The sequence below is a fragment of the Cydia amplana genome, chromosome 1 (assembly GCF_948474715.1).
Source record: "Cydia amplana chromosome 1, ilCydAmpl1.1, whole genome shotgun sequence".
In the NCBI taxonomy this organism is placed as follows: Eukaryota; Metazoa; Arthropoda; class Insecta; order Lepidoptera; family Tortricidae; genus Cydia; species Cydia amplana.
This window is the reverse complement of record NC_086069.1, coordinates 18720299-18829697: the sequence shown is the minus strand read 5'-3', so window position 1 is coordinate 18829697 and position 109399 is coordinate 18720299. Positions and strand designations below refer to the sequence as shown.

The 109399-nt window shown below is 36.9% G+C and overlaps 2 protein-coding genes and 2 long non-coding RNA genes across 6 annotated transcripts; 1 reads left to right on the top strand and 3 right to left on the bottom strand.

The window, feature by feature from the left end:
* Positions 1–12915: 12915 nt before the first annotated feature.
* On the top strand, positions 12916–75249 carry LOC134650069 (uncharacterized). 2 transcript variants are annotated; one of them, XM_063504906.1, is made up of 5 exons: positions 12916–13048; positions 13240–13373; positions 38097–38253; positions 58074–58175; positions 75100–75249. In XM_063504906.1, the coding sequence occupies exons 2-5, from the start codon at positions 13353–13355 to the stop codon at positions 75147–75149; spliced, it is 330 nt and encodes a 109-aa protein (XP_063360976.1). In that variant the 5' UTR covers positions 12916–13048; positions 13240–13352; the 3' UTR covers positions 75150–75249. The 2 variants fall into 2 exon arrangements, with proteins under 2 accessions (XP_063360976.1, XP_063360968.1); XM_063504898.1 differs by lacking the exon at positions 12916–13048 and having other exon boundaries at positions 13066–13373.
* Positions 75250–89417: 14168 nt separating this feature from the next.
* LOC134654152 (uncharacterized) lies at positions 89418–94914 on the bottom strand. Its single transcript, XM_063509599.1, has 7 exons — positions 94728–94914; positions 94641–94697; positions 91651–91706; positions 91464–91530; positions 90498–90557; positions 89901–90113; positions 89418–89462 (listed from the first exon to the last, which is right to left on the bottom strand). Exons 1-7 carry the CDS (start codon positions 94872–94874, stop codon positions 89418–89420), a joined length of 645 nt encoding a protein of 214 aa, XP_063365669.1. The 5' UTR covers positions 94875–94914.
* LOC134649558 (uncharacterized) lies at positions 91741–94527 on the bottom strand. 2 transcript variants are annotated; one of them, XR_010096974.1, is made up of 3 exons: positions 94461–94527; positions 92922–92981; positions 91741–91790 (listed from the first exon to the last, which is right to left on the bottom strand). It is a non-coding gene; the product is annotated as an uncharacterized LOC134649558 (long non-coding RNA). The 2 variants fall into 2 exon arrangements; XR_010096973.1 differs by lacking the exon at positions 91741–91790 and adding an exon at positions 92490–92609.
* On the bottom strand, positions 91912–92196 carry LOC134653640 (uncharacterized). Its single transcript, XR_010097274.1, has 2 exons — positions 92136–92196; positions 91912–91985 (listed from the first exon to the last, which is right to left on the bottom strand). It is a non-coding gene; the product is annotated as an uncharacterized LOC134653640 (long non-coding RNA).
* Positions 94915–109399: the final 14485 nt, after the last annotated feature.

Here is a 109399-nt window from a genome sequence, read left to right as displayed (position 1 = left end):
AGGAACTACACATTTAGCATCGCTGGCTCCCGAGCTATATGAAGCGTGTCCTGCGAAAACAACTTTCTGAGATGCCATTGAACGTGTTCGTGGTCACGTAAGCATTTTGCTCGAATACCTACGATTATCACAATTAAGTAGGTACTTTAAAATTGAATTCACTATAAATCAGTTAACGTTATGGCATATTATAGGCAAAAACAGTGTAGGTATCTTAATTGTCCTAAATCCTAATCCTAAATTAGCCCAGTTCCTTTTGGTTACGCCAATTTGCGTAACCGCGTCTGCACCCCCAAACAGCGACATTTGTGATTAAGTCCCACCCCACACTAGCGTCTTTTGAGCGTCGGCGTTTAGTCAGCGCTATGGAAAATGATTTTTTTCGTTAGGGGGAAGCGGGGCAGCTTGGTCCACCTTTTTTTGAAATTGATTTTAGGCCCCAGAATGAACTCAAAATACATTATTTTTGTACTTAGTAGATGACAAATTTACTAAGGTATACAAAGTATATCTTGTTTTGTTAAATTTATAGCCAGTAAAAGAGAAATATGGATTTTAACAAAAAATGGGATTTGTTCAATTGTGCCCCACTTGTAGGGCACTTTGATACATTACATGGGACACTTTGATACATCATTTTGGGGTACTTTGGCACGTGAATCAAAGTGCCCCGTAAGTGTTTCAAACTGCCCCGCAGAGCATACGTTACAGATCAACTCAGTTAGCTGACCAGTAGTAAACTTTTTAAACATTATAAAACGTCTATTAAGTGCGGTGGTATTAGAACATACTACAGTTATTAAGCAGGTGCACTAAACCAACAAAAAAATAAACTTTTAATGAAATCAGTGTCAGTTTTTGACAAAAAGCTACTTGAGTTGTTTTAACTTTTCTTTGTCAATTTTGTTTCTGTTTGTACGTTCGCACTATTCACTAAAAAAATAATTTAAATTTTTTAACATAAAAACTGGCAGGGGCACTTAGATACACTAGAGGGGCACTTTGATATGTTCAAAACTGCCCCAATTTTTATTGTACCAAAGTACCCCAATGGTCAAATAAATTAAAAATGCTTTATTAAAAATATACTGTTAAGTATTACTTTAAAATAATAAGGTAACTTTATTACTGAATAAACGTACTTAGCGCTCGTTATGATGTTCATCCGATAAAGTCTAAAATTTCGCACCAAGTCTCGAAAAAAAGATCATAATTTATTTACTATCCAACTGCGGAAACACATTTTCACGCACCAAGCGACAACGGCTGGCAGGAGAGATGTGCCGAAGCTGGTACCTCACTCACACATACAAAGCCACGTTTTAGCATTGTAGAAGGTCAACATAAGTTTTTAGTTAAGGAATTGGTGTGGGTGTTCAAAACTGCCCCTTGTGCCTATCTTCTCCTTGGTTGGTTTGAAGGGCTATCTTTGAGGAATAAATACTAAACCATAATTTCCATAGGTACCTACGTTTTCGTAACTCAGAGCCCTTAGAGGAAGAATTTTTGGGACATACGGTGTAATTGCGCTTATAGTTATTGTAGGTACAGACAGAGAATAGGGAATACGACGAAAAAATATCGTCAGCAAATATAAAATTACCCAGATAACTGCCGGTGCCGAATATCAACGATTTCACTTTGTATTATAAATACACATACTTAGGTAAAGGATCTATAATATAGGTAACTATTTAACGCATAAAAATAAATTATAAAAATAAATGAATAACTTACAGCAGTAGGTTACATACTTACCTATTTATTGATGAAAAATGATCTTTAAAGGAGTGAGTGATTACGCGGAACAGTAGTACAGTATCAATTAACTAAATCCTTACAGAGTTCCGCCGTTAGTCACGACTCGTTGAAACATACTGCTTTACGTCTAAGTGGCACCCATTAAAAATGCAAGCAAAACGCAATCTTAAAACAATGAATATATAGTTCAATTTGAAGATTGAAAAGCTTTCGAACTTAAAGTGGGAACGTGATATATGTATAGGTATCTACATGTCGATCAATAATTAATACGATAACCATTACGCATTAGCTTATCACGTGACTGCGATCTATCTTCTATCTTTTTATAAGTATGTACCTGGTCTATATCATGCGTGGATGAACGATACGTTGACCTTTATGCCTATGGTGCCTATATTATGGAATCACTTAGATTTTGGTGTCAGGTGGTCAGGTTAACCGCTTAAGAATTCGTGACTGCCATAGATTGATCTCTAATATTGAAATGACTAAGTAGGTAACCTATTTTTAAGAGTCACACGAATCTAGCCGTCGTCATAACAATCGAAGTTACGCTGTCATTTTAAAATGACATTCTGTAATAACATGAAAGACATGAACAAAGAAATTAGAGCGAGTAGAAGTTTTACATACAAAACTTGTACTCCCTCTATTTTCTCTGTTACAATTTTTTGCACCGAAAACTAGTACTTATGTACTAAACAAAGATATGTACCTATATATCTTACGAGTACGCAAATGGACCTAAATAAAAAAAATGTATCTTGTAAAATAAAAAATGATCAATTACGATGTTATGGATTACTACCTACCTATACTTAGTATTTATTTGTTAAGGTTCATCAGTGTAGTAGCCGTAGTAGTTACTTCATCATTAATTGGTAAGGATAAATGGGCTACTTTAAAACTTGTCCTGAATGTCCAGTTATAGAACCGCGTATTTAGATGTAGCAAATTGGGATATATATGTCACCGTAAAATTGTAATAATCTCGCTAGTTACATTATAAACTGACGGTAGGGAGATTATAATCTAACCTAACCTAACCTACGTTAGATTATAAACTAACGGGTTCACAATCTTACGGTGTCATATATATATACAGGGTGCTTCCTGTAACAGGAGCAATAAATTAAACTAAAGGCTGTACTCCTCAAACTGACCAACATTTGTTCAGCAACTTTTAAAAATTACGAATCCTTTAGACTTCCTCTTTTTCATACAAAATAAATATTGCCTTCAATGTACGCTGACATCAGTGTGTTTGACGTTGCTTGTCACGCTTTAAACGTAACAAAATTTGCAATACATTGCGTCTTAGAATAAACTTTAACGTGTAATAAAAATCAAAACATGAGTTATTTTCAAAAGTTGCTGAACAAATGTTGGTCAGTTTGAGGAGTACAGCCTACAATTTAATTTATTGCTCCTGTTACAGGAAGCACCCTGTATATATATCTATCTATCTAATACCTTTAAACGAGCAATTCTTGTTTATTTATATATTTATTTCACCCAGATATTATGTACTTATAGTAGCAAAGCTTGAAATGCTGACCGACAGTTAACGATATTAGCCGATACGCGACGTCGTCGTTGCCAAAATGATTGGAAAGAAGAAAGATTTATGTTAATATAATTGTATGTTTGGAACCTTGTTATATTTGTTTAATATTTGGTTGATTTTTAATTACACTCTTTACACTTAGCAAAATCGATACGTTGAACTCATTAACCGCAGAGAAGGTCAACGGGTCCCAACGCTGACCGCCTCGGAAGTGGCAGCAAGGTTCCTTCCTTCCTTCCGGTGCCACAATTGTCTCAAAATATACGCCACTTTACTTTTACTTATCATAATTAACTTTTCGGCAATTAGGTTCGTGACAAGGTGCTCTATAATATTCGTTTACGCCGAGGTCGGTTGATAAGCCGACTTGACAATCGATAAAAATGAATGTGGGAATTGGGGACTTAATCATTCACGGAATCTTCTACGATCATATTTTACCACCACCACCACCACCAGAAGTACCTAAATACCTACAATACTTAATTTTCATTTTTTATTATTTATTATGCAAATTAGTACAAATAGAGGTAACTCGATCCCTAATCGAGGCACTAATGATGGACCTGGGGAACCGACCCTTTCCCCCCTCTTTTTGGCGGGTAGTCATCATGACATGATCTCGTGATTCCCGTGGCTTCCGGGCTAAATCAGCTTTGTCTGACCCAAGAAAGAATCGTGCCAAGCGGCATCGCCTGAGATAAAAGTGCATATACATATACTCACTGCACCTACTTATTCGTTGTATGTCGTGTCGATAACGACAATACTAACTCATTAGGTATTTTAATTAAATGTCCATACTATAAATAATTATGAAGGCAAGGCGAATGGAATTAATCTCTTAAAAAGAGGTATAGTGCTCTCAAAACCTGTTTTCGTTATTTCCTTGAAAATAAATAAAAACGTAACTTATTCACTGTATAAGTGTATAATCCTATCTTCCTAGACTAGATGATAGCATTTTATTAGCAAAAGCCTTGCTTACTATATCTACTTCCGTAATTAGGACACGTTAGTATAGTGTAATACATGTACGTGATGAATGTTTTATTTATGTACTTACCTATGTTTATTTCTCCGGCTTCCGATGAAAAATTATTGCCATACCTATAGGTATACAATTAGATAAAACACCTATAAAACGCGATACCAGTATTCATTTTATAACAGTTTTGAATGATTCACGGTTAGTTTCACTAGACTTATATACAATACACAAGGTGATCAGTTGATCACGGTCCATATCCCGATCGATATGTCTATTCATTTCATTCCTATAAGTCTTATAGTATAAGAGGAGAGAGAAGTGAGGAGACCAAGAGATCGCCGCAATGTCTCGATGACATCACCAATATATCAAACTATTAGGCATTATACCTATGTCGTACATATATAACCTGTCATTACAGTCTGAAAAACAATGTAACTTTTAAAATGATGCTCGCAAGATACGAATATTAAATTCTCGGCGTCGCAAAATAACAGGTAACTTCGGTTAAGGTTCGCAATTAAACACTTATAAAGGCAAAACCCATATTTTAATAGTCATTGTCTCTTCAAACAATCAAACTCACGAACGAAGTTCATGCCTCATCGATGGACTCATTGAACTTGGCCCAAATACTCAAATTATGAAGTGATTTAGTAAATATCTTGAGTTTTTGTGCGTCTCGGTTGAGCGCGAGGCAAGGTGAAGGCTGTGCCAGGTTAGTTTACGTCTGACATGACATAACTGGCGACAGATTATTTTTAACTGCTCTTTCTAGGAGTTATAATATATATCTACTTGTTAAAAAGTAGAGTGTTTGGCACTCTATGCGTGTAACTTAAACTTCCAGTTAAAATCGACGTGTCGCAATTCATTCGTAATAACCACATAAAGTACTATAATATAAGGTTTCTAAACAAAATTTTTGGTACTAGGTAATACTCTTGTAATAAATCTCTTCGTAAGTCCGAAATGTGCCCCTTTAACCTGGGGGGTTTACCATATGGAACCCTACATTATGCGTGGTCTGTCTGACAACACGCACGGGTCAATTTCTGAACACGATTTTTTTTCTGTCCGTGATGAAAATCGCGGGTTAGCATCAGATAATACTTACCATTTTTTTTTTACATAAAGAAGTCACACTTTCACACCGAGTTCCATATGAATTCACTGATTAGTTGGTTTTTAGAGTACACATAAAAATACCTAAAGGCTCAAATTACTACTCCCGTGCCCTGTCCGGAATCTACTTTTAAGCATAATGAAAAATCCTACGAAAAATTCTACATTAGTATCACTAATTTAGTGTCAAATACTTAAACTAGATGATATTTACTATCACTGAGCACATATACTATTAACTTAATTGTGGTAAATAACTTGCGATCGATGTTTAAATTTTGTCCGAGCGCGCGAGTAAAATTTCGTCGGCAAAACTCAAAGGGCTCTGACAGCCGACGTTTGTATTTGAACCGCCTCGTGTCCCGCCTCACCTGTACTGGCAGTATTCAGCTGTCTCTCAAAGCAAGCGGATGTAAGTCAAGCCGCGGCGTGTTCGAGGAAATCGCGTAAGTATTTCGGAATCCGGGTGGGCGACAATTTTTTTCTAATTTCGATGCCCCTTATAAATTTTATTTTCCACATAGCTTTTCAATGACATTTGTCATATTTAGGAGCCCTTTATGTATCTTTATGTAAGCGATAACATATCAGTTTGGTCAAACACGATTTAAATTTTTGGAGATTTTTTTTATTACGAATTCTAATTTCCGTGCCCTAATTCCCATAGCAAATTTAGCTAAAACAGCTGATTAAGTGGCACGGGAATTAGAAAGTATTACATATATTGTCAACAAATCTTTTATTGGGGGCACTGTAAGTTAATTGGCAATGTTTACGTCATATTATTATTACATATATATATTGGCATTGAATATATATTATATGTAATAATAATACGACGTATATCTGTCTATTTTACATTTAAGGAAATCTTAAAGAATGCACAAAAATCTGTGAATAGTTTTTTAGTATAAGTACTATAGTACATACAGGATGGACCCGAATAACCCGGGCAATTTTAATACGTAAGGTAAGGTGGGGTAAGACGACACCGGGGTAAGACTATCACTTGTATGGAATCCTTGTAAGAATCCTTGATCAAATTTCATCGAAATCGTTAGAGCCGTTTCCGAGATCCCCGAAATATATACAAGAATTGCTCGTTTAATAGATTAGTTGTTATAAATTAAACCGTAATACTATTAGATACCTTATTTGGGTTCCGTAGCCAAATGGCAAAAAACGGAACCCTTATGGATTCGTCATGTCTGTCTGTCTGTGATAGTCTTACCCCGGTGATAGTCTTACCCCACCTTACCTCATATGTGGTTAAACAATTTTTTGTGTTATGAATTTATGAAGGCAGCATATTCGATTTCTTCAGATTAACTTACACAATAACTTCTTCTCTCTGTGCCCCTATTTATTTCTTAGTATTATTTCCTATACGGCCATATACCAGATCATACACCTTGTACCTATCTACATGCAGATACATAATGACACTTTTTAATGAATAGTTTTGTATGTAAGGCGGACATGTTTACGCAACTACTCAAAGTATTGTTTTGAAATATGTATATTTTACTAAGAAAGAGAGATTAGTTGCCATTAAAATCAAGGAAACGATTAGTCAAATACGTAGTTTTTAGTGTATCATACTTTCGTAGATTTGTCGTCCGAAACTAAAATTAAAGAAGATAAATATGTTCGATGCCGCTTCAGTATGGTTGAAGTATATTATTGTAGATTAAAATATACATAAATAATAGTTTTAACTACCAAAATAAGCTAAGAAAACAATTCCTGTGCCATGTTCTAATTTCCGTGCTAGTAAAATCTAATTCCCATGGACACACTAATTCCCGTGCCCTGACCAAAATTTTAAATTGAAATAACTTTTATAGTTTTATGAATTTTTTTACCCCATAAGAAAATTAATGTTTATTATATTTTTTATCAAATTATCAGCATAATTTTTTTTGTGTAATGTTGGTATTTCAAAATTCCATGGGAATTAGACAAAAATGCTCGTTTGGTGAAATTGACCCGCACTTACCTATGTACCTATACATTTTTTTATTTATAATGTTAATTCTAGTTTGTGTAGTACAGCCATATGTTAGTATCTTTAACATACTAACATATTGCTGTACTACGTAGTTCAAGTTAGCGTGGGTGTTCTACACAATTATCGAGAAGGTCGGCATTTTCTTAGTGGTTTTCCGATGCGTCATCTCAGTAGAAACGGCGCGAAGGAACTGTACAAAGCGAAGAGAAGATTTGATAACAGCGGTTCATTGATTGATACAATTCAAAATTCAGGTCAATGTTGCATTGTAGTCTCAAGTTCAAGATCAGCAACAAATTCAAACTTTTCTAGATTTTTTTTGCCATTATTTGACTACTGTCCTTGTCTGACTTCGTGAGACTTCCGGTAAAATGTTCTTTACAGCGGTGAAAAGGAATCATTTTCAATTTCTTTGTCTATATTGTTTTTTTTTTGAGTAGGATTTTTTTCAACTGACAATTTATATAGGGTACAAATAGAATCCTATATATTATCCTACAGTGGAAATTAAGCAACAATACCCACACAAAAAGTCTCATCCGCCCGTCTCGTTCGCCTATCTGATGTTTACATTTTACATTCATAAAACCTATCCAAAACACATATCCCTTTTTCATAAAACTTTACGAGCTCCAAATTCCAATTAAGTAGTTAATTTGTGTATTATCCCTTTCTTACAAATACATAAGTCAAAATGACAGATTAAGACGAAATATAAATAACTAATCGGGGCTTGTAGAGCGCGTTTATGAATAACGCCATTATGTTTTATGCATAAATCAACCTTAACATTGAAGTTGTTTGTGATAAAATTCCTATAACAAATATTTAAATTGTCACTATATCTAACCACTAAATGGTAATATTTTTTTTTTATAAATATTCGGATTATTCGGAAGCAATCTCGCTGTTAATCGGAAAAGCGATGTGTTAATCAGATGTAGGTTACATCACAGTTAATTAATCATTATTCGTGGTCACTGTAGGTATATTGGTTGTTTTATGTGATTTATGAGATTCAAAGTAGGTATATTATAAAATGTTAAGCGTTACTACGATTCTATCCTTCGAGCAACACCGGCTTCCGACACGTAAGATTCTATCAATTTATCGGCCTCCGTAGCCTAGTCGGTAGTGACCCTGCCTATGAAGCTGGAGGTCCCGGGTTCGAATCCCGGTAAGGGCATTTATTTGTGTGTTCATCACAAATATTTGTTCCTTAGTTATGGATGTTTTCTATGTATTTAAGTACTTATATGTATCTATATATTACATATATCGTCGTCTAGTACCCACAACACAAGCCTTATGAGCTTACCGTGGGACTAGGTCGATTTGTGTAAGATTGTCCCATAATATTTATTTATTTTATTTATTTAATCTATCCCACGACGCAATCGTGTTACAAAACTATTAAATAGATCATAATTAATTGAGAATACCGTGTAAGTATTCCATAATCCGGTAAGTACGTTACAAAACATGTCAGGTAGAACGCGTCGCTCGCGTGATCCGAGTACGTTCCAAAACGTACTACTATTAAATAACTATATGTATCAATATTATCTATATGATACAGTGCAGTACAGGATTTACTTAAATGATTCGTTAAGGAGAAAACTGCGGCCAAGGTCGCTCAGGTGAACTTAGGTACATACTATCGTGTAATGTACGAAAGACCCTTCGGCCGCTAGTATAATATCAGTTTAAAATCAAAAGTAATATTATCAGACAATTCTGTTTTTATAATCTTTGACATACAGCATAGAGAGATTTCAACTCTAGAGTTAGACCAAGATAAATCTGCAACGATTTTGATGGCACACGCCAAACTATCAAAATCGTTGCAGACTTATCTTCGTCTTACTCTAGCCAGATAAACATTGTTACAAGGAGAATAATGTTTGGTGTTGGCTGTGTAAGCAGCATTAGACGAAATTACGTACCTTCGCCTAATACTAATTAAGACGTATTTGTCGTCATAATTATTATAAAGATTATTTGTCAAAAGTAATAGAAACAACAGCAGTCGCATCAACAGCGTAGTTAATTTAACTTATTTTAAGTAAGTACCTTAGTATAGAACATTTTGAATTTTTTAGATCCTCCGCGTCCATTCGGTCTACTAGCAACCTCAAAGCACGTTTAGACCGCGTGTACAGTCAGCAGCAGAAGTTGCTAAGCGGGTCAGGTGTTCAAAATGATCCTGACGCGACTTTATTGTTTAGAGAATAAGAGCGTGTCAAGTTAATTTTGAACACCTCGCCCGCTTAGCAACTTCTGCTGCTGACACCTGCTCGAGGATTTGTAAGGCTGCAGTCACGACATTGTGCTATCCCAGCCGGGGGAAATGACCTTCACCACACACCTCTGTTGCTGCGACACGTGATTGCGGAAGTACATACTAGGTAGGTACATACCGGTTGCAGTTTTATATAACAGAACAGATGAGGTGGGGTAAAAGGAACACTGGGACAAAATAACACTTAAAATAAAATAAAAAACATTTTCATACGGTTCCTCTGGTTTACCCTATAACCGTATCGTTTCACCGTGTCTCTATAACCTCACCTTGTCACCTTGGAACGTCGATTTGTCACATCGCCTGAAATGAAAGTCCTAACCTAAGTAGCTGAAAAATATCCATAGGCGATAGTGATAGCCTTAAATAGCGACAGGTTTACTCAGTCTTACTTTTTTGAAGAGTTGACTAATGTAACTTCAACTTTTGGAATTATAATGGATTTATGCTACAATCAATGTCATTCCGATTTCCTTTAACGCCATAAGCTGTACTCTTTTAGTAGCGAAAGCGTTAACAAATTTGGAATTTTTTTACATTTATGTTTTTGGTGGAAATGGTGGGATACACAAAGTATCATTTAATTAAAATTGTGACTCAGAAAGTTATTAACAAAAAAGATTCCTTGTGCCTTATGTTATTAAACACATCTTTTTTTCGGGAGGGGAGAGGCGGAGAGGTACCTACATGAAAGATTTCCGTTCACTGCATGAATGGCATAGGTACGCGTTGGCGTTAGTAGTACCTACCGAACTTCTTACGTCTTTCTAAATTTCATTCATACGTCTTTCTAAATTTAGCTACTAAGCTGTGACTGGGAGCTACTATGCCCGCGATATGATAAGCTATGTCGCGCGCTCGCGCGACTTGCTTACTTGACAACTTAAAGTACCTAAGCAGTGGCGGATTAACCTAACAGCAGAAAAAGCATATGCTACGGGTAACCTAAGTAATTAGTAATGCCAGCCGCACAAAAGCTTGTAACTTAACGAAGACTTTTTACCAAGATAAGACACGATCGAAAAATAATGATATCTTTCTTACCGTTTATTGTGCATATAGACTGTACTATTCTAAAATAGAATCCTGAGCGTAGTGAGGGATTCAAGTGTTAATGCCCAAGGTGGAAATAATTTTATCTACCATGTGACATATACTGCTTTTCACGTCACCTAAGAGGAAATTATAATGGTTCAATAGTTATTTGTACAACAAGTGATCAAAGTTTGATATTTCTCCGAGTGCTTATTTTGAGTCCCGTGCAAGCGAAAGATTCTATAATAGATTCACGAGCGTAGCGAGTGAATCTAATTTAGAATCTTGAGCGTAGTAAGGGACTCAAAAGCGCACGAGATGTAAATAACTTTGATCTCGTGTAGTACACAACATTTTTCACCTGAGCAGTGAGAACATACCTATTAGACAACTTGAAAAATGTAATCCTTCTTCATCACTTAATACTTGCACTCATGTTTTCTTAAGATATACAAACAATTAAGTTTAATTACCGCAATGGAACACAAAAACAAAACGTAATAATAAATTCCAGTAAAATAATATAGAAATAACAAACATTAACTGACACTTCAATCGACAACTTTATTTGTAAAAAAAATCTTTGTAAAATACGGTCCGAATTGCGGATACGTACTATTTGTCAACTATGGTAGAAATTCTTAAGAGTAAAATAATTAATTTTGCGTGATGATCTGTGTATTTTTTGAGTTCATTATTTTAATTGTACAATAAAATACCTAAAATATAGTATTTTATCAGTTTTTACCAAATCTTAAACTTTATTTTTATTAATTAATTATTAAGAATTCATACTCGTACGTGGTTTGGAACGATGCGGTCTGAAGTTTTTCGGGGGTCTATTATAAACCGTGAATATACCGTTGAATGTCGTTTTAACTTTTTTTGTCTGTTTCTTTTTGCTAACAGTGTAAAAGGGACAGAGATAATAGAACCCAAGTATTTCGAACTTTTATTAGACCCCGCATGTTGAAATGCCATTTGACTATAAAGGTCACTTGAATGTCATTTTGTCTCACTCAGTGAGCAAAATCGCATTTTGCTCACTGTTTTTAAGAATCAAAGTACCCTTGTTCGAGCTGCTGAGGTGAAAAATATTATTTTAACTAAAAAAATAGTATGCAAAAAACTAAAAAAATTGTATGCAGAAAAGTGTCACTTATGAATAAATTATACAAGTTTTCTCAAAAAACGCCAAATGGATTTCTGAAGTGCAGTTTAAAATTCAATTTAAATACTGAAAAGTCACGTATGCTTACCTAGGTACTTCTCCAGTAGCGAGCCCGGCTTCCCACGGTGTAATTACTTTAATGTACCTACATCGATTTCGAGGCAGTTCCATTAATATGAGCCGGCCCAGGTATTAAATCGTGTAACTGCAACGTTTACTTTACACAGCTGAATGGATGTGTCTGTATTAGGTTTAAGGACGACTCACGCTAGACCGGGCCGCGCCCGGGTCGAGGCAGCCAACATGTCATTTTCTATGGCGGCTGATTGCTGGTCACCTGGTGCTTTCCATAGAGCGCCAGAAGCTTCGGCCCGGCTCCGGCCTGGTCTAGCGTGAGTCATCCTTTATGGGAAAATTTATTTGTTTATTTTTATTTAGGTAAACTTTGTTGCACGGAAAAAATGTACAGTGACAAAAAGCGGACTTAACGCCAGTCAACTTTTAGGCCACCCAGAGAACCATACATATTTCGTGCGGAGTATGTAAAGAACCTTAAAGGAAAGGAGGAAAACCTTAAAGGAAGAAAATCTTGAAGGAGTCTGGCTGGATGGCAAATATTCGTTGAAAAACACGGAAATATGAGACACTTGGCAATATTGGCGCACGTGTACGGTAGTCTGTAGGATAGGATCGCACCGTTTTGATAGTTCGGTGCGATAGTGTGGAAGTCCACGCCAGTACGAGCTCCCAGAACCACTCCAAGGTCGCGATTAGGTGCGGTAGTGTGTTACGGCTTTTATATTTTCACCATGTCAGAATAAGCTTGACTAACAATCTTTTGAAATTTTCTATCCATATGGATACGAATATTTGTAAGGGGGTTTGTAAACCCTTACAAAACACCCGCTTAGAATGACCTCTACCGTGGGCGGGCGGATGCCGGCTGGCAGGGCGGGCGCGCGGTCCTAGCGGGCCATGCGGCACTTCCCGTACGACGAGGCCGCGCTTAACCTATATAACGAGTTGTCGCCGCTGAAGCGCTTACTGCCGACCAGCGCCCTCCGCCAACCGTACGCAAAACAGTACGTACTTAAAATAAACTTTTGTAACGTTAATTAAAATTCCGACCCAGCACTGCCAAGGTCGCGTGCGTGCGCTGAAAAGTTACGACACCACGTGATTTGCTTCTGTGCGCATAGATACGTGATCTATTAAGAAAATTGTTGTATGTTTGTGCGGCATTGGTACCTTCTACCACCACCGACCGTTGCAGGCCGCCGCGTACGTCAGTCGACGACGGTCCAGCTCAGTGCGCCCGCGTTGCCACCACCGCCTCCCCACGCCTGCTCACGCGCTGATCGTTGTGACAGTGTCCCCATCGACAACATGACCAATTACATCAGAATCGTAAGTTTACATCATTATATAAATTTAATAATTTGAAACATAAAAATCACATTTAGAGAATTTGCTAATTGTGCAGAATTACCGAAATGTACTAAATATAGTAAATATTTGGAATACTTACAACGCGATCTTCATAAACAGCGTTTTCGACAACATTTGTGCAATATGTTCGCATTATAAATTCATGCGGTTGCAGATGTTATATTCCGTTTAACATTACGAGACACCAGTAAATTGATCCAATAAAAATAATAGTTTATAATTTCGGTTAATGCAGTGTAGTTACATTGTAATGACGTACGTGTGAAATCCCTCAAATTATCTTGAAAGAGTGTGGGAATAGCAGTGATAAATTTTAAATTATCAAGGATCTGGGTTGCCCGATGATACTGCGATATCATTTTAATAAACGTATGGAAATCTCGAAAGTAGGTACGTTGCGAAATATGCGAGCTTACGTTACGCAAAGTTAAGATTAATATTTTGTCTTGTACTGAGCAACAAAACTAATTGATTGTCAACGCGTCAAAATAAAGCATTAACCAGATTGCGATCAGGATAGTAAGCGATCTTTATTGCTCACCCACAGTAGCTACCAGTTTACAGGGCAAGTTGCGACATCTGCATTAACAACTAATCTCACTAGATAACATCCTCACTACTAATATACACAAGACAATCACATAGAATTAAAGCTAATTGATACCTTGATGTAAAACTTACAATGCTCCTTTGTAGGTACTGTTCTTCCAAAGAAAATTCCGTATAAGTACCTAATTAAGTATATCGGACGATCTAGCTACAATGTATCGTTTACAAAATAGGACCTAAACTGGTTATATGGAACAAATTTCTTAATTCGCTTGTCGTGTAAAATGCCACCTTATCGCTGCATTAAGTTCCCCATAAACGTACACTGTTGAAGCAATTACATGACCCAAGTCAATTGTTTAGCAAATCTTAATGCGGACGTGACTAGCGAAGTCAGAAAGACTCATTCGCTTAACATACATTTAAATGGATCTATTTTTAAATTGGAACTTATAGGTATAAATATGTGCCACAATAACAAAATAAACAGATAACTTTGTATGTTATTACAACTTCAAGTGTGTATCTACCTATGCCTACTATATCAATGAGTAATTCGATTTGCCTTCGGAACCTTAGAATAACTGGAATAAAGTCTTTACCACTTGATAATCAAATGCATCAAAAAAAATTTTTTCATTCGGCCAATTAGCGCGTTCTTAGTTATTTGAAATCATCATAATTCACTAAATATCACATGTAACCGGTATTTATTTCACTTTATCAGGTAAACAGACATTAACTTTCATCTTCCACTTGGTTGTAAGCTGCAATCTGTTGAAATCATAAACTTAATGTCTGCAATTTTATTGATTCGCGTTTGTAGATTAGGACGCGGCTACATTCAAGGATTAAGCAAGAACATACAGTTATGTCTACTATTTGACCTGACAACCTGCCATCTTTTATAAATAAAATATGACCAAATACTTAATGTGTCTATTCATCATTAAATTTTTAAATTCAGACATTTTGTTTTATAAATTAAGACTGCGTTAACACCATCTACAAACATAATAAATTTAATTGGAGCTTATAGATCAAGATCATACATAAATAAATTCAAAATAAGTAGGTACATAATGTACATACTTATGGAAGACATGGAAGTGTAGTATTAAGTACTATACCAATAGTAGTACAATAGTATATTTGAGAAAGTATGACATTAGTAATTATAAACGCGATGATGTTATGAATTGAAACCGATAAACGACCAACCTATTTGCGGATAATTTGTATCATTATTAATAGCTTTAGTAAGAGAATTTAATGGTTCGAAATAACAGTTCGCGATTTCCAATAACCAATGTCTTAGAGTTTGTTACAGCGTCACTGGATGTTATATCACTAACACATGCTTCCTTGTTGAGCAAGCTACGTTCATCTCACAATTAATTAAACTTGACTTGATTAGTATAGTACTTCGACCGTGTAACGAGACGTGTGAATTACTATTTTTAATGAGGTGGCGATTGCAATTCATTGTTTGTTATTACGCTTGATGTCCATATTAACAATATTTGCTTTTGTTTTTTTGGTTAGTAAATAATAATGGGGAATTTAACGCGATCAAATACCAATTTAGGGCCACGAAGTCCGACATCTTAGCTTTCAAATTTGGGAATGTAAAGGTATTTTGAGATATATGTACCTACTTAGTTAATTCAAGGCCAAAATGTTTGTGTAATTATTACAAATAATAGGTATATTAACTCTATAAGTGCTCAGTTTTACATTGCAAAGCCAAGCCAGTAAAGTTAATAACAAAAATTAATTCGATAGAAATACCTCTGAACACAAAAAAAACGTCATTAAAATTGCTATTCCAAACCGGTATAAGTGAGCGAGTTCTAAGATATGTAAGGACCTAACAAATAGGTAAATAAAAATCAACCAAAACGAGAACCTTCAATCTTATAAACTTTGGAGTCTTTTAAATAGGACAAGAAAATTAAGTGATCTAGTGGCACGCGTTATTGTGGTATTGGTATTAGCAATACCAATATCTGCCCAATCTCATGGTATTACTGCTGTGCAAAATCTTTGATTGATTTATTACGGCCAAGGGCGTAACGTTATCAAACAATCACGAAGGCATTTCTCACGTTAATTGCAAACAGTTTTGTGTTGTTTCGCACATTACCGAGATGATCAGCCGACGGACTCGTGACCGCGATACGCAAAAAGCGACCTTCGGGACCGCACGCTGTACGGTGAATGACCCATTTTGTAATGATAATCTTTACTATTTTTTTTTAGACTTTTTTACTTAGTTCCGCGCCTTTAATGAGCGAGCAGTTAGTTTGTTTTAACAACAAGTGGCAAAAAGCAATAAGATTTTTTTTAACGATTTAGTTAGAGTTTTTAGGATTTAAAAGTTTCCACAGAACATGATTTCAGTTATTTAAACTTTCACGATTTTTACACATTATTAAATTGTACAGTTGTACGCGATTAAGTCCCGTTGTACAATTTAATAATGATTTCAGTTATTGCAAGATTTTATATTATTAATGGTTGTCGTGATTTTAGTTCTAACTTTTCTAAACAATCACGAAATATATTCATCTGCAAAGTATGCAAAGAGATTACTGTGTTATAGAACTTGGTCCTTAAATATTTAATAGCTAATACTAGCCTGTTACAGTCTACTGTAACACTTAAGGGCTTATTACATCCATACGGCCGCCGGATACGGCCAACGGATCTGACGTCGAATCCGAGCAAAAGTCGTGTTCCGTGACATGAAATATATGAACAGTGTTAACAATATTTGAGATGTAAATAAAATCGAATTGCCAAAACTGTTGCACGAACTATTTTTTTAAATTTCTACTATGCTAATATGGTCCAAAAAGAGTATGCTTTTAAACGATATGGTTTTAGCGAAAGCCCTGTAGATGAAATATGCTAGGTTTAGAGTAGGAACCTACTTAAAGATTTCAAATTTACAACGTCGAGTTAAAACAATAGGTCGTTTTCCTAATGTAAGATAGTAACCGACTAGCAAGAGTTAAACACTCAAATATCGACACGTGGCAATTTCGTATCTACCTTAAACGTCTTAGAACCAAAATGTTATATGCGCCGTCGAAAGTTACCTACGTCCTTACAATCTATATTATTTTGAGCTAAATAATAGGACTTTAATGGTGCGGCTGTAGACGGACAGTTGTGTAAGCCAGCCTAAGTGCTCAAATATTTCGCATTTACGCGGCGAAAAGCGACCATCAAAAAGCTTCTGTATACATAATATGTACTTACACAATACGTAATAATGTATGTATGCAAGATTTATTTCTTTGTGTGTCACACACAAATAAATTTAATTTGTTTAATGATTGATTTCTTTTGCAACAATTAAAAGAAGGCTTAGACAAAAGGGTGAGGAGCACTGTTGTGTATATCATTGTTAATATGAAGTCTTTGTCAAAAAAAAATCTCTGGTAGAAAGGTGGTTTTTTTGATTTTCATGAAATTAAATATAATTTTCTCTATTTAATGATGAATTCACTTATTAAGTCATATGAAGTCTTGTCAATGTTAAGTTGTCGTTATTGTTGTCGCGAGTATCTAAGTCATGTTAAGGTTAGACATACATACGTATGTATATTATAACGAATGTATATTTTTTATAAGGAAATCACACAAGTTTATCCAAATAAAAAAGTAGATTTATAACAAGCTAATCCAAATAAAAAGGTAGATTTGTAACAATAAAATATACCTAGACACCATTACAAATTTTAGGTGTTTGATTTGTTTAAAAATAATTAAAAGGACGCAGGACAAAATAAGTTTGTGTGACGTTGTGTAACAGATGTAGGAGTCAGACTTGTAAACCTTATCGTAGTTTTCTATGTGTATGTTCTGTCTTTTAAGAACTCTAAATATTAGTAAGTAGTAACCAGGTTCACAGCGCGGCGCCATCAATGGCGACCTCACAGCTACGCCGACATAATTGTGAATAGAAGCATTGTGACATATCCTCACTTCCTCTTTTTAACAAGCAGTATACGAGTCAAGGTGAATCTAAATGTGCACTTGTTATATCGCTTTAATGTCGATTCAGACCTTGTCATTGTGCATTTACATAATTATTGCTGGCCTTGTGTCTGATATCACATTTTCTATATAAAATCACGTAATATCGAGATTACGATGAAGCGCACGAAATAATTGTAGAGTCATTGCTACTGTGGCCGGCTCTTTAACACTACTATAATGCGTAAGCGTACTGCCTCACTGATGCGGCGGCTGCGCGGGAGCTCCAACAGTTTGCTACGTGTGGTGGCCGAGAGGCTAGACTGCCCGTTCCAACACCACTGGATGCTGATGCACGTACAGCGGTAGTGTTTGGAATGTGGCAGTCTTTGCTATATTAAATAAGATATTTTTGTGTAATGATTATTATTATTTCTAATTTAATGTGTACTTACTAACATTAGCATATTAAGATTAATTTATATTGTATTACTAACAAATGATATGGGCTTGTACTTGTACTTATGTCTGAAATAAATGATTGAATTGAATTGAATTGAACTACACTCAATAGTAAAGAAAAAGGGTCGCTTACTATAGAAATTCATAAAGTAACCTGTTTTATTGGTGTAAAGATGAAAATCACTTGAGAATTTGTCAAAAGGTCTAAAAAAAATTACGTGCACGCTTAAGGTCAACAGCATTTCATTAATTTTAATTTGCGTAGAGTATCTTAGTAAAATAGAGGACGAATGACTTTGTAATTTAGATTACTTTGTAACAGAGTTTCGTAAAATGGATGAATAATATACTACCTACTTAATGCAGCTATAGATCTGTTGCTTACATACAGCCTTGTATAAAGTTTTACGCGCGAACTTTAATTAATGCCTTATTGTATTCAATTAAGAAACAAATGTTAAAATAAATTATATTAGTTTATTAGTAGTTACACATTTAAGGGCCTATAAATATTGCGGCCAAGTGTACGGTGCTAACGTAGTAAATACGTGTCCTCTTCGATTTACGATCGATTAAATAACTCTAGTCTACTAACAACCAACCAACCGTGCGTTCTTTTAATAATTAGTACTTTTAAATATCTTTACTTGGGGAACTATACTATTGTTTATTTTTGGAAAACGCCAATCGAAACGTAAATAATACGATCACGCGACTTTTCGTTTTCATCTGTCATTTGACATCCGAACGTGACATTTAAAATGTACTGCAGCTGCATTACTGTTGCGACTGTCTGGTGAATGACAGAATGAACGTCGTAATCACGGCAGTAATGTTATCCGAACGTCACCTTTACTTTTCAGTTGACGTTTGTCGATAAACGATTATCATTTTGGCTACCTACGACCCCTGACAAAAATACAGTGAAACAAAAAATACTTGAAATTCATAATTTTCGTTTAAAGCTTGAATAGATTATATTACATAACGGAAAACCGGGCGGGCGGGTGACATAAAAAGGCGTTGCGTCTGCACCTCCACCATGAATGGGCGCTGTCTAGGACGACGCTTACGCATAATACGTAGGTATAACAAATCTTACTTAAGGTGGACCTTTTAATGCTTCTATAACTTATATATATATATAAAGTAATTGTTATTTAACCCCTTGCCGCATACCAAGCCATATTTGTTTACCAAAGTTAGATATTTTTTTTAAGATATTAAATTTAATTATATATCGAAACTACAATACCATTTTTAAAAAGCTAGTTTTCGTGAATCGGAACGTGTTTTTTTTATTTCGGTGGGTAGTCAATTTATTGCAATAATGATGTGGGTAAGTGACAGATGCTCGTTCAGTGCAGTGCGGAGTAAATAGATAAACTTTCCAGCTAAATAACAAGGATACAAAGGTAAGTAATGACACCAAAAAAATATAAATACATAGTTTAAACATCCATTAATACAGGTGATATATGGATTTTGCGATATACGTTGTTTTTGTAATAGTTTTGACCTTGTTCTTGTAAAGGCCAAATTTGGCTTCGTATGCATTCGAGTCATGCAACATGTCCTGTCATATTTGGCTTCCTATGCATTAAGGTGTAATTTATGTTTTCAGATATGGATCCTTCGCGGTTTTATAGAACATCTAAATATGTAAATATTATACCTGGCGATGGTGACGTAAGTGACGATGACATTGCCTCTGAATCGGATAATGATTATGAACCGATATCTATGCGAACGAAAAAAAAAAGACACGTAATTATACCGGATTCAGATTCAGATTTTTCTGATGAAGATGATATCCCTTTAAAAAACTTTCAGACCTCATCTACATCTAAAGTTAAGCAAGGCAAGTCCAAAAAAGAACAAATTGTCTGGAAAAATGAAAAAATGGAACCGTATGAGGAAAAAAAGTTTGAATTTAAAGGTAGCACTGAGTTACCAGCAATAATAGCAGAATTGGAAACACCAGCCGAAATTTTCAAGTTTTTGTTTACAGATGATCTAATTGACTTAATTGTTAACCAATCGAATTTAAAAGCTCTTCAAGATGATATTAACAAGCCAGCGAACATAACAAATGCTGAATTTAAAAAGTTCATAGGCATAATCATATTTATGTCGTGTGTAAAGTTACCTGCAACCAGAATGTACTGGGCAAAATATGTTGGCCAAGCCCAGGTTTACGAGGCCATGACATGTAACAGATTTGAAGCTATCAAAAGGTTCTTACACTTTAACAATAATTGCGACTACATCCGTCTAGGAGCAGATGGTCATGATAAGCTTTTTAAAACGTTTGTTATTGGTCCCTAAGGAAGAGTTTTTAGCAGTAGATGAGCAAATTATCCCTACAAAGTGTCGCCATGAGTTAAAGCAATACAATCCAGCGAAACCACATAAGTGGGGATACAAGAACCAAGTTTTAAGCGGAGTATCAGGTTTCAGTTATGACTTTGATATCTTTGCTGGTGTCCAAAGTAATTCATACCCTGCTGATGCACCTGACCTTGGCGTCAGTTCAAATGTGGTTACTCGACTTACCTCTACGGTTCCTCGACATCTCAATTATAAGGTATGTTTTGACAATTGGTTTAACAGTCCAAAACTTCAAGTATATCTATTTAAAAATGGATTGTTGCCTTTGGGTACTGTACGGCTTAACCGTGTGCCAAACTCAAATATGCCTCCTGAAAAGGAGATGAAAAAACGAGGACGTGGAAGCATGGAGGAAAAGACGGCAATCGTGGATGATGTGAAGTTAAGCTTAGTTTCATGGTTTGACAATAAGACAGTGAATATGCTATCGGCGTACGTGGGAAGCGAACCGACAACAAAAAAAGAACGTTATGTTCGAAAGAAAAAGGAATACCAAGACATAACTTCTCCTCAAGCAGTTGATGTTTACAACCAACACATGGGAGGTGTCGACCTATTAGATTCAATGCTTGGATATTACCGAATTCATCTACGATCTCGTCAATGGTACAAACGGATTTTTTTTCATATGGTCGATATGTGTATGGTTAATGCGTGGTTGTTATGGCGTCGAATCAATGAAGATCAGTATATGGCATTGTTTGATTTCAAACTTGCTGTTGCAGAGCATTTTCTGAAAGTAGGTCAACCTAGTGCAAGAAAAAGAGGCAGACCAGCTAGCATTAACGTAACACCGACATCAAGTCGTCCAGGTACTCCCTCCAGCCTACCCGCGTCTCCTGTTTCGACCAAAAAGTTTCGCAAGACTCCAATGAGATCTCAAGATCTACCCCTCAATGCTGTTAGATGCGATAATATTGACCATTTTCCTATTTGGACGAAAAACACCCGCCTGTTGTGTAAACATTGTGGGAAGTACCGTTCTTTCACAAAGTGCGAGAAATGCTTGGTATATTTATGTTTTAACGATAAACGTAACTGTTTTACCGATTTTCACAAAATATAGTTAACACGATACGATTAAACCTGGCTACATACGAAGCCAAATATGATTAACCAGTGAATTCACTATAATGCATATGAAGCCATATATGGCGTTGCCTTGTAGTTTCTTTATTAATGAATAAAAAAAATCAAAAACTATGTGAAAGTGTTATATATATCCAATAAAGTTATATTTTGCAGAAAATTATTTTTTTATTCAAACCTTTAATAATTCATGCGGTAAGGGGTTAAATAATACATACTTTTGTATTTTATAAATAACATTTTCTTAACTCTCAATAGACGCATCTAACTTCGAATTCGTTGCAGACACGTAATCAATTTGTTTATTTTTTTGGAATCCTTCAAATGTGACTATAGAAAATCTCATCATTTAACAACAAAAAATTATCGAAGCATCTTGTATAGCCCTAGAGTCAGCCGTCAGCCGAGGCGAGGCTGCGCACACTCACACACTCACACATGACTTGCGCCGGCGACGCGACGCGTGCCGGACCGGTCCGCTTCCGCCTTCCGACTGCTGTTACGAGACAATTTATCGTCTCATGTGTGCCTTACGGGCTCCTCGGCGGCATGTGGAGGCTGTGACGCTCTGTTCCTTATGTCGTCGACATATCAAAATAATCATGTGATATGTGAGGTCACGTCAGCTTATTAACAGTAGCCTTGTATATATGAAGTAGGATGGATTGATTATATTATTATGTATTTTAATTATTCTTTTTCCACATGGGGCAAAAGTATCAAAGCATTTGGAAGCGTCGCAATTGACAACTAGCCATTTTTGGGTGTGAGGAAGGTCAGAAAGGCCTTAGACCCCCATGCCAAATTTAATATTATTTTATTTGAAAATCTAGTACAACAATTTTTTTTTGTATAAGTAGGTACATTTTTGTATTGGTTTTGAGATTTAATTATTAATAATTATAAAGACTATACATGAAAACTTAAATTATTAAAAAAAAATTGTTCCTCTAAATTTGTCCATGATTTTAGTTATAAACAAAACATTCAGACGTATTTATGTGAAATGTGACGAGGTCACGTTAGAATTTTCAATCACGTGATAGCAGTCCAAGCAAAATTTATAATTACCGTGCCTTGCTTGTTGTGCATGCTGCCAATCCAATGTGTCATTATGCAATTATTTCAGTTAGGTTAGCTTTACTATCGTTAATACAATGATCTTTTCGGCTCTATCTACTAAAATACTTTTTTGTTCAGTTGCAATTCTTGTATACGTTTCTGTTTAGAATTTAATATTACAGATATTAATGCTTAATTATTTTAATTTGACTCCAAAGTTTTAGATTTAATGGTCCCAGCAAATGAATTAATACAGAAGCTTTTAATTTGCCTATTTAAAGTGTGTAATTAAATTATACAGTCGTGAAGGTTACCAACCACAGTTCAAAACCAATTATGGGACTTTGGTTAAAACAATATTACACATAAATTCGAATCCGGGTACATGAAATCCGCTACCTACAAGTATTGCCCGGAGCTGGCAGAATGCGGAACACTTCATGACGAAATGGCTTTTCCATTTACAAAACAACAACAAACCACAATATGTCTCGGGTTACGATTTATTTATATTATAAGTGGGCGCTTAACTGCATAATTATAACCAGTTTCGGTTTTAAGTTGATGTATTTTATTGATGATTACGTATAACCATTTATTCTTATGTCTTGGTAAATTGTAGGGGGTAGCTACCTATTCACCAAATTTTATCGAAGTCTGACGAAAAAAACGACATCAAAATAAAAATCGGCCTGTTTATATTGTTTTGCGAAGCAATAACATAAATATTCTAAGGCGATTTCGCTATTTAGAATCATTAATTTCAATAAAACGTCATCTCTTTAGGTACTGATGTGATTGATTACGATATTCAAATCTATCATTTTGTCATTGAGCACAATTATAACATAACAATAGTATAGGCGTATGTTCGACCTTCTATCACTTTCTGTACCTACATTAGAGCAATTTTATAATAGATCGAAACTACTTTATAACCGTGTAACAGTTCAAATGATTTTCTAAATATGTAGGAGTGGCCTAATGCAGACGTTAGTTGCATGGCGACGGAACTGGGCGCAACCTACCATTAAGGCTGCTTTGTCTCCAAGGCAGAATGGAAGTGTTTCAAATAACAGTTCCTACAATATCGTTAACCTTTATTTATATGCAAATAAAACATTTAGCGCCTGATGTAAGAGATTATAACTCTGTACTTATTTGTGAGAATTTATATCGCGGAGACCAAAGCCGTGTGACATTTTGTTTTAGGTAAACCCACTGAGTTAGTAGCGAATTGATATTACTGTTTAGTTTTATTTAAATATTCACTTAAAACTAAGTAGGTTAGAATAAACATACCTATTAGTCGCGTTTGAAATGTTTCGCTTGTATTTTAATTTAAAAGGTGTTAAAGATAAAAAAATTGCAATAATTCAAATTGCAAAGTACGTAGGTTAGGCACCTATAGATTTTAAATAACTGTTTACGAAGTTGTTGTAGTGTCTCGTGTCGCGTTACCTGCCTTGTTGATTGAATAAACGAAGGTAGCCTTTATCCTATTTTTTGGTGTTCACTTATCCAATATCACGATCAGCTTACCGCAGTTCACTTCTGAGCCTAATCCCGTCATAAAGCTACGTGGTCTTGATTGATTAGGGCGTCTTATCCTGTGCCGAGCGATCCACTTTACATTGCCACCACATTGTTTTTACCTTTTTAACACTCCATATAGAAATACAGAAGATCGTCGGGCTTCATTGCCCGTGGGAGCGGGACAATGTACTTGCCTTAGCCTTCAGTATGTAGGTGACAATTCCACTTAGCGTGTTTAGTAGGTATGTCACTTCTTACCGCATACTACTATTTTACATAGCTATTATGCAATAATGTCAATGGTGTTTAGGTACCTAAACATAAAATTAATATTTTTTTATTATTTTGCATTTGTTTGTATAAAGTGACTCCTTTTAAGTCCTTCAATCACTCTGTAACTAATATGATCTAATTACCAATAATTATCTTTCAATTAAATCTAAAGAAAGTAAAATGTAGTAATCATCAAAGTAGACTGATTTAGAAACCTATCAACATTAAATACTATAAAATATTTTTTATACCACATCGGTGGAAAACAAGCATACGGGCCGCCTGATGGTAAGCAGTCACCGTAGCCTATGGACGCCTGCAACTCCAGAGGTGTTACATGCGCGTTGCCGACCTTTTTAAAAACCTGTACACTCCTTTTTTGAAGAACCCCATACTGTAGACCCTGTGATGTATTTTATTTTGAGAAATAGGTGGATAATTCTTCTGTTAACAACCTTTGCAAATCTAATATAGTCGAAGACCAGGTCAGTAAACACATTCCGTCAATGCTGTGGTGCTCAATTATTTACATAATATCTGACATTAGTGCGGAAGGTCTTTAACAACTCTGCCTCGCTAGTTAAACAAGATGTCTGTGTAATTTATATATCCTAAGAAGTTAGGTTCTTTTAGTCCGGTAAGGCACTGCAATCGCGTGTCGGCCACATGACCTCCAGCATCATGTAATTTTGTCATTGATCGACGTTGACCGGGTTAATCCATTTTTTAACATATTAACTATTAGACGTTCATAACATATAATTGCTGATCATTTTTACTCTTTATTGTGAAATGGAAATACGATATTTTAACAGAAGTAGGTATACCTATGTTAAAATGATTGTAAGAACAGCACATTTAGTGGAAGCTGTCTATCATTTACATATATTGCACTGGTCACTGGTAAATAGGTATAATACCAGTGCAATGGAGTAGTTATCTAAGTGGTACTTTTTATCTTTATTAATACCTACTTATTTACTCCGTTAGTTAGATTGAAAAAGGAATAATCAGCAATATCTGCATGCATGTCTGATGAATATGGACGAATAATTAATAAACACGCCTCGTTTTTCCTTCATATATGTATTTACTACTTAATAATTACCTACCGACTCTTATTAAACTTTAAGTAGGTCACATACTTCAAATAGTTCATGTGGATGTTCATTTTATAATCCGATATCCGATGTCGGATGATCCTTTGAGAAAAGCATCATCATCAGAATCATTTAGTAGTTCCCCCGAACTGTAAACTCTCAATTCGCCAAAATCGTGCAATTGATTTTAGTCTCTTGACCACCGACTTAATTATTAAGTGTGGATTCATATATATACTCTGGCAAGCCTGCTTTCTCAGTAGAAGGCGACAAATTTGAAAAAGTATCACAATGTTATGTCTGAAATCCTGATAATGTAGCTAAAACAAAACAAAACATAAGTGATTTCTAATTTCGAGTTCCCGTTTGCCTGAAGCTTTAATTTTTTTTCAACATATTTATACTTGACTTTAGTTCCGTTAAATATACAGGGTGCCATCTGAGTCGTGATCAGTAATATGTTTTCTAACTCCATAAACAACGAGCTATTTAATGCCCCTACTCTTACTAAAATCAGACAAGATTTTTTTTTATTTTTTGTTTATTTTTTGTCATTTATTTTTCTTTTATGAGTGGATTTAGGATATTACAATGGCTTATTAAGATATTTCAATTAGTAAATTGAATCGCCTCTTTGAATCGGAACTGTCATTGATATCAATTTTGTCATTTGTCCCAGTTAGAAATAAAATTTACTTAATTTTTCATTTTAAACATCTTACAAAGCTGTTTAAATACCACATTGGTACTTGTAAAAGTAAAATAAATGACAAAAAATAAACAAAAAAAAAATCTTGTCTGATTTTAGTAAGAGTAGGGGCATTAAATTGCTCGTTGTTTATGGAGATAGAAAAACATATAACTGATCACGACTCAAATGGCACCCTGTATAGGTACACAAGCATACATTTCTACTGGTTGATGTAACGATACTATATATCTAAACACAGTCGCTATCACCATCACTTGTAGGTAATTTAGGTACACGTGCAGTGTCTAAAAGCAACTGAACTTCAGTCTACCACCTTGTTTTTATAGTCGTATTTATTATTTTGTCCACTCCAATATATCTGTTGTGCATGTGAAGATAGACACTGTTCTTATTTATTCTATAGGATACATAAATTTATTAAATGTATTCAGGCCTTCTGAGGTCTCGGCTGCCAATAGTAATATTTTATGTCGCAATCCAGGACAAGCAGTTGGGCGCTTACACGTGATACGCAGAGATCCTTGCATTGGTGGCTGTTTTTTAATTTAATCGTATGGCATGCATGATTAGGCAATCAGAGTACAGCTTTGAGGTTGCTAAGCCAGGCAACTACGTCGGGTGTCAGGGCATCCAGATCCTCAGCTGGGCCAGGATAGGAGTGAAGAGGGCAGCGCCGTAATATGTGCTCAGTGGTTTGTTCTTCTTCGCCGCACTCGCAGAGGGGAGATTCCTTCCAACCCCACTTATATTGGAAATAATTACAGCGGCCGTGACCTGTTCTCATCCTATTTAGACGGCACCAGATCTTACGAGGTAGGTGAAACCCTTTTGGTTTTCTCGTCGGGTCTGAAAGATAGGGTGTGTCTTTTCCAGCCGTAGCAGTAGAGATTGGTGGCTGTCGTAATGTCTGAGACATTTGTTAGGTAAATGTCGTAATTATTCGACTGTCTTGTTAACGTAAGATGCTGTGGAATTGTTTCGGTAACGTACAATCTAATTTCCATTAGTTTACCTCAGTGTATACTCTGTATGTATATACATATGCATATTTAAAATATTATCTTGATATCGAGAGAACTACATATGTCCATTACTAGTAAGTAGAATGTACCTGGGGATTTGGAACAATAACATGAAACATGCTGGCTACTGTTATGTTGAGTCGACTGATTTATTTGCAAATTTCAACGTCGTGAATGTTGTTGATCATGTATCATGTTGTACCATACAAATAATTAATCCTACCTATTCTGCTTTACCCTCATATATTATACCTCTATCTAACTCGCCGCTTAGTAAAACAAATGCAAAACTTGTATAGTTATTTGTTTTACACTATTTGGTGCCACGTTGTTGTTTAACCCCTCGTACTATTTACATTAATATCCGAAGAAACAAATGATCCAAAATTGAACCGAAATAAAAACAAGCTTAGCATGTGGTTTGAAAAGTGGAATCTTGAGCGTTGCGAGGGTTTCAAGGCACAAGGGTTAATCAAACTTTGTTACCGTGTGAAACAAAAAAAAATGCACCACACCGACGCGAGGAAAATAGTAACTGTAAAATATCAAAGCAAATCGATTCTAAATGAATGTTATTATTTAATGATTTTAGATTAAACAAATACACGTAGTAAAAAAAACATTTAAAATTTAAAAGTCAATTCTACCAGCAAACATAAGAAAACAACTCAAAATTTGCATTTGATTACTTTGCCTCACATGTGAATAAAATGCAAAAGTTTTTGAACAATCAAGAGAGCCTTTACCAACTATAGTGGTGAAAAACTTATTATGTATTACGTTTACAAAACATCAAATATATGGGTATACTATAAGGTCAATACGGACAATACGGGTAAGTGTGGCTGGCCTTCAAATTGGGCCTGTTTACACATTGATTAGTGTTTAGATAAAATAGGGTTAAAAATAGCTATGAGTGCAATAATTTCTATATTTACCCTGAAATAGATTAGTTAGTCGTAGAATCTAAATTGTACATTTATGAATACATCAATATTATTAATTTATTATTTGTAGAGCACTGTATGTATAAGTGTATATGAAGAGATAAAAATGGTAGGTATACTTAGTAATTAGGGCGAGCGAAGCGAGCCCTATTACTATTCGACAAACTATGCATTCTTGTGGTACACTTTACTGAAAAACTATCGCACTTATAGGTTTGAAATTTAACATAGTAATTTAAATTCATGTCTAGATGTGTTATCAAACATAAAAATATCATTTTATAAACCTAAAAATATAAAATAAAGGAATAACACTTTGTATTACTACTAGCGCCATCTATTAGAAATATTATGAATTAAAATTCGTGCTAATGTACTATGTGCTAACAACGATAAATACAAAAAAGCGGCCAAGTGCGAGTCGGACTCGCCCATGAAGGGTTCCGTATTTAGGCGATTTATGACGTATTAAAAAAAAACTACTTACTAGATCTCGTTCAAACCAATTTTCGGTGGAAGTTTACATGGTAATGTACATCATATATTTTTTTTAGTTTTATCATTCTCTTATTTTAGAAGTTACAGGGGGGGGGGGCACACATTTTACCACTTTGGAAGTGTCTCTCGCGCAAACTATTCAGTTTAGAAAAAAATGATATTAGAAACCTCAATATCATTTTTGAAGACCTATATAGATACCCCACACGTATGGGTTTGATGAAAAAAAAAATTTTTGAGTTTCAGTTCGAAGTATGGGGAACCCCAAAAATGTATTGTTTTTTTTTCTATTTTTGTGTGAAAATCTTAATGCGGTTCACAGAATACATCTACTTACCAAGTTTCAACAGTATAGTTCGTATAGTTTCGGAGAAAAGTGGCTGTGACATACGGACGGACAGACAGACGGACAGACAGACAGACAGACAGACATGACGAATCTATAAGGGTTCCGTTTTTTGCCATTTGGCTACGGAACCCTAAAAAGGGTTAAAATTTTAGATTCTGACCCATCTCGCTTCGCTCGGTTTGATTCCCAATTTAGCAATTAAGTTTCTCTGAATATTGGAACATTCAATCTTGCTGTATATTTGTCGCAGTCGGATCGTATAATCCGCCGTATTACATTACGGCTAGCCGTTTTACAAATCAGGGGCGTTTTGAAATGCGGCGGTTCGACGATTAGCCGGATTGAATACGGCTGAATGAAAATCCGCCGGAATGTATTCGGCGCCATACGTTCTTCAACACGGCTAGCCGTAATGTAATACAGCGAGTCATTAGCCGCCGCTTTGACAGTTTTTAGTTCCCATTTTTAACACTCTAGGCGCTGCCTGACATAACAACAACAAACTATGAAAAACGCTGGGGTGTCCATCAAATCTGGAGTTCGTCAGACTGTTTCTTTTCAAGAAACATTTTCTTCGCAACTTAACTAGACGGAGCCCCGCTTCGCGGGGCCCCTATTTCTGAGCGGTTTGCCCTTCGGGCATCTAAAGCTACCTAACGAACCTAACCTACCTACCTATTGATTTAGTGAGACGTCCATGAAAACATTACACTTTGGGGAAAAAAGCGTAGGTAGGTAAGTAGGTTAGGTTCGTTAGGTAGAGAAGCCCGAAGGGCAAACCGCCCAGAAATAGGAGCCCCGCTTGCGGGGCTCCGTCTATTTAAGTTGTGAAGGAAATGTTTTGGAAAAGAAATACATGTAGTGCGGTGGTACCATGGTAAAAATAAATTAAATTGCAATCATTGTCAAACTCCGGTTACGTAGGCGACCGAAAGAACTGGTCACTCTACAATCTAAATAGTAGATACGATGCGGCTAAACGTAGGCCGCCTTATTGAAGAACGTATCGCAATGACAATCCGGCTAATCGTCGAACCGCCGTATTTCAAAACGCCCCTGTTTTGTAAAACGGCTAGCCGTAATGTAATACGGCGGATTATACGATCTGACTACGACATATTCACTGCGGAGGTCAAATTACTCGTATGTTCTGTCCTGTGACGCCGATGAACTGATCAGTTATGTTGTGTTAGCAAATTTAAATCGGGTATTTTCAGTTCGAGAAACAATTTTAGTGTTACTATTGCTAGGAACTGCCATAATTATAAATAAAGATAAGCATAACTAAGCATATAGATAACTTGTATGGAAACTGCACGCCGACTGCACGCCAATTGCAACGTCGGCGTGCTGTTCAACAAAATGACCCAGAACCCTGACAGTACCTAGTGGAACTCAGGTTTGGTGCAACATAGGCACACGCTGTTTTAGTAATTCGACACGTCTTGATGAGCACTTGGGAGAGCAGTACGGTAGAGCTGAGCTGATGCTGAACCCTGGCTGTACCTAGCGGAACTCAGGTTTGGTGCAACATAGACACACACTGGGTTGGACATCCGACTCGTCATGATGATCACTTGGTAGAGCAGTACCCAAGATAGAGCTGATGCTGAACCCTGGCAGTACCTAGTGGAGCTCGGGTTTAATACAACATATGCACACGTTGTTTTGGTCATCCGACTCGTCTTGATGAGCACTTAGGAGAGTAGTACCCAAGATTGAGCTGATGCTGAACCCTGGCTGTACCTAGTGGAACTCAGGTTTGGTGCAACATAGGCACATGCTGTTTTAGTCATTCGACACGTCTTGATGGGCATTTGGGAGAGCAGTACCCAAGATAGAGCTGATGAGCTGATGCTAAACCCTGGCTGTACCTAGTAGAACTCAGGTTTGGTGCAACATAGATACACGCTGTTTTGGACATCCGACTCGTCAGAATGAGCACTTGGGAGAGCAGTACCCCAGATGCTGAACCCTGGCAGTACCTATTGGAACTCAGGTTTGGTGCAACATAGGCAAACGCTGTTTTGGTCCTCCGAATAGTTTTTTTTGAGCACTTGGGAGATACCCAAAATAGAGCTGTAGCTGAACCCTGGCAGTATTTAGTGGAACTCAGGTTTGTTGCAATATAGGCACACGATGTTTTGGTCATCTCACTCGTCTTGATGAGCACTTAGGAGAGTAGTACCCAAGATAGAGCTGATGCTGAACCCTGACAGTACCTAGTGGAGCTCGGGTTTGGTGCAACATAGACACACGCTGTTTTGGACATCCGACTCGTCTTTAAGAGCACTTAGGAGATACTCACGATAGAGCTGAAGCTGAATCCTGGCAGTATTTAGTGGAACTCACGTTTGTTGCAACATATAGGCACACGCTGTTTTGGTCATCTCACTCGTCTTGATAAGTTTGATAAGTAATAATAAGTTTATGTGCGGAGCAGCATTATTACCGCCAATAGGTGTGCAGACGGGATAGTTTTACGCTCAATTGTGTGGTGTGGACGCATTAATAAATTCAAGGACATTGGCTCGCTGACCCAACATTATGTAGGAAAGCCAGTTGGCTTCGCAGTTGGCAGTCGTACTACGCAAACATATATTCTCTATTGACGTATGGTGTCATATACTGGGGTAATTCCGTAGATGTGCAGTCAACATTTATTTTGCAAAAGAGGTGCATAAGAACTATCTATCGTATGAACTACAGACAATCACTGCAAAATGTTTTCAGGGACAAAGGTTTTCTAACCTTAACTGGCATATATATATACGAACTCTGTAAATTTCTTAAGAGCAACAAGAATTATTTTACAACATTAGCTTCCCTCCGCGACAACCTTCGCTCTCAATATAAGTATAACTTAAAACTGCCTCTAGTCAATAATAAAACTTACGATAAAAGCACATATATTACTGCCATTCGCGCCTTTAATCAGCTTCCAGACGAATTAAAAATGTTAGATGACACAGAGTTTATGCGTAGTTTAAAAAAATGGCTTATAAAGAATGAATTCTATTCTCTCAAGGATTTCTTTGAATTATATTAATATCAATAATTCATACATGCTATGTATGTGTACAATAGTTATGTGTTTCTTAGTTTTAAGTTAGTTTTAAGTGTGCATTGTATACCCGAGTTGGGTTACCGTTGAAACTCACATGTAACTACTATTTAACACCTCTGTAACACGGTTGTACAATAAAGATCTATCTATCTATCTATCTATCTATCTATCTATCTATCTATCTTCCTTACAAAAAATAAGCGCTTATGAAATTGTATATTACGTGTGGATGGTATTGGAAATTTGATTTAGTCGTTTGGACGCGTTTTTAATGGACAAAGTAAAAGTTGTAACAGACAAGCGTACCGGACAGCGACCGGGGTCCAATTGGTAGATATATTTCTTTCTTGCTCTCACTTATAGCTGCGGTCCTTAACGGACTTATTACGTACCCACTCGATCGAACATGGAACAAGCCCCGGACTGCATTCAAAGTCGCGGTCCGGTACGTTTAGGTAAAAAAACTCCGCGAGCCCTTACAAAGCTCTGCTTTTTGCTAGTTTTATTTCCGTACCACTTCGTATGTTGTATGAATCCCTAGCTAGCTGCATTGATATTGTTTGTGCACTATGACAAGGTACGAAGTTGCACATAAATCAAATACCTTCAATGTAAATAATTATTTTGTAGGTATTGTCTAAGATCAATTAGACAAATGCTACCGATATAATTATACCTCTGAACATTTCTAAGAGCCTCGGGCTCAAATCACTGTACTTAGTTCACTATATCCGGTAGAGTTAATTGTCCTTGACTTTGATTATAATCCACAACCTCTAAACAATATAGGTAAGTACTTAACAAAGGTGGTATCTTATTGTTTCTTTTTGCAAATTTAATTACTTTAAAGCAACCCCATATGTATATGGTCCAAATTAGTTTGAAGGTTGCGGTATGACGTTTGTCAAATCTCTGCTCTAGTTTGAGTGCTGATGAATAATAGGTGAAGCTAATTTGCGAATTTAATTACATGTGATTACACAGAAACATGTTGAGAGTGATGCAACAATGTATGAGGCTTATTGTTTAGTTAATGTACTAATATATTATATCTATAGATAGTGGACCTACTTAAAAACTGTTATGTTAATTTATTAGTTAAAATATTACATAGTTATTTGTTTTCAGTATCAATAGTAGAGTATATTTTAGACCGCTGGCTAGAGAAAAGTATGACACAGCTGCAGCGGAGAATTAGGTATGCTGATTTAGATACAACTAATTATGAACAAAAAACTTCATGAATATATGGGAGTTGTTTACAATCAAGTTTTATTTGTGTATTTCATCCAAAAATAACTGCATACTTAATTCTTATTACTTTTATTAGGCGTCTCTAATGGCCCTCTCAGATTGAATCTCAAATCCTTTTTGTTTTATGTCATTAGCGATATACAAATGACTATAATGTTGGTCCAAGATGTTAACTAGTACAATGTCCAGCGAGTTGTGTTGTGTCACTCTGTCGCAACGTTAGTTCACACTTGATTTGGTTTCAGTGCACGCGCGCGCGTGATTCGCAGCTTGTTGTTTCCATGTACTTTGCATTCTGAGACGCGATACCAATCTTATCTTTGTCCCCGTATCGCACTATAGTAAAATATATTCAAATTTGGATGGTATACTCATATCCCCAAATGCATCAGAATTAAATAGGTTCTGTTTTAAGATTTCGGTTGTAGAACGAGCCAATAGGTATGCAATATGATACTACGAATACATAGTAAAAGTATAAGATAAAGTTCGAAGATGTATAAATATTAATTCGGAAACAACTATTTTCAATATATTATAACGATCAAATCATTGGGTATATATGCCAGCTATCAGTTTATCAGAAGTTTCGTTTATACGTTTTCAGTCAATAAGTCCTATAGAACTTTTCTGTTCAGTTCAGAGTTAAGTAAGTACTAGATTATAAGTACAAGGTTATACAACTATTGTTATTCTCTTCATACGCATTGGGTTTGCGCGAATGTTACTCAGTTATTTAACATCGATACAATCTAAGCGTGATTACGATCGAGCTTTGATCGATGCAAGAATATAGTTTATATTGTTTTAAATATGTATGAGGTGCGTTGCGTTAGCGGAAAGCGGTAGCCAGGAGTAATGTCAAAGAGATGTAGCGCTCTGGCTAGAACCAAGTGGAATTTCACAACTGTAGTTTTAACATTGCTTGCTTAATGTCTTTTGTGCGTCGAGATGTAGGCATCAAACAATGCTGGACACGTAATGTAAATTCAATGCAAGTTTGCCAAGTTAGCTTTTAAGTCCGACCTATCGTAATGGGTAGTATAGTAGTCCAGTCTGCGTAACTACTATTGATGGCACAGTGTTATTACTAATAGCAGTGGTTCGATCACTTTAATTAACGACTGTTAGCCAATTAAGAGGGGCGTAATAAAATCATACAAATGACGTCCAAACAATTATGCAAAAGTACCAACGAAAAGTAAACAATCGGATATATTTATATGTACCTTAATTACTTACCGTTTATTTAAGAAAACATCTTACGTCACATGACATCCTACTGGTCTCAAAATTCCACTGTGCATGTAAGTAGTTGTTGTTACAGTTCGGTTTTATCGCCCCCGCAGTTTCATCAATACCTTGCTAAACTTCCTAGACGGTTTAAACTTGACGCTGCACTTACCTTACCAGCCGTTTGTCGTGTTGCATATTTAAAGGGTTTCTTAATGTTTCTGGCGCAAATTAAACACGGACCATAAATACTTACAGAGAAACAGTAATTATGAAATCATTTTCCGACACTATCAGATCACAGGCGCTGGCTAATAACCCCTACCCCGTTTTAAATATAGTGTATTAAAGTTAATAGAATTTACGAAGGTAATATATATTAACGTATTAATTTTTGAGTACGGGCTGGTCACAAGCAATAACAATGGCACGGCACAATTTTTTTGGTCTTGTAAGTTCATTTCATATTTTATAGCCTTTATTTTAGAGCCTTTTTGTCACGCTTGCTCACGCAGGTTTAGTGAGAGAAATAGGTAGCAAAAAAATCCCGAGGGTAATAGTGGTAATATTTTTTAATTACATATGTCACTAAGTAAGATGAACTAATAATATATATTATGTATAGTTTTAGACATTTCGTGTGACCATTGTAAAATTATCGACAAGTACCTACAAGAGGTTCGTAATGGGTCAAAGAGTAACAACCATTTTTCTTGATTTTAAGTAATTTAAAATTCCACGCTTTGCTCATAACTCCTTATTTATCAGTTGTTAGGCAGGATATTTATAAGTGTGAAAATGAAAACCAGAATCAGATTTGCATAACTAAATCAATTGCGTATGCACAGACGGGCGGTCGGTCGGTCCTTGTACTTATACTTGCGTACCGAGTCTTTATGTAGGGCTTATTACGAAACCTCTAGGACAAATTGCTAGTCGCGTGAACTTACCATTATCGTTTTGTAAACGATTTAATTGAAAGCTAGTCTATGGGATCGTTTTATCTCAATGGTTTTTAAAATTTTTGTTAATTGTTAAGAGTTATTTTGTTGGCTTTTTAATTATACCGTCATAGATTAGGTTATGAATTCAGATATGAAACATAGAAATGCTTCTATGCTACTGAAACATGTATCAACCTTTTAATTACTTAAATCATTTTTCCCATCAATACTGTATTAAGTGCCCGTTGTAATTTATCAGGCTTTATCAATATTAAAATTATCAGTGAAATCAATTAGGTTAGGTACTCTTTGTGAACTGTCAGACGACGAGTAGGTACCTAGTAGGTGTAATAATTTACAATACGTACCTATACAGAAAGTTCAATTCCTCGTTCCTTGTAAAGTAAATCGCCCGTGTGCAATGTGCATTCATTGCACACACGTGCTCATATCAGTCGAGCTAGGGTTCATACATATGCCGTGCAGACCTTAGCCGAGGTCAGCTCAAGTTCAGACACTTGTTTTGGTCCAAACCAGTCCGACATGTGAACAGGTTCGTTACGTAACGTTTCCGCGGTTTCACTCGTGTGTGAAACTTATTGGCGGGATGTATGTGGCTACCGTGACTGCTGAAAAAGTGAAAGGATATGGGATGGGAACAACTATATTCCCTTCAGAGTTTCGGAAGGGCAAAAGATGGATAAGAGGCAACATAGCATTGTTAAAAAAAAATTACCCGTTGGTAATATTTTTTGTCCACAAAAGCGATTAGCAAAAAAAATTGCACGAGTTGTCCCAAAAAACTTAAGTAACTATTTATAATATATTCGGTTTTTTGAGACTAAGGAAAAACTGAAGGTAACGAGCGATGAAGATAATTTATATAACTTTAATTAATCTCGCAAATATGTTGAAAGACCTCCCAGTGCGATGAGAGATAATTAATCAGCTGCATGTTCATTATTCTAAGACTACTTTGTTTATTTAAGTTGCCTAACAAGAGATTTAGATTGGTCAAGAAAAGGCATGCAGCCCACATTCATACTGGATTCCTCGCCCGGATTAACAGATCAGCAACCACTGGATTGCAACTGGATCAGTGTCTCGACCTCTGCGTTATTATAGGCATTGTTCAGTAAAATGACTCATTGTAAAATATTGTTATTAAAGTAAAATTATGTACTCGTAGGCCGCTGACCGAAAACGGAAATTCTCATTCTCAACATCTCTATTACAAAACGAATCGCGTTCGCTATTGCTTGTATGAATATTAATATACTAAAGGTTTTGTTGCCTTATCGGCCATTACCGCTGTATTTGAAAGTATGTAGGTATGTGGAGTAAGGCCGCGGAAGACCACCTGCCGTGATTACTATACCAACCGATTCAGACATTATGATTGAAATAAACTATTGTCGAATAATCGTAACGTTACGGTATAAAACAATAACGAGCATACTATGCATGGGTTTGGGTACACGATTAAGTTATTAGGTTATAGACTTTCATCGACAACAACAATAACTTAGAATTCAGATGCACCCATAGATAATTTGTCGGATTTGATACGCATATAATTATAACGAGGCGTTCAGTTAACGCCTAGTTAACTGCACGCTTCATTCGTTAACGGCCTGAACTTTTAATTAGATTACGTTCTTTCACCACCTCAACCTTCATAACCAGGTTATCTGAAATCGTCCTCGTATTCATCAGATTTAATTATAACTTGCTGGATAGTAAAATAAAATATATCCTTTGTAAAGGTAGTGAGTTGTGTGTCGGTATGGTAGGTAGGTACCTAAATCAAACGCTTTATTTCGTTAAGAGAAATTATTAAATTAAGTACAAGTAGGTGAACATCATTTATTGTTTAACAGCCTAATTCTAATTGATTTACGAGGAATTCAGGTGGTAACTATTAGAATAGTGTCAAGAATAGGAAAATTTACGTTGTTATGACCACGCTCAAGCTTATACGAATAATGTATGTTACCGATTATAGAGCAGGAGTGGCAGGAGGCTAATTCACTTTGCATTTATTTATCGTTTATAGACGAGTGATTTGATTTTAATATAGTGTGTCGTAGTCATTGTATTAAGGTCAAATTGTTATAATGAATGTTTCTATCGCTAATGTTTATATATTCAAAGTATATTAAATTCAAAATTTAGCATAACTAATGTGAATATGTGTTTTTCCCAGGCATTAGTGGTATGCGCGTGCGTCGCACTGACGACGGCCCAGTACAACCTGGACTACGGCCTGGACTACAGCGATAGCTTCGCTCCCACCAACTTCGGCGGCCCCCTCCTGAACACCTTGTCGGCCGCCGGTGCCAGAGACCCTAGAGCTAACACCGGTAAGTGAGGATATGTTGCAAAACATAGCACTGTATTCTAGGGCCAAGGTCATTTGGTTAAATTATACATGAGCCGAACGGTGCGCTCTGTTATCAAGTTTAATGGACATAATTGTTAAAAACTTACAACTGGAATACAATTAAAAAAATCCAATGAAAATAGTCACTTTGCGCCGATATTAAAGAGGTTAGAATGCATAGAGCCACAGAACATATTAAAGAGGTTAGAATGGCGATTGTGCACAGTTAGTATCGGAACCGGTGTCGCCGCTCGTTCCTCTCCACATTTACTAACACTCGCGCAACGGTAGTAAAAACTATAGCTAGCGCCTTGTATGCGTGGTGAATGGATACGCCTCCTTTAAACAGTTGACGTCTAGATTCTTAATCTGAACGTTATTGTGGCGCAAAAAGGCATGTTTACTTCATTTTCGGTCAGCGCGGGCGAGTAGCATGCGAGCGTTTGCTCAAAACCCCGCGGCGACACATACCCTGCTCGCATCGCCATTCTACTTGTTCTGTGGCCGCGCCCAAATCTAGTCACTGATCAGTTTGAAATGTCAAAATGTTAATATCTGGAAATTCATAATTATCTAATGAATGTCAACGTGAAATCGTTTTAAGTAACAAGTTTGACCAAGTAGATACAGTCAGAGCACCAATCAACACATATTTATTTTATTGCCATAGTGCAAAATCTACATAAGAAGATACATAATCTTATGGCGGTGAGCTTATATAACTGGTTTCAATGCAAACCAACCCAGTAACTACCCTACCTGCCTACTTTATCGCGATGACTACATTGTAGAAGCTAACTGCTTCGCTTTGGCAAGCGACAGAATTTGAAAGTGTTATTAAAAACATCAAATTACATGAAATTATAACGTTTATACTTATCACACTGTCACTACAGAATCGGCGCAGAGCTTAGAGCTAATAAAGCTTTTACACCATTTTATTGGATTCACTACGTGTATTTGTATACATCTATATGGGCTATATTGTAACAAATAAATAATATGAACCACTTGTTTCTGATTTAGTTGAGGACTCCTATAATTTCGCAGTACAATCAGAATCAAACAGTGAAAATAAATACAGTTACTTGTTAACTTCGGATAGAGTCTCTTAGACTCTTCTCTTACGGAACAGGCTCTATCCGTAGGTAAAGTCTCCGTCAATAGAACTTACTAACTATGTAAACAAACAACGTAACTTTGTTTTATCACTGTTTCTCTTTGAATTTTCACACCACCTCATCAAACACCATTGAAACCATACACATATACTATTGAAACGGTCCGTTCCGTAAAATACGTAAACATATAACTGTATCTTGGATATTTATTAAAAGTTAAAATGGTTTCATAAGTTAGGTTATTAGGACCTGATGGAATGACGTTTTTGTTTCTTTTAAATTCTACAATTGTCTATGATGGGTAGTGTTGTGACTAAAGTTTGTGTGTGTGACTAAAATACATCAATACATCATTCTTAAGTACCAATTTGTCTTCTGATCGTGATTAAACAAATTAAAAATAAGTAGGTAACTACTTGTTTTTTACTTTAGGTATTTTATTATTCGATATTATTCGATATGGTTTGACATTAGTAAAGTAGTAAGTAAGAGTCTTGCCCATCACTAGTAAATTCATCATTCAGAGACAATTTCAATATGGCGGTTTGTTTACACAGTTAGCAAGTTCTATTGACGGAGACTTTAGGTAGTTACACTCGTGACATTACTTAATTACGTTTCTTAATAGGAATAAAACCAAACTGTGAGCCACTTCGGTGGCCGCTTGACCTGTAGTAAACAATTTTACTGCTTACTATTTTTATTACGGTAGTTGACGCAATTTTACAATTTAATAGTTAGATCACTTAGAATATGATTAGTAATAGAACATATCATTTTTATTAAAACTTTAAGACTGCTAATCTGCTGTTCAAAAGATACATTGTACTAAGAGCTGCCCGAAATTAAATTGAGAAGCTGAGATGGTATTAAAGCTAAAAGAAACATTTAAGCTTAGACAAAGTTACTTGGTCAAGTTGCACAATGTTAAAGGGCTTAGTAATGAGGAGAGTTACTGTGGCTTAGTGGAAGTGACATTTCGTTATCATCACTGTTTGTCTTAAGCGGCTGTTGACTCGGAGCAATCATTCAAGCACAAGACACAATGATGCAAGTGCCCTTGCGTCGCAAATATGAGACGTTATCTATGAAAACACCGAGTACACCCTAAGATTACGCAAAATAATGGAAAGACAGCAAGAAGCTAACTTCAATCTAATAATCTCAAGTGTAGCATTTGATGGGGAACATGATAACGAAATCTTTATATTAAATCAAAAATTGCATCATATATATTTCAAACACGAGTGAAAAGACCAAATATTTCGAACTAAACAAAAAAAGGGATCAAACCGAGCAATATGCATTGTCTAACTACAAGAGAAAAAAACTCATGGCACATGCACTGACTCTTATCGCACAGGATTTTAGACCAACTTCATCGCTCACCTTTATCAAGCCTACAGACATGGAAGACAAGCAACCGGTTTTTTCGATAAACAGACGATGTCGAGACGGAGTAGTATAGTTATAGTCCATTCAAATGTTCAATGTATTAGCAATAAGTTAGAAGACCTGGAAATGTTAGCTGTAAATACATCTTGTGACGTTCTCTGTATCACAGAAACTTGGTTAACCGACTTGCAAGCTCGGGTAGTAAATATTAACAATTACAACGTAGCTTCTCTTTTTTGCAGAAATAAAAATAAACACGGCGGTGTTGCCATTTTAGTGAGGAAATCTCTAAAGTACAAAGTTAGAAACGATTTTAATAAGTTATCAGTAGAAAAACATTGTGAGCTAACAGCAGTCGAATTAAAATCACCAAAGGTTATTATTATAGCAGTTTATCGTGCACAATATGACATAAAAATTTTCGAAGATACTATATCAAAAGTCTTAGCAAAAGCTCAACACGAAAATAAGCAAGTTGTTGTAACGGGTGATTTTAATCTTGACTTCTTAAAAACTTGTCAGTCCGTGCGCTGTTTTAAGAATATACTAAAAAATTTCGGTTTTAAAGCAATAATAAATAAACCCACAAGAATCTCAAACCAATCAGCAACATGCATTGACAACTTTTTTATTAACTTTAGTCATAAGATAGTGGAGGGCAGGGTCCTGGAATATAAGGTATCAGACCATAATGCGATTAAACTTGAAGTAAAATGTCCCCTGTTTAAACAAGCAAAAAGCAATAACATATATACTAGAGTATTTAATAATAATAGCTGTAATTATTTTCACTACCTTTTCAATAAAGACATTAAATTGAGAAACGCAGTCCTAGAAGCCAACGGGGCTAACAATAAAGTAACCACTTTAATAAATGGAATCAACCACTATTACAATATCGCGTTTCCTGAGAAGAAAGTACAAGTTAGGTCCAATTCTACATCTTGGATAACGCCTGGGATAAAGGTTTCGAGAGATAATCTAAATAAAATGGAACTGCTTCAAGACTTCTCACCGACTGATGAGAGAAAAGAAAAGATTAAGGCCTACAAGAAACATCTTAAGAAAGTTATGATATCTGCCAAAAGGCTGAGCCATTTAGAAAGAATACAAAAATCGGCTGATAAGATAAAAGAATCATGGAAAATCATAAAAGAAGAAGCTGTATGTGGATCAGACAAGACAACGGGCATACCAAATAAACTTCTTAATCATGAAAATTACACATACACGAGTAACCACGAAGAAATGGCTAATATCTTCAATAAATTCTTTACGACAGTGGCCCACAGGATAAGCGGACATTTAGACATCTCGTCAGAAACATGCATAGAATACCTTAACAACAAAAAAAATACCACCTAAAAAAATCGTATTTCATGCAGTTACACCTAAAGAGTTAATGACAATAATACGCACTCTAAAAATAAAGAAATCTAAAGATGTATTACAAATGGACACCAGATGTCTTAAGCTTATTAGTTTTAATGATAACATTATGGAACTTCTTTTAGAAAGTATAAACTGCTGCATTAGGGAAGGGGTATTTCCAGATGTATTGAAGATAGGCAGAGTAGTACCGATATATAAGAAAGGAAATACTCCAGATCCGAACAATTATAGACCGGTTTGTATTTTGCCTGTCTTTTCAAAATTACTAGAGTCAGCACTAAAGTCGAGAATAGTAACATTCTTCGAAGAAAATGAGCTTTTTACGCACTGCCAATATGGATTCCGAGCCAACAAAAGTACGGGGGCTGCGATTAGAAGAGTATTAGACTTTGTGCTTGAATCCTTGGATACGTCACAACAATGTGCTAGCATATTTTGTGACTTATCTAAGGCGTTCGATTGCCTTAGGCACGACATTCTTCTGACGAAGCTCACGTACTACGGCTTTAATGGAACAGCTTTAGATATGATGTCATCGTACATGAAAGAACGTAGTCAAATCGTGCAGGTTGGATCAAGCAAATCGGAATTTAAAAACAATGATGTCGGAATACCACAGGGTTCGATTCTGGGCCCTGTGTTATTCCTGATATACGTAAACGATCTACCATCAAATATTCCAGACTATGCACAAGTCACTCTATTTGCTGACGACACTCACGTGGGAGTGAGGCACGCGAAAGTCGACTTAATGGAGGAAGAGCTGATACAAATCCAACGTAGCCTACAGAACTGGTTCCAGGCAAACGGGATAGTACTGAATACCGACAAGACCATAAATGTTAAATATAGAACAAATTCTCGAATAGACAAAAATCCATCTACTCTTAAGTATCAAGATTGCAATAAGTTTTTAGGATATATAATAGATAATAAATTAACACATAAAGATCACATACAGAAACTTTGTAGCAAACTCTCTTCGGCAAATTTTGCGTTACTTAAGCTCAAACCTCTAATAAATTCAGGAACTTTAAAGATGGTCTACTATGCGTATATTCAATCCTTACTAAATTACGCAATAACTATATGGGGAAATGCATCGGATATTCAAAAAGTACTAGTACTACAGAAGCGTTCTATGAGGATCATGAGCGGTGTCAACCGACGGGACTCGGCCAAACCTCTCTTTGGAAAACTAGGCATAATGACGGTAATCTCGTTATTTATCTATAATTCCTTGCTAGAAATTCACAAACAAGCGGATTCTCTTCTAAAATTATCTGACATACACAATTATAACACGCGATCCAGGCACAAATTGCTTTTACCAAATGTGCGGCTTAAAAAATGTCAAAAACAGGGCGTTTACTTAAAGATCAAAATGTTCAATAAACTGCCATTAGAAATAACTAACTTGCCAATACATAGTTTTAAAAATAAAATATCTAATTATTTCAGGAAGCATGCCTTCTACTCTGTGACCGAATATTTAAACTGCAATATTGACATAAATAACTTTGCATAATGTTAAATAGGCTAGTGAAGGGAAATTTTATAATTATTTTGATTGACAACAATTACTTTTAATTCATTTCTATTATACAATGTATTGTACTTATTTTAAGTATTCGATTGCCTGTAACGACATACCATGTAATGCACATATTACTTTATGGTGAATAAATGAAAATGAAATGAAATGAAATGAAAAGGGACCTTATTGTCGATGGCGGTTACGCCATTATTAACGATGCTCCGATATAAATACAATGCCGCGCGACGCTGTGCGGCGTAAGCGCCATCGACAATAAGGTCCCTTTTCATAGATAATGCCCCATATGTTATAATCGGAATAGATTAAACATTACCTATTGTAATTGTTGAAGATTATAATTTTGAGAACATACAATTCCCATGTATTAATTTAATATACACATGGATGCGCACCTATAAAGATGACTTGGCGTTAATCGGTTGATATGTTCGATTCAACTCTTCTACTCAGACGATCGAGTCTAGCTTGGAAACTGTTCCGATTCCCTGTCGTCTATTATGAGGTTAATGGTCCATTTCAATATGTACTAAACTTTAACAGAACTACTCTGTTAGTAGTATCTAATCACTCTATTGTAATAATTAAGTAATTTGATGAAAAATACTTAAGTCGTTTGATCTACTATAGATTATTTACAGCTAACGATAAAATCCATGCAAAGTAAGCTAGCTAAGTAATCCTTTTCTCTTACTTTAACGGTTTACTAATATCAGCCACATAAAACTAGACACAGCACACCATATATTATTAGTTTGCCAATATTTAATTAGATAATAGCTTAATTTTATATGACAGTTGCGTTGGTGTTGTAAGTAGAGTGTTTTAATCAAGACATAGAGCACTGCAGCGCCCCTGGCTGTTATGAAAACAATTGCACTTCGATGGTTATCATACTGGTGGTTACAAAATATAATTTATCTTCCAAGTTGATTGCCATTTTACACTGGCCAAATTACTATATTTAAACTCCGATTAAGGCGACTTCATAGCTGAGTAACTGAAGTTTAATCGTCAACTTATAATTATATTGTCAAGTGTGAGACTGACAAAATAATCATTATTTCTTGCAACTAATATAAAAGTAGGTAGTCGGTACTTTATTGACTAATTGTAGCAAAATCTAGCTAGTATTGCAGTTCGATATATAGTGATAGCATTCTCATAACATATGTTTTATTATTATTTGATACTTACGAACTTACTTACGAACCAAATCCCCACAAAATTCCTGGAAGACCTCCTGACAAATGGCGGTCAAGAGGGACCCAACCCATCAGGATAGAGCGTCATGGCGCTGCCATACAAGGACGATAGAAATGGGACTAATAGGAAGAATAATTTACTGACCAATCCGATCCGTTCCCTGCAAAACTTGAAACAGTTAACAGCAACGACGCGACGTCGGCTCAAAATACGTAATGTTTATAAAGTGTGTTGAAATTCATATTATGTAGGTACCTATAAGTATAGTTACCTCTATAGTATAGTTATGTATTATCGTGCGTAATATGACGAAAGTAAAATAATTAAAGTTTCAATGTCAATGTCTATGTCATTATCCATGCAGCATTATTAGCACTATTGACAATCACGAACATTACTAGAGCTTTCTTCTCTTTTTTAACCGACTTCCAAATCTCAAAAGGAGGAGGTTATCAATTCAGTTGTATTATTATGTTTTGGTTTTGTTTTTTTATTACCAAATTGCTTTGTCAGTTAAAATCACTGATGATTCGCTATTCAAATTAAAGAATTTAATAACTGAAAAGTTACACAATTAGAATAATTATCTACCTATAGTAAAGTGGTTCTTCAGATACAAACCTGATAGGGTCCATCCATATATTGTCGCATATATCTCAATTGAATTTGAGCGAAAGCAAAAGTTATAGTCAGCTATTAGGAGCAAACCTGATTGCGACTTATTTGTATTTAGCACATCTCTATGTAATGAATATTTATTACGAAAAATCGTGATTTTGTCCAAATTTCACTCGTCAGGTATCAAACACACAATGATTATCGGCGCTTGAAAGTAGTTTTTATACGCAGCTCTGCTAATGCAAGTGAACAATTACTAGTATGCTGTAAAATAGTCGGTATAAAAGAACGGTCACAACTCGTCAACAACTAAAATATAATAGTAATGTGATTACGTATTAAAGTCGCTGTGTGACGGTCTGATTTGCATAAGGCGTTGCTATGGACTAGAATTCTTGTTAGAAAAACACAAAAGTGTGATGTAGATAGCAATAGTTATTTGTTTTATAAGGGGGCAAAGTTGTTGTTTAACTCCTCGTGCCAATATTGATACCTGAGCACGCGAAATACTCCAAAATTGAACCGCGAGTGTAGCAAGTGACTCGAAAACAAAATCTTAAGCAAAATGCAATTTCAAAAAACTCATGCATTTAAATTACTAAAGACTTCCTTTACAAGCAGGTGTAGTGAAAAAGTACTTAAAAAGTTTATCACAAAAGAAAACTAGGTTTTTGTACGAGTGGGATTATTTATGCATCCATTAATATTTGGTAAATATAATGGGCTAATGTTATACTTGTCATTAATTCTTGGAGCAAGTTTCGTAAGTACAATTTGGATGTGTATTTATGTCGGTGCGACAAAGCAGTGGGAGGAAGTCATGCGCATTATACTTGGAGTTAATGACAGCTAACTAGCAGGCCCGTGAGTACAATAACCCATAAATCATTATTGGGTAATATTTTTATTGCCCGCCCAAGGGACTGAAGGGCAGACCCTTTTACTAGCTTTTGTAGGTATAGGTAGTTGTTAAAGATCAACGCCAGATTTTTAAAGTACGTAAGTCTGTCAATAAGGAGAGAGTGTTGCGAGGATTTCTAGGCACGAGGGTTAAACAAATTTTGCCACTGTACTCAGTTGTTTTTGTTTTACTAAACACAAAAAAATTCAGCAATAGTAAAACATTGAACCAAATAAAATCCAAATGAACATTAAAAAATATTTATCAATTTAAAAGGAAACAACTCAAAATTCACAACTTTCTCATCCGTTTTTGAACAATCCAGAGAGCTTATGAGTTGGTGTGGTGAAAAAGCTATTAATTAGATAAAGAAATATACGGTTATTTAACAAGATGTAAAATAACCTTAACTAGATCGTCTATTGAGTAATATTAGAAATCTTCTAACAGGATATAGGTACCTACTAATACTTAATTAAATTAACGATCACTCGATCAGCGTGATCAATATTCAGTGAGTAAGTATTGAATGAAGCTGTGGCGCAGATATGTTTACATAGGGAAGGTTAGCTTGCGTAACAATGTAAATTGGTTTTGTGTCATCATTTACCTCAGGACCGATCCTGATTATTCACTAGCAAAAAGCAGAGCTTTGTAAGGGCTCGCGGAGTTTTTTTACCTAAACGTACCGGACCGCGACTTTGAATGCAGTCCGGGGCTTGTTCCATGTTCGATCGAGTGGGTACGTAATAAGTCCGTTAAGGACCGCAGCTATAAGTGAGAGCAAGAAAGAAATATATCTACCAATTGGACCCCGGTCGCTGTCCGGTACGCTTGTCTGTTACAACTTTTACTTTGTCCATTAAAAACGCGTCCAAACGACTAAATCAAATTTCCAATACCATCCACACGTAATATACAATTTCATAAGCGCTTATTTTTTGTAAGGAAGATAGATAGATAGATAGATAGATAGATAGATAGATAGATAGATCTTTATTGTACAACCGTGTTACAGAGGTGTTAAATAGTAGTTACATGTGAGTTTCAACGGTAACCCAACTCGGGTATACAATGCACACTTAAAACTAACTTAAAACTAAGAAACACATAACTATTGTACACATACATAGCATGTATGAATTATTGATATTAATATAATTCAAAGAAATCCTTGAGAGAATAGAATTCATTCTTTATAAGCCATTTTTTTAAACTACGCATAAACTCTGTGTCATCTAACATTTTTAATTCGTCTGGAAGCTGATTAAAGGCGCGAATGGCAGTAATATATGTGCTTTTATCGTAAGTTTTATTATTGACTAGAGGCAGTTTTAAGTTATACTTATATTGAGAGCGAAGGTTGTCGCGGAGGGAAGCTAATGTTGTAAAATAATTCTTGTTGCTCTTAAGAAATTTACAGAGTTCGTATATATATATGCCAGTTAAGGTTAGAAAACCTTTGTCCCTGAAAACATTTTGCAGTGATTGTCTGTAGTTCATACGATAGATAGTTCTTATGCACCTCTTTTGCAAAATAAATGTTGACTGCACATCTACGGAATTACCCCAGTATATGACACCATACGTCAATAGAGAATATATGTTTGCGTAGTACGACTGCCAACTGCGAAGCCAACTGGCTTTCCTACATAATGTTGGGTCAGCGAGCCAATGTCCTTGAATTTATTAATGCGTCCACACCACACAATTGAGCGTAAAACTATCCCGTCTGCACACCTATTGGCGGTAATAATGCTGCTCCGCACATAAACTTATTATTACTTATCAAACTTATCAAGACGAGTGAGATGACCAAAACAGCGTGTGCCTATATGTTGCAACAAACGTGAGTTCCACTAAATACTGCCAGGATTCAGCTTCAGCTCTATCGTGAGTATCTCCTAAGTGCTCTTAAAGACGAGTCGGATGTCCAAAACAGCGTGTGTCTATGTTGCACCAAACCCGAGCTCCACTAGGTACTGTCAGGGTTCAGCATCAGCTCTATCTTGGGTACTACTCTCCTAAGTGCTCATCAAGACGAGTGAGATGACCAAAACATCGTGTGCCTATATTGCAACAAACCTGAGTTCCACTAAATACTGCCAGGGTTCAGCTACAGCTCTATTTTGGGTATCTCCCAAGTGCTCAAAAAAAACTATTCGGAGGACCAAAACAGCGTTTGCCTATGTTGCACCAAACCTGAGTTCCAATAGGTACTGCCAGGGTTCAGCATCTGGGGTACTGCTCTCCCAAGTGCTCATTCTGACGAGTCGGATGTCCAAAACAGCGTGTATCTATGTTGCACCAAACCTGAGTTCTACTAGGTACAGCCAGGGTTTAGCATCAGCTCATCAGCTCTATCTTGGGTACTGCTCTCCCAAATGCCCATCAAGACGTGTCGAATGACTAAAACAGCATGTGCCTATGTTGCACCAAACCTGAGTTCCACTAGGTACAGCCAGGGTTCAGCATCAGCTCAATCTTGGGTACTACTCTCCTAAGTGCTCATCAAGACGAGTCGGATGACCAAAACAACGTGTGCATATGTTGTATTAAACCCGAGCTCCACTAGGTACTGCCAGGGTTCAGCATCAGCTCTATCTTGGGTACTGCTCTACCAAGTGATCATCATGACGAGTCGGATGTCCAACCCAGTGTGTGTCTATGTTGCACCAAACCTGAGTTCCGCTAGGTACAGCCAGGGTTCAGCATCAGCTCAGCTCTACCGTACTGCTCTCCCAAGTGCTCATCAAGACGTGTCGAATTACTAAAACAGCGTGTGCCTATGTTGCACCAAACCTGAGTTCCACTAGGTACTGTCAGGGTTCTGGGTCATTTTGTTGAACAGCACGCCGACGTTGCAATTGGCGTGCAGTCGGCGTGCAGTTTCCATACAAGTTATCTATATGCTTAGTTATGCTTATCTTTATTTATAATTATGGCAGTTCCTAGCAATAGTAACACTAAAATTGTTTCTCGAACTGAAAATACCCGATTTAAATTTGCTAACACAACATAACTGATCAGTTCATCGGCGTCACAGGACAGAACATACGAGTAATTTGACCTCCGCAGTGAATATGTCGTAGTCAGATCGTATAATCCGCCGTATTACATTACGGCTAGCCGTTTTACAAAACAGGGGCGTTTTGAAATACGGCGGTTCGACGATTAGCCGGATTGTCATTGCGATACGTTCTTCAATAAGGCGGCCTACGTTTAGCCGCATCGTATCTACTATTTAGATTGTAGAGTGACCAGTTCTTTCGGTCGCCTACGTAACCGGAGTTTGACAATGATTGCAATTTAATTTATTTTTACCATGGTACCACCGCACTACATGTATTTCTTTTCCAAAACATTTCCTTCACAACTTAAATAGACGGAGCCCCGCAAGCGGGGCTCCTATTTCTGGGCGGTTTGCCCTTCGGGCTTCTCTACCTAACGAACCTAACCTACTTACCTACCTACGCTTTTTTCCCCAAAGTGTAATGTTTTCATGGACGTCTCACTAAATCAATAGGTAGGTAGGTTAGGTTCGTTAGGTAGCTTTAGATGCCCGAAGGGCAAACCGCTCAGAAATAGGGGCCCCGCGAAGCGGGGCTCCGTCTAGTTAAGTTGCGAAGAAAATGTTTCTTGAAAAGAAACAGTCTGACGAACTCCAGATTTGATGGACACCCCAGCGTTTTTCATAGTTTGTTGTTGTTATGTCAGGCAGCGCCTAGAGTGTTAAAAATGGAAACTAAAAACTGTCAAAGCGGCGGCTAATGACTCGCTGTATTACATTACGGCTAGCCGTGTTGAAGAACGTATGGCGCCGAATACATTCCGGCGGATTTTCATTCAGCCGTATTCAATCCGGCTAATCGTCGAACCGCCGCATTTCAAAACGCCCCTGATTTGTAAAACGGCTAGCCGTAATGTAATACGGCGGATTATACGATCCGACTGCGACAAATATACAGCAAGATTGAATGTTCCAATATTCAGAGAAACTTAATTGCTAAATTGGGAATCAAACCGAGCGAAGCGAGATGGGTCAGAATCTAAAATTTTAACCCTTTTTAGGGTTCCGTAGCCAAATGGCAAAAAACGGAACCCTTATAGATTCGTCATGTCTGTCTGTCTGTCTGTCTGTCCGTCTGTCTGTCCGTCCGTATGTCACAGCCACTTTTCTCCGAAACTATACGAACTATACTGTTGAAACTTGGTAAGTAGATGTATTCTGTGAACCGCATTAAGATTTTCACACAAAAATAGAAAAAAAAACAATACATTTTTGGGGTTCCCCATACTTCGAACTGAAACTCAAAAATTTTTTTTTTCATCAAACCCATACGTGTGGGGTATCTATATAGGTCTTCAAAAATGATATTGAGGTTTCTAATATCATTTTTTTCTAAACTGAATAGTTTGCGCGAGAGACACTTCCAAAGTGGTAAAATGTGTGCCCCCCCCCCCTGTAACTTCTAAAATAAGAGAATGATAAAACTAAAAAAAATATATGATGTACATTACCATGTAAACTTCCACCGAAAATTGGTTTGAACGAGATCTAGTAAGTAGTTTTTTTTTAATACGTCATAAATCGCCTAAATACGGAACCCTTCATGGGCGAGTCCGACTCGCACTTGGCCGCTTTTTTGTATTTATCGTTGTTAGCACATAGTACATTAGCACGAATTTTAATTCATAATATTTCTAATAGATGGCGCTAGTAGTAATACAAAGTGTTATTCCTTTATTTTATATTTTTAGGTTTATAAAATGATATTTTTATGTTTGATAACACATCTAGACATGAATTTAAATTACTATGTTAAATTTCAAACCTATAAGTGCGATAGTTTTTCAGTAAAGTGTACCACAAGAATGCATAGTTTGTCGAATAGTGATAGGGCTCGCTTCGCTCGCCCTAATGAATAAATGAAGTTGAACTAAGTGCCTTAAAATATCTTAGATTTTGTGAACAGGCAGTGACTAAATAGTTCAACCCTTTTAAATTTCAACGTATTTCCTTGATTTTACCATCCAAATAGCAATCTTCCAAGGCACATGTGTCACATTTTCTGCTCAAGTAGCTGTGTAGCTGCAACAGCATGTCACTCGCCACACTAGCTCGGTTAGAAGGGTCCGATTGACGGGCCGCGCTCGGCGAAGCGCAAAACGCGCAAGTGTGCAGTGCTCCCTAAGTAAATTCAATCTCAATTAATTACGAACCTAATGTAAATATTAATATTATATTTTAAATTTGTAGTCGCCGCTGCTTGCTGGGACTTTGTTTTTGTTATATTTGATTCAAGTTTGCAGTAGATAGTGTTCCTATTTGGCCTAATTGCAAAATATAATAGCTGACATAAATTATGAAAGTCATTAAACCCAATTATCAAATTCTGAATTGTTATGTGGTATATTTACCTCCCACATATATTTGACTGGATATTATAAGGAGGTAAGTAATTCTAGACCAGATAGAATATAACTATTGTTTTTGGTTAGGTACTAACTGAATAATAATAAAAACAGCACAAGAGTATATAATATACAGAGTACAGAATATATAACTAGCAAAAAGCAGAGCTTTGTAAGGGCTCGCGGAGTTTTTTTACCTAAACGTACCGGACCGCGACTTTGAATGCAGTCCGGGGCTTGTTCCATGTTCGATCGAGTGGGTACGTAATAAGTCCGTTAAGGACCGCAGCTATAAGTGAGAGCAAGAAAGAAATATATCTACCAATTGGACCCCGGTCGCTGTCCGGTACGCTTGTCTGTTACAACTTTTACTTTGTCCATTAAAAACGCGTCCAAACGACTAAATCAAATTTCCAATACCATCCACACGTAATATACAATTTCATAAGCGCTTATTTTTTGTAAGGAAGATAGATAGATAGATAGATAGATAGATAGATAGATCTTTATTGTACAACCGTGTTACAGAGGTGTTAAATAGTAGTTACATGTGAGTTTCAACGGTAACCCAACTCGGGTATACAATGCACACTTAAAACTAACTTAAAACTAAGAAACACATAACTATTGTACACATACATAGCATGTATGAATTATTGATATTAATATAATTCAAAGAAATCCTTGAGAGAATAGAATTCATTCTTTATAAGCCATTTTTTTAAACTACGCATAAACTCTGTGTCATCTAACATTTTTAATTCGTCTGGAAGCTGATTAAAGGCGCGAATGGCAGTAATATATGTGCTTTTATCGTAAGTTTTATTATTGACTAGAGGCAGTTTTAAGTTATACTTATATTGAGAGCGAAGGTTGTCGCGGAGGGAAGCTAATGTTGTAAAATAATTCTTGTTGCTCTTAAGAAATTTACAGAGTTCGTATATATATATGCCAGTTAAGGTTAGAAAACCTTTGTCCCTGAAAACATTTTGCAGTGATTGTCTGTAGTTCATACGATAGATAGTTCTTATGCACCTCTTTTGCAAAATAAATGTTGACTGCACATCTACGGAATTACCCCAGTATATGACACCATACGTCAATAGAGAATATATGTTTGCGTAGTACGACTGCCAACTGCGAAGCCAACTGGCTTTCCTACATAATGTTGGGTCAGCGAGCCAATGTCCTTGAATTTATTAATGCGTCCACACCACACAATTGAGCGTAAAACTATCCCGTCTGCACACCTATTGGCGGTAATAATGCTGCTCCGCACATAAACTTATTATTACTTATCAAACTTATCAAGACGAGTGAGATGACCAAAACAGCGTGTGCCTATATGTTGCAACAAACGTGAGTTCCACTAAATACTGCCAGGATTCAGCTTCAGCTCTATCGTGAGTATCTCCTAAGTGCTCTTAAAGACGAGTCGGATGTCCAAAACAGCGTGTGTCTATGTTGCACCAAACCCGAGCTCCACTAGGTACTGTCAGGGTTCAGCATCAGCTCTATCTTGGGTACTACTCTCCTAAGTGCTCATCAAGACGAGTGAGATGACCAAAACATCGTGTGCCTATATTGCAACAAACCTGAGTTCCACTAAATACTGCCAGGGTTCAGCTACAGCTCTATTTTGGGTATCTCCCAAGTGCTCAAAAAAAACTATTCGGAGGACCAAAACAGCGTTTGCCTATGTTGCACCAAACCTGAGTTCCAATAGGTACTGCCAGGGTTCAGCATCTGGGGTACTGCTCTCCCAAGTGCTCATTCTGACGAGTCGGATGTCCAAAACAGCGTGTATCTATGTTGCACCAAACCTGAGTTCTACTAGGTACAGCCAGGGTTTAGCATCAGCTCATCAGCTCTATCTTGGGTACTGCTCTCCCAAATGCCCATCAAGACGTGTCGAATGACTAAAACAGCATGTGCCTATGTTGCACCAAACCTGAGTTCCACTAGGTACAGCCAGGGTTCAGCATCAGCTCAATCTTGGGTACTACTCTCCTAAGTGCTCATCAAGACGAGTCGGATGACCAAAACAACGTGTGCATATGTTGTATTAAACCCGAGCTCCACTAGGTACTGCCAGGGTTCAGCATCAGCTCTATCTTGGGTACTGCTCTACCAAGTGATCATCATGACGAGTCGGATGTCCAACCCAGTGTGTGTCTATGTTGCACCAAACCTGAGTTCCGCTAGGTACAGCCAGGGTTCAGCATCAGCTCAGCTCTACCGTACTGCTCTCCCAAGTGCTCATCAAGACGTGTCGAATTACTAAAACAGCGTGTGCCTATGTTGCACCAAACCTGAGTTCCACTAGGTACTGTCAGGGTTCTGGGTCATTTTGTTGAACAGCACGCCGACGTTGCAATTGGCGTGCAGTCGGCGTGCAGTTTCCATACAAGTTATCTATATGCTTAGTTATGCTTATCTTTATTTATAATTATGGCAGTTCCTAGCAATAGTAACACTAAAATTGTTTCTCGAACTGAAAATACCCGATTTAAATTTGCTAACACAACATAACTGATCAGTTCATCGGCGTCACAGGACAGAACATACGAGTAATTTGACCTCCGCAGTGAATATGTCGTAGTCAGATCGTATAATCCGCCGTATTACATTACGGCTAGCCGTTTTACAAAACAGGGGCGTTTTGAAATACGGCGGTTCGACGATTAGCCGGATTGTCATTGCGATACGTTCTTCAATAAGGCGGCCTACGTTTAGCCGCATCGTATCTACTATTTAGATTGTAGAGTGACCAGTTCTTTCGGTCGCCTACGTAACCGGAGTTTGACAATGATTGCAATTTAATTTATTTTTACCATGGTACCACCGCACTACATGTATTTCTTTTCCAAAACATTTCCTTCACAACTTAAATAGACGGAGCCCCGCAAGCGGGGCTCCTATTTCTGGGCGGTTTGCCCTTCGGGCTTCTCTACCTAACGAACCTAACCTACTTACCTACCTACGCTTTTTTCCCCAAAGTGTAATGTTTTCATGGACGTCTCACTAAATCAATAGGTAGGTAGGTTAGGTTCGTTAGGTAGCTTTAGATGCCCGAAGGGCAAACCGCTCAGAAATAGGGGCCCCGCGAAGCGGGGCTCCGTCTAGTTAAGTTGCGAAGAAAATGTTTCTTGAAAAGAAACAGTCTGACGAACTCCAGATTTGATGGACACCCCAGCGTTTTTCATAGTTTGTTGTTGTTATGTCAGGCAGCGCCTAGAGTGTTAAAAATGGAAACTAAAAACTGTCAAAGCGGCGGCTAATGACTCGCTGTATTACATTACGGCTAGCCGTGTTGAAGAACGTATGGCGCCGAATACATTCCGGCGGATTTTCATTCAGCCGTATTCAATCCGGCTAATCGTCGAACCGCCGCATTTCAAAACGCCCCTGATTTGTAAAACGGCTAGCCGTAATGTAATACGGCGGATTATACGATCCGACTGCGACAAATATACAGCAAGATTGAATGTTCCAATATTCAGAGAAACTTAATTGCTAAATTGGGAATCAAACCGAGCGAAGCGAGATGGGTCAGAATCTAAAATTTTAACCCTTTTTAGGGTTCCGTAGCCAAATGGCAAAAAACGGAACCCTTATAGATTCGTCATGTCTGTCTGTCTGTCTGTCTGTCCGTCTGTCTGTCCGTCCGTATGTCACAGCCACTTTTCTCCGAAACTATACGAACTATACTGTTGAAACTTGGTAAGTAGATGTATTCTGTGAACCGCATTAAGATTTTCACACAAAAATAGAAAAAAAAACAATACATTTTTGGGGTTCCCCATACTTCGAACTGAAACTCAAAAATTTTTTTTTTCATCAAACCCATACGTGTGGGGTATCTATATAGGTCTTCAAAAATGATATTGAGGTTTCTAATATCATTTTTTTCTAAACTGAATAGTTTGCGCGAGAGACACTTCCAAAGTGGTAAAATGTGTGCCCCCCCCCCCTGTAACTTCTAAAATAAGAGAATGATAAAACTAAAAAAAATATATGATGTACATTACCATGTAAACTTCCACCGAAAATTGGTTTGAACGAGATCTAGTAAGTAGTTTTTTTTTAATACGTCATAAATCGCCTAAATACGGAACCCTTCATGGGCGAGTCCGACTCGCACTTGGCCGCTTTTTTGTATTTATCGTTGTTAGCACATAGTACATTAGCACGAATTTTAATTCATAATATTTCTAATAGATGGCGCTAGTAGTAATACAAAGTGTTATTCCTTTATTTTATATTTTTAGGTTTATAAAATGATATTTTTATGTTTGATAACACATCTAGACATGAATTTAAATTACTATGTTAAATTTCAAACCTATAAGTGCGATAGTTTTTCAGTAAAGTGTACCACAAGAATGCATAGTTTGTCGAATAGTGATAGGGCTCGCTTCGCTCGCCCTAATAACTATAATTTTACACATAAATATTTTAGGCACAATAGACAGGATTTTATTATCCTCAAATATGTTAAGGTCTAATTTCTAAAGAAGCGGTATCAGACCACGACTGTATCGTAGTTGATTTAATTGTTCTTGTGGAAGTGGTAATGCGTGTACGTTACAGCCGCGCTCTGTTTACGACCGACCAATGTCAGGTTTGGCAATGGTCATTCAAGGATGGTGCTTCCTTCAAATGTTTATTGACTATTTTACGTCATGATTAAGTATCTTATATGCTAGTCTATTGTATTGGTTTTTGTCTCACAATTAATACAAAGCAGGCATAATAACACACTTCTGGAGTTGGTGGAGGAGAATTTTAATTTCGAGTTGAGCTTGTTATCACTTATGTATAACAATTATGTATCCCGTTACCGTTGTGCCGTGCCGGCTTTTTCCACGGTTTATGGGAATTCCACACTACAACCGCTCCGCTTGACAACTTATTCCAAGAATTGGAGTAGGCACTAGTTTTTACGAAAACGAGCAGGGGAGTTGAACATTTGACCTTCCAACCAGACCACCTTGGGATTAGTCCCGTTTCTGGACGATGTTTTCTTCCCCAAAGTGCGACTAGTATATATCAAATGATTTTTATACCTAAGTTGGCTGCAACTCATTGTTACGCCGGGGTTTGAACCGCCGACCTCGACCCTTAATTGTTACGATTACCTACGCTCAACTATTGGCCCAATTAAAAAAATGCTTCCAAGAGATCACTGCGGTACGATACCGATCACTGAGGTACGACACAGACTTTACAATTATAAATACCTAGCCGCAATTCGTAATTTCAAGCTTCTTACCGATCCATTATAACGTAACTGTAATTATTCTTTAAAGATAATTAAAACCTAGTTTCAAGTACTTTACGACATACCTAATCAGTCATTGGGGATTTAATACTTATAAAACATTCAGTTTTAACCCAATGCCAATTATTATCGTTTGGATTCCTTATATTTTTCAGTTATCACGTAATTAATTGATAAATCACACCGAGTTGTTACATTTATGACTAATTAAATTAAATTAAAAATACATATAATATTTTGTTATTCCACTGTTTAACATTATATGTAGATTAAGACATAGAGTATAGACGACACGACTTTAATATGCAAAGCCTGCATCAGCAATATTCAATATTTTTAATTTCGTAATCGTAAATATTTTTGACGATTCAACCCAATTTTTGTTTATGTAATAAAGAAAGTGTTCTCTGCATTTTACATCAGTTCTGTGTAATTAAGTCTCAAAAGAGGATATTTATTTGATATGAGAATTGCTCAATATATTTCGTTAACATATTATGTAAAGGGGCTGAACCGTGATCAAACTTACACGTCTCGTCGTCATTCGTTTACGATAAAAACTAATAAAGCGGGTTCATATGGCAATTATTTACGTTTAAAGTACAGTTGATATTGCTGTTGTTAATAATTTTATCAATAAGTAAATGAATCCAACATAATGCATCTACGATAATTGATTTTGCCTATATCATGGAATATCCGCAATAGGTCGGAATATCCGGAATAGGTACCTACTCTTAGAAACAACATTTTAAAGGATAAGTCTGCAACAAAGTTTCGTTTCCAGTGTAAATGACAAAACGAGACCATAATTTAACCAAATCAGTATCTGCTGATTCTCAGAAACGAGTCTATAATTTCCCTCCTTCTTTATAATGATTTATATATTTATTTTTGCCCTAATAAATTTCAGGACCAGTAGTGTTCCCCCCCTCGCCGCCCGGTGACCCGTCCCAGACCAGCGGCGTGGTGGTCGGCGCCTCTGGCTACGGCTTTGTGCCCCCGGGCTCACAAGGTAAAGTCTACCCCTCCGGCCGATGATTCACTAGTCAACTTAGTTAGTACTAATAACCATGGGAACAATAATTAATACTACTCCTTTAAAATTGACTGGCTATTTAAATTAATGTCAGCATATTTACTTTCTGAAGAATTTAAACCGAACGGTCTCCAAACCGATCGCGAGCAATTCATAGCACAGCGTAGTCTCCCAATCATGTTAAAATTTGGCCTTGGAACGGTTTTTCAAACGGTTAAAGAAATTTAATTACCTACTCATGTACAATTGAATAATATTTAAGCACCTAACCTATTTTATAAATCTGGTGAAAAGCGATAACCGTCTCTTCCTTTTGACATTGCTCATCATCATCCTCCTCCTAGCGTTTGTCCCGTACTGTGACGGGTCCGCTTTCCTACTTTTCTCCTTCCACTTCACTCTATCCTGGACATCGGTTTCTGCCAACCCACACCTTGACCTTGCTGGGGTTAGTTAATAGGAGACTTATGCTTATAAAAACGATTATTATTTATAATATTGTTCTCATGTAAGTAATGCCACAACGCACTCGGATTTCCCTGAACTTACCTCAGAATTGAGCAGCTTTAAAATGGTGGTATAAATTACTTTTTATTCTTGCGCAGTCGCTGATATTAAGTGACATGTGAGAGAACTTTAATGCAATTACACCTCTTTTATTATACATTTTAGATTTATAAGCTCAATTTCCTGTTGAACTACTTACTGTATAATACTTTTTAGGTATGCTTTTAATGTTTTAATAAATAAATTGATACCTATTTTAATGTTTGTATTTTCTAGTTAACAGTGAAAAACTAAATTGGCTCCCTTAACTTGAATTTTCACCATTTTAAAGATTGCTTGGATTTTATTGTGATAGTGTGCGGGGTTAGTTTAGAAAATAGTAAATTATTTTATAATTTAGATGTAGTTGTATAAATGCATGGGTATTTTGTGCATGTATCCCAGTGTCCTAGTTTGGCGGTTTACCTTAAACCCGTGGTTCCTAACCTTTTCAGTCCGGTCACCCCTACGACTAACTAGGGAACCTGATTTTACCCCTCCTCCCAATGGTAATAAAAAGTAAAACGTGTACGTTTGTTGTATTGTTATATTAGGTTAGCTTATTACCCCCGTAAAATACCAGTTTTACCCCCACGGGGGTAATCACCCCCAGGTTAGGAACCACTGCCTTAAACCTTACTTCCTTATTTTTTGTTTGCATTATGTACATAACTGTCTGAATTGTGTAATAATAATTTTGTATTGCAAATGTTTTGTTTTTGTTATTGAGTTTTTGTTATAAGTGGACATGTAAAATATAGAGAATGTGTACCTTGTATTTATTAAGTATTATAATAATAAACAATAATTATTGCTAACTGTTTTATTATGGATTCCTTTAGGATTAAGTTGCACTTATAAATATGCATGATTTGATTGCACTGCACGAAGGGTTGGTGTTCATAGAGATTATCAGTAGTAAATAACAGGCAATGAATAAACGGTTATTTTGTTTTGTATTTGTGTTTTGACAGAGACTAAATACTCCCTTTGTAGTACCAAGTGATTTAAAATAAAATAGTTAATTGTATATGTATATAGAAAATCGAAATAAAAAATAAATACAAATTGACCTGGGGCCCGTTTCTCAAAAACTACGGTTTAAAGATATTTTCCTTTCTCAAATAGAATAACGGTATGTAATTCACTTACATGAGAAACGTACACCTAAAAATATAAACTTAAGTATAGACTTATACTAGTGACCGCAATGATAAAACTTCAATGATTCAATAGGTAGATGATTTTTAGGGTTCCGTAGCCAAATGGCAAAAAACGGAACCCTTATAGATTCGTCATGTCTGTCTGTCTGTCTGTCTGTCCGTCTGTCTGTCCGTCCGTATGTCACAGCCACTTTTCTCCGAAACTATAAGAACTATACTGTTGAAACTTGGTAAGTAGATGTATTCTGTGAACCGCATTAAGATTTTCACACAAAAATAGGAAAAACACAATAATTTTTTGGGGTTCCCCATACTTCGAACTGAAACTCAAAAATTTTTTTTTCATCAAACCCATACGTGTGGGGTATCTATGGATAGGTCTTCAAAAATGATATTGAGGTTTCTAATATCATTTTTTTCTAAACTGAATAGTTTGCGCGAGAGACACTTCCAAAGTGGTAAAATGTGTCCCCCCCCCCTGTAACTTCTAAAATAAGAGAATGATAAAACTAAAAAAAATATATGATGTACATTACCATGTAAACTTCCACCGAAAATTGGTTTGAACGAGATCTAGTCAGTAGTTTTTTTTTAATACGTCATAAATCGCCTAAATACGGAACCCTTCATGGGCAAGTCCGACTCGCACTTGGCCGCTTTTTTTTTTCTTAAAATTCATAGTTTAATTTTTGTATCTAATAATAAATAAGGATACATGGGTAGTGTAAACAATCTAAAAAATAAATTTATATTAATGCCCAATCTTTCTACTATTTACGAGTATGTCTGCTCTTGCAATGTTATTTATTTTTTATAGTCGCAGGTATAACTACCTACATTTGATAAAAACATATGCATACATATAACACGTAAATATTTTATTACGATGATTAGTTGTCCAATAAACAATAGTGGAAAGAGCGTAACTAAGCCACAAACCATTATTGGGCAGCGGGGCAGCAAAGGTAATGCCAAACTCGTTCCGGCTACACACTTAACCTTCACCGTGCCGGATCATTACTTTTCCTCTTAACTTTATTTATATTTATTAGTATCTTTTGTCAGCGGCTCTGTTAATCACGACTTTGGCTAGTAAGCGAGTGTTGCTTAAGCGGAAGCGAGGTAAAGAATTCAATTGATAAAATCAAGTCAGCTTCAGCTGTCAGGCGGAGGTTCAAGGGTAAACGATGTAGTTCAAAATATTTAATCTTAGGACGTGAACGACGACAGTGGTAAGTGTGGTAACATACTATTTAGGTACCTATCTGGGCGTTGTTTTTTTTTCAAATTTGGGATTTTTTATGTTATTTCTACTCAGAATCACGAGCTCTTTCTATCCTAATAGGAGAAAAAAAGTGTCCCAAAATTTCCATACATTTTTCGATCTTTCCATTCCGCGACCGCCATACAAAGTCTATGAAAAATGGTGACGTAATGGAAATAAAAACCTTAGGACACTTTTTTTCTCCTATTAGGATAGAAAGAGCTCGTGATTCTGAGTAGAAATAACATAAAAAATCCCAAATTTGAAAAAAAAGTGTAGGGGACAACAAAAAAAAAACGCCCATCTACAGTACTGTATTTAAGTTAACCCTATCACTCGCATATTTGAGCCAGTAATAATCATTAAATTTAAGGATATTTTACACTACAAATGTAGTTAGGTTACTTACTCACATGCATACATGACTTAGGTACATCTACTATGGTAGCCGCGGAGATGCTAAATTTGGAGTTACTCGAGCGTTGTAGTTGTTTGTAGAGACCTATTTGATTCGTAAGATCAGATGATAGGAAGAATAAAAGATGTTTCTTTTCTAGTGGTCAGTTTAGTCTACAGCTTTTTAGAAATTGGTGGGGGTTGGTAAGCAGTAAAAAAAGAATTTTAAAGCAGATTATGGATTTCGTAATTTTGGTCCAAGTTAATGCTTATTATGTTAGATGGTATTAAGATCTTAATCGGACAATTATTTGTAGGTACGCATTTTATTAATCTGACGGTTCCAAAGCCGATTTTCACATTGTAACCGTCAGATTAAGAAAATGCGTACAAATAATTGTTAGATTAAGTAATAGCATAGCACAGATACCTCATTAACTTCGACAGCTAAAAGTGGATAAAGTAGATCTCCACGAGTAGCAAGATATCACTCATAACATAACTTAATCTGACACGCTAATCAAGAGAAAACAGATGACCAGACAGACAGTATTTACCGCTGTACTACTTAATATTTATACTGTTTACTAAACTTAAACGAAGACACAAACTCATTGATATTAAAAAAGTATTATCTAAAACATAACTTTTAAACAAGTGGTTTTATAAATGGCCCACCAGTGAATTCATAATAGGTTTAAATAGGTCCCTAATATCACTAGACAATTGAATGAGTTGTTACAAAACGTTTTAATATAGAACAATCAATTTAATAGCAATTATCAATGGAGACACGTATTAAATAAGATTTAAATCAGCTCGCTTTTTGTGAACTAACCTTGGTAAATAAAAGTTTGCTGAAAGTTGTTACTGATATGATTAAAAAAAACTACCTACCTAGTGACCTTTTTCTTATACGGACTATCAAGTTTTACGTGTAAATAAAACCTGTTTAATTGTATTGAAAATAATAAATATCAAAATTATATTATGTAAGTATGCACGTATTTAGTCTTCCTCGTACGTACGTACTTACATGCTACTATTAAGGCTCCTAAGGTGTGTAATTTACTATACGATATTGCACCGTAAGTGGCCCCAAATTGAAGTTCATCACTGTACCTATATTTTCTGATTTCCAATGGAAACTGGTGTTTTGGAATACCTTAATTGCCTAACAGAAGTTATGTTACGTCTTAAATACTTTGTTATGTAAATTTCCCCAGCAGTTCTGACTGACTGACCTATGAGGTATTCATACAAGTATTAAAAGAGCCTAAAGTGGCAGGCATTTTCAGTTTAGTTTTATTTGAACATTTTTAGAAATGTAATATTTGTGTGCATATTAAGTAATTACTGTATGAGCCCAAAATTTGCAGGGCGAAACGTTACCCCTATAATAAAGGGCCCGGGTAAAACAAAGAATAAGTTTAGCGATGAATTAATATAACAAATACACACACGTCACGACGCCCTACGTTTAAAAATGAGCAAACACATAAATATGCATTAGTTAAATATCATAACAGCAGCGGTCCAGCTAGAAAAGGTCGGGATGCTTCAATTAATTTAATAAGTACGAACTCTTTTATTAAATCAAAATGGCGGCCCCAAGCTCGGCGTGATATGTCAATTTCATAATTAAAATGCGTTTGACCGTGAGCTAGGGCCAGCGAGATTAGAAAAGCGCAATTTGAATGTGTGGGTGGACCAAAAATACAAATAAAGTCATTGAGAGTTTTCACCAAACCCAATTACAAACGGTTGAAATACCTTGGCGCAAAAGGTTAGTGGTTTTAGGTACATGTATTCGTATCGTTAAGCATATAAATGGTAGGTATCATAAAAATTTAACTCAAGAAAGCGGCCAAGTGCGAGTCGGACTCGCCCATGAAGGGTTCCGTATTTAGGCGATTTATGACGTATAAAAAAAAACTACTTACTAGATCTCGTTCAAACCAATTTTCGGTGGAAGTTTACATGGTAATGTACATCATATATTTTTTTTAGTTTTATCATTCTCTTATTTTAGAAGTTACAGGGGGGGGGGGGGGACACACATTTTACCACTTTGGAAGTGTCTCTCGCGCAAACTATTCAGTTTAGAAAAAAATAATATTAGAAACCTCAATATCATTTTTGAAGACCTATCCATAGATGTATACACGTATGGGTTTGATGAAAAAAAAAATTTTGAGTTTCAGTTCGAAGTATGGGGAATCCCAAAAATTTATTGTTTTTTTTTCTATTTTTGTGTGAAAATCTTAATGCGGTTCACAGAATACATCTACTTACCAAGTTTCAACAGTATAGTTCTTATAGTTTCGGAGAAAAGTGGCTGTGACATACGGACGGACAGACAGACGGACAGACGGACAGACGGACAGACGGACAGACATGACGAATCTATAAGGGTTCCGTTTTTTGCTATTTGGCTACGGAACCCTAAAAATGTTAATTTCTAGTATTAGAATTAGTAAAATTCTTTTACTACAACAATAACATGACACAAATGTACCGTAAAACGGGGTGAGTAGTTTTCGCGGGAGAGGTGGGTTATGAATGGGGAGAGAAGGTTTGAGAGGGGATTTTAAGGCTACTGCTACAAAAATAATGTATTCCAATTTAAAATGTAGCTATAGTAATACGCATAATAAGAAAAAAAAAGATCCAACAATCTTCCAAAATCACCTTTGTATGAAAACCCCTCTCACCCCAAATACGAGGCACTACGGGGTGAGGTGGGTTTTCCTCTTTATCGTCAAAGTTATGAAATGGAACTACCCAAAATAAAATAATAACTAAAATACAAACGTCCGGAACACTTATTATATACACCATTCAGTTTTCATATGTAAAAATAAAATGTTATCGAGGTTTGAATTTCAGTTTTGACCCTACTCACCCCATTTTACGGTACGAAATAAGTGGCATGACACACTCATGTTGTTAGATATCATGTTATTACTTATTAAATATCATATATGGTAGAAAAGTAAACAAACCAAGACTCGGAAAAACGGATATGTTCCGGAAACTTAAGAAGTTTCTAACTCTGGCAGTTTCATAAGCTTTTTGCCCAGACAGCATTATATGAGTATGTACTTTTTTATCAGATCCGATACCCAACACTTTGTTTATCTGTATTGGCAATATAAGAAAGCGTATGAATAAAAGTGAATTATCTAATACAGTATGTAAGCCTGTGAAAACCATTTATTAACACTTGTTGACGGGGAATAGGAGTACCTACATTGTACTGACATGCTTTTTAGTAGCTTCTGATTATGTTTTGTGACATTCAATCACTTAAGTAAGGTCTTTGTTACATCATGTAAAACTCTGTTAACGTTTTTGATTTATAAATTAAGTGAAGTGGTATTTAATTGTCCACTGTTGATATGTATGTAACTAGGGGCAAATGATCAAAATTTACGTTGTTATTGACAACGCGTATGCGTTTTGTGTATTGTTTATAACGAGACAATAGAGACCGTGCACGTTGGAGGGTCTGCCATCTTGTGGCCTGAATCGGAAACATACATATGTACATTTCCAAAGCACGTGCTGTCATCTTCCGTCTCGTTTTTCTTGTGCATAGTAGGTTCTGTCCTGTCATCTTGTGGGCGCCAAAGTTCCTGTGCTGCCCCCTATAGGTTATGCACGACCCCTATTCAAACTTCAACATTAAATATGGAAGACTGATAGAGACACATTAGTTAGCGTTTCGTTCGCGAACGATCGTCATATTGGTTAGGCCTCCATGTATACTCGTATTAGGCAAAAATATATAAGTGTCAACATTCGTATTGCATTAAAATAGCAAATGCAAATAAATGTCGAATACTAATTCTTATTATATAATCAACTACGAATTACGAATCGATTTCTGCATTTCTACAGGCCAATTCGAACGTACTACATACCTACACTTACATCGAAATGGCTTCTAAATGATGTCATTTAGTTATCGTAAGTACGAGCTATCAGATGCCACTCATAAGTACAAAGCTAAAAGGCAAGTAATTAGTGCCATGTATTAAAATGGACTTGGTGAGCTTATCATTTACTTGCCTCTGCTAAAAATAGGTAGTTATTTTTGTTTAATTAGTATCCACTTTGTTTGTGATGAAAATACGTAAGTTATCGAGGCTGGTGTCGTGACGTCGCGGGGCGGAAGCGGCGTCGCGTCGCGTCGGCGCCGCGCCGGAACCTGCTGAAGGGTTGCCCCGTCACAAATCAAGTTATGAGCAACGCCACAAAAGGAAACTTTGTGCATTTCCGAACCGGCGGGCGTGAAATCCGTACAACAAGTGCCATTATCGACCGTAACCTCCATTGTATAAGGGTGGCAACAGTGTGTCTAATTTTTGAGTGCCCTCTTCAACTGAATGTGTTAATAACATGGCAATCAAAATTTTTAACAAGTTAACTCAGGACATAAAAAAATGTAAAGATTTTAGAATATTTAACAAAAAAGCAAAAGACTACTTTACTAATAGACCGTACTACACAATTAATGAATTTTTCGCGAATGCACTAGATTAATTACTATGGAAATTAATGTAATGATTTTAATTTACTGTTACTGAATGACATATATGTACATAATAATTTTACGCATATCCTTACACATATAACCTCAGAATAAGCAATTTTAGCATGTAAGTACCTTAGAGTATATTTTATTTTATAACTATATTTGCATGTATTTATATGTGAAAAGCAAATAAATGATCTGGGGCCTTATTCGACATGCCAATTTTGACGTCGCATGTTGAAGTTCATTTGAATCTGAACTATCGTGGGTTGTCGAATAGGTAAAGATCATTATCTGTCAGTGAATCTCATGTAAACAAATCATTTCATCGCTAGACTTGATTGTCTATTGGTATGGCCGCCATGTTTGGATTTATGACATTTAAAAGGGGATTCTATGGCATAGAGTAGACTGCATTTCTATTTTCTATAGTTTTTTGATTCCTCTACTCGACGCAAGATGGAGTTAACAGTCAAATTTCGATCTTGGCGTTATAAAAATAAACCGCAAGAACATGACATGCAGTTGCGTTGGTGTAGATCTATCATGAAAACGAATATATGACAATTGTCCAGAATTAAAAAAAACTTGACAATAAACATACAGCAATACATATACCACTAAATGTCAAAAAGAAAACAGATTTATTATAATTACTAGGTAACAAATTATATATAAAGTTTAAATTTTAAACCAATCGTCGTGGTTCTTAGCAATGAACTTCTTGTAACTTGTGCGATAAATATCATTTGATATTACACCAATTACTTTATGGTGAAGTAAAATATCATGAGTCATGAGGAAGACGGAGTAGCCACAATAAGCTATATTTTTGTCCTCTGGGTTAGATGGCAGTGAAACAGGGAGAGATAGTGAAGAATGCGGCAAAATAAGCATTTATTGTGTTGTTAGTAGTTAGTAGACTAGTTTTTTTTTCTAAAAATGAAAATTGACGCAACGGCGAGCTCATAGCCCCCTATGAGCCAGTCTGTTAGGTGCAGGCTTAAGGGCTAATCCCGGGGGAAGCGGAGCGTCGGCGACTAGCTGGTTGCATCTGCATATCAACCTCTTCTCAATTTTTACCTCAGGTCCTTTGATTAATAAATTAAGGTAAAATTCGTAAGAACTAGTGCCTGTGCCATATTCTAAATTGGACGCTATGCCTAATTAGTTGATATAAATTAAATAATAAAATAATTATTTATTTAATTAAATTTATAACAACGCAACGTGGGGTTATTCATGTTGATATTTAATGGCTTATATAAGACAGCGGTCGTATATTGCCTCAGAAATTTGGATTTTGTCAGTTTGAATGAACAGCAAACTGGAGACATTGAGATTAATTTTAAACTTATTATTTTAGGTGTTCGTAAGAAATAAGGTATTGAACATTGACGGAAAATCGCGAAAACCCGGCCAGGTGCGTCGGACCACGCAAAATGGAGGAGGATTCCATACACTTACTTCTTCTACCATGTATCCATATGCCAAAATAGCAACAAAAAAGCCGAACAAAAATACCGTTTCTTCGCAGCACTAGATTTCAGTCCTTTTTTTAGAAAAGTAATATGTTTAGGTACATAATATATATGTAAGTAATTTTTGTTATAATGTGAAACTTATATGTTGTGTTACGAGACTTACGAGTAGCTAACTTTAACAGCCTAACAGATCCCAATAAGGCCTAGTTTACCCTCTGGGTTGGAAGGTCAGATGGCAGTTGCTTTCGGAAAAACTAGTGCCTACGCCAATTCTTGGGATTAATTGTCAAGCGAACCATAGGTTCTCATGATCCGTGGCAAAATCGGGATAACGCGAGGAAGAATAACTTTGTCACAATAAAGAATATTTGGCCAAATATAAATCCGTATTTTATTACTCTTATTTGACCTACCTACTCGTATTGAGTCGTATTTTGCCGCCTAGTAGCCTCGAATTGGTTGTTGTATGTGGCTTTCCATAAATTAAGGGTCCTTATGCTTCAATAAGGACGTTTTCATCTGAAGTTGCAATAGAAATTGGAAAGCCACATTTTTACAAGCTTTTAGTTAGTTTCATCTGTCCCGGTTCCAATCAAATCATGCAAATTAAATTTGACCCACTTCCCGGGTGTTCAAAGCTGAAGCGGAAGCTGAAAATTTACATAAGTACATAATATGTAATATGGGCATAGAAGGTAGCATCCTATAGAAGTGGTCTACGCGTGCCTCCGTGAGGGACAAAACATACGTAATGCGACGCTATGATAGGTAGAATTTATTTGTTAAGGTGGGCAACAAATAAATTCGACCAATCATCCATGCTAATTTACGGTGAGGAATAAAAAAAAATGTGAGACTGTGACAAGGACAAACAATAATAGCGCTTTCGCTGCTACTCCTACTGAAAGATACATAAGTCTATCCCGTTCTTTCAGTTATCCCCACCACTCATGCCCAATCCAGTTTAATACTAGATTCATGAATATGGGTGACAATACAATATTTTTATGGTACCATCGAGCTGATCTGATGGTGATGATACAGACAGTAGTCTTTTAAGTCTTTTTAACTTTGTGATAAAACAACGCAACTTAATTGTATTTGAAAATATTTAAAGAAAAATACAGTCAGAAATTCGAAATTTTGTTATCTAACCTCTCAATCACTCTTGCATATTCGAGCGATAAAGAGGCAAATAGCTGAGTTTCGATTTTCGCACTTCCCGGTAGGCCCCTTTGTAAACAAACCGCCTTGATGTATCAATGTCAAATTTTTAATTGTCTGTGAAAACTTGTCAAAAAAAAGTTTAAAGAAAAGGCAAAGAGTAGTATAATATATATAGCGCTGGCGGTACACCGAGAAATTCAGTAAAATGCTGCAAATGATGTTAAAGGTATGAAAATCGGTACGAACATTTGAAACAATTTGACCTGAAGCACCAACAAATAAAAAAAACGAGAGGAGTTATGACGTCATCTTTTTTTTTTATGGAATTTAAAAAAATATTGTACCTATCGTGTGTGGTATTAAACGAAAGGGCTTTCTGAGCCGATTCCAAAAATATATCACATCATTACATTTCAGTATTTTTTTTAAAATAATACAATAAATAATTTTCAAAACATACCAAGTTTGGGTTTGACCAGATACAATACCGTTAAAAAATGTTTTGTAAAATATACCTCAAATTTTATACTTAATATCCTCATATCTAATCCTAATAAAGCAATTTTGAAATTATTTACATTTAGGTTTTTTTTTTAATTTTTCAGTTTTACAAAGTGTGATTATGAATCTCTCAATTAAATATTTAAAAAGAAAGCATAAAATTAATATATAACGTTTTTTTCAGAAAGTCGCTTATATCTCGGAATCTATAAGTCGTAGTAAAAATTGTCTATGTAAGAATTAAGAAAGAATTAACTGAAAAAACTCACCTTTAACGCCCCCCCTCTCCCGAGTTCTCCACCCCCACTCATTAGAACTTTTTCTTACTTAAAGCTTAGATATTACCAAAGGAACATGCAGTAGTATTTTATGCAACCGTTGTTTAAGAGAGGTCAAAAAAGGCGAGTGGCGTGAGTAAGTAAATTTAATAAAGACGCCACGAGTATTTTTTGAAAGTTAAACAACGTTGCATACAATACTTTTTCTACGACCAAGCGCTTACTTTGAAATGCAATGAAATAATAATAAAAATGGATGATGATGATTGTTTCATGTCCTAATGTGATAGGTTGTTCAGTGGGTGGGACTTTTAAGGGGAACGAAAATTTTATTACTTTTGCGCTACGACGCACGGTTTAGGAGATACAGCCCTGTAAATATTTCTCTTCCTTTTTTTCTTTTTTTGTTTTTTAAATCTTACTTAGGGATTTCTTAAAGGGGAACGAAAATTTGATTATTTTTGCTCTACGACGCACGGTTTGGGAGATACAGCCCTATAAAGATGAAAAAAAAAATCGTACCAGTAACCAAAACATGTCTATGGTTCACTCGTCTGTCAGAAATGACAATTAAAATTAGGTTGGCAACAATGTATTCCATACAATATTTTTTAAGTGGTGATTACACGAAGTATCGTAAAAGTGCCAAAAAGATACTGCTAACTATAAGATAAGAACTATAGGGGGTTTAAAGGTGTGTGCACGACCCTTTAAATGACAAATAAGAGTACGGGAGTAGAAAAACCAAGTTTCAATACTCTTATTTTACCCGAATGACATTATTACTCGTATTTATTCATTCGGACATAATATTCGGACATTATATTCGGCAGGGCTATTATTACACTTTGTAAAATTGAAAAATTAAAAAAAAAATTAAATGTAAATAATTTCAAAATTGCTTTATTAGGGTTAGATATGAGGATATTACGGATAATTTGAGGTATATTTTACAAAAAAAATTAACGGTATTGTATCTGGAGAAGCCCAAACTTGGTATGTTTTGAAAACTATTTTTATTATAATTTAAACAAAATGACTGAAATGTAACGATGTGATATATTTTTAGCATTGGCTCAGAAAGCCCTTTCGTTGAATACCACACACGATAGGTTTCTAATTTTTTTTTTTCATACAAAAGAAACATGACGTCATAACTTCTCTCGTTTTTTTTTATTTGTTGGCGCTTCGGGTCAAATTGTTTCAAATGTCCTAAAGATCAATCGTACCGATTTTCAGACCTTTAACACCATTTGCAGCATTTTACTGATTTTCGCGGTGTACCGCCAGCGCTAGAAGTCGGCAGCAAAGAGTAGTGTAATATATAGGACAGTCGGCAGTCAACGTTTGTTCCTAATAAATATAACATTGATGAATAAAGACGGTTTCCTTCCGCGAAACCAATTTCGTTATGTGCCACCATTAAATTTCCCTCGGATATGCAAGAGTGATAGAGAAGCAAATACCTATCGCAATTTCCCCCATTCCCCTTTGGATGGTTCTTGTTTGAGTTATAATAATGTCATTGTATGGAGGACTCAACCTTTCCGTTGCATTTTTAAAGTGTTTTTATATCGACATGACACTGGCTAAATGCCAAAAAAAAAACCGCTGTCATAGTAACGAAAATAATAAACACGTCAATCGAAATAAACAACGTAATATACAAGAAAAACTGGAAAAATAGTATATGATAAATATGTAAAACATCATTAATTATCGAATTAAAATTACATACAACATTGTGTAAAAAAATTGAGGCAAATTATACAGCCCGATTATACGGGTTACATCTTGAAAAAAAAAATGATTATCTTGGAAAGAAGAGTAAATATACATAGGTGAACACAATGGTGAACAAAGGTATAGTAAAATAGGTAGGTAAATAATTCAGGGTTTGCTTGTCTGGTCCACGCATGCTGTACCTACCACGACCACGGCACGGCCGTCTCCTGCTAACTTTTCGCTATAATATTAAAATCATAGGTATTAGACCTATGATTTTACTATTATAGCGAACAAATATTTCATGTTCATGATCTCGAATTTAAGACTTTAGCTTAGATTTATGGCGTGCGGCCTAGCGCGCGTTGCCTCTATGAGGAGCTGTCAAAGCGCTTTATATCTGTATGCTTCTGATGATGCGGATCAGCATTGTTATCCAGCGGGGCAAGCGGTCAGCCTGCAGCCTTTCTGGGCACCCTACCGCACTTGGTATGTCACTACCACGATTTAGGGCAAATAATTTATTTATAAGTTTTTAATAATATATATCTTATACCTTTAAACGAGCAATTCTTGTATATTTATTTATTTATTTATATATATTTCGGGGATCTCGGGAACGACTCTAACGATTTAGATGAAATTTGCTATATGGGGGTTTTCGGGGGCGCAAAATCGATCTAGCTAGGTTTTATATCTGGGAAAACGCGCATTTTTGAGTTTTTATATGTTTTCGAGCAAAGCTGGGAAGACATTAAGTTTTTAATTTAAGTGTTTTTATCATGTTTCATATTTAAACTTACAGATGTGGACCACCAGCGTGGTTTTCTTATTTCCTGTTACCAACCAGAAACACCATACCTACTTGAATATCAGAAAATAATCTATAGTGAAGAAAATTAAATAAAGTTTAATGCTTAAAAACTTTAATGTTTTATTAAAATTAAACGAAAAAAAATGTGTAAACTGAAATATAGCTGGTCAACCAAATCTTGTCAGTCAAAAAAGGCGCGAAATTCAAATTTTCTATGGGACGATATCCCTTCGCGCCTACAACTACATTTTTCAAATTTGCCGCCTTTTTCTACTGTCAAGTTCTGGTTGACCAAGTATAGATCTAATTTTTTTATTTGTAGTTGAATAACATATATGTATTTAATTTCCTTTAATTAAAAATCATCTCTGTGTAGATACATATTAAACAATAGGTACTTTTAGGTCTTGGTAAGTAATATAGCCTAATACAGTAGGTCTTATGACTATATTACTTACCAGTATTTGGCTACATTACTTACCAAGACCGGAGCCTGACCTGTCAGTCACCAACTATTTTGATGCTCTTTGTAGGTAGCATCAAAATAGTTGGTGACACAAAGTTACCAAGTTACTAAGGTAGGTACCTATATAGTAGGTAGTAGTAGTGCAATATTTAGTCAAAATATTTTGACTAATTTAGATTATTTTTATGCCAAAAAGGTAATACAAGCTATAGCTGGTCAAGCAGATCTTGTCAGTAGAAAAGGCGGCAAATTTGAAAAATGTAGGCGCGAAGGGATATCGTCCCATAGAAAATTTGAATTTCGCGCCTTTTTTACTGTCAAGATCTGCTTGACCAGCTATATTCATGTTCCACTTAGAAATAAAATACGGACTTTTCTGAATATATGGTTTACGAAATGTGTTAAGGTACAACTTGTGGTTTGTTAACGTGGATTAGAAATAGGCAGCTTGAGTTGAGAGAGGTGATGAGTAAATTCTTTAATTTTTTTTACAATTTTGAGCGTTTATAAGAGAATGTGTGGAGCAAGCATTATTTGACGTGTAGGTGTGGGTTCAACAAAAAGATCGCTTGTCAATAAGGCATTCTTGCTGTTAAAATTCAATTATTAATAGCCTTTATCGACCATCAGCAATGTAGTCCCTTTTTGATTGATGGAAATTGTCACGTAAGTTCCACTACTCGCCGCCGCATCGCCTACAGCGCATTCGTTGGTCTATCGCTCACAAGATGTCATTAATTCATGTAAACTTACGTACTGAAAAAAAAAAGTTTTACTCTTTGCTATAAATTACCCTTTCGCACGTCAAAAACTCCAAGATGGTGCCGAAGGTCATAGAGAACCAAGTCTACCTTTGGAATCATTACTTGTCAAAATTTGACATTAGCAATCCACAGTTAGGTGACAACCAAACCAAACCATTATAAACCTTAAAGTAATAATAAAACAAAGTTGTTTTTTGTTAAATTATTGTTTGTACCAAATGAACTTCAGCACTTGATGAACTTCAAATGAACTTCAGCAGTTGAATTTCAAATGACGCGAAATCTGACAGTTGTACATGTCGAATAAGGGCCCTGATTCTGATTCTGAATATGTATCCATACTAGAGCTATTACCTAGAAATATTTGGTGTTGGTGTGCTAACCGAATAGGTGGAGGACTTTTATGGATTAAGAGTTTTTTATTAAATATTTTAAAGAAAAACGATTTATTAATATAATGTTTATTTATTGCCTGCGAATTCATGTGCGTAGAAATACTAGAAATAGTACTTCCATAGTAAATTTTACGGCATCATTCTAAATGTGTTTAACAAACAGTTACTTTCGACTAAAACAAAATTAGTCAAAGATTTATTGCCCACAAGATAACTGCAGCGGCGAATTACTGCAAGCCAACCGTCGCGCAAAGCAGGTAAATTATAATGCGTTACAAATAAACAGAAAAATCTGTAAGTACATATTAATACCGTCTCACATAGGCATAATTTTAACTTTTGTACTTTTCGATGACCGGCAGTCGTTTTCTGAACAGCGCGGAGACATGAGTTGAGTTAAAGAAAGCTGTACCTAATAAAATCTAATTGCCCAAGCTTGGTTCACAATCAACGTCAATCCACTCAAAAACAATGGGAGCGGTTCACTTTATATGCTTTATATTCTTACCGTTTGTATAGTATAGTATATCGTTTATTGCAAACCATGGTACAATATAATAGATGTTACAATAGAAACAGATCACATGTCACCCTGGTAGGGTATGGCAATTATCCTTAAGACTACATTAACTAAATATAATATTTAGTACACTTAAATATACTTTGCATGCTACTTGCTACATATTTATTATTTTCTAAGTTTAGGTACTTTGTTTACAAATACATATTATCATAATAGATCATCCTGTATAAATTCTTCGATGGTATAGTATGATTTTTTCAATAGAACGGACTTGAGTTTATGTGTAAATTTATTTGATTTATTTGTTTATTATATATATTTATTCCTCGGTAGTACGGTCCTTTTTTATAAATATCTAAGATTGGTTCTGGGAGATTTGTCCTTAGGCTTGCTTATACTTATTCACTACCTATTTTTTACAAAAAAAATATGTGCATGTATTATAAGTAAATCGTTTCTAATGTACATATTAAAAAGAATCTTGCTTAACACACAAGGTCTTCTATTCATCAATGTTTTATTATTATTTATATGATTCTTATAGGTATTTCATTGAACTACGTGTTTTTAGTAACGTACCTAATGAAATAATTTAGATATAATAATACAATTATATTTCCGTATTCATCCTAATTGACGATTTGTTTTACCTACATTATTTTACGGCCGTTATGCCGACTTTACACTTGCTCATGCGTGTAGTACGTACGGAAGAGATGATTTAATTTAAATTTTAGTAAGACCATTCAGGAGTCTAAAATCATAATATTTCATAACTTAAAGTTGAATTTTCCCAGAAATTAATACGCTATTGGCGTATGAAATCAGAATTATAGAATTCACAATATTTACTTTTGTACGTTATTTTTTGCAGGTCCTGCAAATCCGAGATATTTCTACCCAGGATTTTTCCTAGGAAGATAGGAAAATCACCTAGCAAAAATAAAGACCATATAAGTAATACGAATTTGTACAAATGTTATTTAAGAAATGAAATTATACATTTGTTATATATATATATATGTATATATATATATATATATATATATATATATATATATATATATACATATATATATATATGCCTTATTCCACATTTATATGTTTATGTGTAATGTATAGGTATAATTTAGAAGTACGCAATGTAATTTAAATAATGATGTACCTACAAAACTGTGATAAGAAATAGCAACCTAAATTCATCATTTTAATTAATTTTAAAGGAGAGTTATTAGTTTAGCTCATTAAGAATATTTGATGAATCTAAGGCAATAATTTATGTAATGAATAAACGTTAGAAAAACTTTATACAGTGTGTAAATAAATATAGGGGTATTGAATACAAATGTGTTTTTAATTTTCCACGCTTATTAAAGAATGTATTTATTGCAAGTTGCGAAGTAAAGTAACAAGTAAGTAGGTAGTATATATATTCGATCAAAGAACTAAGGTCAAAAATAAAATATAAATAACCTGATTTAGTAAAATAGTTATTTAGATAACAAGAGACCAAAGTCAAGTCAAATTTCGTCAAGTGCTTATTTGGACTACAAATAAGCACTTAAAAAATAAAGAGGCTTTAATTTAAAATCATGAGCGTAGCAAAGGAATCAATGTAAATAACTTTGATTGTAATTTTTCACCGCAACAGTGAAAACATCTTTATGGGGATAAATAAAATACCACCTGAAAGATATTAAATCCTTCTTCATCACTCATGTTTCTTAAGGTACCTCTAAGGTATTCTAACAATTAAGTTTAGTTATCACAATAAACACAAATATTTATATTTGTGTCTATTTAGTTTAAAAATGTTACGAACTTTAGCTACTTGGCTTTAATTTACGTTACGAAATTAAAAATGCTATCTAAAACCCTGTAAGTACGAGTATAATTGTTTTTAGTTTGTCCCGAAAAAAAAGTAACAAGGTCACCCATATGAAACAAAATTAGATTTGCGTTCACAGATGCGACGGTAGCCTCTTTCATCGTGTCACATGATCCATTTCACCTTCTGAGCGAAATCCTTGAAGATGGGTACTTTTTACGTCAAAATGTATGGATATGTCGTGTCTTTGATTTGCAGATAACCTCATTGGCAAAGAAACCTGTTTTTTTTAGTTATTGATCTTCTTGTTATTTAAGAGCTGTGCTCTTGTCGGTGGAGCAATCTCCAACTCATCCGGTCCTCTGCCAACTCCTTAACCTTCTGGTATGACACGACCTAAACCTTTTCTTTTATTTGGTTGAAATATTTTTTCCTCGGTCTCCCTCTCCTTCTCTTTCCCTCTAGTTATTGCTATGTGAAGTAATATAATTTTTAAACTTGGTCAACCAGATCTTGACAGTAGAAAAAGGCGGCAAATTTGAAAAATGTAGGCGCAATGGGATATCGTCCCATAGAAAATTTGAATTTCGCGCCTTTTTTTACTGACAAGATTTGGTTGACCAGCTATATATATTTATTTACTTTATTTACTGAAGTATTGTATAAGAACTGTCTTATTATTTGTTTGCAAAACACGCGAGGTTGTGTTAATGAAATCTGTAGTATTTATTATAAATAACCGTACCTAATCAGCAACGCAATCACAGTGCGAATGTGAACTCCGAGGATTTAGTGGCCGAGGAAGCGGGTAATGTACCTACCACATGTCCAGGATGTGACGGTCGCAGGGGCGGGGATTGTTTCCAAACCATATCTCGGATCTAGCGTTCATTATGTACATAGTTACGCAGGTAGGTACAATTAGTAGGTACACAAAACTATGAACAATACATAATGTACATACACCTAGTTGACGAAATATATTTACATCGATTCGACATATTTAGAGTTGTTAAATTATATTTTATCATCCAAACAAATATAGAAAATACATCAAAGTGAGTATATGTACTTAAAAATATCATAATAAAAACTTTAAGTCCATGTTATGCTCACCCTTGTTATAATATATTTTCAAATTAGATTTGTTTTCGGGTGCAGCCCATCTCCATCTCTTTGTATCTGTGTAGTGTGTTTATACGGAGTACTTACGCCATCGCCATCTGCTTTGTATTCGCAATACGCTTATCTTCCCAAATTTGTCACCGGCTCTATCCTCTCGGCTTGGATGCACAATTTTCACGGTACCTTTTGATATTCAAATCACGGTCTGTATTTGCCCAAAATTGGTGTTTTATCTATAATTTCATGTGCACTTTCGTAAGCTTCAAACAAAGAACGTTAAGTGTAGCATTATGGCCCAAACTCGAAAAAATATAAGTACTTACTATGTATTAACATTAATAAGAAAAAATAACACAAATTAGAATATTTTCATAAATAATATTTAATTTCTTTCCTAAAAGAAAGAAAAAATTGTTCAAAAATCAAATATTTTTTTTACATGACAAATATTTTGCTGATGAGTGCGGGTATGGTGTGGGAGTTGTGGGATGGGTACTTGGGTATGAGTATTGTATGAGTACAAGAATAGTTTGGTATGGCCATGAGTATTTTATAGGTATGAGTACAAGTATAATGGAAGAAGGTCGCCAGGCACCGCGACAACTGGAGGAAGATTGTGGAGGAGGCCAAGACCCACAAAGGGTTGTAGCGCCAACGGAAGTAAGTATACTTACTGTAACAAGTATAATGTGGGAAGGGTATGAGTATGAGCTTTGAGAAAAGTGGTAGCTGACGTACAAGAAGTAGTACCCAAAAAGAAGGACTACCTACAAAAAGAGATGAGATCCCATCAAAAACATTACATGTAAAAAGATGCAAGTCTCGCAACGCAATTCTTCAGCTACAAAAAAGTTTTGAGATGTAATGTGAAACCAAGTCGGTTATTTTAGTCAGTGCCAGGGGGTGAAGCTGTATCAATAAGACATCTTTAATTTTTAATACATATAATGACTTGGCAATCGCACATAATGCTGTATTCTTTCTGTAATCGTAAATAAATATGTATGCTCAAACTGCATGTGATTAGCGCTAGCGTTATGTTCAATTAGAATTATTTTTAATAGTAGTTTTATGATCCTTATGACATGTGATATGTCATTATATGCAGCCGTGCGATGGGCAAGTCATTATACGTATTAAAAATTAAAGATATCTTATTGATACGGTTTTAATTTAACAGGGGGTGTTAAATTAAAACCGTATCAATAAGATATCTAGGCACTGACTAAAATAACCGACTTGGTTTCACATTACATCTCAAAACTTTTTTGTAGTTGAAGAATTGCGTTGCAAGACTTGCATCTTTTTACATGTACCTAATGTTTTTGATGGGATTTGTTATACTTCAAGTGCAATAAGGACCATTTTATCTGAAATTCCAACAGAAATTTGGATAACATTATATCCAAGTAAACGATTATCTTATCTTATCTTATCTAAATTTCTGACCAAACCTCACCTTTCACCTTTCTGATTTTTTGGCGAGGATCTCCTTATTGCACATGAAGCAAAAGGAAACGTTTTTTTATGAAATTATATGTGGCTTTTATTATACGCTGCATAAGCATTGCTGCTGCAATCCTTATGCAGCGTATAATAAAAATCGCTGCATCAGTGTGTGCTTAAGTGTAAAAAACCGGCCAAGTGCGAGTCGGACTCGCGCACGGAGGGTTCCGCACCATCAACAAAAAATAGAGCAAGACAAGCAAAAAAACGGTCACCCATCCAAGTACTGACCCCGCCCGACGTTGCTTAACTTCGGTCAAAAATCACGTTTGTTGTATGGGAGCCCCACTTAAATCTTTATTTTATTCTGTTTTTAGTATTTGTTGTTATAGCGGCAACAGAAATACATCATCTGTGAAAATTTCAACTGTCTATGTAGCTATCACGGTTCGTGAGATACAGCCTGGTGACAGACGGACGGACGGACGGACGGACGGACGGACAGCGGAGTCTTACTAATAGGGTCCCGTTTTTACCCTTTGGGTACGGAACCCTAAAAAATGTTAAATACTTACAACCAGCTGATTTAGCGAGGAAAGGCGTCACCAGGAAGGTGAGTATAACCAGCATTTTCACTTTGAGCGCCATATTTCGTTATTACCTTCCTCAGTGGATGAAAGGGGAATATATGGTTTATGTGACTTATTTAAGGAAGAAAATCCATAACATTTTATTATAACATTAAATGAATCGTGAGATATTCTATAGGTATATATAATTTTGCTCGTGCACCAATAAATTCGTTATCAGCACGATTTGAAGAAATAATTATAGGACCACGCGAGCACGAAGCGTCTTCGTTTCAGCCCAAGCTGGGGAAAATAGGGCTTTTGTATAATACATCCTCCTCTTCCTATGAACTCCTGTAAGACATGTGCACATCGTGTGTGTGAGTTGACGTGCACGTACACGTGCGTGATGTAATATACAGAGCCTTATGAGTTATGAGAGATGGCACACCACTTGCGTGACGTGTGCGTGCGCGGCTCAAACATTCTAGCGCACGCGCACGTGCACCCGCACTCTGGCCTTTATAGGTCGCATTTCTGTGTCGAATTTTTCTGAGCAAGTTTAATAATTTTATGATTTTTTGGCGATTCAAAATGGCAATGCCTTTCGGCAAGGGTTCGCAAGGACTACAGCTCACAGACCTACTAGAAGTACTAGTATTAGGTATAAATGCGAAAGTAACTATGTCTTACTGTCTGTTACCTCTACTTACACGGTTAAACCACTAACCCAATTTAGATGATATTTGGTATGGTTTAATCCCGTGAAAGGACACAGGATAGTTTTTATCACGTAAATCATCATTCTACGCAAAAAAAAATCACTAGCAGAAGCTAGTTTTTAATTAAGATTAATAACTCCCTCGTCGAATAATGCCCCTTATTACGGTTCATTTTTATTGAGTAGGGGAAAGTGGGGTAAAATCGGGACGCTAAGGGAAATGTCTAATAAAAAAACATAAATATTTGTAGAAAAACCTACAAACTTTACTAGTCTCTGTTTATGTTTAATCGATTTAATTAACTACATATTTAATCAGTGAGATCACTGTTTACATTATCACACGTGGAAAAACCAATCAACTTTTAAATCTCTATTTTGTCTTTTTTTATCCCATACCTTGTCCAAACCCGGATATACAAAGTCCTATACCCGATTTTGACTCTCATTAAAAATAGCAATGGAAGTAATGGAACTCGTCAAGTTCTTCAGGTTCCTAACACACCCTTCATGGGCTCAATTACATTTTGTTTTAGTTATTTACCTTTTTGGTACGGAACCCTAATAGTATAGTGGCTCCCGGTGTTGGATCTCCCAGTCAGAAAATTGCGCTGGAACCAGCTATAACCTATAGTCTATAGTAGTTATGTTTTGGCTAAGGAGGTGCCTTAAGTAGAATTCACCTTTGTATGTATGTATAACTCATTTTCTATTCAGTCGTTTTACCTGAGAAATAATATAAGTACTCATACGCAATAAAAATGGTACAATTTATATGAAAATATAAAGTGACACTTGCCCAAACAAGTGTAATTTGTGTGTTTCATCATACTTGCTCATCAAGCGTTCTATTTCACTAGTTGCATGAATTATAGTCTAGATGAATTCTTTAGCTTTAAGTTTTAATTTAATACTTGTCAAATTTTATGTAATGTATATGTAAATTCTCGACGAACTGAATATAAGCACGAGGCTCTCCACTGTTTGCTCCCAACGTGTACTTGGCTTCTTCGGCCATCTGAGCAGGACAGGGCCAGATAGCTTGGAAAAGCTCATTATGACTGGCCGCATGGCAAGGAAGCGTAGGGATGGACGTATGTCCACACGTTGGGCGGACAGAATAACGTTGGTGACAAACGCCACACTGCAGGCTAGCCAGAGGCGTATTTACAAATTTGGCGCCCCGGGCCATTTTGATTTGCCGCCCCCCTTCATCATTGACGATAAAGTATTTCATTTAAGAAAAAAAAACCTGCAACAAGTACCTTTGGGGTGTAAAATAAAAAAAAAGTAAACATTTACCATTTACTCACATAGGCATTTTAGTTCAGTCATTATAGATTTTGACCCGTGAATAATTCGTTCTTGGTGTAAATTCAAAAAGTAGACTGAATCAGGCTCCTGTGTATACCTATACGAAAAATGGTTTTTTTTTTCAAAAAAAAACCGTTTTTCTTGAATAACTCGGCCATTTTTGATTTTACAGTAAAACCGCGAGGACAAAATTGTAGGAAATTTGATTCTCTACAAGTTTGGTTCTCACAATTTTTCCTCTAGGATCGATATTTTGGAAATTTTGGGGGAAAAAAGGTGGGAACCAAATTTGTTCAGAATTTGATTCTCTACAAGTTTAGTCCTCTTCATTTATGCCATAAAGTTGAAAATAAACGAGATAATGATAATTTTTAGGTCCAATTAAAAAAATATCGTTTTGGTGCAAAAAAAGTTCGAACAAAAATTGTTCAGAATTTGATTCTCTACAACTTTGTTTCTCTTCATTCATGCCGTAAAACGTGGAACATAGGAGATAATGATAATATTTTGAATTTGTCGCGTTTTTCAGGTTTAATTTCCAAACTTACTAGGTTTAACTTTGGGGGAAAAAAGGTGGGAAGCAAAATTGTTCAGAATTTGATTCTCTACAAGTTTAGTCCTTTTCATTTATGCCGTAAAGTTGAAAATAAACGAGATAATGATAATATTTCGAATTTGTCGCTTTTTTCAAATTTAATTTCCAAAATATCGATCCTAGAGGAAAAATTGTGAGGACCAAACTTGTAAGAGAATCAAATTTCCTAGAATTTTTGTCCTTACGGTTTTACTGTAAAATCAGAAATGGCCGAGTTATTCAAGAAAACCTTTTTTTTGGAAAAAAAAACATTTTTTCAAATATACACAGGAGCTTGATTCAGTTTACTTTTTGAATTTACACTCCCAGTGACCCCCCCCCCCTCCCCCCCGAGGGACCTACGAAAACAAAATCCAAGAACTAATTATTCACGGGTAGGGTCGGTTTTTTGGATAAAATGACTGTACTATTTAGGTACATTGTTTTCCTATGTACAATATGTACAAATTGGTTGACAAAATCATCAATGACGCTGTCGTAATTTAAAACGTTTGTCAGCTCAGCTTCTATATTAAGAAGAGCTAAGCTATTCAGGCGCTCTTCGCTGATAGTGGAACGTAGATATTTTTTAGGGTTCCGTAGCCAAATGGCAAAAAACAGAACCCTTATAGATTCGTCATGTCTGTCTGTCTGTCCGTCCGTATGTCACAGCCACTTTTCTCCGAAACTATAAGAACTATACTGTTGAAACTTGATAAGTAGATGTATTCTGTGAACCGCATTAAGATTTTCACATAAAAATAGAAAAAAAACAATAATTTTTTGGGGTTCCCCATACTTCGAACTGAAACTCAAAAATTTTTTTTTCATCAAACCCATACGTGTGGGGTATCTATGGATAGGTCTTCAAAAATGATATTGAAGTTTCTAATATCATTTTTTTCTAAACTGAATAGTTTGCGCGAGAGACACTTCCAAAGTGGTAAAATGTGTGTCGTCCCCCCCCCCCCCCCTGTAACTTCTAAAATAAGATAAGATAGATAAGATAAGATAAAAGATAGTTTATTCAAGTAGGCATAATTACAATGCGCTTATGAACGTCAAATAAAGCTAGGTAGACCGGCTCCAACCCTACACCTCTGCCCCGAGAAGATTTAAATCCCCCCTCAATTGGAGGAGGGTATCCCAATATGGGACCGGCAACAAACTCGGCGGGACACATCTTTTCAAAAATAATTACATCTTATAATTAACATGCATTACGAGAAAATAAGGGAAAAAATACAATTTAAATTACTATAGAATTCATGCAATTATACACATAAGGTGTAATAGAAATTTGATTTAGAAAATATACATATGTACATGGAATCATACAAAATCGTAGCTCTTTCAGAAAACATATCAAATTCTTACAAAAGGAAAAGAAAATAAAGTTATTAAAAGAAATGGGAAAACATATTATATAAATCTGATTGATTATTATTAATTACCAACATATAATATTTGATGTGCTTTCCTGCTTACCTGAGCTGTGTCACCTATAACTCTATACATAATACAATGTTTTTAATTGCTACTACTTTTTATTAGTTAGTTTCTGGTTTGGACCATGCATGTTTGTCTGTCAAGTAGTCCTCGACTCTGTAATAAGCTTTTAACATCAATGACTTTTTTAAGTAATTCTTAAGAGCTGGAAAGGGTAATCTTAAAGCATTCTCAGGTAACTTGTTATAAAAATGAATGCATTGCCCAACGAATGACTTTTGTACTTTACGGACACGAAACTTTCTGATAGCAAGCTTATTTCTATTTCTAGTGTTAAAGTTATGGACATCAGAATTCTTAGTGAAGGAGTCTAGATTCTTAATAACATAAATAATACTATCATATATGTATTGGGAAGCTACAGTTAAAATATTAATTTCTTTGAAAAGTTCTCTTAATGATTCACGCGCTCTTAAGTTATATATAGAACGAATGGCTCTCTTTTGTAAGACAAATATAGTCTGTATGTCAGCTGCTTTGCCCCAAACCAGAATACCATATGACATTACACTATGAAAATAACTATAATAAACAAGGCGAGCTGTTTCAACATTAGTCAGTTGTCTAATTCTCCTCACGGCGTAAGCGGCCGAACTTAATGTTAGCTAGTGTTCCGATATGAGGACTCCATTGTAGATTTTTGTCCAATGTTAAACCAAGAAACAGAGCTTTATCTACCATCTCTAAGCATTCATTATTCAAAAGTATTTTAGTATCGACTGGTTTAACATTCGGCAAAGAAAATCTAATACATTTGGTTTTCTTAGCATTAAGAAGCAAATTGTTCATAGTAAACCAGTTAAGTACATTAACGAGTGTGCTGTTAATTACACTATAATCGGTAGATTTCCGATCAACCTTAAAAAGTAATGATGTGTCATCAGCAAAAAGAACTATTTCACAAAGATTTTCTACTATACATGGCAAATCATTTATATAAACCAAAAACAGGAATGGACCCAAAATAGAACCTTGCGGCACTCCTAATTGGACTACAGCTCCGCTAGACTGGGTTTTGTTTACAACAACTGTTTGTGTTCTATTGCTAAGGTAAGAAGACATAAAGTTTAGGGCATTTTCTGACAGACCATAGTGTTCTAATTTCAAAATGAGCGTTCCATGATCCACACAATCAAATGCTTTAGAAAGATCACAAAATATGCCAATTGCATCACAAGAATTTTCCCAAATATTATAAATATGTTTAATGAGTACCGAAGCAGCATCGGTCGTGGAACGGCCCTTTGTGAAACCAAACTGATTGCTTGTAAGTAAAGTATGTCTGTTGAAGTGACCCAGTAGATCATTTAACATTAATTTTTCAAAAACTTTTCTTAGTACAGGAAGTATTGATATTGGTCGGAAATTAGCCATATTACTCGAGTCACCAGATTTAAAAAGAGGAATGACTTTACTATATTTCATAAGATCTGGAAAGACGCCTTGTGAAATTGAAATATTATAAATTACGGCTAAGTAAGGCGCTATTACGTCTATGACATGACTAATGACTCGAACTGATGTTCCCCATAAATCTTCCGTTTTCTTTAAATTGAGTGACTTGAATGTTTTAACAATATTTGCTGAATCTACTTGACTAAACTCAAAGTTAATATTACATTTCTTAACATTATCGCAAAGTAAGGAATGAGCTCGAGACGAAGATGAATGTAGACATTTCGTGGTATTAATAACTATTTTAGAAAAATAATCTTCGAATGCCGAGGCAACATCGTTGTTTGACATGGTAAGTTGTTTATCCGAGACAATGTTGACTTGACAATCGCGTGATTTACATTTACCAGCTTCCCTATTTATAATATTCCATGTTGTCTTCACTTTGTTGTCCGACACTTTCAGTTTAGAACTTGTATAGTTTGTCTTGGCTGTTACACACACTCTCTTGAAGATTTTTGAGTAGTTCCTTACATAGTCCAGGAAATCAGAATTTTTGTTCAGCTCTCTCTCACCATAAAGTTCATAAAGCCTTTTTCTACTTTAATAAATGCCTGCAGTAGCCCATTCACTAAACTTTGTTCTAGTTTTTGTTTTTGACCCACTAATAGTTTTCTCCTTGAAATTTTGATTAAAATGATAAAGAATTACACTAAAAACATCTTCATACAGACTATTACAGTTATAATGTGAAAATGGTAACATACAGAGATTTTTTTGAATTTCATTTTTGAATGATTCCAAGCGACTACTAGTAATGGGTCTGTATGTTATTGTTTGTGGAGTATCATGAATATCGCTTAAGAAAACAGCCCTTTGACCGCTATGATCAGAATGAAAACAGTTAAATATTTGCTTATCTATACATTCACAATTACAAAATATATTATCCAGACATGTTGCACTAGTTACCCCTACCCGGGTAGGTTCAAGAAACAAGTTAAATAAATTGAATGATTTAAACAAACACAGCATTTTAAGAGTATTACTAGAGGACTCGAGCAAGTTAACATTAAAATCTCCACAGACTATAACATGTTTTTGGCCCTTACATACTAACTTCAGCACACTTTCCATTGTAGTTTCAAATGTGCTGAAGTCAGCTGATGGTGGTCTATAAACACAAACAATAATATATTTTTCTAATTCTACACAGGAAATTTCTATAACTCTTTCTATGGAATAATTTACAATATCTTTACGCTCTTTAGATTTCATGCAATTTTTAACAATTATCAGGGAACCACCATGAACAGCAGACTTTCTAGCAAAAAAACTGACTAATTTAAAGTTAACAAAATCAAATAAAAACTGTCCATGTTTCAGCCAATGTTCAGTAATACACATAACTTCAACATTATTATTATCTAAAAATAAACCTATTTCTAATTCTTTGCTGGAAAAACCCTGAATATTCTGGTGAATAATGTTCATACTCAGGCGTTTTTCCGCTGTCTTACAACCTAGTTTAAATGTGGCACGGGGTCCTTGACTTTGTCAGCTGACTGAGAATTAGCTATAACACTACTAAATTTATTTGGCTCAATATTAAAGGCCAATAAATCCACTAGGTATACAAAATATTTCTTTGGCAAAAATACCTTCCTTGGAGCTAGCATGAAGCGTTCAATGAATTTATTTAAGTCAAAGAAATGGTACATTTTATTGACAGATATGGCATGGTACATCAAAGAATTGTAGTGTGCTATTTTACTATTATAGTCATAAGACATATTCTCTGCATAAGGCAGTGCACATAGAATGATTTTGCCCACACCAGATTTTTCAATAATATTTAAAGTAGACATCAACTTATCTATGCTAAGCTTATCTACATTAAGACTATTTCCTAATAAAATTACTAGTGTAGTACTGCTATCATAACATCCCTTTGAAAGAGAATGATAAAACTAAAAAAAATATACGATGTAAATGTTTTAATAAAACACATTCGTCTTGTAGGTCTACCGCGAGATCTAACGGGTATAGGTACTCTTTTAAGGTTTACGGCTTCGCCGCCCCCTCGAGGCCTGCCGCCCCCTCGAGGCCTGCCGCCCCGGGCCATGGCCCCCTTGGCCCTAGGGTAAATACGCCCCTGCGGCTAGCATGCACTGGGCCCAGGACAGAGCGGCCTGGAGAGCACTGGTGAAGAGTGCCCACAATCGTCACGTCCCTCAGCCATGAGGTTACGACAAGGAGGAAGATATCTAAATACTGTAAAAATCATTTCCAAGTTTCACATGTCAAATGGCAGAATATAGTAAGTACCTATATAAGTGCATGCGCTGTATATGTATTCAAGTGAAAAAAATCATTCATTCATACATACACTATTTAGTGGCACTGGCAGTTATAGCCCTAATCGTTAATAATTTTGGACACACCGCTTACTTAATGATTCAATGGTCATTTTATCAAGACATTCTGCTGCTACCGTATTAGGGTAGGTATTCTCCGAATTGTCAAATCAGTTTCTTTTTTAGAACTGTCATAACGATTTGCTAATAATCTAATACCTATAAAATAGCAATTTTTGTATATTTATTTACTAAGTTTTTTATATATTTATTAATTTATATATATATTTCGGGGATATCGGAAACGGCTCTAACGATTTAGATGAAATTTGCTATATGGGGGTTTTCGGAGGTGAAAAATCGATCTAGCTAGGTTTTGTCTCTGGGAAAACGCGCATTTTTTAGTTTTTATTTGTTTTTTTTTTCTAATAACTATGTAGGTATCTGCTGCTTTATTTCATGCATGGTGTGAAATAATTTATTTTAAATGCAGTATAATTCAATTCAATTTCGCGTGTTATCTGGCAGTGTCGAAAGTGACGTTTTTGGTTGAAGAAACGAGAGATCGGTATCGTGACATTTTATCTAATACCTTTAAACGAGCAATTCTTGTTTGTTTATTTATTTATTTATATATATATATATATTTCGGGGATCTCGGAAACGGCTCTAACGATTTCGATGAAATTTGCTATACGGGGGTTTTCGGGGGCAATAAATCGATCTAGCTAGGTCTTGTCTCTGGGAAAACGCGCATTTTCGAGTTTTTATATGTTTTCCGAGCGAAGCTCGGTCACCCAGATATTTAGTACCTATTGTTCTAATTGGGCCGTACGTCCTCTCGAGGTGGTTGGTGGTGGGGTATACTTATGTTTTTTTATGAAACGTGTGGGGTGAGGTTTTTGCGTGTTCAGGTTAAAATAGTAACAGCAATTATCAGTCTCTGTGTATATTTACAAACAAATAGTAGTTTTTTTTACATTTTCTCATTGCTTGATATATCGGAATACATAAGAATATAACTTTTTAAGTTTTCTTCGGGCATAAGTAATCCATTTTTGTTGGCATTGTTCATATCGATGAGTTTTGTCAAAAAAGGAATATCGGGACGTTCTGAAAAAAAAAAAAAAGATACCAAGGTATAATATTAAGATTGCATCGACCGTTCAGTGGCACTCTCATTTGGAAAATTGTGTTTTCTAATAAATCAATTAATTTCTGTATAGATCCGTATAATAAGCCTCATGCATGACTTATGATTTTATTTTTAAATAATTATTGATATCGTTTGAACACCGAAAAAATTAACAATACTTTTGTAAATCTTCCCATAATATTATTAAAAAATATTTAAAATATTAAAACATTTTGAGCGGTAGAAAACCTACAATTTTCGGCGCGAATTGGACAGAGCGTGATGATGTCACTCGGTGTGAACGCAACCAGAGGGCCTACCGCGAACCACGTTCGACGTGTTACCTCCCTGTCACACTTACGTACGAATTTACAAGTGCGACAGACGTGTCTCACTCCGCGATTTCGTCGCTTTGCTACAGGTAGCAGTGCAGGTAGCTAAAAGTACATCCGTTCGGCCCCAATTTTGGGGAAAGCCATAAGCCGCGCGTGGCGCTGTCGCCACCTAGCGGCCATATATGTGCTGATCCTAATAGACGCGTTTTGTTAGAGAGTGTCTTCTGTACTTAGTACTATTATTTATTCTGTGACGCAACGGACGTTTGCTATTAGTGGCGAGTCAGGTCACAATGCCATCTCTTTCACTCTTGGTTGGTCTTAACAATTTGTTGAAACGAGTGACGTCGCGTGATGTTTCGACTAATGGCGTTGAGTTTCGCTTATAGCTTTTCGCGGGCAAATTTTTGTACTTTTTATTTATTATTTTAAGCAATTAAATGATAATTTAATAACGGAAATGTATTTGTAACGTGATATAACAGTAACAAACATCCGAATAAAAAATATTTCGTTCAAATATAAATTTCATGCATGAGGCCAATTACTATTGTTGTCCTGACGATTCCCCAACTTTTGGTCTTAATCAAACGGCAAATGATGGCCACATTTTTCCGTTTAGGTTTAAGAAGCGCTGGTGGCCTAGCGGTAAGAGCGTGCGACTTGCAATCCGGAGGTCGCGGGTTCAAACCCGGGCTCGTACCAATGAGTTTTTCGGAACTTATGTACGAAATATCATTTGATATTTACCAGTCGCTTTTCGGTGAAGGAAAACATCGTGAGGAAACCGGACTAATCCCAATAAGGCCTAGTTTACCCTCTGGGTTTGAAGGTCAGATGGCAGTCGCTTTCGTAAAATCTAGTGGATATGCCAATTCCTGGAATTAGTTGCCAAGCGGACCCCAGGCTCCCATGAGCGGTGCAAAATGCTGGAACAACGCGAGGAAGATGATGAGTCAACAAATACTCATCAAGACAATTCTAAAAACCCCAAACACAATTAGGTTTCGATGTGTTATCACAGAGGTCCTATGGTCACCTCCTGTCTCCATCATCAGATCAGCTCGATGGTACCATAATATTGCATTGTCACCAGACTTACATATGCAAATTTTCAGCTTCATTGGAAGTCGGAAAGTGGGTCAAATTTAACTAGCAAGATTTGACCCGTACAAACATCAACTACACACGTAATAGGTACATACCTAGGTACATTTACATTAAAGCATGTAAATAACTTGTATTTAATACGGGTAATATAAATCATACTACCTACGAATGCTAACATTAATTTAAACAATAAAACCAACCTTAGGGTAAACTGGTAATAGATTTAGATGGAGATGAGCTTGAATCAGAGTTGTCACTGCTTTAACTAGTTGCTGCACTAGCAGCGGCACCGCTATCACCGGATCCTTTTCCTTGGTCGTCTCCGCCGGAACTAGAGGCCGCAGCTGCAGTCGCTGCACTTCCACCTGAGCCCTTGTCATCTCCTCCGCCCTTGTTATCTCCTCCTTTATCTCCGCCTGAACTAGAGGCAGCAGCCGCAGCGGCGGCACTACCACCTGAGCCTTTGTCATCTCCGCCCTTATCTTCTCCCTTGTCATCTCCGCCTGAACTAGAGGCTGCAACTGCAGCGGTGGCACTTCCACCTGAGCTCTTGTCATCTCCGCCCTTGTCATCTCCTCCCTTGTCATCACCACCTGTACTAGATGCTGCAACCGCAACGGCGGCACTTCCACCTGAGCCTTTGTCATCTCCGCCCTTATCATCTCCTCCCTTATCACCACCGCCTGAACTAGAGGCTGCAACCGCAACGGCGGCACTTCCGCCTGAAACCTTGCCATCGCCCTTATCATCTCCTCCCTTATCACCTCCGCCTGAACTAGAGACTGCAGCCGCAGCGGCGGCACTTCCACCTGAGCCCTTATCATCTCCGCCCTTATCATCTCCTCCCTTATCACCTCCGCCTGAACTAGAGGCTGCAGCCGCAGCGGCGGCACTTCCACCTGAGCTCTTGTCATCTCCGCCCTTGTCATCCCCGCCCTTGTCATCTCCTCCTTTGTCATCACCACCTGAACTAGATGCTGCAACCGCAACGGTCTTGTCATCTCCGCCCTTATCATCTCCTCCCTTCTCACCGCTGGAACTAGAGGCTGCAGCCGCAACGACGGCTCTTCCACCTGAGCCTTTGTCATCTCCGCCCTTATCATCTCCTTTGTCATCACCACCTGAGCTAGATGCTGCAACCGCAACGGCGGCACTTCCGCCTGTGCTCTTGTCATCTCCGTCCTTATCATCTTCTCCCTTATCACCTCCGCCTGAACTAGAGGCTGCAGCTGCAGCGGCGGCACTTCCACCTGAACCCTTGTTATCTCTGCCCTTATTTCCTCCCTTGTCATCACCACCTGAACTAGATGCTGCAACCGCAATGGCGGCACTTCCGCCTGAGCCCTTGTCATCGCCCTTATCATCTCCGCCTGAACTTGAGGCTGCAGCCGCAGCGGCGGCACTTCCACCAAAGCTCTTGTCATCTCCGCCCTTATCATCTCCCTTGTCATCTCCGCCTGAACTAGAGGCTGAAGCTGCAGCGGCGGCACTTCCGTCTGAGCTCTTGTCATCTCCGCCCTTATCATCTCCCTTGTCATCTCCTCCCTTGTCATCACCACCTGAACTAGAGGCTGCAACCGCAACGGCGGCACTTCCGCCTGTGCTCTTGTCATCTCCGCCTTTATCATCTCCTCCCTTATCACCTCCGACTGAACTAGAGGCTGCAGCCGCAGCGGCGGCACTTCCACCTGAACCCTTGTCATATCTGCCCTTATCTCCTCCCTTGTCATCACTACCTGCACTAGATGCTGCAACCGCAACGGCGGCACTTCCACCTGAACCCTTGTCATCGCCGCCCTTATCAGCTCCTCCCTTATCACCTCCGCCTGAACTAGAGGCTGCAGCCGAAGCGGCGGCACTTCCACCTGAGCCCTTGTCATCTCCGCCCTTGTCATCTCCTCCCTTGTCATCACCACCTGAACTAGAGGCTGCAACCGCAACGGCGGCACTTCCGCCTGTGCTCTTGTCATCTCCGCCCTTATCATCTCCTCCCTTATCAGCTCCGACTGAACTAGAGGCTGCAGCCGCAGCGGCGGCACTTCCACCTGAACCCTTGTCATCTCTGCCCTTATCTCCTCTCTTGTCATCACTACCTGCACTAGATGCTGCAACCGCAACGGCGGCACTTCCACCTGAACCCTTGTCATCTCCGCCCTTATCATCTCCTCCCTTATCACCTCCGCCTGAACTAGATGTTGCAGCCGCAGCGGCGGCACTTCCACCTGAGCCCTTGTCATCTCCGCCCTTATCATCTCCTCCCTTATCACCTCCGCCTGAACTAGATGCTGCAGCCGCAGCGGCGGCACTTCCACCTGAGCCCTTGTCATCTCCGCCCTTATCATCTCCCTTATCACCTCCGCCTGCAGCCGCAGCTGTGGCACTTCCACCTGAGCCCACAACGGTTGGGATGACAAACGGGATGACAAAGGTGGGGATGACAACATCCCCGCCTTTGTAATCCCAGCCCTTGTTATCTCCTCCCTTGTCATCACCACCTGAACTAGAGGCTGCAGCCGCAGCGGCGGCACTTCCGCCTGAGCTCTTGTCATCTCCGCCTTTATCATTTCCTCCCTTATTACCTCCGCCTGAACTAGAGGCTGCAGCCGAAGCAGCGGCACTTCCACCTGAGCCCTTATCACCTCCGCCTGAACTAGAGGCTGCAGCCGAAGCAGCGGCACTTCCACCTGAATCCTTGTCATCTCCGCCCTTTTCAGCTCCTCCCTTATCACCTCCGCCTGAACTAGAGGCTGCAGCCGCAGCGGCGGCACTTCCACCTGAGCCCTTGTCATCCCCGCCCTTATCATCTCCCTTGTCATCACCATCTGAACTAGATGCTGCAACCGCAACGGCGGCACTTCCGCCTGAGTTCTTGTCATCTCCGCCCTTATCATCTCCTCCCTTATCACCTCCGCCTGAACTAGAGGCTGCAGCCGCAGCGGCGGCACTTCCACCTGAGCCCTTGTCATCTCCGCCCTTATCATCTCCCTTGTCAACTCCGCCTGAACTAGAGGCTGCAACCGTAGCGACGGCACTTCCACCTGAGCCTTTGTCATCTCCGCCCTTGTCATTCCCGCCCTTGTCATCTCCTCCCTTGTCATCACCACCTGAACTAGATGCTGCAACCGCAACGACGGCACTTCCGCCTGAGCTCTTGTCATCTCCGCCCTTATCATTTCCTCCCTTATTACCTCCGCCTGAACTAGAGGCTGCAACCGAAGCGGCGGCACTTCTACCTGAGCCCTTGTCATCTCCGCCCTTATCAGCTCCTCCCTTATCACCTCCGCCTGAACTAGAGGCTGCAGCCGAAGCAGCGGCACTTCCACCTGAACCCTTGTCATCTCCGCCCTTTTCAGCTCCTCCCTTATCACCTCCGCCTGAACTAGAGGCTGCAGCCGCAGCGGCGGCACTTACACCTGAGCCCTTGTCATCCCCGCCCTTATCATCTCCCTTGTCATCACCACCTGAACTAGATGCTGCAACCGCAACGGCGGCACTTCCGCCTGAGTTCTTGTCATCTCCGCCCTTATCATCTCCTCCCTTATCACCTCCGCCTGAACTAGAGGCTGCAGCCGCAGCGGCGGCACTTCCACCTGAGCCCTTGTCATCTCCGCCCTTATCATCTCCCTTGTCATCACCACCTGAACTAGATGCTGCAACCGCAACGGCGGCACTTCCATCTGAGCCTTTGTCATCCCCTTCCTTATCATCTCCCTTGTCAACTCCGCCTGAACTAGAGGCTGCAACCGTAGCGACGGCACTTCCACCTGAGCCTTTGTCATCTCCGCCCTTGTCATTCCCGCCCTTGTCATCTCCTCCTTTGTCATCACCACCTGAACTAGATGCTGCAACCGCAACGACGGCACTTCCCCCTGAGCTCTTGTCATCTCCGCCCTTATCATTTCCTCCCTTATTACCTCCGCCTGAACTAGAGGCTGCAGCCGCAGCGGCGGCACTTCCACCTGAGCCCTTGTCATCTCCGCCCTTATCATCTCCCTTGTCATCACCACCTGAACTAGATGCTGCAACCGCAACGGCGGCACTTCCATCTGAGCCTTTGTCATCCCCTTCCTTATCATCTCCCTTGTCAACTCCGCCTGAACTAGAGGCTGCAACCGTAGCGACGGCACTTCCACCTGAGCCTTTGTCATCTCCGCCCTTGTCATTCCCGCCCTTGTCATCTCCTCCCTTGTCATCACCACCTGAACTAGATGCTGCAACCGCAACGACGGCACTTCCGCCTGAGCTCTTGTCATCTCCGCCCTTATCATTTCCTCCCTTATTACCGCCTGAACTAGAGGCTGCAGCCGAAGCGGCGGCACTTCCACCTGAGCCCTTGTCATCTCCGCCCTTATCAATTCCTCCCTTATTACCTCCGCCTGAACTAGAGGCTGCAGCCGCAGCGGCGGCACTTCCACCTGAGCCCTTGTCATCTCCGCCCTTATCATCTCCCTTGTCATCACCACCTGAACTAGATGCTGCAACCGCAACGGCGGCACTTCCGCCTGAGCTCTTGTCATCTCCGCCTTTATCATTTCCTCCCTTATTACCTCCGCCTGAACTAGAGGCTGCAGCCGAAGCAGCGGCACTTCCACCTGAGCCCTTGTCATCTCCGCCCTTATCAGCTCCTCCCTTATCACCTCCGCCTGAACTAGAGGCTGCAGCCGAAGCGGCGGCACTTCCACCTGAGCCCTTGTCATCTCCGCCCTTATCAGCTCCTCCCTTATCACCTCCGCCTGAACTAGATGCTGTAACCGCCACGGCGGCACTTTCGCCTGAGCTCTTGTCATCTCCGCCCTTATCATTTCCTCCCTTATTACCTCCGCCTGAACTAGAGGCTGCAGCCGAAGCAGCGGCACTTCCACCTGAACCCTTGTCATCTCCGCCCTTTTCAGCTCCTCCCTTATCACCTCCGACTGAACTAGAGGCTGCAGTCGCAGCGGTGGCACTTCCACCTGAGCCTTTGTCATCTCCGCCCTTATCATCTCCCTTGTCATCTCCGCCTGAACTAGAGGCTGCAGCCGCAGCGGCGGCACTTCCACCTGAGCCCTTGTCATCTCCGTTCTTATCAGCTCCTCCCTTATTACCTCCGCCTGAACTAGAGGCTGCAGCCGCAGCGGCGGCACTTCCGCCTGAGCTCTTGTCATCTCCGCCTTTATCATCTCCCTTGTCATCTCCGCCTGAACTAGAGGCTGAAGCCGCAGCGGCGGCACTTCCACCTGAGCCCTTGTCATCTCCGCCTTTGTAATCCCAGCCCTTGTTATTTCCTCCCTTGTCATCACCACCTGAACTAGATGCTGCAACCGCTACGGCGGCACTTCCGCCTGAGCTCTTGTTATCTCCGCTCTTTTCATCTCCCTTATCACCTCCGCCTGAACTAGAGGCTGCAGCCGCAGCGGCGGCACTTCCACCTGAGCCCTTGTCATCCCCGCCCTTGTCATTTCCTCCCTTGTCATCTTCATCTCCGCCTGAACCAGAGGCTGCAGCCGCCGCGGCTGTACTTCCGCCTGAGCCCTTGTTATCTGTAATTTAGATATTGGTTTTTATAATATGTAGGCATATATACACCGCGGGATTTAATAATCCGAAAGATTTAAACCACGTATTTTTGACGACAGTACGTGTAAATAATGTTATATCAACATGGATCCAATTACCTATGTGTTTTAATTAAACTACTATTTCAGTACAAATTAAATCATATTAATTTACCGCTTCTTTGTGAACAAACCTGTGAGCGAGTTTAATTAATCTCGAGTAGAGAAACAGAGAGCGAGTATGACATTGCACGAATCACTCCGATATCATACGATGCACGGCGAATGCAGTGACTTGTGTTCCATGACAAGAAGTGTCAAGTTATGTCTAGGACATGTCTAGTTAGGATGATGTTTACGTTGAAATTATTTCAATTTATTGGCACCTCAAAATACTACAAATTGTATCAAAACTTTATTAGTTACTACAACAGTACAGTGCAGTTATTATTGTTGAAACTTTGCGATAAAATCTTTTCCTTTGACTGAGGTAACCAAAGCCATTAACTATGATTCTATCCGAAAGAAATCATGCCTCGTATTGTTTTATCTCATACTACAGCTGGAAAGGGATGATTACTTTGTTAAAATCAATGACCTTTTGTTAAAATAGGTATCGATCATGATTATCAGTACGTATTTTAAATTCTCGATGTGTTGATTTATACTGAGTAAAGTAAAATAAACAACTATGTTAAATAACAATTACGCTTTTTAGGGTTCCGTAGCCAAATGGCAAAAACGGAACCCTTATAGATTCGTCATGTCTGTCTGTCTGTCCGTCTGTCCGTCCGTATGTCACAGCCACTTTTTTCCGAAACTATAATAACTATACTGTATGTATTCTGTATTCTGTGAACCGCATTAAGACTTTCACACAAAAATAGAAAAAAAAAAATTTTTTTTTGGGGGTTCCCCATACTTAGAACTGAAACTCAAAAAAATTTTTTTCATCAAACCCATACGTGTGGGGTATCTATGGATAGGTCTTCAAAAATGATATTGAGGTTTCTAATTAAAAAAAATCTCTACTGAATAGTTTGCGCGAGAGACACTTCCAAAGTGGTAAAATGTGTGCCCCCCCCCCCCCTGTAACTTCTAAAATAAGAGAATGATAAAACTAAAAAAAATATATGATGAACATTACCATGCAAATTTCCACCGAAAATTGGTTTGAACAAGATTTAGTAAGTAGTTTTTTTTAATACGTCATAAATCCCCTAAATACGGAACCCTTCATGGGCGAGTCCGACTCGCACTTGGCCTTGGTAAATTATTTAAGATCATATTATAATTTTGTTACTAACTTACCAACATAGCTGTGCAAATTGTGCAGTGTAGGTACTTACTATCAGGGCTTGTTAATGTTACCAATTCACATTATAAAATAACGTTACTTAACGTTAAAATCATAAAAATACCTTATTACCGGTAGTAAATGGTAACGATACTTGATAACTTAACATTATTATAACGTTAGCTAGTTAACGTTAATTTTACCAGTAATTTTACTTTTTATTGCAGGGCTTGTTAACGTTACCCAATTCACATTAAAAACTAACGTTACCAAACTAACGTTAACACTATCATTCTTTAAGCTGATATTTGCTTGTAATTTCATACACAATTTTAAGGCCAGTAGACCTTATTGACCATAAATACGGCAGGGCTTCTGTCAAATTGAAATAGAATCAGTCCAAACACATTAAAGATAATTATGTACGTTAGAAAAACTCAACTTTAATTCTAGTAGTTAGAGTTCATAGTCGGGTGTCATTATTCTTTGTTTATCAAATGAAAGAGGTGGTATTCTACTTGTTTAAGCTCTTTGTCCAATATGCATTGCGTCTCACTCTCTCATTAAGCAAAATGTGAGACGCAAATACACATTGGACCGAGATTGGACAGATAGAATACCACCCGGCTGTGTCGGAATATATTTGCCAAAATAAGAAGGTTGCAAAACGTCATAAATTAGTTTGTTAAATATGATGGTATAGCTATTTCGTTACTTGGTCGGTTTATATTAGGTACAGGCGTCTTTGATATAATATACGTCAAGATTATATAGGTTGGATAATGTCTTGATTTATTTTGTGAAATAAGGAGGTGTTGCTGAAATGTAACTTAGTCGGATTATATTAAATGAGACACCTATTTATTGATAATACTGCTTGCTTGTGAAAATGATTCAATTAAATTCGATTCCATTAAAGATAATTATGTAGGTACGTTAGTAAAACTAAACTTTAATTCTAGTAGTTAGAGTTCATAGTCTTATGTCATTATTCTTTATGTTAATCTAGAATGGTGAAACTTAAATTCTTATTTGAGACATTATTACATGCAATGTGAAATAATAATAATGTCCTAATGTGATAGGTTGTTCAGGGCGTGTGGTCCTGAAGAGGAACGAAATTTTTATTATTTTTGCGCTACGACGCACGGTTTAGGAGATCCAGCCCTATAAAGATTTTTCTTTCCTTTTTTTTCTTCTATTTATTAGTTTTTTCTTTTCTTGTGTTTTTTAAATATTATTAAGGGGTTTCCTAAAGGGGAACGAAAGTTTGATTACTTTTGCGCTACGACGTACGGTTTAGGACACTTAGGAGATACAGCATTATAAAGTTTTTTTGTTATTTTTTTTCTTCTTTTTGTTTTTTTTTTTAATATTAATTATGGGTTTGGTACAGAGGAACGAACATTTTATTATTTTTTGCGCAACGACGCACGGTTTAGGAGATACAGCCCTATAAATATTTTTCTTTCTATTTTTCTTTTTTTGTGTTTATTAATATGACTTAGGAGTTTCATAAAGGGGAATGAAAATTTGTTTATTTTTGCGCTACGACGTACGGTTTAGGATATACAGCGCTATAAAGATGAAAAAAAAGAAATCGTACCATAAACCAAATACTGCCTATATTTTTTTTAAGTGGTAACACACCATCGCACCGCACGGCGACCCTAGAGCGTCGCACCCATAAGTGAGAGCGAGAAAGAGAAACAGATCTCATTCTCGATCTCACCCATAGGTGCGACGCTCCGAGGCCGCGGCGCGGTGCGACAGTGTGTTACCACTTTAATGGCTGAATGCCACGAAGGTGTGTCACAAATATCTGTGAAATGGAAATTAAAAAAAGCAGCCAAGTGCGAGTCGGACTCGCCCATGAATGGTTCCGTAGCAGCAAGCAACATAATAAAATTGCGGTTTACGATTTATGACGTATTAAAAAAAAAATACTACTTACTAGATCTCGTTCAAACCAATTTTCGGTGGAAGTTTGCATGGTAATGTAATTTTAACATTCTTTTATTTTAGAAGTTACAGGGGGGAGGGGGGACACACATTTTACCACTTTGAAAGTGTCTCTCGCGCAAACTATTCAGTTTAGAAAAAAATGATATTAGAAACCTCATTATCATTTTTGAAGACCTATCCATAGATACCCCACACGTATGGGTTTGATGAAAAAAAAATTTTGAGTGCAGTTCTAAGTATGGGGAACCTCCAAAATTTATTGTTTTTTTTTTCTATATTTGTGTGAAAATCTTAATGCGGTTCACAGAATACATCTACTTACCAAGTTTCAATAGTATAGTTCTTATTATGAAAGAAAATATGTTCCTGAACATAAATAAATAGGGTTGCTTAAAGAAATATGGTCAAGACTATGTTTAATTATTTAAAAAAAAAAAAATTTTTTTCTTCAAATTTCACCGATCTGTCTGACAAACGAAATAAGGTCCAATGGAAAGTATACAACTTGTACAATATAAATCAACTAGGTCGCCTATCTTTTTCCGGTCACTATTATGTGGTTATAGGGTTGCTTGCGAAAATCCGGTCACAAATAAGGGTTGCCAGGCTTTTAAATAAAATAAGAAGGAAAGACTTTTAGCGATAACTCATAAACGGCTTAACTTATGAAGTTTGATGTAATTTTGTTTGAATGAGTTTATTAAGCACTATTTTTATGATTTTTTTCATCTTTTTTGGATCGATTTTTCAAAAGTTAGAAGGAATAACCGTTATTTGTTCTTTCTAAATTATTATTTCCGAAATGATTCACTTTATCAAAAAATGTTGTTTGCAAACTCACATTTATTTTTAAAGACCTATCCAACGACACCCCACACTATAGGGATAAAACGATAAAAAAAATTACATAGGTACAAAACGCGAATGATTTAAATATATTTTGTCTATGCTAATTTTTGAAAATTTGAAAACTATGTTTTATGTGATATGGTGCGCAGATGATAAAACCGACTTAACAAACACTTGGGGTTGACAATCTCGACTTATAATGATGATAAGTAAATGGTAAATGTACCATCTAGCTTGAACATTATAAGTTGAGATTGTCGGTTTGATCATCTCCGCAGTGCTTAAGACACATGTTTTTAATATTGTTGATTTTAATTGGTGTTAATTTTCTTGAAATACAGTTTTTTTATGTTCGATTTCATAAGTTTGTTTCATTACCGTCCACTGATAAAATTACCATCTCGGCCGATTTCATTACCAGCGCGTAGTTCATTACCAGTAGCCTTATCAAATGAAAAGTAATAACGTTACAAAGGTGCCTTTAGCAGAAAAATGTTAATAAATGAATCCACAAATTGACGAAACCCAAAAGTTCACCATTTAAAAGAAAAATTACAAATCGAGAGAATCTCACCGATTTGCACGAAATGAGAGAATGACCCATGGTCGCCATCTTGGATTCCAAAATGGTAATTTTTGAAATCTGCACACCTGATTCAAATAAGGTGCATCTATATCTATTAAGCCAACATCAACAACATATCTACTATCGAAATGTACCTACTTTTGATAGTAGTATGTAGTACGAAATGTAATCTGAAAGGAATCAAGTAATGCATTCCTGTAATGAGGAATCGACATTGATTCCAATTACTAGTAATTGTAATATTAGAAAAGATGTTTCTTGATTCCTTAAATGGAAGTGTACTTAGTAATTCGGTATTGTTAGATTACAAAGTAATCTGGGAATCGGTAATCAGATTACGAAGTAATTTCGAGTAATCGTGGAACCAGAGGGCCTACCGCGAACTACGTTCGAAGTGTTGCCTCTCTATCGCACTTGTAAATTCGTACGTAAGTGTGACAGGGAGGCAACACGTCCAACGTGGTTCGCGGTAGGCCCTCAGGAATCAATTACGAAATGCCCATCTCTGCTTGAGAGTGAATGAACATTCGTTCGATTGTCAACGATGATGGCATCTATCAGTGAATCAAACGGTAAATAAGCAGCTGTTAACGTTACCTACTAACGTTAAAAATGGTGTATCGATACCTTTGACTTAACGTTAGCTCAAATTGACAGCTGCTAACGTTACCATTTTGTTACCGGTAAAGAGTAGTATAAGTAACGGTACCTGGTTTAACGTTAGTTACAACTTAACGTTAAATCTGTCACCTTGTGGTAACGATACCAACTTTTTAATGGTATTTAAAGCCCTGCTTACTATGTATAGTTAGATATGTATCTAATATTCATTTATTTAACTATTCGATGTATTGTTATATTTCTTTATTTAAATTGTAAATGTACTGTCTGCGTAAATTTCCTATTCCTTCATTACTTCCACGAGGTCACGTACTCATCATTTTTAATAAATAAAACCGTAAATTGATACTGAGCGCTAACGTCCACACTTGACCGCGTTCGAGCGCGCACTGTGGATTGGGCCACGTGTAGATGCGTACCGCCATCGCTGGCCCACTACCTTTGATGTGTGCCGAAAAACCGACACCGCGGCCATACCATCGCCATTCGCCGCGCCATAAGCACAGAATAAGTAATAGTATTATCATACAGAACGGACACGCACCGCCCCGCCCCGACTCGGATTACCTCGCCCCTCGACAGCAGTTAGCCGAGTTTTAGTTAGTTAGAGTTAATTAGGAGCCCAGAGTTAAAAGTTATACTTAATGCTCTCTTTGTAAATTATTTTACACTAAACAAAATGTACCTACCTAGAACGATAAAATTGAAATGATTATTTTGGCTAATTTTCACAGCCTGTACCTACCGGTTGATATAGGTATCAGAGTCTGTCTGGAGAGGACGCGGAAGAGTACTTCGGCGTTCCTGGGACCTTGCCGCATAGCACGCCGGGTGGAATGCGTGAAGCGAAATGCTTAAAAAAAACAAAAAAAAAGTATCAGAGTCTGTGCAGAAAGAGAAAAGTCGTGGAATGTAAGGGAGCCCATACATTTCACGACTCTTCTCTTTCCGCACAGACTCTACACGTTGTGTACAAATTACATATTTGTAAACTTTGTATGCCGCCGAATGAAGGTTGAGGGAGGCGATGGCTGAGATACGCGTCGTACTCGTGAACGGGTGCTGTTTGTGGAGACGGGTCTGTTTAAGCTAACACGAATATATTTAGTAACTTTATTTTTTAATTTAATTGCAGTGAGACGCCTCATTCGGTTCTCGTATGTTTTATTTTTCTCGTAATGTGTTAATCATACAGGATTGTGACTCTTGGAGACCCTATACATCTCTAAGGATAATTTGATAAACTATGTTATTTTTTAGTTCTGACACTTAGAGACATTTACACCTCTAAATAAGTTTAGATTTTTTTTCCATGTATCTGTTTTGTTTTTATTTTAATATTATTATTATAGTTTTTTTTATGTAATTCGACATTAAGAGACCTTATACATCTCTAAGTAATTGTATTACGTTAGTTTGATTTGGTAGTTGTAGTTGTATTTAATAATTGTTGATGTATTATTATTATTATTTTGCTTGTATGTAAATTCAATGTTGACGTGTAAAAGTGCCCTTGTGGCCTATTTGCTCAATAAATGTTGAAGTTGAAGTTGAAGAAGCCCATCGGGCCCTTGCCAAGGTGACAATCGTTGATAGAAGACGCCAATGCGCCAAACGCTGAATACTTGCATGCACAAACCTGTCGCGCCGCTTACCGCGGTGGCGTCAATGTGTTTGTCATGATTTTTTAGTAATTATATCAAAAAGTGTAAGCAAATATGAATTTTACTTGGAAACTTTCTTAAAATACCTGAATTTAATATTAGGGTAATGGGTAATGTTTAATGACTTACCTGGCAACACTTGAGTTAGCAAGTGGTAGGGGTAAGCGGGAGTTAAACGGACGGTTGTTCAGACTCGTTCACTTGGATTGGGGAGTCAAAGAGAGAACATCTTGATGGTTACGGGTGAGCAAAGTTAAAGAGGAACCACCATTTTATAATTAGAGCAATCATAGATAAATTCATAATATTTGAGAAGTGTTAACGTACCACTAACCCACAATAGGATTTTTAGATACCTATTCGGAAATAAACATACCAATATGGATTTACACTCAGAGTATTCTAGTACATACTTACATACTCATTGATACTATAAAGCATAAAGGGGATTGTAACAGCCCAAGTTAATAAAAAAATAAGTAACTTCCTAGTGAGGTACCAAAATCTGATTTATTTGTCAGGTCTGTTTCAGAGAAATACAAAAAAATATATAGTTTGTGTTCATAATATTAAAATTTAAACTTTTTTACTTCAAGACTATCAAATTCATTGAATAAAATCTATTTTCACCTCAGCAGCTCGAACAAGGGTAGGTACTTTGCTACTTAAAAACAGTTAGCAAAATCGCATTTTGCTCACTGAGTGAGACAAAATGAGCAAAATGCGATTTTGCTCACTCAATGAGCAAAATGCGATTTTGCTCACTCATTGAGCAAAATGCGATTTTGCTCACTATTTTTAAGTAGCAAGTACCCTTGTTCGAGCTGCTGAGGTGAAAACTTAATTGTTGGTATATCTTAAGAAAACATGAGTGAATAGAGGTAAGTGATGAAGAAGGAATACATTTTTCGGGTTCTCTAATATGTTCTCACTGCTGAGGTGAAAAGTTTTGTGAACTACACGAGATCAAAGTTATTTACATCTCGTGCGCTTTTGAGTCCCTTACAACCAAGATTCTAAATTAGATTCTAAACTAGTATAGAATCTTTCGCTTGCACGGGACTCAAAATAAGCACTCGAAGAAATATCAAACTTTGATCTCTTGTTGTACAAATAACTATTGTTGCATAAACTTATATCGCTGTATGATGAAAAACGTGTTAAGCGTTTGTAAGACACGTAGTAAACATCAAGTAAATAATTAACTACAAATTCTCATAAAGCTAAACATATGCAATTGACAGTAAACATAAAGAAAGGAAAGAACTGAAGGCCGAATGTCATGATAGACACGAGCTCAAACATATTGATTTAAAACAAAGTTTACACATTTAATGTTATTGTTTACAACTATAATAAGCTGAAAAAGGATTTCGGTCCCAGGAGAATTTCATGGAGTAGGTACGATTTATTTCAGTGTATAAGAAATGTTTTATAAGCGTTTCTAAAGGAGCTTTCTCAGCTATGTTCTTTTCGACCTTAAATTAAGTTTCTTGCGCCGAAGTCATGCAGGAAGTAGGATGGCCGAATGTCATGATTTTTTAGTAATTATATCAAAAAGTGTAAGCAAATATGAATTTTACTTGGCAACTTTCTTAAAATACCTAAATTTAATATTAGGGTAATGGGTAATGTTTAATGACTTACCTGGCAACACTTGAGTTAGCAAGTGGTAGGGGTAAGCGGGAGTTAAACGGACGGTTGTTTAGACTCGTTCACTTGGATTGGGGAGTCAAAGACAGTCAAAGAGAGAACATCTTGATGGTAACGGGTGAGCAAAGTTAAAGAGGCACCACCATTTTATAATTAGAGCAATCATAGATAAATTCATAATACACTCGGCGTCAAAAAAATCGCCCCTCGCCAAAAATTCGTTTCAAGCAAATATAGCTCTTATCTTATGCATTGTACAGTCACCAGCAAAAATATATGACTGTGGGCAGCCGTGCAAAAATATCTGATGCTCCATTGGAGGCATAAGTATATGACGACACTACCTCGGTAAAAATATGTGATGCTTTGTGGCCGGCAAAAACATCGTTACTCTGTATCCGCATAAATATCGGATCGGATCGCTTAAAAATATTTGATTACTCATAAAAATCAAAATTATGTGATTACTCTCATCTGGCATAAATATCTCTCCAATGTGAATGCAAATATAGCCTGACCAGTAATATATGATAATTGTCAAGAGGGCGCTGTTATTCTCATGTATAGAGTGACAATTCAGTGTAGTATGAAAAAATTAGTTCCAGTGAAATTCCGCAACATGGCGCACCCTCAATAGATCCTGGTTCACCTATACATCGGATGGCAAACGGACCGCCTATATATCTGACACGAAATTATGAAATATGTCATCAATCGGCAAAAACGAACCATACCTGGATAGCATAGAGCCTTACATTGTTTGAAGTGATTTGACAATTCACGAAAAGAGTGCAGACTTGTCATTGCATATGTCTGTCTCACATATTTCATTTGCAATTTTAAATTGTGACATAATCCAGGTAGACTTTTAATAGACAATGTGTAATAAACCTCCTTCTTACATAAAAAACAATGATGAAGAGGTCAACCTGTGAGACTGACAAGGACAAACAATAATAGCGCTTTCGCTGCTACTCCTACTGAAAGATACATAAGACTATCCCGTTTTGTCATTTCCCCCACCCCTCATGCCAGATCCAGTTATATACTAGATTCATGATTGCAATACGTTACAATTCAAAATTATATCCAGTTTATTCCGTCAAATCGAGGGCATGGCATGAGTGGTGGGGATAACTGACAGAACGGGATAGTCTTATGTATCTTCCACTAGAAGTAGCAGAGAAAGCGCTATTATTGTTTGTCTTTGTCACAGTCTCATATTTTTTTATTCCCCACCGTAGTTTATGGTGGGATACAAACAATGCGTAAACGTCAAATTGGTGTGAAACATATGAACAGTGCAAAGATTATCAGGAAAAATATTGAAATCAGTGTTTCGTGTGCATGTAGTACGTACTTAACAATTCAACAAATATGGTGAATTGCTCAGTTTTGCGCTGTACAAGTGATTGCCGGCAAAAACAGGACAACGTAACATTTCACAGGTAAATACAGTATTTTATACTTCGGTCACATTATCATGCTTAGTAACAGCATCCTACAATCTATATCAATTAAAATCTGAGTAGAAAACGCATTTCCAGTAAATAATAACTCGGGTAAAAAAATTAACCTATAAATATATCCTGATAAATTAACCGACCAAATTACGTACGCATATTGACAGTAAGCCGTCACCCTTTTAATAACGTGTATTCAATTTAGTCGCATTGCTATTATTCGAGGGATACCAGCCCGTGATGCATACAATTACCCCAAAATTCGGGTATTTTGTATTTTAATAATATTTTTATAAATAATTTTGCTGCAGAACTGGACATATACGAACAATAAAATTGAACTGTGTTTAAATTAGAATGTAAATTATATTTATTTAAGCATTACGGATTCTTTCTAACGTTATAGGGGGTTTTGCCACGACTCAGAGAATCTGATATGCTGCAGGCACTAATTCTTAATTTTGCAATAAGAGTGACAGATTACAAAATAAATATTTCGTTTATTACCTCCAGATTTCCACAAGATGCAGGCACGCGTGCTAAATGGATTTTAGCAACCGGAAGGAGAAACTGGGCACCGACGCAAAACTGCCGAATATGCTCAAAGCATATTACGAAAACCTACCTTTTCTATTTCTTCCTGTGGCACACAGTATGCTAAAAATTTTTTCTTTATGCGTACTTGTAATATGTATAATGAATCGCTTAATGATACAGACATTTTTGTTCATAGTTTTCATAGTTGTTAGTCATTTTTGTAAGACTTATTTGTAAAAGGCTGTTTGTTTTCTAAATAAATAAAAAAAAAGAAAATTGGCCCATTGATATTTTATTTATCGCTGCGTCTTACGTAGGCGAACAACTCGCGAACGTGATTAAAATTACCCCAATATTAGAGACAGACCGTGAAAAGTCTGCAGCGATTTTGATAGCCCACGCAGTGCAAGTGTCGTTATAAACGTCAAACTTTTGTGAAATTATGACGTATAAATAACACTTACACTGCGTGGGCTATCAAATCCGCTGCAGACTTTTCTTGGTGACTCTATCAAATATTGGGGTAATTTTTAACTATATGGTATCCCCGGGTTTGTGACGTCATCTATGTCTATCCCTTACGGGGGCACGCGGTAGGCCACATCTATAGAAATACTACCATCTATGCGTCAAATCGATGATAGAATATAATGTGAGACAGACATATACAATGACAAGTCGGCACTCTTTTCGTGAATTGTCAAATCACTTTATACAATTTACGGCTCTATACCAAACATGTATGGTTCGTTTTTAAAGGTCGATAACATATTTGTGATTTTCCAACGTGTCAGATAAATAGGCGGTCTGTCGTCCATCCGATGTATTTGCTTTTACAGTGGAGAGATATTTATTCCAGATGAGAGTAATCACATAATTTTGAATTTTATGAGTAATCAAATATTTTTAAGCGACCCGATCCGATATTTATGCGGATACGGACTAACGATATTTTTGCTGGTCACAAAGGATCACATATTTTTACCGAGGTAGTGTCGTCATATACTTATGCCTCCAATGGAGCATCAGATATTTTTGCACGGCTGCCCATAGTCATTTATTTATGATGGTGACTGTACCCTATCAATATTGGTACCATTTGAAAGCGCAATTAATGAACTTTAAAAAAATAAAACGCAATTTTCCGTAGAAACAGCCATCGCCAAACCTCGGCGTTTTGTTTAAAAAAGGGCCCAGATGCGATTTTAATGGGTCCCTTGTTGTGCAATCCTGGACGGGTATAAAATGTGGGTTAAAGGTTAGTTATTGGTCATTTGCTCTCCTGAGGTTATCGAGGTTACTACTGAACAGTTACAGCCAGAAAAAACCCTTGGACATGAATATCAGGCCAGAAGAAGCAGCTCAAGAGGTGGCACTGCTGCAAACAAGACTATGGCAATATCAAGTAGCTGAAAGATTTAACATAAGCCGTTTCCGAGTGCGTCGAGTCTTGCAGTGGTTCCAAGAGACTGGTGGTTACATCAGGAGACCTGGATCTGGGAGACAACGCTGCTCTTCTGCTAGAGACAACCGCTACATTGTATCGAACTTTTTGCAGAACCGTTTCTCTGACGCTGTTGAGCTGCAGCAGCAGCTTCGAGCAGCTCGAAGAACAGCAGTGAGCTTCTCTACGGTCGGAAGAAGGCTGGGAGAGAAGAGAATGTTGCCCCGTAGAGCTGCTGCAGGCCCCCATTTAAAGCCAGAGCATTGAATAGCCAGAAAGCAATTTTCTCGACTGCACGAAGATTGGACGTTTGAAGAATACAGGAATGTCCTCTTTTCCGACGAGACGAGGGCGTGCCTATACACCAACGACAGGTGCAGAGGGTATACAGGAGGCAGGGAGAGCAATTCACGCAAGCCTGCACCGAAGAAACCGTCTGCTAAGGGGGCGAACCTCGCATGTTCTGGGGCGGCATTTCGATCGACGGGAAAACTGATCTCGTCTGCATTTCCCGCGCTGAAGGTGGATGCAGCCAGGGATCCCTGACTACTCGGCGTTACATAACGGATATCTTGGAGGTGCATGTGGTCCCATATGCTGATTTTGTTGGACCCAACTTCCAGTGTATGCATGACAACGCGCGTTGATTGTGCGAGACTACCTGCGGGAGGTTGGGATCACCGTAATGAAGTGGCCAGCAAGGAGACCTGACCTGAACCCAATCGAGCACCTCAGGGATCAGCTGAAATGGTGGGTGCGATCACAGGATCCTGCTCCTTCTACCCTCGACAAGCTTCAAGACGCCATTATTGAGAAGTGGAACAACTTTCCTCAAAAACGCATCGTGGCGTGGCATGGCGCTCAAAACCGGCCGCTTGGAAGCTACTCGGAGAGTAAGAAGAGGCAGCACTAGCTTTTAAGTTTATTTTTTCTGTATCTGTTGATTTTGTAGTGTTTTTATTCTTTGTAATTTTAGCCTGAACACACGTTGATTCCTTTTTCCTGAAAAAATTTTTTTTTGGGGTATATCGTCAGTTTTATGACATTTTCCAATAGTGGGTTTCATAACCTTTCAAATAAGGCCCCATAGTCCTATATTGTCTTATATAATATAAGGTTTAAAACCGCTTGAAAGGAAAAAGTTAAGATGTGCGATTTTTTGACGCTGAGTGTATGTTAATTACGAATGTAGAAAATAATAGTTAATACTTACTATATCCTGGTTTACCCAATACAAACGGCACTAGTAAGCTTATTATAAGCAAAATTTTGACGTTGAATGCCATCTTTCATCTGTTTTTATATCCTCTTCAACAGGTAAAGATGTGGTTGATGTGTCGCCAGTCCCAGTATTTATATAAAAAAATCAATAAAATTATTCGTGAGACAGTCTTAATACATGTAACTGTAGTCGTGATCCACTAAATAATTATATTTCAGCACGATTTGAGAAAATAATGACTTTTTTCGTGTAGGTAACAGAGGAAATTGCTAAGATAATAACATTAATAACTTTTCTCAAACATACAATTAAATATTTTCGATATCTATAGTATGTTCTTTGTAATATTTATTCCGTTTGAGGCTCGAGAACTTGAGAGTTCTTTACTGGAATTTTGTGTGTGATGACAATGATGAAGGCGGTATTACCGAACAGCTGGTTTTCTGGCGACACACTGGTGGTTAACTTACCATTGCATTACAGACAAAAATATTATTATTAAATGATCGTCGGAATAATCAAAGCATATTTTTTTTACATACAAAGTAAATAAAATCTAACACAAAAAACTGTTTTAATCATCGCTTGAGCCTAGTGTTGCCCAAGGCATTGCTCCCAAGAAACTGTCCGCATGACCTCGTTGCAGGGCTAAGCTCTAGGGCAGAAATCGCCTCTGTCCGGGCGATTATTTGTGAAATAGTTATTGACAGTACATACTTTTCCGCACTAGTGCGTAAAATAGCACTTTTCGTGCGTATGTCGAAACTTTAAAGTGCCATATGTACTGTAAAACGTTGTTCGATACACGTGCGAATAGGTAATTCGCAACTCGTGTCGATTTAAAACACTCCCTTCGGTCGTGTTTTAATTTATCACCACTCGTTTCGAATTTCCTCTTTTTCGCACTTGTATCGAAAATAA

Excerpts from the sequence above, each read along its gene's own strand:
- LOC134650069 (XM_063504898.1), top strand. The coding sequence starts at position 13,194 with ATGTTTGTGCGGCATTGGTACCTTCTACCACCACCGACCGTTGCAGGC. Across the intron at positions 13,374-38,096 it reads TGACCAATTACATCAGAATC|GCATTAGTGGTATGCGCGTG; the intron begins GTAAGTTTACAT and ends TGTTTTTCCCAG. Across the intron at positions 58,176-75,099 it reads TGTGCCCCCGGGCTCACAAG|GTCCTGCAAATCCGAGATAT; the intron begins GTAAAGTCTACC and ends TATTTTTTGCAG.
- LOC134654152 (XM_063509599.1), bottom strand. The coding sequence starts at position 94,874 with ATGACAAGGGCTCAGGTGGAAGTGCCGCCGCTGCGGCTTCAGCCTCTA. Across the intron at positions 91,707-94,640 it reads TGCAGCCTCTAGTTCAGGCG|GAGATGACAAGGGTTCAGGT; the intron begins GAGATGACAAGG and ends GAGATAAGGGCA. Across the intron at positions 89,463-89,900 it reads TGCAGCAACTAGTTAAAGCA|CATTTTGCACCGCTCATGGG; the intron begins GTGACAACTCTG and ends GCGTTGTTCCAG.